A 144,179-nucleotide genomic window follows, 5' to 3' on the forward strand; every position below is an offset into this window, starting at 1 on the left:
GAGAGGCCCACACCGCTGTGACTAAGGAGGTGGCTGCTACTGAGGGTAGGGAGGACATTTCTGCTATAGTTGAGGGAAATACTTTTCCTGGGGCTGGACAGGTTGCTTCCACTGGGTGTGGGAAGACCTCTTGCACTAGCAAAGAAGATCCTTCAGTATTTAGAAGCTCAATGCTCCTAGCCTCATCAAGTTCTTCCTACACATCCTTATCATAATTTACAGGATCCCATTCTTTCCCAATCAATGCCCCTACTTTAACAGAAGATATCCTGCAAGGTTGAAAGTTAAACTTATGTTGTAACTCAGCCAATTACAAGGTGAGGTTCTATATTTGAGTGTCAGCAATTTCAATGCTGCAGCTGAGATAAGACTCTTCTTCAAGGCACACATAAGGCTCTTAAGTCATTTACAGGGCATTTGAGCTGGGAATTCAAATCCCTGACCTCATTCTTTTCTTTAACCACTCTGTCCAGCAACATTAGGAGCAACCAACCAATGTCATTATATTCCTTAGTTTTCAAAAAAAATGTTTAAAAGTATCATATTTTGAGTCACTTAGCTCCTTGCTTCTCAAGAGTGCTTGGTTAGGAGTATTTGATGCAGAGATTTTGCATATCTCTACGAATCGTTCCCACCATGGACTATCAGTGTTCTCTGTCCTAATGGAAATAGAGTCATTAGCGTTTTTTTTAAAGATTTTATTTATTTATTTGACAAAGAGAGATCACAAGTAGGCAGAGAGGCAGGCAGAGAGAGAGGGGGAAGCAGGCTCCCTGCTGAGCAGAGAGCCTGATGCAGGGCTTGATCCCAGGACCCTGAGATCATGACCTGAGCCAAAGGGAGAGGCTTAACCCACTGAGCCACCCAGGCACCCTCTTTAGTGTCTTAAAATCTTATCAGATTAGAGAGCAAATTCCAGAAACAACAGAACTAAATCCGAAAACATCCTTAAATTTTTATTCCTCTAGAACCACTCTTGGTTCCAAATTCTGCACTGGTCAAGGTTCTCCCAGAAGCAGAACAAAACGGATATAGATAATGACATGGGGAGAGTCAGAAAGGGAGGGAGGGAGAAAGAGAGAGAGAGAAGAGAGATTTATTATAGGAATTGGATCACATAGTTATGGAGACTGAAAAAAACCTACTTTTGGATATCTGCACTCCCCATTTTCATTGCAGCATTACTTACAATAGCCAAGACATGGAAGTCACCCAAGTGTCCACCAATGGGTAAAAGAAAGAAAATGTAGTAAATACAGAGCAATTCCTCCTGAAGAACTGAGGGCTGGCTGAACAGCAAAACAAAGGATAAAGGGACCATACTGAGAATGGCAGGAGAGAAAGAGACACAGACATGTTAACAATAAAATCCCAACCCCGATGCTGCAAACTATGGTAGGGAGAGTCAGTACTGCAGAAACAGGAGTGATTCAGTTGCCCTGGAACAGAAAAAATAGATGCAATTTAAAAGGACAACAGCAATGAAAAGGAACTAACCCTCCTCTAAATGGTGGGAGTCTATTTGAATTCTCTTAAGCGGGGGCTAGCCAGCACCACATTTTACATTCCCCCTCCACATTTTAAGTACAGACAGGAGCAGGGTCCAAGTGCTCTAGTGGGCTCACTGCCACAACAATCCCCAAGCCCCTAGAATACACCAGCCCCAGACACCTAGGAGTACAGGGGGAAAAAAGCTGTGGTTTAAAAGAGCAACTGATAGGCACCTGGGAGGCTCAGTCCGTTAAGTGTCTGCTCAGGTCATGGTCTCATGGTCCTGGAATCAAGCCCCACATCAGGGGAGTCGGCTTTTTCCTCTCCCTTTGCCCTGCTTGTGGTCTCTCCCTCTCTCTTTCTCTTTCAAATAAGTAAATAAAATCCTTTTAAAATAGTAAAAGAGCAATTGAAATATCAAGGAACAAGTCCTAAAACTCAAAGAGCAGGGCAACTGCAGGAACTCTCTAAAATCAAAGGGACTGGTGGCACCACTGTTTATATTCCCCCTTCACCTTAACAGTAAAGATGGGAATAAGGTCCAGGCACCTGAGCCACCTGCTGCCTCAACAAGTAGTGGCCCCTAGCCCACACCAGCCCCAGCTTACCCCCAAGGTGGCCCCACTGCCTCAAACCACCCTGAGCTCCAGCCATCCCACCAAGACAACCCCAGCGGGACACAACCTGGGACACTCCTACTAGACAGTGACCACTACAGCTCCAGCCAACTGACCAAGGTGACACAAGTACAAAGAATCCTAGAACATCCCAGGCGCACACCTGATTCAGCTCCAGAGCACTTGCCAGGTCAATCACTGCATGAAGCACCATGAAACCACCCAGCCCACACCCACCTCAGCTCCAGTTACCCACCAGGCCCCCTATTCATGGAACATCACAAGCCTCCCAGCCTATAACCACTTCAGCTCCATTCATTCTGCCAGTGTGTCCTATGTACACAGTACCCTGAAACCACTCAGCCTTTGGATCTTGTGATCTTGCCAGTGTCCACTGTGTGGAGCACCCCAGAATCCTGTGGCCCATGCATGCTTCAGCTCCAGTTGCCCACTGCGTAGGATCCCCAGGCTGCTCCCACTACAACTCCAGCCAACCAGTCAAAGCAACCAGGTACACACATTCTATACAGGGGCTGTCCCTACACAAGACCATTCCTTCAACTCTAGAAGTAGCTAGTCTGTATAATTCACAGAAAGAAACACAAAAAGTCAAAATGAGGAGAAAGAGAAATATGCTCTGACAGAACAAAATAAAACGTTTTATATATATATATATATGTATTTTTTATACACATATATATGTATATATATACATATTTTTTATACACATATATATGTATATATATACATATATATACATATATATATGTATATATATATTTTATATATATATATGTATATATGTATATATATATATTTTATATATATATGTATATATGTATATATATATATTTTATATATATACATATATATATATGTTCTTTTTTCCTTTGCCATCTACTTTTGTCAGTCTTTTTGTTTGTCTGTTTTTGTTTGTATACTTCATAAATCTCACCTTGGGACCCATTTGGGCTGGGTCTTCTCTTTTATGTTTCTTTTTTTTCCTCTCTCTCTCTCTCTTCCTTTTTTCTTTCATTTGGGTGGGGACTCTTGATTGCTCAGAAGCATTCCGGGGTGCACCTTGCCTGTACCACGGTTGATACATTCAGCTACATACGTTCAGCCATCTCTCACCAAAATGACTAGGAGGAGGAATGCCCAACAGAAGAAAAATTCAGAGGCTGGGCCTTCTGCAACAGAGCTAATGGCTATCGACGTAGACAATATGTCGGAAAGGGAATTCACGCTAACAATTATCCAGCCAATAGCTAAGTTGGAGAAAGCCATGGATGACAAAATGGAATTGATTACGGCAGAACTGAAAGCCACCAAGGATGATGTTCACAATGTTCTCAATGAGTTCCAATCTAATCTAAATTCTCTAAAAGCTAGGGTAACTAAGACAGAAGATAGAATTAGTGATCTGGAGGACAAACAGATAGAGAAAAAGGATCAGGAGGAAGCCTGGAACAAACAGCTTAGAAGCCACGAAAACAGAATCGGGGAAATAAATGATGCCATGAAACGTTCCAATGTCAGAATTATTGGAATCCCTGAAGGGGAGGAGAAAGAAAGAAGTCTAGAAGATATAGTGGAATAAATTCTCCATGAAAATTTTCGCAATCTCTCGAATGGAAGCAGGGTTCATGTACTAGAGGCGGAACCGTATCCCCCCAAGATTATAGAATCTCAAAAGTCCTGGAGACATCTGATAGTAAGAATGAGGAATCATAAATGTAAACAGGCTCTCTTGAAGGCAGTTAGGACAAAAAAGCTCCTTACGTACAGAGGAAAGCCCACCAGAATAATGTCAGTCCTGTCCACAAAAACCTGGCAAGCCAGAAAGGGCTGGCAAGATATATTCAGGGCACTAAATGAGAAGAACATGCAGCCAAGAATACTTTATCCAGCAAGACTGACATTCAAAATGGATGGAGAGATAAAGAGTTTCCAAGACCGGCAAGGCTTAAAAGAGTATGCGACCACCAAGCCGACACTACAGGAAATATTAAGGGGGGTTCTATAAAAGAGGAAAAATCCTAAGAATATCATTGAACAGAAATATGGAGACAATCTACAGAAAGACTTCAAAGATAAGACGATGTCAATAAAAACGTATCTATCAATAATCACTCTCAGTGTGAATGGCCTAAATGTGCCCATAAAACGACACAGGGTTGCAGATTGGATAAAATGACAGGACCCATCCATATGTTGTCTACAAGAGACCCATTTCGAACCTAAGGATACACCCAGACTGAAAGTGAAAGGATGGAAAAGCATCTTTCATGCCAACGGGCCTCAAAAGAAGGCTGGGGTAGCAATTCTCATATCAGATAAATTAGATTTTAAACGAAAGACTGTAGTCAGAGATACAGAAGGACACTACATAATTCTTAAAGGGACTATCCACCAAGATGATCTAACAATTGTAAATATCTATGCCCCCAATATGGAGCAGCCAATTACATAAGAAAACTATTAATCAAGATAAAGAGTCATATTGATATGAATACATTAATAGTAGGAGATCTTAACATGCCTCTCTCAGTAATAAACAGATCATTCAAGCAGAAAATCAGTAAAGAAACAAGAGCATTGAATGACACATTGGACCAGATGGACCTCATAAATAGGTACAGAACATTCCACCCTAAAACAACAGAATACTCATTCTTCTCAAGTACACATGGAACCTTCTCCAGAATAGACCACATACTGGGTCACAAATCAGGGCTCGACCAATACCAAAAGACTGAGATTATTCCCTGCATATTCTCAGATCACAATGCTTTGAAACTGGAGCTCAATCACAAGGAAAAGTTTGGAAAGAACTCAAACACCTGGAAGCTAAAGACCACCTTGCTTAAGAATGCTTGGATCAGGGGCGCCTGGGTGGCTCAGTGGGTTAAAGCCTCTGCCTTCGGCTCAGGTCATGATCCCAGGGTCCTGGGATCGAGCCCCACATCAGGCTCTCTGCTCTGCAGGGAGCCTACTTCCTCCTCTCTCTCTGCCTGCCTCTCTGCCTAGTTGTGATTTCTCTCTGTCAAATAAATAAAATATATAAAAAAAAAAGAATGCTTGGATCAACCAGGAGATCAAAGAAGAACTTAAACAATTCATGGAAACCAACGAGAATGAAGACACTTCGGTCCAAAACCTATGGGATACAGCAAAGGCAGTCCTAAGGGGGAAATACATAGCCATCCAAGCCTCCCTCAAAAAAACCGAAAATTCCAGAATACACCAGCTGTCTCTACACCTTAAAGAACTGGAGAATCAACAGCAAATTAAGCCAACTCCATACACAAGAAGGGAAATAATCAAGATTAGAGCAGAGATCAATGAGATAGAAACTAGAAATACAGTAGAACGTATCAATGAAACTAGAAGCTGGTTTTTTGAAAGAATCAATAAGATCGATAAACCATTGGCCACACTAATCCAAAAGAAAAGAGAGAAAGCCCAAATTAATAAAATTATGAATGAAAAGGGAGAGATCACAACTAACACCAAGGAAATAGAAACAATCATCAGAAATTATTACCAACAGTTCTATGCCAATAAGCTAAGCAACCTAGATGAAATGGATGCATTTCTGGAAAACTATAAACTCCCAAAATTGGACCAGGAAGACATTGACAACCTTAATAGACCGATATCTAGTAATGAGATTGAAGCAGTGATCAAAAACGTCCCAAAAAACAAGAGCCCAGGACCTGATGGATTCCCTGGGGAATTCTACCAAACTTCAAAAGAAGAAATAACACCAATTCTCCTGAAGCTGTTCCAAAAAACTGAAGCAGAAGGAAAACTTCCATTACCGTGATCCCCAAACCAGGCAAAGACCCTACCAAAAAGGAGAATGTCAGACCAATATAACTGATGAATATGGATGCTAAGATTCTCAACAAGATCCTAACAAACAGGATCCAACAGCACATTACAAAGATTATCCACCATGACCAGTTGGGATTCATCCCTGGGTTACAAGGATGGTTCAACATTTGCAAATCAATCAATGTGATAGAACAAATCAATAAGAGAGAAGAACCACATGGTTCTCTCAATTGATGCAGAAAAAGCATTTGACAAAATCCAGCATACGTTCCTGATTAAAACGCTTCAAAGTATAGGGATAGAGGGAACATTCCTGAACTTCCTAAAATCTGTCTTTGAAAAACCCACAGCAAATATCATCCTCAGTGGGAAAAAGAATTGATTCCATTTACTATGGCACCAAGAACCATAATATACCTGGGAATAAACCTAACCAAAGAGGTAAAGGACCTGTACTCAAGGAACTACAGAACACTTATGAAAGAAATTGAAGAAGGCACAAAAAGATGTAAGACCATTCCATGCTCTTGGATCAGAAGAAGAAACATTTTTAAAATGTCTATACTGCCCAGAGCAATCTATACTTTTAATGCCATTCTGATCAAAATTCGACCGGTATTTTTCAAAGAGTTGGAGCAAATAATCCTAAAATTTGTATGGAAATCAGAAGAGACCCCAAATTGCTAAGGAAATTTTGAAAAAGAAAAGCAAAACTGGGGGCATCACGTTACCTGATTTCAAGCTTTACTACAAAGCTGTGATCACCAAGACAGCATGGTACTGGCATCAAAACAGACACACAGACCAGTGGAACAGAGTAGAGAGCCCAGATATGGACCCGCAACTCTATGGTCAAATAATCTTCGACAAAGCAGGAAAAAATATACAGTGGAAAAAAGACAGTCTCTTCAATAAATGGTGCTGGGAAAACTGGACAGCTATATGTAGAAGAACGAAACTCAAGCATTCTCTTACATCGTACACAAAGATAAACTCGAAATGGATAAAAGACCTCAACGTGGGCACCTGGGTGGCTCAGTGGATTAAGCCGCTGCCTTCAGCTCAGGTCATGATCTCAGGGTCCTGGGATCGAGCCCCGCATCCGGCTCTCTGCTCTGCAGGGAGCCTGCTTCCTCCTCTCTCTCTGCCTGCCTCTCTGCCTACTTGTGATCTCTCTCTCTGTCAAATAAATAAATAAAATCTTAAAAAAAAAAAAGACCTCAACGTGAGACAGGAATCCATCAGAATCCTAGAGGAGAACATAGGCAATAACCTCTTCGATATCAGCCACAGCAACTTCTTTCAAGATATGTCTCCAAAGGCCAAGGAAACAAAAGCAAAAATGAACTTTTGGGACTTCATCAAGATCAAAAGCTTCTGCACAGCAAAGGAAATAGTCAACAGAACAAAGAGGCAACCCACGGAATGTAGAAGATATTTCCAAATGACAGTACAGACAAAAGGTTGATATCCAGGATCTATAAAGAACTCCTCAAACTCAACACACACAAAAAAGATAATCATGTCAAAAAATGGGCAGAAGATATGAACAGACACTTCTCCAATGAAGACAAACAAATGGCTATCAGACACATGAAAAAATGTTCATCATCACTAGCCATCAGGGAGATTCAAATTAAAAACACATTGAGATACCACCTGACACCAGTTAGAACGGCCAAAATTAGCAAGACAGGAAACAACGTGTGTTGGAGAGGATGTGGAGAAAGGGGAACCCTCTTACACTGTTAGTGAGAATGCAAGTTGGTGCAGCCACTTTGGAGAACAGTGTGGAGATTCCTTAAGAAATTAAAAATAGAGCTCCCCTATGACCCTGCAATTGCACTACTGGGTATTTACCCCAAAGATACAGATGTAGTGAAAAGAAGAGCCATCTGTTCCCCAATGTTTATAGCAGCAATGGCCACGGTCGCCAAACTGTGGAAAGAACCAAGATGCCCTTCAACAGACAAATGGATAAGGAAGATGTGGCAGTATGGAGTATTATGGAGTACTATGGAGTATTATGCCTCCATCAGAAAGGATGAATACCCAAATTTTGCAGCATCATGGATGGGACTGGGAGAGATTATGCTGAGTGAAATAAGTTGAGCAGAGAGTGTCACTATCATATGGTTTCACTTATTTCTGGAGCATAACAAATAACATGGAGTACATAGGGAGATGGAGAGGAGAAGGGAGTTGAGGGAAATTGGAAGGGGAGATGAACCATGAGAGACTATGGACTCTGAAAAACAATTTGAGGGTTTTGAAGGGGTCGGGGGTAGGAGGTTGGGGAAGCCAGGTGGTGGGTATTTTGGAGGGCACGTATTGCATGGAGTACTGGGTGTGGTGCATAAACAATGAATTCTGTTACACTGAAAAGAAATAAATTAAAAAAAAAGAAATTCACTGGACATGGAAGAAGAGTAGATGAAGTCGGTGAGAATTTCAACAGAGAGAGAAAATATAAAAAGAACCAATCGCACCTGAAGAATATAACTGAAATGAAAAATACATCAGAGGAAACCAACAGCAGATTAAAAGATAAGGAGGAACAGGGGGTGCCTGGGTGGCTCAGTCAGTTAAGCGTCTGTCTTCAGCTTGGTCTTGATCTCAGGGTCCTGAGATCAAGCTCCCATGGGGCTCTCCATTGAGCAGTGAGTCTGCTTCTCCCTCTCCCCCTGTGACCTCTCTCACTTTAGCTCTCTCTCAAATCAATAAATAAAATCTTAAAAAAAAATAAAAGATATAGAGGAACAGATTAGTGATCTGGAGGCTGGGTAGTGGAAACCACGCAAGCAATACCACAAAAAAAAAAAGAATTTTAAAAAACAAGGACAGATTATGGGAGTTCTGAGGAAACATCAAGCACACTAACATTCACATCATAGAGGTCCCAGAAGAAGATAGAAAGGGGCGGCGGCGCCTGGGTGGCTCAGTGGATTGGGCCGCTGCCTTCGGCTCGGGTCGTGATCTCGGGATCCTGGGATCGAGCCCCGCATCAGGCTCTCTGCTCTGCGGGGAGCCTGCTTCCTCCTCTCTCTCTGCCTGCCTCTCTGCCTACTTGTGATCTTCTCTCTGTCAAATAAATAAATAAAATCTTTAAAAAAAAAAAAAAGAAGATAGAAAGGGGCAAAAAACTTACTTGAAGAAATAATAGCTTAAATTTCCCTATTCCAGGGAAGAAAACAGACATCCATATCCCAGAAGCAGAGATGCTCAAACAAGATGAATCCAGAGAGATCCACACCAAGACATGTAACTATGAAAAATATCTAAGCTAAAACATAAAGAGAAAATCTTGAAAAACTTGAGAAGAATACTTACATACAAGAGAAATCTCACAAGGTTATCAACTGATTTTTCAACAGAGTTTGCCGGTGAGAAGAAAGTAACATGAAATATTCAAAGTGCTGAAAAGAAAGAATCAACAACAAAGAATACTCTACCCAGCAAGGTTATCCTTAAGAATCGAAAGAGAGAGGGTGCCTGGGTGGCTCAGTGGGTTATAGCGTCTGCCTTCAGCTCAGGTCATGATCCCAGAGGCCTAGGATTGAGTCCCATATCAGGGTCCCTGCCAGGGGAGTCTGCTTCTCCCTCTCTCTCTACCTCTACTCTCTGTTTGTGCTCTCTCTCTCTTTCTTTCTCTCTCTCTCATATAAATAAAATCATAAAAAAAAGAATTGGAAGAGAGATAAAGAGTAACCCAGAGAAACAAGAGTTAAAGGAGTTCATCACCACTAAACTTTCATTATAAAAATTGTTAAAGGGATTTCTTTATTTTTTTAAAGGGACTTCTTTAAGCAGAAAACAAAAGGCAATAATTACAAGTAAAATTATGAAAGAAAAAAAGATTCACAAGTAAAAGCATGCATACAGGAAGGATGGGAGGCCAATCAATTATAAAACTACTATGAAGGGTGGGTGCCTGGGTAGCTCAGTGGGTTAAGCCTCTGCCTTCAGCTCAGGTCATGATCTCAGGGTCCTGGGATCGAGCCCACATTAGGCTCTCTGCTTCCCCCCCTTTCTCTTCCTGCCTCTCTGCCTACTTGTGATCTCTCTGTGTCAAATAAATAAAATCTTAAAAAAAACTAGTATGAAGGGTAAAAGACAAAAGTAGTAAAATCAATTATAACTAAAAAATCAGTTAAGGGACTCACAAAATAAAAAGACATAAAATATAACATATACATAAAATATGGAAAGGAAGTAAAAAATGAAACAGACTCTTAACTATGGAAAACAAAGTTATGGTTATCAGACAAGGGTGGGGATGGATGAAATAGGTGATGGGGATTAAGGAGTGCACTTATTGTGATGAGCACCAGGTGATACATGGAATTTATGAATCACTATATTGTAACCTGAAACTAATATACAGGCTAACTCTCCTGGAAATAAAATTTTTTAAAATGAAGGTCTTTTAATATGTGTTCAAATTTAAAGAACCATCAACTAAACACAGAATACTATATACTTAGGATATTATATATAAACATCATTATAACCACAAACCAAAACCTGTAATAGATATGCAAAAAAATAGAAATAAATCCAAGTATATAACTAAAAAAACTCATCAATCACAAGGGAAAAGAGTAAAAGAAGGAAGAGAGAACAAAACATCCAGAAAAGAGTGAATTAAACAGCATTAACTACATACCTATCAATAATTACTTTAAATGTAAATGGTCTAAATACTCCACCAAAAAAAATATGGTGAATGAATTTAAAAAAGCAAGATCCATCCAAAACATGCCTAGAAAAGACTTCAAACTGAACAACATATATAGACTAAAAGTGAAAGGATGGAAAAACATAATTCCATACAAATGGTAGTGGGAAAAAATGTGCAGGTAGAAATACTTAGATCAGACAAAATAGACTTTAAAACAAAGACTAAGAGGCTGGGAAGATGGCACAGTAGGAGGACCCTAAGCTTGCCTCCTCCCAAGATACAACTAGGTAACACTCATATCAGTGTAAATAACCCAGAAAACGACATAAAGATTAACAGAACAGACTCCACAACTAAAGACAGAGAAGAAGCCACATAGAAAAAGGGAGGAGACAGAATCTGGGAGTGAAAGAGACTATGGAAGTCTACAGTTGGAAGGGAGCTGAGAACACAGAGAAGGGCAGGAAACAGACAATAACACTGCGGAATACACACGAGAAGAATATACCATATATACATGGTTTTGAAAGGAAGAGGGGCCAAATTTCCTAAGTTGTTACAATGAGCAAGACTGAAGACCTGGAATTCTAAAAATCAGTGAGCTCTGCTCTAGGAGCACACAGAAGATGTTAAGAAGCTGAGCCCCTTCCATGGGGCACCTGGGTGGCTCAGTGAGTTAAAGCCTCTGCCTTCCACTCAGGTCATGATCCCAGGGTCCCAGGATCAAGCCCCACATCCGGCTCTCTGCTCGGCAGGGAGCCTGCTTCCCCCCTCTCTCTCTGCCTGCCTCTCTGCCTACTTGTGATCTCTGTCTGTCAAGTAAATAAATAAAATCTTAAAAAAAAAAGCTGAGCCCCACCCTTAAAGAGACAGCATGACAAACACCCTGCAGAGACAGAGCCTATGAGGCACATTTAAGGGAGAGTGATTTACTCATTTCAGAGCTTGTGCTGGAGAAGCAGGAATCACAAGGAGCCCCCTCCAGAACAAAAGAGCTGGAAGTTACCATGTCCATTCCCCATCCCTCAGCATAAACACACAGCCACCTACAGGAGCCAGTGTGGTGCCAACACTTCCCTAACTTGCTTACACAAACCCTGTGCCCTCAATTGACAGTCAGCCCTTTTGAGTCATGCTGGCCTCAATCTCTTGCTAAAGGGCCCCTCCCCCAGAAAAACCTTGTCAAAGACAAACCTTGTCAGTCTCCCATCCCATATACTTCGTGGGGCCTCAATTCTGAAGATGGCTATGACAGCAACTGCCACTGCGGTAGCAGGCCCTACTGAAGCCTGAGGTATGCCTTGTTAAGGTTACACACATGACCCACATGGACTTTGCTGATCCCCTTAGCCAGCCCAGTCCCAGCAGCAGGTCTCATTTCAAAAGCAGACTAGCAGGTAACTTGTTAAAATTAACCCAACACAAGCCAGGGACCAAACACAGATCACACAAAAGACAGTTACTGCACACAACTGGACTGAATGAAAACATGTCCAGGACAAAATGGGGAACTCAGAACACACATAGGAGACACCCCTGAAGTGCCAGGTCCTGGGAAACATGGACATTGCACTGTGGGCACTACAGGACCTCTACTTCATAAGGCCATTACCTTCAAGAGGAGGAGACATAGGTGACTTGTCTAACACAAAGAAACAGACGCAAAGAGTTACACAAAATAAAGAGACACAGGAATATGTCCCAAATAAAAAAACAGGAGGAAAAAAACACAGTAAGGAACCTAAGCAAAACAGATATAAGTAATATGCCTGATAGAGAGTTTAAAGTAATGATCATATACTCACTGGACTTTAGAAAGAGTGGAGGACATCAGTAAGACCCTTAACAAACACACAAAAAACAGCCAATCCAAGATGAAGAACATAATAAATGAAATTAAAAAAATAAACTTGATGAGGGACGCCTGGGTGGTTCAGTGGGTTAAGCATCTGCCTTCAGCTCAGGTCATGACTCCAGGGTTCTGGAATCAAGCCCCTGCTAACCCTAAACCTAACCCTGGGATCAAGTCCCACATCACTTTCCTTGCTCAGTGGGGAGCCTGCTTCTCCCTCTACCCTGCTCATGCTCTCTTTCTCTCTCTCAAATAAATAAGTAAAATCTTTACAAAAAATAAAATAAAATCAGAAATAAGACAATAATGTCCACTCTCACCAGTTTTCTTAAAGATAATAGTGGAAATCCTAGCAGTAGCAATCAGAAAAATAAATAAATAAAAAGCATCAGTTAAACAGTCACTCTTCACAGATGACATGATACTATATAGAGAAAACCCTAAAGACTCCACAAAAAAACTATTAAAAATAATACATGAATTCAGTAAAGTTGACACAAAATTAATATACAGAAATCTGTTCCATTTCTACACACTAATAATGAAGAAGCAGAAAGAGAATTAAGAAAACAACCCCGTTTACAATTGTACCAAAAAGAATAAAATACCTAGGAATAAATTTAACCAAGGAGGTGAAAGACCAGTACTCTGAGAACCATAAAACACTCATGTAAGAATTGAAAAGAACACAAAAAAGGAAAGATATACATGTTCGTGGATCAGAAAAATTAATAGTTAAAATGTCCATACTACCCAAGGTAAGCTTCAGACTCAATACAATCCATATCAAAACACAACAATGAATCACGGAACACTACATCAAAAACGAATGATGTACTGTATGGTGACTAACATAACATTATAAAAAAATTAATAGTACTTTTTACAGAACTAGAAAAAATAATGGCGAAATTTGTATGGACCACAAAAGACACCAAATAGCCAAAGCAACCCTGAGAAAGAACAAGAAGATTGGAGGTATACAATGCCAGACTTCAAGCTATACTACAAAGCGAAAATGATCAAAACAGTATGGCACTGGTACAAAACAGACCAACATATAGATCAGGACAGGACAGAGAGCCCACAGAAATACACCCACACTTATTTGGTCAATTACTCTATACAAATGAGGCAAGAATATATAACGGCGGAAAAGAGTCTATCCAATAAATGGTGCTGGGAAGAGTGAACAGCTACATGTAAGAATAAAACTAGACCACTTTCTTATACCAGACACAAAAATAAAGCCAAAATGGATTAAAGACCTAAATGTAAGACCTGACACCATCAAACTCCAAAAAGAAAACACAGGCAGTAATCTCCTGGACATCAGCTGTAGCAACATTTTTCTGGACCGTTCTCCTCAGGTAAGGAAAACAAAAGCAAAAATAAACTATTAGGACTACACCAAAAAGAACAACAAAAAAGCCATCAACAAGCAAAAAGGACACCTACTGACAATATTTGTAAATGACAGATCTGATAAGGGGTTAATCTCCAAAATGCAAAGAGAACTTTATTCAAGTTATCACCAAAAAAACTCAAACAATCCAATTTAAAAATGGACAGAGGACCTGAATGGACATTTTCCCAAGGAAGACATATAGATGGCCAAACAGACACATAAAATGATGCTCCATATCACTAATCATCAGGGAAATGCAATCAAAACCACAATGAGATCACTTACACCTCTTAGCAGGAAGACAAGAAATAACAAATGTTTGCAAGGATGTGGAGAAAAGAGAACACTTGCATTACTGGTGGGAAGTAAACTGGTGCAACTACTGTCGAAAACAGTATGGCAGTTCCTCAAAATGTTAAAAATAGAAATATCATATGATTCAGTAATTCCACTACTGGGTATTTACCCAAAGAAAATGACAACACTAATTCCAAAAGACATATATGCCCCTATGTTTACTGTCACATTATTTATAATATTCAAAGTATGGAAGCAACCTATGTGTTCATCAATAAATGAATGAATAAAGGAGATGTCATACACATACACACACACACACACACACACACACACAGAATAGAACATTACTCAGCCATAAGAAAGAATGAGATCTTGGGGCGCCTGGGTGGCTCAGTGGGTTAAAGCCTCTGCCTTCGGCTCAGGTCATGATCTCAGAGTCCTGGGATCAAGCCCCGCATCGGGCTCTCTGCTCTGCAGGGAGCCTGCTTCCTCCTCTCTCTCTGCCTACCTCTCTGCCTAGTTGTAATTCCTCTCTGTCAAATAAATAAAATATAAAAAAAAAAAAGAATGAGATCTTGCCATTTGCAACAACATGGATGGACCTAGAGGGTATAATGCTAAGTGAGAGACATCAGAGAAGACAAAAACCGTATAATTTCACTTATATGTGGGATATAAAAAACAAATGACAGAATTGTTAAGTACAAAGAACAAAATCATGTTTGCCAGAGGGGAGGGGTTTGGAGAGATGTGTGAAATACATGAAAAGGATTAAGAGTTACAAACTTCTAGTCATAAAACTGGTAAGTCACAGGACTAAAAAGTATAGCATAGGGAATATAGTCAATAATACCATAATAACATTGTATGGTGAAAGATGGAGATGGTAACTATACTTTATCATGGACAGAATTATTGAATCACCACTGTACACCTGAAACTAATACAACATTGCACACCGAATATAGTTCAAAACAAGGGAAAGAAAATATGGTAAAATATTACAATGGAATGTAATTCAGCCATAAAAAAGAGGAAATCTTGTCATTTGGGATACCATGGATGGACTTTGAGGGCATTATGCTAAGTGAAGTCAGTCAGACAGAAGATGAAAAATATGATCTCACTTACATGTAGAATCTGGGAGGGGAGAAGGTGGAAACAAACTCACAGAGAACAGATTGGTGGTTGTCAGCGGTGGAGGTGAGCAGTGAGCTAAATGGGTGAAGGGGGTCAAATGTACAAACTTTCAGTTTTAAAATAAATAAGTCATTGGATATAATGTATAGCATGGTGACTACGGCTAATAATACTGTACCGTACATTTGAGAGTTGCTAAGAGAATATATCTTAAAAATTCTCACAAGAAAAAAATAAAATTATATGTGGCAATAGACATTAATTAGACTTAGTGTGTTGGTCATTCTGCAACTTATACAATTTAAGTGCTTATGTTGTACATTTGAAACTAGTAATATGTCAGTTACACCTCAATAAGGAAAAAAGAAATGGGTAGAAGTAGCCAAAGACCACCAAAATTACTTACAAAAGAAACATTTGATAAGGATCTTAATCCTGATCAAACAACAGGTCAGAGACCTAACAGACACCTCACCAAAGACACACATACAGCACATGAGCATATGAAAGAAGCTCCACATCACATGTCACCAGCGAACTGCAAATTAAACCAACAAATACATACCACTACATAACTATCAGAATGGCCAAATTCTAGAGCAGTGAGTGACAACACCAAATGGTGGTAAGAATGTGGAGCAGCAAGAAATCTCTAATTTACTGCTAATGAGAATATAAAATGGTATTTAGCCTCTTGGAAACAGTTTAATGGTTTCTTACAAAACCATATATGTTTTTTGTTTTTTTTTAAAGATTTTATTTATTTATTTGACAGATAGAGATCACAAGTAGGGAGAGAGGCAGGCAGAGAGAGAGGAGGAAGCAGGCTCCCTGCCAAGCAGAAAGCCCCATGCGGGGCTCGATCCCAGGACCCTGGGATCATGACCTGAGCGAAAGGCAGAGGCTTTAACCCACTGAGCCACCCAGCCCCAAACCATATATGTTTTTAACCATACAATCTACCAATCACATTCCTTGGTATTTACCTAAAGATGAAAACTTATGTTCATGCAAAAACCCAGACACAGATATTCTAGGAGCTTTATTCATAACTGCCAAAACTTTGGAAGCAATAAGATGTCCTTCAGTAAGTGAATGGATAAACAAACTGTGGTACATCTAAATAACATAGTAGTATTTATTGCTAAAAAGAAATGGGCTATCAAGCCATGAAAAGACATGGAGGAACCTTAAATTCTTATTACTGAGCAAAAGAAGTTAATCTAAAAAGGCTACATGCTGTGTGACTCCAACTATAAGACATTCTAGAAAAGGCAAAATTATGGAAACAAAAAAGAGATCAGTTAGGGGTTGAAGGCAGGGGTACTGAGCAGACATTATTTTTAAGGCAGCAGAAATACTCTGTATGATACTATAATGATGGACATGTATAATTCCATATGTTTCCAAACCCAAAGAATTTACATCAAGAATAAACTCTAAGGGGGTGCCTGGGTCGCTCAGTGGGTTAAAGCCTCTGCCTTCAGCTCAGGTCATTATCCTAGGGTCCTGGGATCTAGCCCCCCATGGGGCTCTCTGCTTAGCAGGAAGCCTGCTTCCCCCTCTCTCTGCCTGCCTCTCTGCCTACTTGTGATCTCTGTCTGTCAAATAAATAAATAAAATCTTTAAAAAAAAAAAAAAGAATGAACTCTAAGGACACCTGGACGGCTCAGTGGGTTAAGCCTCTGCCTTCAGCTCAGGTCAGGATCTCAGGGTCCTGGGATCTAGCCCCCCATGGGGCTTTCTGCTCAGCAGGAAGCCTGCTTCCCCCTCTCTCTGCCTGCCTCTCTGCCTACTTGTGATTTCTCTCCCCATCAAATAAATAAATAAAATCTCAAAAAAAAAAAAAAAAAGAATGAACTCTAAGGTAAACTATGAGGTTTGGGTGATTATTGTGTGTCAATGTAGATTCATCAACTGCAACCAAAGTACCACTACGGTAGGAGATGTTGAAAATGCAGGAGGCTATTTAAGTGTGGAGGCAAGGTGTATTTAAGGAATCTCTGCACCTTTCTCTCAAATTTTCTGTGAAGCTACAACTGCTCTAAAAAAATTAAGTCTTGGGGCGCCTGGGTTAACGTGGGTTAAAGCCTCTGCCTTCGGCTTAGATCATGATCCTAGGGTCCTGGGATCGAGCCCCAAATTGGGCTCTCTGCTCAGCGGGGAGCCTGCTTCTCTCTCTCTCTGCCTGCCTTTCTAACTATTTGTGACCTCTGTCAAATAAATAAATAAATTTTTTTAAAAATTAAGTCTTTTAAAAAACCCACAGGACAGAAGAAAATAATAGCAAATAAGGGTAAAAAAACCCACAGGATAGAAGACAATAATAGCAAATAAGGGTCTAATATCTAGAATATATAAAGAACTCTTATAATTCAACAACAAAATGACAACCCAGGGGCACCTGAGTGGCTCAACCAGTTAAGTGTCTGACTCCTGATTTTGGCTCAGGTCATGACCTCAGGGTTGTGAGATCAAGCCCCATATCAGGCTCCACACCAAGTCTGCTTAAAATTCTCTCTCTCCCTCTCCTTCTATCTCTCCCACCCAGATCACACTCTCTCAAAAAAAAAAAAATGACAACCCAATTAATAAATGGACAAAGGACTTATACATTTTTCAATGAGGAATTACATTATCTCCAGTAAGCACATGAAAAGGTGCTCAACAGCATTATTAGAGAAATGCAAAATAAAATCACAAGAAGATATACACCCACTAAGCTGCCCAAAATTAAAAAAAAAAACAGAAATGAGTATTGGTGAAGATGTAGAGAAAATGGAACCTTTGTATACTGTTTGTGGGACTGTAAAATGGTGAAGCCACTTTTGAAAGTTTGAGACTTTGTTAAAAATTGAAACACAGAATTACCCTATCACCCAGCAATTCCACCCCTGGGTATATACATAAAAGAACTAAAACAGGAGTTCTAAAATGATCTAAAATGACTAACAATTGCATGTGTCTGTAATTAGAGTAAATATTATTGAGTAGTTTACTATTTTTTTAAAGATTTACTTCTTTATTTTAGAGAGACAGAGGCACTCAGGCACCCCTGAATTATTTTGTGTGAATTATACAGGGATAATATCTGAAAATACCTGCTATACCCACACAAAAACTCTCACACATAAATACAGAATGAAATACTAATATATGCTACATCAATGAACCTTGAAATCATTATATTCATTCAGTTAAAGAAGCCAGTCACAAAAAACCACATTACATGATTCAACTGATATAAAAAGTCCTTAATAGTCAAATATACAGAAATGAAATATACATTATTGGTTACCCAGGGCATGACAGAATGGGGAACTGGGGTGATTAAAGCTAAAAATTACAGAGTTTCCTTGTGATGTGATAAAAATATTTTAAAACTGATGGTGGTGATAGTTCCACAGTTCTGTGAATATACTAAAAACAACTGAATTATATACTTCAAATGGGAATTATATGAAAATAAACTTTTTTTTGTAAAAGAAAAAAAGAACTGAAGCAGATTACTAGGAGATAAGGGACTCAGAACTCAAGATAACAAGTTAAAGGCATCAACTACGGAAACTCATTCACACATGGAACCCTTGTGCACAGGATTTACCTCCTCTAGTCAACTAACGGACAGGGATAATCTGCTCATGCAGTTCGGATCCAGGACTATGTGATCTTACATGGACAGCATAGGATTTTACCACGTGAATATGCAGGATCTGTGTCTTCTATAATTTAGTGTGCACTCGGATGAAGAATGGCAAAGTGAGTTTCTACAGATCAAACCTACCTTTGCCACTCTAGCTTGGCTACTGCCAAGTAGCCTGGCTACTTTCCTCACAGAAACCCTGGTAGCCTTATATTTCCAGTGGTCATTAATAATTTGCTAAGGATAATGACAGTGTTTCCCCATCTCTATTTCCCTGCTTTCATGAAGATGGAGATTCTTCCTCAGGAAAGATCCCACAATTTGGTGGACATGCAAAATGCCCCCAGTTCTGATGCAACCTTTAACAGGCAATGAACCAACCTTCTTCAAAGTGAAGGACCAGCCCCAGAATTACCCTATCAGTGATGTGCAACAGTTTCAGCTACAAGAGGCATAAAGAAATGAAATGAGGAGCAACAGCAGTACTATCAAATGGGACACAGCCACAGTAAAGCAAAAGAAAACAATGACTACCTAGATTTTCCCAATTCCCTTTACCAGTTGTGTTTTCTGAAAAGAAGAAAAATAAATTCTTTCACATTTTATTCTGTAGGAAATGATGACTCATCCTTTTTTTAAGATTTTATTTATTTGACAGAGAGAGAGATCACAAGTAGGCAGAGAGGCAAGCAGAGAGAGAGAGGAGAAAGCAGGCTCCCTGCTGAGCAGAGAGCCCAATGCAAGGTTTGATCCCAGGACCCCAAGATCATGACCTGAGCCAAAGGCAGAGGCTTAACCCACTGAGCCACCCAGGTGCCCCAATGATGACTCATCTTTCATGAGTTTTCACTTCAACTTATTACATTTCTCACATCATTTTCCTCTCTAATTTAAGGCAAGCAATACACATCTTCAAACAGTTTTAAATTCCTAAAGTCCCATACTTTTATTTCTACCACTTTATTATCTTTCTGTATTGGTTCCAGACCTTGGCTTCCTACCGCATTCCCTTCCCCCATCCAATTACATGCAAATAATTTCCTATGTTGTTATCACTGAAATTCTGAGTAAAATCACTCAGCAGTACTTTGTACAGTGAGATGATAAAGGCAAGCAATAGAGGTAGTCTGGTTTTATTTTTGGAGAGAAGGATATTTTCTGACTTTATTGTAAAAAGTCACTCCAAATTATCAAAAGATGTATTTCCCCAGCACTCACCTGTTATTCACAAAGTATATCTAGCGCCAGTCTGCTACTCCATCTACCTCTAGATTTTTTTTCTCAGCGTAGCTATGAGGATTCCAATCACAGCCATAGAAGGCAGCACAGCATGAACTGGGAACGGCAATGTAAAATAGTCAATCTCCACAGAAAGATTAGACACTGCTTGGTATTATGCACCCCAAGTGGCCAACCATAAAAAAGGTTCCAAGTTTCTAAGACTCAGAAATAGCAATCTGCTTGAGGGAACACCTAGCTCTGAACTGAGTTGGAAGTTAATTTCCTATAATCACAGCCAAGGGATTAAAGAAGGCATAATGAGGGCACCTGGGTGGCTCAGTGGATTAAGCCACTGCCTTCAGCTCAGGTCATGATCTCAGGGTCCTGGGATCGAGCCCCGCATCGGGCTCTCTGCTCCACAGGGAGCCTGCTTCCTCCTCTCTCTCTGCCTGCCTCTCTGCCTACTTGTGATCTCTCTCTCTCTGTCAAATAAATAAATAAAATCTTTAAAAAAAAAAAAAAAAAAAGAAGGCATAATGAAACCAACTACCTCAGATTTAAGAAGTCCCTTTATTCATATTTGTAGATGACTATACTCGAGAGCTACTAGAAAATGTTTATCTTCCTCCTGATTATCAATAAGCAGATACTTAGTACTATCTTGACTGGGGTATTTACGCACATGTTCTTTAGGAAGATGACAACATTAATACAAATATTTAGAAGATATGTAGGAACACAACCAAATGTTCAACACTTTGAGTATTTTACCATATATATCAAGGGCCAGTACATTCTAGAGGATAAAGAGCAATGTTCAAAAGGCAATAAACAGGGAGGTATTAGCACTCCTTGTATTACTCCAGGTGGCGTTTGAAGTTATTTGAATCATAGTCTAGCGAAGAAAATGATGAGAAAAGAACATGTCATGCATGAAAATCATGGGAGAAGATTCACAGGTATAAAAAATATGGCAATCTTATAGGGGATGCCAATACTGAGGAGGAAGATTTTGGACATTGCCCATAGTGAAAGAGGAAGACTCTTTAGAAGAATCATGTGATCAAAAGGAAGATAATTTCTTCTTTAAGGAATCACTTAAAGAACTCCCCTAACAAGGGTACACTAAATTTGCTAGGAAGATAATAAAAAAATTTAATTCTATTAACAAAAAGAGATTGGGGGGTGCCTGGGTAGCTCAGTCAGTTAAGCATCTGCCTTTAGTTCAGGTCACAATCCCTGGGTCCTGGAATCAAGCTCTGCATTGGGCTCCCTGCTCAGCAAGGGAGCCTGCTTCTCCCTCTCCTTTTCCCCCCTCCCCCCACTTAAGTTTGCGTGCGCTCTCTCTAATAAATAATTAAAATCTTTTTAAAACAGAGATCTGGTGTTCAGTTCATATTAATATGAATATTTTAGATCCAAACAACACAATTTTTTATGGTCTTGAAGAAAAAGATTGATAAAAACTCAAGAGTGAACTGAACCTGAATATGGGTCTGAGGAAGAGATAACTAGTTAAAGTAAAAAGTCCCTAGAACTGTTATCAACATACAGACCCACACGTGCTTCTCCAGTACGAGGCAGTGATGCCACTTGCAGCTTCTCTGTGGTGATCTCAAAGGAAAACACACACTGGGTCACATCAAAAGTATTCCTAGGGAAAGAAATACAACAAGGGGGAGCTGAGTAACAGGCATCAAACAAAAATGGTGAGGGTTCATAGTTGTTCATGACATTAAAATAGCTAATTCAGAGGAGTAAAGAAATGAGACTAGTAACAACAGCTAACATATGAATGCTTACTGCATGCCAGGCACAGCAAAGCATGTGCTTTATATTATTTAATCAAATTACAGATGAGGAAATTGAGGTTCACAGACACACAATTAAAAATGTCAGAGTTGGGGCACCTGGGAAGCTCAGTGGGTTAAGCCGCTGCCTTCGGCTCAGGTCATGATCTCAGGGTCCTGGGATCGAGTCCCACATCGGGCTCTCTGCTTGGCGGGGAGCCTGCTTCCCTCTCTCTCTCTCTCTGCCTGCCTCTCTGCCTACTTGTGATCTCTCTCTCTCGTTGTCAAATAAATAAATAAATAAAATCTTTAAAAAAAAAAATGTCAGAGTTGGCATTTAAACCTGGGCTTCTGACTCTTAGTTTATGCTGTTAAATTACCTCTGATTGTAAACTATCATTCAGAAGAAAATTGGATTATGACCCTTCTGGCTTTCTCTTCTTCTTTGGTCTTGTTTTTTTTTTTTTTAATTTTTTTTTTTTAGATTTTATTTACTTATTTGACAGACAGAGATCACAAGTAGGAAGAGAAGCAGGCAGAGAGAGAGAGGAGGAAGCAGGCTCCCTGTGAGCAGAGAGCCCGATGCGGGGCTCGACCCCAGGACCCTGGGATCCTGACCCGAGCCGAAGGCAGAGGCCTAACCCACTGAGCCACCCAGGCGCCCCTTCTTTGGTCTTGTTAACCACCTCCTACACATATATACCCTTCCAAATGAGTTTTCATTGGCTACTACAATCTATTAGACCTTTCACATATTCTGGAAGACATCTTGATTTACTAAAAGGAACCACAGCTCTTTGGAGAAATGACTGATTCTCCAGTGGCTGAGGCAAGGAATATACAAAATAGGCATCCTGTAGTGTAAGAAAGTAAGGAAAGTGCACAAAAAAACACAACAGTGAGGGCATGCCAAAGGGACATAGGGACCAACATGAAAGAGCTTCCAATGGACAAAGCTGAAACAATTGGAGAAACAAAATAAATAACCTACAGAAGAATGCTAAATAATTTATGTAGTCTCTTCCTCTCCAAGAAGTAGAGCTTAATTTTCCCCAATCCTTTTTTAAAAAAAAAAAAAGATTTTATTTATTTATTTATTTGACAGAGATTACAAGTAGGCACAGAGCCAGGCAGAGAGAGAGAGAGAGGAGGAAGCAGGCTCCCCGCTGAGCAGAGAGCCCGATATGGGGCTCGATCCCAGGACCCCGCGATCATGACCTGAGCTGAAGGCAGAGGCTTTAACCCACTGAGCCACCCAGGTGCCCCTTCCCCAATCCTTCTTAACTGTAGTTTATGAAGTAAAAAAAGTAATTTTACAGAGCAGAAACCTGTCCAACACTACCTTGGCCAGCTGATCAAGGCCCTGACATGACACAATAAGAATGGTCTTCCTCCCAAACACCTATAAGGCAGTCTAATCATGAGAAAAGCCATCAGACAAATTCAAATGAGGCACAGTCTACAAAATACCTGAGTGGTATTCCTCAATACTGTCAAAGTCATCAAAGCAAATAAATTCTGTGAAACTGCCAACACAAGCCAAAGGAGCCATGACAAGAACATAACATGGTATCCTAGACTGGGTCCTAGAATGGAAAAAAAATAGGTTAAAAGTAAGAAAATCTGAATTAAGTATGGACTTTAATTAACAATAACATATCAGCATTGGCTAATTAATTGTAAAAAGCATAGCATACTAAACTAACATGTTGATAAAAGAACAACTGTGTAGGTCAGAGGGTGAGTGGATATGGGAACTCTGTACTACCTTTGCAACTTTCTGGTAAATCTAAAATTATTCTCAAATACAAAGTTTATTTTTCAAAAAAATCAAAAAACCTGGAGAAATAAATATAGTCAAATCCCAGCCTTTATCCTTATTAACTGCAAAACTCTGTCCAAGTCACTATCTGAGCTTTGGTATCCCTGTTTATAAAATAGATACTCTTTTTAGGGGACCTCTCCAAGTTAACAGACTAGGAAGGTCTATCCAGGCCTTCCATCCCCCACCCACACTGACATTTAAAAAAAAAACAACTAGAGGAGACAAGGAAGATGACAGGGTAGGAGAATCCTGGGCTCACCTCCTCCCACAGACACACTAAGGCAATGACTTCATGTAGTGCAGTGCACTCTGAAAATTACCTGAACACAGGCAGAACAGACCCTCCCAAAGCCAATGACATTTTAAAAAAAGGGGGGGGGGCTATATTGAGAAGAGTAGAAGGGGCAGAGACATAGCCAGCAATCAAATGCCTGGCACAGTGACCCACAAGCAGAAGGTGTATCACAAGCATTGAGGTCCTCTCCTTCAAGGAGTGAGGGGATCAAGACCCACACCGGGCAGCTCCAGCCCTGGGGAGCTACAGCAAAAGGAAGAGCCTCCATTATCTCTGTCTTTGAAAATCAGCAGGATTCAAAACTGCAAGACTTGAAAACTAGCAGGGCTTGACTCCAGAAGAGCCACAGGGCTATAGGAAACTGAGACTTCACTCCAAAATGGCCAGCACCCTCTATCACTTAGTCTGACACTCAGCACAGAAGCAGCAGTTTGAAAAACACCTGTGTTATACGTGAAGGAGATTTACTAATTTTAGGTATGTGCTAGAAACACAGGATCTACTGGAACTTTTTCCAGGAAAGGGAATGCTAGTGGGCAGCACCATTTTTCTTGCCCTCCTTTAGTCTAGCTGGCCCAGCACTGGCGAACACCAGTTCTGATACTCTCCATCTACCTTGCTGGCACTCTTTGCCCTGCCTCAGTGATCCCCTGCAAACCCACCCCCACAGGAGCCCCTCCAAAGCAACTACTACCTCATCATGCCTGGCAGGCAGCCCAGCCCAGGACAGGCACCCCTACAAAATGACTCCTGCCCTGGGGAGGGGAGTAAGATTCCTGCCCCACCTACCAGCATACCGATAGCCATTGTGGCCAGCCAACTCAACCAGCTATACCAAGAGATGGTTGCACCCAATAGCAAGCCACCAGCATCTATAGCCCAGCTTCTCAGCCAGCTACAATGGGAACTAATTCCACCTACCAGCACACCAACAGCAGCTATAGATGGGACTCTCAACCAGCTATGTTAAGAGCTACCCCACCCACCAGAAAGCCAGCAACAGCTATATTTGCATCACTCACCAAGCTGCACCAGGGTCCTGCTCTGCCTACCAGCATGCTCACAGCAGTCACACCTGGGTCACTGCTGACAATAGGGCTGATGGCCAGCCAGGCCCACAAGTGTACCAGCAGCAATCATGGCCAAATCACAACAAGACATATGTCCCACAGAGGGGACACTCCTACAGTGGCTGGTTCTGTTGACCAGGGAGATCGCACTACTGAGCACCACAAGGTGCCTTTTCATAAGGCCACTGCTTTCAGGACCAGAAAACATAGATGACCTACCTAATTCAAAGAAACAAACACAGAGACTTGGACAAAATGAGGAGAGAGACGAACATATTCTAAACAAAAGAACAATAAAAAGCTTCAGAAAGAGAACTAAATGAAATGGAGATGAGCAATCTATTTGATAAGGACTTCAGAGTAATGGTCATAAAGATATTCATCAGACTTGAGAAAAGAGTGGATGAACTAAGTGAAAACAGCAACAAAGAGATAGAAAAATATGAAAAAGAACCAAATAGAACTGAAGGATAAAATAACTGAAGTGAAAAATATGCTAGAGAGAATCAAGAGCAGATTAAAAAAATGCAGAAATACAATGAAGCAATCTGGAAGACCGGGTAGCAGAAAGCATCCAAGCTGAAGAACAAAAAGGAAAAACACTTTTTAAAAATGAGGATAGGTTAAGAGACCTCTGAGACAATATCAAGCATACTAACATTCACATTAGAGAGGTCCCAGAAAGAGAAGACAGAGGGAAGGGGGCAGAAAACTTATTTGAAAAAATAATAGCTATTTTCAACATTTTGAGGAACCTCCATGCTGTTTTCCAGAGTGGTTGCACCAGCTTGCATTCCCACCAACAGTGGAGGAGGGTTCCCCTTTCTCCACATCCTCGCCAGCATCTGTCATTTCCTGACTTGTTAATTTTAGCCATTCTGACTGGTGTGAGGTGATATCTCATTGTGGTTTTGATTTGTATTTCCCTGATGCCGAGTGACGTGGAGCACTTTTTCATGTGTCTGTTGGCCATCTGGATGTCTTCTTTGCAGAAATGTCTGTTCATGTCCTCTGTTACGCTGAAAAAATAAATAAAATGGGGAAAAAAAATAATAGCTAAAATTTCCCTAACGTGGGGAAAGAAAAAGACATCCAGGTCCAGCAAGCTCAGAGAGCCCCAAACAAGATGAACCCAAGGAGGTCCACATCAAGACATATATTAATTAAAATGTCCAAAAAAATTAGAAATAAAAGGAGAATCCTTAGAGGCACTTGAGTGGCTGAGTGAGTTGGGTATCTATCTCTTTATCTCAGCTCAGGTCATGATCTCAAGGTTGTAAGATCAAGCCCTATGTCAGGCTCTGTGCTCAGGTGGAGTCTGCTCAGGATTCTCCCTCTCCCTCTCCCTTTCCCTCTCCTCTCTCTCAAATAAGTAAATAAAGAGAATCTTTTAAAAACAAGAAAAAAGCAAATAGTTATGTACAAAGGAAATACCATAACCCTATAAGCTAATATATTAGTAGAAATCTGTAGGCCAGAAAGGAGTGGCATGTTATATTCAAAGTACTGAAAGGAAAATACCTGCCACCAAGAATATTCAACCCACAAGGTTATCATTCAGAACTAAGGGAGAGACAGTTTCCCAAAAACAAAAGATACTAGTACATCACCACAAAAACTGCCTTACAAGATGTGTCAAAGGGAAATCTGAGGTGGAAGAGAGAAAGCCATAACTAGAAGAAAATTATGAAATCAAAAAATTTCACTGGTAAAAACAAACCAAATAAAGGTAGTAAATCAGCCACTTATAAAGCTAATATGAGGGTCAAAAGACAAAAGCAGTAAAAACAATTGTATCTACAAAAGTTGGCTAAGAGATGCACAAAATAAAAAGACATAAAATATGACATATAATACATACAATGTAGAGTGTGGGAAATAAAAATGTAGGGCCTTTAGAATGTATTTGAACTTAAGTGACCATCAACTTAAGACAGATTGCTCTATATATGCCATATATACATATATACATATGTATATATGATGTTACATATGAACCCCATGATAACCACAAAAAAAAACCTGTAATAGATACACAAAAAGTAGAGAGAGGAATCCAAGCATAACACTAAAATCATAAAATCACAAGTGAACAGAACAAGATGAAAGGAAAAGAACTATAAACACAACTAGAAAACAAAAATGGCAATAAGTACACACCTGTCAATAATTACTTTGAATGTTAATAGTCTGAATGCTCCAATCAAAAGAAACAGGGTGAATTAATGGATTTTAAAAAGCCCATCTATATGCTGCCTATAAGAGACTCACTTCAAACCTAAAGATACATAAAGACTGAAAGTGAAGAACAGAAAAAGATACTCCACGTAAACAGAGACAAAAAAAAAAAGCTTGGGTAGCAATACTGAGATCAGACAAAACAGACTTCAAAGACCATGACAAGAGACAAAAAACAGAATTACACAATAAAGGATCAATCTGACAACAGGATATAACAATTATAAATATATATGTACTCAATAGAGGGGCACCTAAACATATAAAGCAAGTATTAACAGACCTAACGGGAAGGATTAACAGTAATTCAATAAGAGCAGGGGTCACCCACATACATCAGTGGATCACCCAGAGAGAAAATCAATAAGGAAACCATGGCTATGAACAACCCACCAGACCAGCTGGACTTAACAGATATATACATAACATTCCATCCAAAAATAGCAAAATACACATTCATGTGCCCATGGAACATTCACCAGCATAAATAACATGTGAACGGCAACAAAACAAGTCTCAATAAATTTATGAAGGCTAAAATCATATCAAGTATCTTCTCAGACCACAGTGGTATGAAACTAGAAAACAATTACCAAAAAAAAGGGGGGGAAAAACACAAACATGTGGAGGCTACACATGCTACTAAACAACCAACAGGTCAACTACAAAATCAAAGAGGAAATTAAACATACATGGAGACAAATGAAAATGGAAACACAACAGTTCAAAATCTTTGGTACATAGCCCAAGCAGCTTTAAAAGGACGTTTACAGGGTGCCTTGGTGGCTCAGTCATTAAGTGTCTGGCTTTGGCTCAGGTCATGATCCCAGGGTCCTAGGATTGAACCCTGCATCAGGCTCCCTGCTCGGCAGGGAGCCTGCTTCTCCCTTTCAGTCTCCCTCTGCCCCTGCTTGTGTTCCCTCTGTCACTCTCTCTGTGTCAAATAAATAAATAAAATCTTTTTTAAAAAAGAGAGAGGGAGAGACGTTTACTGCAATACAGGACTACTTCAGTATGAAAAATCTCCAACAATCTAACTTTACACCTAACAGAACTAGAAAAAGAACAAAAAAAGTCCAAAATTAGTAGAAAGGAGGGGAAAAAAAAGATCAGAGCAAAAAATGGAATTGATCCTTCAGCAGCATGGGTTTGAACTATGCAGGGCCACCTACACACAGACTGTGTTTTGTGTGTGTGTGTGTTTTTTAAGATTTTTTATTTATTTGACAGGGAAAGAGAGAGAGAGAGAACAAGCTGGGGGAGCAGCAGGCAGAGGGAGAGAGAGAAGCAGGCTCCCCACTGAGCAGGGAGTCCAATGTGGGGTTTGACCCCAGGACCCTGAGATCATGACCTGAGCTGAAGGCAGACAATTGACAGACTGAGTCACCCAGGTGCCCCCAGATTTTGTTTTATAAAGTACAGTACTGTAAATGTCTTTTCTCTTCCTCACAATCTTCTTTTTTATAAGATTTTATTTATTCATTTGAAAGGAACAGAGACAGAGCACAAGCAGAGGGAAAGGCAGAGGCAGAGGGAGAAGCAGGCTCCCCGCTGAGTGGGCAGCCCGCTGTGGGGCTCAAACCCAGGACCTGGAGATCATGACCTCAGCCGAAGTCAGATGCCTAACCATCTGAGCCACCCAGGCGCCCCTTCCTTACAATTTTCTTAATAACATTTTCTCTTTAGCACACCTAATTGTAAGACTAGAATACATACATATAAATTATGTGTCAATCAATTGTTTGTATTCTCAGTAAGGCTTCGAGTCAAGAATAGGCTATCAGTAAAGCTATGCAGGAGTCAAAAGTTGTATGCAGATTTTCGACTCTGCCCCCACAATGGTCAAGAATCAACTGTAAATGATGGGGTACCTGGGTGGCCCAGTGGGTTAAAGCCTCTCCTTTGGCTCAGGTTGTGATCCCAGGGTCCTGGGATGGAGCCCCGTTTCCCCCCATGGGGCTCTCTGCTTAGCAGGCAGCCTGCTTACCCCTCTCTCTCTGCCTGCTGCCCTGCCTGCTTGTGATCTCTCTCTCTGCATTAAATAAACAAATAAAATCTTTAAAAAATAAATAAAATTTAAAAATGTTTTTTAAAAGAATCAACTGTAAATGAAACAGAGCCCCCCAAACAATCAAAAATATAATGAAACTCAGTGCTGGTTTTTTTTTTAAAGATTTTATTTTATTTTTTTGACAGACAAAGATCACAAGTAGGCACAGAGGCAGGCAGAGAGAGAGGAGGAAGCAGCCTCCCTGAGGAGCAGAGAGCCCGATGTGGGGCTCGATCCCAGGACCCTGGGATCATGACCCGAGCTGAAGGCAGAGGCTTTAATCACTGAGCCACCCAGGCGCCCCTGCGGGTTTTTTTAAATTTAATTTTATTTTTTTTCAGTGTTCCAAAATTCATTGCTTATGCACCACACCCAGTGCTCCATGCAATATGTGCCCTCCTTAATACCCACCACCAGGCTCACTCAAACCCCTACCCCCATCTCCTCCAAAACCCTCAGTTTGTTTCTCAGAGTCCAGAGTCTCTCATGGTTTGTCTCCCCCTCCTATTGCCCCCAACTCACTTCTCCTCTCCATCTCCCAATGTCCTCCGTGTTATTCCTTTTGCTCCACAAATAAGTGAAACCATATGATACTTGACTCTCTCTGCTTGACTTACTTCACTCAGCATAATCTCAGCACTGGTTTTCTGAAGAGATAAAAATGATAAACCTTTAGCCAGACTCATCAAAAAAAAAGACAAAGAGAACTCAAATAAAATCAGAAATTAAAGAGAAGTTACAACCAACACCAGAGAAATACAAATGATTGTAAGAAGCTACTACAACAAATTATATGCCAATAACTGGACAACCCACAAGAAATAGAAAAGCTCTTAGAAATATATAATCTTCTAAAACTGAATCAAGAAATGGTAGAAAATGTGAACAAACCAATTACTAATAACTATTCAATCAATAATCAAATAACCTAGCAAAAAAAGTCCACAACCACATGCTCCACAGGTGAATTCTACCAAACATTTACAGGAGAGTTAATCACTATCCTTTTCAGGGGCACTTGGGTGGCTCGCTCGGTCAGTTAAGCACCTGCCTTTGGCTCAGGTCATGATCCCAGGGTCCTGTGATGGAGCCCCATGTCAGGCTCCCTGCTCAGTGTTCTCTGGCCCTCTCAAATAAATAAATAGAATCTTTAAAAAAAAAAACGCAATGGAATACCACTTCACACCCATTAAGGTGGCTATTACTCCAAAAATAAAAATGTAAATAACAAATGCTGGTAAGGATGAAATGGGAATTCCCAAGCACTACTGATGGGAATTTTCCACAGCCACTGTGGAAAATGGTATGGCAGTTTCTCAAAAAATTATACACAGAGGGGCGCCTGGGTGGCTCAGTGGGTTAAGCCGCTGCCTTCGGCTCAGGTCATGATCTCGGGGTCCTGGGATCAAGTCCCGCATCGGGCTCTCTGCTCAGCAGGGAGCCTGCTTCCCCCTCTCTCTCTATCTCTCTGCCTGCCTCTCTATCTACTTGTGATCTCTCTCTGTCAAATAAATAAATAAATAAAAATTTTAAAAAAAATTATACACAGAATTACCACATGATCTAGCAATTACACTTTTGGGTACATACACAAAAGAATTCAAAGCAGGAACTCAAACAGGTATTTGTACTCCTATGTTCATAGCAACATTATTCACAATAGCCAAAAGGTAGAAGTAATGCAATTGTCCTTTAATGGATGAGTGGCTAAACAAATTTTCATGTGTACCTACAAAGGAATATTATTCAACCTTAGAAAGGCAGGAAATTCTAACACATGCTACAACACAGATGAACCTTGAAGGCACTACACTAAGCGAAATACACCAGTTACAAAGTAAAAACAGTGTTAAGATTCCACTTATATGAGGTTCCTAAAGTAGTCAAATTCATAGACACAGAGAGTAGCATGGTGGTTGTCAGGGGCTGTTGGGAGGGGATAATGGTGGATTAATATTTAATGGATATGGAGTTTCCGTTTGGGAAAATAAAGTTCTGCAGATGGATAGTGATGATGGTTGCACAATGTGAATATACTTAATGCCACTGAACTATACACTTGAAAATGCTTAAAATGGTAAAACTGGGGGCACCTGGGTGTCTCAGTGGGTTAAAGCCTCTGCCTTCAGCTCAGGTCATGATCCCAGGGTCCTGGGATGGAACCCCACATTGGGCTCTCTGCTCAGCAGGGAGCCTGCTTCCTCCTCTCTCTCTCTGCCTGCCTCTCTGCCTATTTGAGATCTCTGCCAAATAAATAAATAAATAAAATCTTTTAAAGAAATGGTAAATTTTGTCATGCATACTTTGCTATAATAAAAGAATACATATAGCACACTAAAACAATCCCCCAGGTTTTATGAGACTGAAGATCTATGTAGAAAAGCTTTGTAATCTATATAGCCCTTCACAAATACCAGCTCTTTTTTTTTTTTTTTTTTAATTTTTTTTTTTCTTTTTTACAGATAGAGAGAGAGAGAGAGAGAGATTACAAGTAGGCAGAGCAGCAGCCAGAGAGGGGAGGAAGCAGGCTCCCTGCCAAGCAGAGAGCCCGATACGGGGCTCGATCCCAGAGACCCTGAGATCATGACCTGAGCTGAAGGCAGAGGCTTAACCCACTGAGCCACCCAGGCGCCCCCACAAATACCAGCTCTTTTTAATCATTATCACCCTGTTTACTCCAACCTGATACCATTACCTACATGTTCTGTCCAGCCCTGTTCACCCAGCAGCACACTGTTGGAGTTTTAGTGTGGTACAAGTGATATCCACCTTCGTTTTGCTAAACCCTGGATTCCACACATCATTCCCAAATGTGTAGGAATAGGAATAGGCTCCCAGAGTTCTGGTTCTGAAACAGAACAAAGCCCCCCAAAAGACATAAGTTTTAGACAAGCCTGATTGGATTCTAGGGAAAAAAAAAACTCAGAGACTTCCTCCTCTTAACCAGTTCTCCCCAATGCTTGGTTTGGAAGCAGTCCTCATTTAGCAGCAAGAGGTCACCATGCCATTGCCAAGAACAAGGAAAATCTTCCTCCAATTCAGCTAACCAACTAACTCCCTGGCCTACTACCAAGCAATGTATCTCATAAGGCAGCCCTTGAGCAGGTGAACAATCAGGAAATTTCAGGGTTCTAGGAAACAAATATAAGAAATGTATTCATTGAGTTTGAACTAAGAATAAAAGTAGTTAGATAAGAAATAAAAAAAATGAGGGGTGCCTGGGTGGCTCAGTTGGTTGAGCGTCTGCCTTTGGCTCAGGTCATGATCCCAGGATCCTGGGATGGAGCCCCACGTCGGTCTCCTTGCTCAGAGGGGAGTCTGCTGTCCCTCTTCCTCTGCCCCTGCTCTCTCTCTCGCTCACTTTATCTCAAATAAATAAAATCTTTTTTAAAAAAGAAATAAAAAATGAAAACGCTAAAATCAAAAGACCGGAACGACCACCTTTGATGGACTGCACAACTCTCTATACCGTAGCCTCAGAGCTGAACCCTCAAAAACTCACAGAAAGTACAAATATTACTGCAGAACAGGCGTAATAATACAGTAGTGCAAAACGTAGGAATAATGTTTCTTTCTAGAAAGCAAGCCAATTGGAACCTACACCCAGATACTGACCAGGATCTGTCTGACCATTCAGGTGCTCTCTGTGCGCCCCAAGTTTCCTTAGCTATTACAGGTGCTGTTCATTGAGAATTTCTCCTAACATGGGTAATGCTACAGTACCATCTGGAATCTTTTTCATGCAATGATGTATATCCAGGAGTTGCTGCCTTTGCAGATATTCCCTGGAGACCAAAGAGGGATTTTATTCCATGGCTCTGAGGAACTTAAATGTCGGCCAAACATGAAGTAGTACTTACCACAGCCTTTTAAGTTTGACTTCTCTGGCCAAGTGTGCCCTCACAATCTTGAATGTCTTCATGTGCTTCACTTTTACGTTGGCCAAGATTCTTGGTATCGTCAACAAGACTAAATAAGAACTCGGGACTTTTCCACGAAACTTTCTGCCAATGCCCCACAAATCTTGACTACGGTTTCCCAAATTCTTTGATTCTCCACCGGGTATCCTTTCTCTTCGGTGCAAATCCCCCAAATAACACTTATTCTAAGTATAGTCCCACTTTTGTAGAAATGCATTTTTCCTAGTTCCCCCTCGCACACCTCTTCATACTGCATTGATATTGTTAACTGAGGTTCAGTCATGACACCTATAAAAACACCATGAGACCCCCTACCTTCTGCCTTCATTTTGTTATAACCTATAGGCTAAAGATATGTATCACTCCGAGAGTTTTGCAGTCAAGGAAAACAACTCTGAGGGACAACAGGCACTGAGGCAGGAATCACTAGCACAGGGCCTATAAATTAAACCCAAATACACAAAAGCAAAAGCTTAGGAAACATCCCCTGCACACACCTCCTCCTTTATAACCAGTGGAGTAGGGATGAAGAGAGACCAACAATCCATTCTCTACAAATGACTGATGACAGGACAAGTCCCTGGTTATAGGTGCCTCAATCTATTCTTGAATGGTTCGTTGTTATGAGCCACCGACCCAGTACACCAAGTCAAATGCTCTAAGTTCTCTTCCAAAAATGGTAATAAAATATGCCGAGTCGCTCATATTCCCGCAGTTATACTGGGAGACAACAGCTACAGGGGTTAAACATTCAGTCTCCGAACCAAAACAATCTGAGTTCAAATCCTGCTTTAGCCGCTTGCTGCGTACCCCAGTCAATGATCTTTTCTGATACCCCGCTAGCCTATGCCCTCCGCCAGCTCGCTCCTTCACCACCGCCAAACATATGGAGCCGAGGGGGGCTACACAAGAGCAGACAGGAGTCTGTTCTCCCTTTACCTCCCCATCTCCTTAGCTATGGTGACGCCATGAATTTGAGCGCTCCTCATTCTCTCATTCACTAGACTGCCGCGACTCTCTTCATATCGCTTGGTACACTCCAGCTTTTACAAACTCACCGGCACGCTGCTGGAGCGGGACCAAGCACTTCCCTTCTCTCATAGGGAGGAACTAAAATGTAAGGGCCAAGCTTGTTAGCAAATGACTTCCCCATTACCACGGTAAAGCGGCTGCCGCCATCTTTATTGTGGCCCATGATTCTTCGTGTTGGTCTAAGAAAAAATGAATAATAAGGAAGACTAAAATTCTGCAAGTTAGTCTAGGACCGCACAAGCCTAAGTCGGAACCGAGCTATCTTCCGGTCGCAACCCAGCCCGGAGTGGTTAGCTCTTGGGGATGGAGGGCGCGCCAGCTGCTGACGCAATGACGCCAGGGGTGGGGCCAAGTGCGCGCCCCGCCCAGATGCTTCCGGCTTACGGGCCCGTACTGAAGCGTGTTTAGCGCAGAGCCCAGACGCCTTAAGGAAGTGTGCTCTGGCGCACCGGAAGCTGCCGGAAGAGAGCGATGGCGGGTTTGGCTGTAAGAGACCCTGCGGTGGATCGTTCTCTGCGTTCGGTGTTCGGTAAGGGGAATTCGTGGAGCCAAGCATCGGGGTGGGATGGAAAGAGACAAGGAGCAGCAAGGAATACCCCCTGCACCTAATGAATTCCTGCAGGAGCTGGTGACGGGTCGGGTTTGCGGCTCTACCTGCCTGTCTTGTGGAACGGCCACTCCAGTGGACTCGCGGGCAAAGTGATGCTCCCTTCCCCTGAGGTCTCACAGCCTTTTCATGATGTGGCTGAGGAAGTTAAACTAGCGTTCAGTTTCTATGCGTTTCTCCTTTCATGAGCTTCTATTATTATCTAGAATCGAGGGTGCATGGCAACTGTCCTGTACTACTCACTCCCTGTCCCAGAATACAGATTATATGCTGAGTGTATAGAACCCTGTGTCCACTTCCCGCCCTCTCATAAGGACTTTCAGCCTCAGTTTTTTACGTGTAACATTTTGGTTCGATACTGGTAGTGGCCACCTGGAGTCTTAAAGTGGATTGTAAATGAATGAATGAACGAATGATTAAGATCTCGTCGAAGAAATTTTAAAGAGGATCAGGTTCATTCTGAGTAATCTTTAAAGATGAAATAAGTTTTTTTTATTTTTTTAAAGATTTTATTTATTTATTTGACAGATCACAAGTAGGCAGAGAGGGAGGCACGGGGGGGGGGGGGGCGGGGAAGCAGGCTCCCTGCTGAGCAGAGAGCCCCATGGGGGACCTGATCCCAGGACCCTGAGATCATGACCTTAGCTAAGGCAGAGGCTTAACCCACTGAGCCACCCAGGCGCCCAGAAATAAGTTGTTGTTGTTGTTGTTGTTGTTGTTGCCCGGAAATAAGTTGTTGTTGTTGTTGTTTAAAGTCCGTGTGGTGATTTTAAAGCACCTTTTGGAATGGCCATAACAAAACAGTTCTGAATAATTTTTAAACATCCTCCACTACATTCATGGTTATCCTTTGAGTTTATATGTATGTGTGGAAATACAGAAATAATATGCCAGTTTTTAAAATATCAAATACATTGGTATTTTTAGTAGTTGTCGATAAGACTTGCAGATCTTCAAGTAAATACAAATGCCAAAGTATTTATTTTCACCGAAGGTAAGGAAAGTCATAACACTTGTAAGATAAGTCTGAGAACTGATATTTAGAAGTGCCTGTACCTTTTATATTTAATCTTAGTGGTTTGTTTTGTAGTTAAAGTCCGCAGACAACATTGAAATGTTGTCTGAAGTACCATGAAACTAGGAGGGTGGGAACACTATTTTGAGATAGTTGTTACATTTTCAATGAAGTACTGATTCGTTTTACTTTCTCACAGAGGAAATAGGTTACAAACTCAGAGTTTTAATCTGTTGTCTATTTTCTTCCGTAGTGGGGAACATTCCATATGAGGCTACTGAAGAGCAATTAAAGGACATCTTTTCTGAGGTTGGACCCGTTGTTAGTTTCAGGTGAGATTCTCCTTTGATTACTTGGGGTTTTCTTTAAAATCACAAATCTGGCCTTTAGCAATAATAGCAAGGTTTTTACTGGTGACTTTTCACATGCATCCTTTTGTTTGTAACAGCTTTATTCCGGTATAATTCACATACCATACAATTCACATTTATTTTTACTAAAAGATACATTTTTTAACTTTATTTATTTATTTGAGAGAAAGAATGAAAGAGAGAGAGCATAAGAGTCAGGAGGGTCAAAGGGAGAAGCAGACCAGACTCTGCTGAGCAGGGAGCCTGATGTGGGACTTGATCCCGGGACTCCAGGATCATGACCTGAGCCAAAGGCAGTCGCTTAACCAACTGAGCCACCCAGGGGGCCCTTACTAAAAGATACATTTTTTTATTTAAAAATGTTTTAAAAATATTTCAGTGAAATAGTCAAAGTGATAAAGTTATTTGTCTTAGAGTGGACCAAATTAGAATATGCCCATGTTAGCAAGAACCCTATGTATGTGTAACATTTGTGCCTGATACTTGGTTCTGCTCCTCCAGGTTGGTATATGATAGGGAGACAGGAAAGCCAAAGGGTTATGGCTTCTGTGAATACCAAGACCAGGAGACAGCACTTAGTGCCATGCGAAACCTGAATGGGCGTGAATTCAGTGGGAGAGCACTTCGAGTGGACAATGCTGCCAGTGAAAAGAACAAAGAAGAACTGAAGAGTGAGTATAAACCTGATTTGTATGCAACACGAATTAGTAAAGATGTAACAATGAAGATGTTTCCATTTGTGATATGTTTTAGCACCTGTTAAAATGGTTAGCCACATAGCTTCTTGACCCCCTTGAGGCTCCTGCATTAGGGAAGTGTATATCTTTGAGAAACAAGATAAAGTTGACTTTAGAAGTCCTTCAGTTACAAAGGAGTTGATTTACAGTTGAAGATGAATTCAGGCTCGCCAAGCCATTAGTTGCACGAACTATGTCATTAGGTACCTGCTGCTATAACTGTTTGTCAGATCTGTAATTGGTGGGATTACTAAGGCATCCTGGCTTTTTTCATGAGGTACCAGGTCAGGAATTCCATTCTGAAATTAGCATCTTTTTTCTGTTATTTTGTTTTTAAGATTAGCATCTTTATCTCTTATTTCGCTTCTAATGACTTGTCAAAAGGAAGTCAATATGCCTCATCCCTAATTTAGGTTAACATTTTCAACCTATGTGATCCTAGTCCCAGCTTTCTTCTGAGAACAGAAAATACATTCTGTCACTTTCCTCTACAGAAATAAGAGATTTGCAGATCACTTACTTCTCAGTTCCAGATAATTTAAAGTTATAGCAGGTCCTGGAAAGGAAACAGCCCTGGGAAGTAGATACTTGAAATGATTTAGCTCATAATTTTGCCTCCTTAACTTTTTGTACTTTCTTCCCAATCAGGCCTTGGCACTGGTGCCCCTGTCATTGAGTCACCTTATGGAGAGACCATCAGTCCTGAGGATGCCCCTGAGTCCATTAGCAAAGCAGTTGCCAGTCTTCCACCAGAGCAGATGTTTGAGCTGATGAAACAAATGAAGGTGGGAGGAGGCATTAGGTTAAGAACAAATCAAATCACATCAAATTTTTGAGGAGCAATCAAGTGAATGGAAATGATTCCCTGAATTCAAATATAAGGTGTGCCTGTTGACCACCATTTCTTGCACCTTCGATATGCCATATGTGCACAGCATATTTTATATTTTGTGTAAAGAGCTTTCCATTTTTTATACACAAACACAACTATACAATCTGGCTTTTTGTGGCCCGTAGATATCAGATGCAGATCTTCAAATGTGGCTTTTCTCCTAAATGGTGGTATTATGGTATTTGAAATGCCTCTTCCTTCTCTTGCCTGTCATGACCAAAATTTTGTGTGCTATACAAAAACCGATGATAGCTTAAAAAGCTTCTTAAGTATTATATTTCTCAGATGAGAATGGCTCTAAATCACTATTAATTTCTAAGTACTAAGTATTGAACCTGATGATGAATCTCTTTATCTTCCCAGCTTTGTGTCCAGAATAGTCCCCAGGAAGCACGGAACATGTTGCTTCAGAACCCTCAGCTGGCTTATGCTTTGCTACAAGCGCAGGTAGTGATGAGAATTGTGGATCCAGAGATTGCTCTGGTGAGTGCTTCTTATTTGTTTATGGAAACACCACGGCACACCTTGAGTGGGGTAGGAACTGCCTGATTGCTTTGTTAAACAGACAACTCATAGATTTGTCTTTTCATTTTTTAGAAAATTCTGCATCGCCAGACAAATATCCCAACACTGATTGCAGGCAACCCTCAACCGGTCCACAGTGCTGGGCCTGGCTCAGGATCCACTGTGTCAATGAACCAGCAGAATCCTCAGGTCCCTCAGGCCCAGGCTTTGGTAGGGCTTTATCTCCTATAACATTTCTTTTACGTGTTTTGAATGCTGTTTTCATGTTAGGAAGATATACTGAAAGAAGAACAGTCAGGAGCTGAAGATGATAATTTCAGTTCCCAGGCATAAAAGCAGTTTCCATTTTGTAGAGTACATGGCATCTCAATAAACATAGATTTGGTGCCAAGTTTGTGAAAGAAAGCGATCCTTCATGTGTGTCCTTTTTTTTTTTAAGATTTTACTTATTTATTTGATAGACAGGGATCACAAGTAGGCAGAGAGGCAGGCAGAGAGGCGGGGGAAGCAGGCTCCCTGCTGAGCAGAGAGCCTGATGCAGGGCTCAATCCCAGGATCCTGGAATCATGACCTGAGCCGAAGGCAGAGGCTTTAACCCACTGAGCCACTCAGGCGCCCCTGTCCTTTTATATATAGGCTAATTTTGGTATTTATGTGCATGTGTGGTACTATGGTTGGCACTTCGTTATTCTACATCCATTATCTCATCTAGGACTTACAGTAATTATATAAGGTTGGCATTCTTACATCTCCTTACCAATGGAAAAAAGTAAAGCTTGCTTGCCAAACATGACGCAAAACTGAAGCCATAGGAAATCAGTACGTTTGAAAACTGAAAAATTTCTTTATAGAGAAATAGAAATAAACCCCAAAGATAAATGACAAATTGGGAAAAAGTATATGCCACACACATGACAGACAACAGGCTGATTTAGACTCCTTGGTCACATTCAAGAATGTTTATTGCCACATTATAATAGTGAAACGTTAAAACATCCTAAATGTACATTAGTGGAAGAATGGGGGAAATGTTGTATATTTATCCAGTGAAATACTCTGTAGTAGTTAAATAAATTATACCTTTTGCCATGAATGACTTTCAAAAACCTAGTTCCGTATAGTAGTAAAGAGGAACTAGGATACATGGTGTAAAACAGATAACTCAAAAGTTACGGAAGTGAAAATGAGTGAATGTAGAAGCCTTCCCAAAATACGGCATATTTGTATTTGCACAGAACCCAAAAACATGTTGAATGAGTTGCAAATATGTTTAGTATGTAATGATTTACATACAATTTTAAAATGTCTAAAAATTCTTAAGTGGTTGTCTTAAGAAGGGGACACAGGATGCAGTTAGGGAAGACCAGAGGGCAGATTTCAAGTATATATAATATATTTATTTCCTAAACTGTATGTTTATTTTTTTCTATACAATTTATATATCTGGAGCTTTTCATAGTAAAAGTGTTCAACCTCAGGGTAAATGTAAACAGAAAGAACAGTAATCTACCATTTTTACCATTCAGATTGGTAGAGGTAAACAACTTGAAGTCAACCATAGGTGCTACATATGGCCTCACAACACAGGTCAGACTTGTCAGTGTCTGCTTTTAGAGAACATGGTCCATCTTAATTGTGTTCTATATAACCAGGCTCATGTGTATTGTCCAAAGGCATATACATACCATTTTTTTTTATTTTTGTTTAGGGTGGAATGCATGTCAATGGTGCACCTCCTCTGATGCAAGCTTCTATGCAGGCTGGAGTTCCAGCACCAGGACAGATACCAGCAGCTGTAACAGGGCCTGGTCCTGGTTCCTTAGCTCCTGGAGGTATGTTTCCTTTACAGTCTCCACCATTTTGGTATTTTGCTAAAGTTTTGTTGTAGCAAATGGTATAATGTCACCAAATTATTATGTGGTAATAAGATCTTCATATAAAATTACATAGCTAGAAAGCATATATCCTAGCTGGAGGAAATAGTTGGTCTCTTATACACAGAGAGAAGGGAAAAGGACCACAAAATGCAAAAGTGAGGTAAAACTTCCTAATTAACAAGGGGGAAATGGAATGAATGGAAACTAGCCAACAAAGCCAGCAAATAGAGGGAAAAGAAAACAACATTGTGAAATAAGTAGTAATAAACGCAGAGTAAGGAGAAAGGAATAAAATCTCATGTAGTCATTATTCTGCTAAATGTGAATGGACTGTATTTTCCCACCAAAAGCCAGAGACTTAGATTAGGTTGAAAGGCACATTAAAAAAAAGACACAAAATACATAGTGACATTTGTTTTATTATATTTAATAGATATGAAATTGCATTTCATTAAATATAATCAGACCAAACAACAAAAGGAAAAAAGAATTTTTGAAACTGTGCATTTTGATTGCAAGTGTGTATGTAGAAATTATTAATGAGTATTGCTATTATGCTTGTAGCTCTTTGTCATTCAACAGTCGTAACTAAGAGTTACTGAGTGAAATAGTGGTTCCCTATATGAAACTCCTATATGAACACATGATACATATCAATATTTTAAGTTTTATGCAACATATTTGCCTTTTGTTAATTTATCTAATCTGGGTTAGATTGACTACAACACTACTCAGTGTTGAATCTCAATTGTTCTGTTTTGTAGAGAAACTGTTCTACAGAGCTAAGTTGACAAGGAATAGAGGAAGGGATTTTAAAAGAAATTTCAGCAAATTCATGATTTTTATTTACCTATAGAGTAAATATCTTTCAATGAAAGAAATGCATTCAGTATTTTAATACATTTTTGAGTTATGGGTGCCTAACTTAAAAACCTTAAAATAAGGGTGCCTGGGTGGCTCAGTTGGTTAAGCAACTGCTTTCAGTTCAGAATCAAGTTCTGGGATCAAGTTCCAGGATCGAGTCCCGCATCGGTCTCCCAGCTCCGTGGGGAGTCTGCTTCTTCCTCTGACCTTCTACCCTCTCGTGATCTCTCTTACTTGCTCTCTCTCTCAAATAAATAAATTAAATCTTTTTTTAAGGATTTTTTTATGTATATGACGGAGATCACAAGTAGGCAGAGAGGCAGGTTGGGTGGTGGGGGAAGCAGGCTCCCTGCTGAGCAGAGCCTGATGTGGGGCTCGATCCCAGGCCCTTAGATCACGACCTGAGCTGAAGGCAGAAGCTTAACCCACTGAGCCACCCAGGTGCCCCAATAAATTAAATCTTGAAAAAAAAAAACCTTAAAATATCACAAGTCGAAATGTGGCTCTACTACACATGACAAGTATGCAACCTTTGACATAGGCAGCTCATAATGTGAGTTGAAGAACACCCAAGTCATCTGTATTCTGTTCAGTGATATAGGTGCCCTGATCATGCAATTAGATGTCACAGAAGCATCAAACTACTGTAAAAAAGTTTCTAAGTGCTCTCCATTTCTGTACTTACAGTGTCATGAATTGTTAACATACAGTGTGTGGAGCAACATTTCTGTGGACCACACTTTGAGTACCTTTGTAGTAATAGACAAAAAATAAGTAAAAGATCCTGAATAAAGTAGTGGAACCAGTAAGCATGACTTATTATGGGAGATTTAGGTCTTTTGATTAAAGAATACACTTTTGCCCCCAAAAACCTTGGAACAGTTAAAAAACACATACTTGGGGGCACCTGGGTGGCTCAGTGGATTAAGCCGCTGCCTTCGGCTCAGGTCATGATCTCAGGGTCCTGGGATCGAGCCCCGCATCGGGCTCTCTGCTCTGCAGGGAGCCTGCTTCCTCCTCTCTCTCTGCCTGCCTCTCTGCCTACTTGTGATCTCTGCCTGTCAAATAAATAAATAAAATCTTTAAAAAAAAAAAAAACACATACTTGGCCATAAAATAAAAACAAGTTTAAAACGTAGAGATTTTACAGGCCATGTTCTCTTATTATAAACGGTAAAATTAGAAGTAGTTAAAATGTGACTGAAAATAACATTTACTTGGAAAAATAAGGGACATAACACTAGGTAATCCTTGAATTAAAGGGGAAATAAAGAAGAGATTTATAAATTATCCAAAAGGCAACGAAAAGTATACAAAAAAGTATGGGAAACAGTACTTAAAATGAATACCTTCAAATGCCTGCGTTATTAAAGAATAAAGGAACTCTAAGTACTAGTTTTAAAAGAACTAGGAAAATACTTTTTATAAAGAAACAAGATACCAAAAACAGGAAATTAATAAATATAGAAGTTGAAAGTAGGTGTGAAAGGAACTTAAAATGATATTTTTATAAGTTTGTAGCATTTCTATTTCTGAAGTTATTAGAACATCAATCAGATGTTTGAAATACCCTGTACAAAATTCATTGACAGTTGGTGAGAAGGGGAAACAGCCTAGTAGTAGAGAAGGCAAAGAAAATGAGTAGGTGCTTTGTAGAAGAGCAGATCCAAATGGCAACAAAGACAAATGCATTTGTAGTCATGGGATTGCAAATTAAATTACAGGATTTCACTTTACTTAAACCTGGTCTGGCAAAAGTTTCAAAGAGAGATGACACTATTAGTGGGGAAAGTGGTATCATAACTTGTTACTGGAAATGCGAAATGTTTTAGCCTTTTAAGAAAGTAGTCTCACATTTAAAATCCATGTACACTTTTACCCACCAATTCACTTCTGGGAAGCTGAAAGTGAAAGTGCCATCGTGTGATAGTGTATAATAGGAGAAATTATGCCCATATGTCCTTCTGCGACCACTTTCCTCAGATCCTAAATCTTTACATTGTTTTAGTGAATGGCCTGAATAAATCATAGAGTGGTTTGTAATTAGAAGAGACCTTTGAAATTCTGTAGACTGGCAGTTCTCAAACTTTAATGACCACCTGAGGAGCTTATTAAAGTGCAGGTGCTGGTCCCCACCACCAGACTTTGTAATGCAGCAGGTCTGAGGTCAGGCCCTGGAATTTGCAGTTCTGTCAATTTTTGGTGACACTGACACTTCTGGTCTGAGCAGCACATTCTGAGAACCACTGGTTTAAACCAGCTCATTCGCTTTACAGATGAGTAAGCATGGGCAGATGTTAACTTTATCAAATCACTTGTTCAAAATCACAGTTACTTAGTAGGGATGGGGCTAGCACAGGTTCAGGTTCTTAATCAATGGCTCTATGGTACCTGGCATATTAAACGGACTAAGAGAATATAATGTGGGGACACCTAGGTGGCTCAGTCAGTTAAGCATCAGCCTTCAGCTCAGGTCATGATTTCAGGGTCCTGGGATCGAGCCCTGTGAGCTCTGCATGGGGCTCCCTGCTCAGCAGGGAGTCTGCTTTTCTCTCTCCCTCTGCCCCTCCCCACCATTCATGCATGCTCACTATCTCCCAAATAAATAAATAAAATCTTAAAGAGAGAGAATATGATGTGTACTTGATCTTTTAGTTAAGTATTAATGAACTGCAAACAGTTCAGCTCGTCTTTTCTTCTTCCATACAGCATATATAGTTCCTTTGAGGAAAAGAGAATTATTGCTATATAGAAAGGATGAGACAAGGACTTGTGGTACGTAATTATTCTTTGTATAGCGAAGAATACTGTCCCAACTGGTTAGGGTAAAGCAGTGGTTCTCAACCCTGTTAGACCCTGCAGGCCCTTTTCATAACATTTTCTTAATGTATTTCATAATGACTTTTTACTATCCTGAAATGAAATACACAGATATAACCTACTTAACATGAGTTCCCAAAAAAATATAATGCCCTTACTATAATATAAAGGAGAAATAAAAGGAAATTAACCTATAATAAAGAATATTTTAATATGCACGCGTTCAGGCACAACTAGACAAGAAACCAAAAGATAGTAGTCAGATGTTTGCTCCTATCCCATCAGTGTAAAAGCTACAGATGCAGACAGATACAGGTATGGTGTTTTCGCAACTCAAATACGAGAGGGACTGTTGACATTAGTGTTACGATTTTCTCAAATGGTGAAAACTTTTGGTAAAGTTCTTAATGAAACAAAATGCAGTACCTGTAATTGACTCAGTAATTGTATTTCTGGAAAATTCAGTTTATATGTGTACAGATATAAATAGGAAAAAAGAGCTTTTTTGTTTACAAGTACAGCAGACTTAGGTTCTAAGTTCAGATGACTGTAAACAGGTTTTCATTTGTGCTAATGTTCACCAAGACATCTGAAAATTTTGCAAGACAAGATAATTCTGGATTATGGAGGACTATCTCAGACATTGCATTGCATCTAGTATCCCTATTGGCTTCTCATGAAATGCCAGCCATGCCCCATAAATCTTTTCACAACAAAAACCCACAAATTTACAAAATACCTTGGGAACAATATTGCCTCCTCTGAGAGGAGTTATGTGGGCAAGTGCCATTGTTCTATATCACAGAATTTCTGCCAAGGTTTTAGTAACCAGGGTGATTAAATATTCTCATTTAACTCACTTTTCTATCATTGAACCCTGGAGTTTACTAACAAACTTTACCTTCCGTATAACTGCGTTGTTTAGTGCTAATTATGATCTTTTTTTTGTAGTTTTCTGCCTGTGAGGCAGAAGAAGGGAATTTGTTAACTCAGCCACTGTCCTAATTTTTTTCTCCAGTGTCCTAATTTGGTTTTTCTTTTCTTCTCTTTATCTTCTAGGAGGAATGCAAGCCCAGGTTGGAATGCCAGGAAGTGGACCAGTGTCCATTGAGCGGGGACAAGGTAAATAAGTACTAGTATCTGGTTAATGTGGACTAGACTTGGAAATGTTGTATATCTGCTCTGTTCTAATATGGCAGCCACTAACCATATGTGGCTGTTTGAATATCAAATTCATTGAAATTAGGCAGAACTTAAAATTCAGTTCCTCGTTCCCACTAGCCACATTGCAAGTGCTCAGTGGCCACATGTGGTTATGGCACCACATACTGGATATGGCAGATAGATAGTATTTCCCTCATTGCAGAGTATTTTGTTGCACAGTGTTAGTCTAGACTTTCCATCTAGTGGCTCAGAGCCCAGCTCTACAAGAATCAATAAAGCAGATGGATCTTTTGTTTCTATTTATGTCTCCTTTTCATAATAATCTAATGACACTGCTGGCATGCCCTCTCTCACTCTGTGGATATCTGTTGACTGATTAAGGAATTTTAATAATGAGCATATAACATGTAGAAGCCCAATCTAAACCACAGATAAGACTGGGTGGGGATCAGAGGTCTGTGAAGCCTACGTGGTAAGGGTATGTTACACTGTGGCCGTAACACTGGCTACCACAGCAATGGCCACTCCAGAATAATCTCCAAATTATTTCCCTCTGTTGCTAGTGTTTGAAGAAACAGAAAATGCAGTGGTTTGGTTGAAAACATTAGGAGGAGAGAGTGAGAAAACAGAAGGAACTAACAGTAAAATTGAGCACGTGCTATAGGCCAGGCACTTTAATTTTCATCAACAACTGTGTGAGTTAAGGGGCAGCACCTCAGTATTCAGGTAAAGAGATGGAAGCTCAGAGTTTTAAGTTATTTCTTCCTGGGCACATGGTAAGTAAATACTGCTGAGTAATGTGGACAGGACTTGGAGCGCTCATCTCTCCCAGCTAATAAGTGGCAGTGCAAGGTGCTGAAGTCTCTGACTAAAATCTTCCTCTTTCTGAAAATCCTCACCGCCTCTATTAACTTCCACAAACTCTCTTCATTGTCTTCTATTCTCAGTCATATTGTCATCATGATGAGAAAGAATAGCTTTGGGCAGCACAGAGAAGCTTAAGTTACTTCTTAGCACATGGCCTATAAATGAAACCCATTTTTTAAAAACAAAATATTAAGATAGAGGCCTTCTGTACTGTATTTTCTTGTCTACAGTTTATTCACTAAGGTTGGGTGCTAAAGTGACAGAATGGATCATCTGATCAGATGTTTGACAGTGGAACAAGCTCTTGACCAAATGCCTTGTCTAAGCAGCCTGTGGTTTTGTGCTGTTGTGCCCCAATGCCCTTGACCACTCTCAGTAGATCGTATGTGTACCCAGAGTATTGCTGCATTAGGGAGAAAGCATTGGGATTCCAGTCATATTTTTCTTCTTCCCAAGCCATCAGTCAATCAAACTTGAGCTGTTTAATATGTATTTCCAAAAGACCTCTCCTGCTGTAATTCTTATCACCTCTCTGGGTCCAAAGTTAGCAAAGGGAGATAACTAGAGTTTTAAAGATATATCAGGTGTGTCTTCTCAAAGAGATAAAGGAGATGAGTGTTCTTTTATAGTTTTTGATCAGTACTCAGCAGAGGAAGCAAGAATCTTTCCACTTGTACCCAGTTTTCTTTCTTTTCCTGGAATCCATGCTTCTTATGCACATTTGTAATGGTAAAAAGAGACAGTGAGATTAGTTTAAGAAGACACTTCTTTCCTTCTGCCACCTCTGTGTAGTGTTGGCTCTCTTATCGTTTCATTGGTCTTTGTCTGCTATTGTCATGGTGTTTGCTTATCACCAGAGACTCGCAATGGCAGAATATTTTTTGAGGAGTGATGTTCTCTTTCTTTGTCTAAAGATCATTCACTGCATTTCCCGCAGAGATTTTTATGCAATAAACTACGGCAAAAACAGTACAGTCCGCTTCTGTTAGGGACCTTTTCAGAATAAATCTTGCCTTCCAGATTCAGTACAATGTCTTTCATGTTTGCTTATGAAAATATGTCTGTGTTCTTTGCCTAACTAGAGATTCAGAACTGCCTGTTTCTTGTAACGGTATAAGGAGATTTAGATGGACTTGTAGTAGCAGAGGTGGAAATTCAGAGTGGCTGAATAAAATCAGTGGCCCACCTGTTTCACTTTAGGGGGCAGTCTCATTACAGCAGAACAGTTTCAGATCTCAAAGAAGCTACTATGGTTTAGGAAGACTTTTGTAGCACTCTTGGCTTTTTAACTTACATATGTAAATCTCCAACGTCTGTATGTGTATGATTCTGTGTGTGGGTGTGGGTGTGTGCATGCTGCTTGCGTGTGTGCAAGCTATTTAAGTGTCTGCTCTTTCTCCTTTTGAACTTACTGCTCACCTAGGAACCCTACAGCACTCGCCCGTGGGACCCACCGGGCCTGCATCAATTGAGCGAGTTCAAGGTACCCATTGTATCTACGGGTTTCCTTTTGCTTGTGGTATTCAGGGTGGGACGTTGAGAGGACAAGGGCTGCTTGGCAGTCATCCTCACGTTCGGAACCCAGAAGGGTAGTGTTTTGGGCTTTTGTTTTTAAATTTTTTTTTCCTGTTGGGGCCACAAGCCTAAGATTGACCTCTTCACACAGGGCAGAGAACATGGATGATATGGGCATCTGTCCGAGGCTGTACTCCCTCCCTACTGGTGTCAGGAGGCTTGGATGGAATAGCAGTCTGTAAGGAGACAGCAGGTTCTTGCAGAGCCATGGCAGTGTTCCCATATGCCAAGACCCTACCTCTTTTGTGACTCTGGTCCTTGAACTAAGATTGATTTTAAGGAAAACCAGGAGCATAAGGTTCTTCAGGTTGCAGTGCTAGTCCATGGCAGGTTGCTCCCCACTTTGTTCTTTATATAATTCCATCCATACCTCTGACATGGCACAGATGCTGCCTACACCCTGCTTCTGTTCTTGAACTGCAAGAGGAGTCTGCTGTGGTGAGGTTTCACCCGCTCTCAGGTGTCTGAATTATGTTGTCAGTGGTATATAGAGTCATTTCTTGTTTCCTGATGTGTCCTTCACAACAGTAACTCCCTTTTTGTTTCCCTGTCAGTGCCGATGCAGGACCCCAGAGCCGCTATGCAGCGTGGGCCCTTGCCTGCCAACGTCCCAACTCCTCGAGGTCTATTAGGAGATGCCCCAAATGACCCGCGTGGAGGCACTTTACTTTCTGTAACTGGAGAGGTAGAGCCTAGGTGAGCACTAACAAAGAAGGAAAAGACTGGGGGAATCCAAATTTTCCCTTGGTCCGAGAACACCATCTTTCTGTACCTCTTTGCCTACTTCAACAGATAAATAAATATTCGTGGCCACTGTCTAAGACTAAGGAAGCACTTCTCCTTGGACAGAACTGTATCTGTTGAGTTTGTCATTTTGAATGAACGAACCATGGTTACCCAAGTCATCTTTAGAAACTGGAAATTCTAGCACATATCTAAATAGGAAAAATTTATATTGCTTATCGGTAGTGGCAGTATCAACAGTAGCAGTAATAATAAGATGATGATGATTGATATGAATGGGGATTATGCCTCTGACTCTGCTGTGAGTACTTTACTTAGCTCATCTCATTAAATCCACACAACAGCCCTGTGAGAGTGACACTAATATCGGTCCTGTTTTACAGATGAAGAAACCACGGCATAGAGAAGTTAAGTAAATGTGCCTAAGATCACACAGCTAATAAGTGATAAAGCCTAGATTTGAAACCATGCAGTAACCCACATTCTTAAGCGCTATACTACATACTCGTTCTATACAATGGAATATCCGTTACCTTCTCCTTAATTATGAGTGCCCTGAGCAAATATGAAATTCTAGAATACATGCATTTATATCTCCATAGTTTTTGTTTTGTTTTGTTTTGTTTTGTTTTTTTACCTATTCAGTTCATTCTCTTAGCATTTGTGGACGGATGTTTGCATCGGTTCTTTCTTTTTTTTTATTTTAACTTACTGATCGTCTGCTTGGCATTTTTTTTATTGTTTTGTTCTGTTTTAAAATATCACATTTTTCTCCATCTCTAGAGGTTACCTGGGACCACCTCACCAGGGTCCACCCATGCACCATGTCCCTGGCCATGACAGCCGTGGCCCACCCCCACATGAGATGAGGGGAGGGCCATTAGCTGAGCCCAGACCTCTAATGGCAGAGCCAAGAGGACCCATGCTGGATCAGAGGGGTCCACCCTTGGATGGCAGAGGTAAGGGGAGACCATGTCACAAGGCCGCCTGGCAGTTGTGGGCTGATAATAAACCCAGCAGTCTTGGGTTCTAATCTGGGATAAAGAAGGCTGGGGCAGTGGGGTTGGCAAACATTTTTAAGGTTTATCTGCAAACCTGTAAAACTGGGAAGGAGAAAGCAAAAGCAGTCTCATTTACAGTTGATCCTTGAACAACACGTTTGAACTGCATAGGTCCACTTAGACATTGATTTTTTGTTATAAACATAGTGCAGTACTAAATGTATTTTCTCTTCCTTAATGATTTTCTTAATAACATTCTCTTTTTTCTAGCTTACTTTGTTATTAGAATTCAGAACATAGTACATACAATATACAAAACAGGTGTCCATCAACTGTTTTATTATTGGTGAGGCTTCCAGTCAGCAGTAGGCTACTTGAGTAGTTAGGTTTGGGGGGAGTACTCCAATTATTACCTTATTCAAGGATCACCTGTAGTTGGGGGACATGTGACTGAAGGAATAGATTTCTTTCTTTGATCATTGGTTCTTTTCGCTGTGAAGATGAGCAGCTACACAGTGGTTTTCTTACAACTTTCTTTACAGGCGGAAGAGATCCCCGAGGCATAGACGCACGAGGAATGGAGGCACGAGCCATGGAGGCTAGAGGATTAGATGCCAGAGGATTGGAAGCCCGAGCGATGGAAGCCCGTGCGATGGAGGCCCGTGCGATGGAGGCCCGTGCAATGGAGGCCCGTGCAATGGAGGCCCGTGCAATGGAAGTCAGAGGGATAGAGGCCAGAAGTATGGATACAAGGGGCCCGGTCCCTGGCCCTAGAGGCCCTATGCCTACTGGAATCCAGGGTCCTAGTCCCATTAACATGGGGGCAGTTGGCCCCCAGGGATCCAGACAGGTATGTGTGATACTCACTTCTTGCTTCTACTTGAAATTGTGATCTATTCAGGAATTGGCCATTGAGCCTGGCTATGAGTGCTTTTTGATTTGGGCTATTTCTCAGCTTGTTAGAATAGGAAGATCTCCCTTTTTCTAGTTTCTGTGTCCCTTAAGATGGTTATTTTCTGGCCACCAGGATTGTAGCAACCTTATCCCACAATTTAAGGAATTGTTCCATTCAGAGCAGAGCCCCTGAAGATTTAGGAGGCAGTGTGTATCACTAGAATCTAGGCCTGGATAATTTGAAAACCTCCCCCAAGTGATTCTAATGTACAACTATAGGAACTGCATTAGAGCATATGAAGAACTATTAGCAGTCATTTCGATAATCTTAGATTTACAGAAACCTATTTTAACTTTCATCATGTAGCCTAAGTGAACGGTGGAACATGAAAGGAACAGGAAAGGCAGTTTTTACTAACGTTCACCTTAAAACCTGTGCAACTGAATTCTTATCTTTTCTTTCTCCTTATTTGGCTCTCTCTAGCTATGTGTATATGGCAATCTGTGATCATCTCTGTGTTGTCATCTCCTCCCTCTTTAAACACAAATGTTTGTGGGGAGATGGTATGTGTGTCTCTTCCCTGAATTTGTATGTGCTGGCACCTTCGTCTCCCTCTTGCTCCTCCTTCCTCTATGTACTACTTCTGTCTCTATTCCCTCTTCCATATATTTATGTGTCTTGCTCTTGTTTGTGTGTGTGTGTGTATGCATGAGAGGGAGAGGGAGAGTGTCACTGGAATGGAACACGTTAGTCATCTAGTTCTCTCATTTTATAGGTTCAGAAACTGAGATCCAAGAATTCAGGTGACTTGTCCAAATTCACACAACTAAAAAGTGGCAGAGCAAGGAATAGAACCCACTGTTTTTTTTAGTATACCACTCAGTCCTGTTATCTGCACATCATGTATGTGTATATGTGTATCTGCCTCCCCCTCTTTAATAGGAAATACGAATATGTTGTTTTCTGGTGTGTAAAAGAAAACTATTCTCTTTTTTTCAAATTGTGCTTTTTAAAAATGTGTCTGGGGGCCTTGATGTTTATTCTGCCCTCTAGGATCAGCAGCCTTAAGATAGAAACAGTTTTTATTCATTTATTTAGTCAGTCAGCAAATATTTATTGAGCACCTACTGTGTACCAGAGAGAACTCTAGGTGCTAAGGATATAGCAGGGTGAAAAAAAAGTCCCCACCCCCATAGAGCTTGCTTTCTAACTGGAGAGACTGACAACAAATAACTACATGATGTCGTTATATAATTCTATCAATAGTTTTGTGGAGAAAGACATTGAAAATAAAGGTTGGAAGACCATTTCTGGATAATGTCTTGCTGTTTTGTCTCTGCTAGTGCTTGAACTCGTTACTGTGTAATATTAGGTTTATATAGTTTTCATTAGTAGATTGTATAAAGCGTATTAGATCTGAGTGAAAAAAATAAAAATTTTATCTTCAAATCTTTTTTATATTGTTTAAATTAATATGTTCACTCACATATAAGAGATAGACAGTGGGAACCCTGCTTCTTCCCCTGTATCTGTCTCCCCTCTGACCCCATCCCCTACAGATCATAGCTTTTATTCAATTTTTGATGTATCTTTCTAACAAAGAAGAATATATTATTAGGAAAAAATGCATCTATATTTCCTTTCTTTCACTGTTCTGTGCCTTGTTTTTAACATTATAGTATATCCCTAATTCATAATTTTAAATCAGATATTTAAAAATTAATTCCAGTTTACCTAATTGGAAACTTGTTAGTTTAAAGGCTTATTATGGGGCACCTGGGTGGCTTAGTCGCTAAGTGTCTGCCCTCAGCTCACATCATGATCCCAGCGTCATGGGATTGAGCCCTGCATTAGGCTCCCTGCTCGGCAGGAAGCCTGCTTTCCCTCTCCCATACCCCCTGTTCGTGTTCCCTCTCTCGCTGTGTCTCTCCCTGTCAAATAAGTAAATTAAGTCTTTAAAATAAAAATAAATAAATAAAAGGCTTATCATTACTAGGGTGATTGTGTGACTTATCCAAACAGGGACATGTTTGCAAGTGAGAGTGCTATTAAATAGTTACTCTGGGGCAAAAGCATAAACTGGGACTATCTTGGGCAAACTGTGGCCGTGTGGTCACCTATATTGTGACTTGTCTGCCTAGAACAGGCATTCCTGAAAATTTTAAATGGCCATTATTGAATGTTTAGCTCATGATATAATACTTCAAATTAGTGTTAACTGTGAAGCTTCAAACTTGTTATTTTCCTAATGTTTCAGATCTGTAACATAACATTAAGGTTCAGACTGGTCTCTGGATTCAGTATTGATAAAGAACAGAAAGTGACAATAAAGTGTATTGTGCTTCCTTCCCTTTTTAAACAAGATAAAAATGATTTTTTACCATTTTTGATTACTCAGGGTCATCATTGAATGTGCCTATTATATGTGCTATAATAGAAAGTATAGTTATCTCCTATGTGGTCTCCAGTCTCCTTCACCATCAGGCTGTCGCCTAGCTATTCACATTACTGTCATGGCATCTGCTCTTAACAATGTATCCACATTTCTTTTTGTGCTTAGCTGCTTCTGATCCTCTGGGGAAGCAGGTAACTAAGTTTGTTCACAATTTGTGTTTCATAATAGTACCTAAACTCTGGGTGAATGCCTGAGTGTGAACATAACAATATAAGGACCTTTAACAGTTATTCTTGGTGCTCTGAGGCCTTTTCTTTGGGTTCTGTTAGTCTTCCCAAAGATCAAACTCACCAAAGATCATAAATAAGTATGATATAACTGCATTTTGTTCTTTTAACTTGGGTCAGTCCTATTTATTGCTGTGTATTTAGCAGAAAGCATCTGCTGCATATTTTCTCTGGGAAGGTATAAAAAGCAAATGTTGGGCTAATAGCAGTCTTTTCCCCAGAGGCCTTCCCCTCTCCTTTCTGCCACTGCCATTATGATCATCTCTGCCTTACTTGTCGAATAGGGCTCTTTGGGATGAACTGCCTATGTCTGATTGAACTAGAGGTAGGCGGTATCTCTATGAATGTCGCTTCCCCAGTGGACCAGCATACATTATCTCTAGAATCTGCTGGCTTTCATTGGTGTTTCCACTGAGCACTAGTTTCTAGGATGCTCTCAGTTTTCTCTCTGCTCATGCAGCTGGATTTTGCTTGATTTGATAGTACCTGATTGAGCTGTATGATATTTGTTGATGATGCTAGAGCTGCTATAAGCAAATGTGTCTAACTCCCTACTTGATCTCTTGCTAAACCCTGCCTTCTGCCATTGCTAATGGTAGAAAGTGATCTTCAGAGTCATTAATTTGCTTTTTTTTAAAACTCCTAACCATAATCAAACCATATCTTTCACATTGCTGCTATTGGGTTCTGAATACTATATGAGTAGTTCTGAAAACTCTCTCCTCTCTCTTTGTGCACATAGGTCCCAGTCATGCAGGGAGCAGGCATGCAAGGAGCAAGCATTCAGGGTGGAGGTCAGCCTGGGGGCTTTAGTCCTGGCCAGAACCAAGTTACCCCACAGGACCATGAGAAGGTAAGCTGTCTGTCTCCATAGACACACATCTTCTGGATTCCTCTTTTCAGTTATGACGTGGAGGTCCTGGGTCTTTGGAGTTCCTTTGGAACTGATGTTTACTCTTACAACTTTTTATGATCTTGTTATCTGAAAATCTGTGGGCCTGGTCTTAAAATTCTTAAATGGATGTATGTAAATGGCAGTTTATATTACATTTCAGACTCATTGGGTGATAACGGTTGTTTTCTGCAGACCAGATTGACCTGAAAAATCTGATTTCCTTTTTTCCCTCTCCCCTTTCTGCTTTGTCCCTAAAAACATAGCAGATTCCCCATGAGTACATCTGTTTCTATATTTGACCATCGTGGGGAGCTCATGTCTGATGAGAGGACTAAAACTTGTGAAAAAGATTTTTAAAAGGGGTGCCTGGGTTGCGCCATCCATTAAGTGGTTAAGTATCTTTCTTCAGCTCAGGTCATGATCACGGGGTCCTGCTGGGATCAAGCCCCGCATCAGCTTCAGGCTCCCTGCTCAGCATAGAGTCTGCTTCGCCCTCTGCCCTCCTCCGCCCACTCATCATCTTGCGCATGCTCTGTCTCTCTCAAGTAAATAAAATTTTAAAAATCTTTAATAAAACAGGATTAAAAACTGAAGACTTCCAGGGTTCACAGGTAGCATGTTAGTCTGTAAGAACTTTGGGTTCGTGCAGGCATTTGTGTGATTTGAGTCTCCTAATCTTCGGTATTATTGTACTTGAGCTTTTCATTGTGCCTTTTCTTGCCAGCTGGTTTGGATTTTGATTTGGTTTGGGGTGGGGTTTTTTGCCTGTAGTATTCTATGTGTGAAGTATCCTTCCTTTTTGGACGGAAGCTGGTGGTGGTTTCTTAGCCGCCTTTATTAAAACTCATTCCCCTTTTTTTTTTTCTTCTCTTCACAGGCTGCTTTGATCATGCAGGTTCTTCAGCTGACTGCGGACCAGATCGCCATGCTGCCTCCGGAGCAGAGGCAGAGCATCCTGATCTTAAAGGAGCAAATACAGAAATCCACTGGAGCACCTTGAAAGGTGAGCAGACTTAACCTGCCTAAGTCGGATGATCTCCTTGTGCATTTGGGTATTAGAGACTTTCAGCCTTAACCCATGACCCTCTCAGCTGATCTGTGAAGACTGTCTGAGGCCCACACTCCTCTTGGCTAAACTCTTCACCCTTCATTAGGTCAGCTCCTGTCAGGATGGGAAAGACAACAGGGTATCTGTTCAGTTGTTGAGTTGGTTGTAATCTTTTTTAATCTTTCTTTCCTAATGGCAAAAGTAGCATCACTTTTACGAATTTAATCAAATACAGAAATGGAGAAAGGTCGGAGTAGGAAGCTCTGCTTCCTTAATCTTTTTCCCTGGACAACCTCTAAATGTGGTTTGGTGTGTATCCTTCCAGGATCAGTGGTGTTATTTTATTCCAACTGTCCTGTCAAAATGGTGAAAATACAAAGCATTTCAATAAAATATATAAATATTTTGGTTTCCAGTATTTATTTAATATTGACTCTTTTGATGTTAAATTGTTAGAGCACATATTTCAGGGTTGTGACCATCCACCATCACCATCAGTCCCTTTACATTTTAGAGGTTGCTATACACTGTTGCCCTTTCTTTTTCTTTCTTATCTGTCAGATAAAATGGGTCATAATCATGAAACCATCTGATTCTGTGTATTGGCCTTTCTTTTAAATACCATTTTCCTGGGGCACCTGGGTGGCTCAGTGGGTTAAAGCCTCTGCCTTCCGCTCAGGTCGTGATCCCAGGGTCCTGGGATCGAGCCCCACATCGGGCTCTCTGCTCAGCAGGAAGCCTGCTTCCCCTTCTCTCTCTGCCTGCTTCTCTGCCTACTTGTGATCTCTGTTTGTTAAATAAATAAATAAAATCTTTTAAAATAAATAAATAAAAACCATTTTCCCCAACATCTTGTATTTCATAAATAATTTTTTCTTGGGGCATCTGGGTGGCTCAGTGGGTTAAGTGTCCACCTTCCGCTCAGGTCATGATCTCAGGGTCCTGGGATCGAGCCCTGCATCCGGCTCCCTGCTTCACAGGGAGCCTGCTTCTCCCTGTGCCTCTACCACTCCCGCTGCTTGTGTGCATTCTCTGGCATGCGTGCGCACGCGCTCTATCTCTTTCTCTCTCTGTGTCAAATAAATAATCTTTAAAAAATAAATAATTGTTTTCATTTTTCTTTTTTTTTTTTTAAAGATTTTATTTATTTATTTGACAGATAGAGATCACAAGTAGGGAGAGAGGCAGGCAGAGAGAGAGAGAGAGGAGGAAGCAGGCTCCCTGCCAAGCAGAGAGCCCGATGCGGGGCTCGATCCCAGGACTCTGGGATCACGACCTGAGCGAAAGGCAGAGGCTTTAACCCACTGAGCCATCCAGGCGCCCCTGTTTTCATTTTTCTTAACGATTTCTTTAGTTTCAAGTAATCTCCACCCAACTTTGGGCTCAAACTTACAATGCTGAGATCAAGAGTCGTATACTCTACCAACTAAGCCAGCCAGGCACCCCAATGATACTGTTTTCTAAAAACAACTTAAAATTTACATTGTCCCAATATCAGCTGGAATATCACCTTTTGAATTTTTACTTGTTACCCCATCTGTATTATAATTCCCTTCCATATAATATCAGATAATAGTGAGCTCATTTACACTAATTAGAAGTCTTTACAAAATATATTGTGTTTTAATCCATATTTGCAAAGTCATTAAAACATCCAAACTGGAAACATGCTTCATATGTGTATTTAGACTTTTTTTTTTTGGTAGATGCTCAGGTTTATTTATTTATTTATTTTATTAACATATAATGTATTATTAGCCCCAGGAGTACAGGTCTGTGAATCGCCAGGTTTACACACTTCGCAGCACTCACCAGAGCACATACCCTCCCTGATGTCCATAATGCAACCACCCTCTCCCTACCTTCCTCCCCCCGGAGGGAGTTTGTTTTGTGAGATTAAGAGTCTCATGGTTTGTCTCCCTCGCAATCCCATCTCATTTCATTTTTTCCTTCCCTACCCCCAAACCCCCCACACTGCCTCTCAAATTCCTCATAGACTTTTTTTTTAATAATTTTTAAATTTTATGTATTTATTAAAGAGAGAGAGCACAAGCAAGTGGAGCTGCAGGCAGAGGGAGAGGGAGAAGCAGGCTCCTGCCGAGCAGAGAGCCCAACACGGGGCTCAATCCCAGGACCCTTGGGATCATGACCTGAGCCAAAGATAGATGCTTAACCAACTGAGCCACCAAGACATCCCTGTATTTAGACTTTAAATGATTGGACTATAATGATGGATGGCCAGCCAGACTTTTGGTATGTCCAATACTTTATCTTTTTAGTCCAGATACCCAAAGACTTTTTTTTAGTAAAAGTATAGACTGTTACAGTCAGAGGAATAGATCAAAAACTATTCCCCTCTGGGGCGCCTGGGTGGCTCAGTGGGTTAAGCCACTGCCTTCGGCTCAGGTCATGATCTCAGAGTCCTGGGATCGAGTCCCGCATCGGGCTCTCTGGTCAGCAGGGAGCCTGCTTCCCTCTCACTCTCTCTGCCTGCCTCTCTGCCTACTTGTGATCTCTCTCTCTGTCAAATAAATAAATAAATCTTTAAAAAAAAAAAAACAAACTATTCCCCTCTTTTACTTTTTCTAATTTATTTATGTCAGAGAAGACATTCCCTACAATATGAGGAAATTAGTTTTTAGATAGTGAAGAGAGAAATGTTTCTGCAAGTTCTTTCATTGTGTATTCTAGCTTGTAAGATAATTCAAAGCCTTTCACGTAAACCACAGGGCAAAGGTTTTTGTTTTATATTTTATTTTGAAATAATTATAAATTCACAGAAGGTTGGGAAAATAGTACAAAGAGCCTCATGTACCCTTCGCCCCCAGAGATAACATCTTGAGAAGCTGTTACACAATATCTTTTTGGTCTGTAGGAAAAAACCAAGAAACTGACATTGATACATTACTGTTAACTAAATTACAGACCTTTTTCTGTTTTCACCATTTTTTAAACCTACATTCATGTGTGTGCATGTGTGTGTGTGAGAGAGAGAGAGAGAGAAAGATGTGCTGTGTGCTTGTAGGTCTATACAGTTTTATGTGGGCAAGGTTTTAATGTGTATTTGTTGTTACTTGTGCATAATATGGCCAAAATGTTGGCTCTTCATCCATGCTATACCTTGCTAGTTGTGATCCATTTCTGCTGTCACTTCTGACAGGCTTCTATTTTGTTAGATCAATGGTTCTCAACCAGAGGCAGTTTTGTCCCTGTAGGACATTTGGAAATGTCTGGAGACATTTTTCATTGTCACTACTTCAGGGGATATGGTATACTATTGGAATTCAGCAGGTAGAGAGACCAGAGATGCTTTTAAACATCCTATAATCATAGGCTATCTCCCCCACCCCTGTGCACATAACAGTTATTTGTCTCCAAATGTCAGTAGTGCTGAGGTTGAGAAACTCTGCTGTAACAGGTGATCCCTTTGGGGATCCTGGAGGCAGACACCTTAGGAATCTCTCCCTGGTGATTGGCTCTTTTGCATAGCCTCCCTCCCAACTTTACATTTTTTTTTTCCTGATGTTTGGGAAAGAGAACTTTGTCTCCATTTCTAATGACTTTCTCCCAACTTTTCCTTACAGGTTTTCAAAAATACCTGGCAACAAATCGGGAAATTAATTCCATAACTTTGTTGAAATGTTGCAAAAAGATGACTTCTGCATCCTAACCCTTGAATGACTCAAATTGGTGCCAGGTGGAAGATTCCCATCACCTTCTCTCAGAACAAAATCAGCTTATTCTGTTGTCTTAGTTTGTATATTTTCTGTGACTTGAAATAAACTTTGAACACAATTTTAGTATACTGCAAATTGATATACACGACCTTTTTGCTTTTAAAAAGCTGAACACCAAGGTTGAAACCTTAGATGTGTTTTCAACCCTTACCGCAGTATTGTACTTTAATGTTATATTGCCATAGTTCTGTTTTTCCTTTTAGTTAACCACTTATTCTTCTTGGTGATATTTGAGAATTTCTCAGAAGCAATGTTTTCTGGAACTTAGTTTTCACTTTATTTGCTTCCAGCAGGAATAGTAAGATTTGCCCTTTGAGAACTTGCTAGAACTTCTGAGTTTACTGGGAGAAAATAGCCCCTGCTTAGAGCTATAAAATGGTCAAAAGGCCAACAAAGCAAAGAGCCTAGCAGAGCAGTGTATTTAGTTTAGAAAAATGCAATGATCAAAATGCACTTTTTTTTTATCAATAACAGGTTTATTCACATGCACAGTTAAGAGCTAAGACAAGAATGTTGAATTGGCACTGGTTGGAGTGTGTCAGCAACACAGGAAACTGTTAACATTTACCTGTCTGTCCTAAAATTTTTCAGTCTCGGTAGTCAACCTTAAAAGTTAAAGAAGCCACTAATTTTTCACATGTTCAAGATGAAGTGAAAACTAAACAGAAATCAAAGGAACAATATACATTTCATTCTGCCTTCTAGATAATCATGAACTTACAGCCTTCCCGCATAACCAAACTTATTCTGGGAAATTAAAACATAGAAAACCCTAAAACTTCTACATTCTTATTTATTTTAAGAGGACCAAATATAGATCACAAGCAGTCAGATTGCCCATTAGGCCTGCCCCTGCCTGCTTCCTTGCAGATACATGTGACAGTAATTAGTGCCACTGGCTCTAACCTGTGGCTCCTCCTGCCTAGTATTCTCTCTCTCATAGTGGCATTAAGGAGGAACATGATTTCTCTCCCATCAGGCCAACCTCAAGAGGATAAGAGATGCCTTAATAATTAGTAAAGTTCCACTGGAACTATTATTTGAGCCTATTTATATTCTCAGAATCCTACCCTCTGGGTGAGGATTACGGTCAAGTGAATTAAAAGCCTGCCATAGGCTTAGAGAATGTAATAGCATATTGCTTACATGTCAAGCAAAAGAATGCAATGATAATCGACTTTATGAGAGACATTGAAATTGAGGGATTTTCTATTCTGATATGTAAACATTTACTATGACAAAAATTTGCTGAATAAGCTACTTCATATTATAACCTAGGAAGGAAAACGTGCTCAAAATAGCTGAGGAGCTTTCTGGGTATCCTGCTCATCCCCAGTTGAGGCTTAGATGTTGATTATACCTAAGATTTATTATCAATACCTTTTCTGCCTACTTCCATGAATATTCTAGGCCTTAACATGTTGATTTTTAGCAGCAGTCTTACCTTGAAGTATCAATATAGGTAGACATAGAAACAGAGTGAAGCCTTTCTCATTAGGAACTCATTATGTGGAACAATAAGATTCCAAATCAAAATCAATGAAGATCAAATTCTATGGTCAGCAATTATCTTAAGAGGAACCACGTCATCCAGGTTCCATTGTGCATTTTCCTAAAGCCTTATTAAATTTCATTTAGACCATTGAAATCCAGGAAATCAGCAACAGCTGGGATATTCCAATCTGTTCCTACAGAAAATCCATTACTATTTTTTCCTGATGTCCAATTAATAAATGAAACAATTAGCTACCATGAGTTCATGACACCTTTGTTTTGTTCAGACTAGTTACTGAAAATGGATCTTACTAATCCTTCAAATCATATAGGTTTTTGAATCATTAGAAACAACTGTCTGTTCATTTTTGGTCACTTAATGGTAGAGATATAGGTGCTATAATGCTTATTTAGTAAAAACATTCTTACAAATCTAATGAGTTGACTTGTCTTTGGGCACAGTGAAGTATGGGGTTTTTCCTCTCTCTTCAGGGCCCCCCAGTCTTTACTTCTACTGATCGCTGTGACTACTAACATCCCAGAGCCAGGTGGGTGGAGAAAAAAAGCATTTTGATAGGAGAAAAAGACATCTTGCTTATGTCATTAGGTGAATGATTCCTTAATAAATAGGGAAGAGCCTGAAAAATTGTATCAAAGTTTTAAATTTATCTTTTTGAGAAATGAAACGTTTGTAAACCCCCTTAGTAAAAATGATGATAAAGAGCCCCTGTTGACTAAGTCATCTTAAGATGGAGTTCAAGTTTTTGCAATTATTTCCAACAGAACAATGTAAGCTAATGACAATTATCTGACTTTCAATTATAATATAATTTTACCTAAAATTAGCAGAATTCCAGGATTTTCTTTCCCAAATGGAGAGCCTAGATTAAGTAATGAAAGTTTCACTCATTAAGCAAAGAAAAAAATCCTTCATTTCTTGACAAGTAAAAATAAGTAAAGCAGAAATTGCTAATCACACTGGATAAGACCATGTTTAAAATAACAGTAAGGATGTACATAGTGTTATATAGGGATGGGGTTCTTGTTGATTTTTATGTTCATTGTTTTATTATTTATGCTTATTATTATGTTTTGTCATTAATTCTTCAATAAATTTTTTATTTTAAAAAATCACCCTAATTATAAATCTTCTTTGGAGGTGAGAGGGAGGGAAATATATGACCAAAGGCAACACTTGGAATCAACGGTTTCACCTGGGGTCAAGTTGTGTAGCTGTCAACCACCACTGCTCTCAGGCCTTGTTGCAGTCATGGCGTTCCAGAAGGATTTATACGCCTTTGCCATTAGCATGACCTCATGAAGATCAGTGACATCCAAGTTGAATCCAATCAAAAAAGAGATGCCAGAGAGTCAGAGCCTGAGAAGCATATTACCATCCTTTAAATGGCTGTGCCCAAACCTGATCAGACCAAGTAACTTGTTGGAGGGAGATTCAGGGGAGAGACTAAATGCAGATTAGCACCCTTGTTCCTATAGTTAGAAGTTTTCTTTGTTGAAGTAGAATTGAACTTTCCTGGGATCCAGACTGGAGTACTGGTGACAGCGTTTGCTCAGACTCTTTGCCAGAGTCTGAGGACCACATAGGAAGACTCCCACCACAGACCTGCAGGAATCGAACAATCAAATGGGCTAGAATCCAGCAAAAGGGGCTAATGTCAGTGCAGATGGAGAAACTGCCTCTGCAGGTCTCTACTACTGCCAACATCCTGCCTATTCAGCTGTTGACTCCCTCACATTATTCATGGTAGTTTTCTCACCTTTTCTGCCTGCAAGCCCCAAATGCGCTCTCAGCCCTTGTCACACTCTCAGCATGCAGCCTTGCCTAGACTGTCGCGAGAACAGAAACTCAGGAGATAGTGCAGGGTAGAGGCAAAGTGCTAGACCCTGGAGCCCTTGGAGCTGACTATCTGGGTTGAAATTGCAGCTCTGACACTTAGCCCAGCTGGGTGACTTCAGGCAAGTCCCTTTAACCTCTCTGTTGCAGGTACCCCCTCCCCGTAAGATGGGGATCAAAATAGTCCCCACCTCACAGGGTTGTTTGGGGGTTTAAACGAAAAACGTATGTAAAGCAATTCAAAAAATGCCTGGCACACAGCAAGTGGATATGTGTTTGTTGCCAGTAGAGCCATCCACTCTGCATCTGTCCCCACACCACAATTTCTCACACTAAAGAGGTGATGAGCCTTCTTGCCAAGGATAATCTTCCTAACTGTGCTCTGGGTCTCACCCTCAACTTCCCTCTCTCATACCTTCCTCTCCCTTCTTTTTCACTTAATTCAGATATAATTCACATGTCATAATATTCACCTTTTTAAAGTGTACAGTTAGTGCCTTTTTAGAGAGAGAGAGAGAGAACAGGGAGGGGGAGAAGGAGAGAGAGAGTCCCAAGTAGGCTCCACACTCAGCATGGAGCCCAGCATGCGGCTCAATCTCAGGACCCTGAGATCATGACCTGAACCGAAATCAAGAGTCAGACCCTAAACCTACAGAGTGACCTGGGCACCCCTACAGTTAGTGCTTTTTCGTATAGCCACAAAGTGTGTACCCATCACCACTATCTAATCCAAGAACATTTTCATCACCCCCCAAAAAACCCCATACACGTTAGGAGTCAGTCACCCCCCATTTCCTCCCAACCACCTTCACCCAGCCCCAGACAATCAAATCTACTTTTTATCTCTAGATTTGCCTGTTCTGAGCATTTCACATAAATGTAACCATACAGGGGTGCCTGGGCGGCTCAGTTGGTTAAGCATCTGCCATGGCTTGGGTCATGATTCCAGGGTCCTGGGATCAAGCTCTGGCAGCAAGCTCCTTTCTAGGCAGGAAGCCTGCTTTACCCTCTCCCACTCCCCCTGCTTGTGTTCCCTCTCTTGCTGTGCCCCTCGCTGTCAGATAAATAAATAAATAAATCTTTTTTTAAAAATGGAAAGCTACCCACATATCCAGTGCAAGATGTGTGCTCAGGAAAGACCTGAGAAGACACTAGTCTCCCTCCCCTGGCTGATCTCTAGATTCAGTGCTAGCAGGAAGTGAAGGCTGAGGAGTAGAAAGAAAAAAGAATGAAGAACGATGAACAGAGCCTAAAAGATCTGTGGGACACCATCAAGTGGACAACATACACATATGAAAGTCCCAGAAAGAGAAGAAGAGAAAGGTGCAGAAAGAATATTTGAGGAAATAATGGCTGAAAATTTCCCAGATTTGATGAAAAGACATGAATCTACATATTCAAGAGCCCCAATGAGCTCCAAATATGATACTCAAAGAGATCTACCCTGAGGCATAATGAGTCCCATGTGTCAAACTGTTAAAAACCAAAGACAAAGAGAGACTCTTAAAAGCAACAAGAAAGAAGTGACACAACACATACAAAGAATCTTCAATAAGATTTTTAGCTAATTTCTCATTGGAAACATTGCAGGCAAGAAGTCAATGAAATGACATATTTAAAGTGCTGGCGGGGCACCTGGGTGGTTCAATCGGTTAAGCATCTGCCTTGAGCGTGAGTCATGATCCCAGAGTCCTGGCATCAAGTGCTGCGTGGGGGTGGGGGGGGTCCCTGCTCAGAGGGGAGTCTGCTTTTCCCTCTCCCTCTGCTGCTCCCCCTGCTTGTGCACTCTTGTGCTCTCTCTCTGTCAAATAAATAAATTAAATCTTTAAAAAATGAAATAAAATAAATGGAACCATACACTATGTGGCCTTTGGGGTCTGGTTCTTGCACTTAACAAACTATTTTCAAGGTTCATCCATGTTATAGCATGTGTCAGTACTTTGTTCCTTTTTTTACAGCTTAATAAGATCCCACCGTGTGGATATACATATGTTGTTTATCCTTTCTTCTGTTGATGGATAACTTGACTTATTTTCACTTTTTGGCTATTCTACATGCATTCACGTATAAGTTGTTGTGTGGCTAGCAAAGGCTGTTTTCAATTCTCCTGGGTATATACTTAGGAGCAAAATTGCTGGGTCACGTTGCTATTATATTTATCATTTTGAGGAAATGCCAGAGTTTTCCCAAAGTGCCTCACCATTTCACATTCCCACAAGCAATGTGGGAGGAACTCTCCTATAATTTCTCCACCTCTTCACCTACTCTTATTGTCCATCTTTTTTTTAAGGTTTGTTTGAGAGAGAGAGAGAGAGAGAGAACACAAGTGGGGTGAGGGGCAGAGAGAGAAGCAGACTCCCCGCCGAACAGGGAGCCCAATGCAGGGCTCGATCCCAGGACCCTGAGACCATGACCTGAGCCGAAGTCAGATACTCAACTGACAGAGCCACAAAGGATGGGCCCTTTATTGCCCACCTTTTATTATGGTCACCCTAACCCTCTCCCCATTTTTGCATATTTACTTTATTCCTCTCTAGTGGTTCCTGTTCTGTCTGTGAGTATGCTTAGATCATCGTTAAGTTAAATAAGCATTTCCTGGACCCTGCCACACCTCCAAAACTGTTGACCACACTTCTCTAATATTTCCTTCCTTGGCTTCTGAGACACCATTTCTCCACATTCTCCTACTTCCTCCCTGGCTCATCTTTCACCCTTCCCACACAATGGAAGCATTCCTTACTCTGTCCTCAGCCACCCACTCTCCTGGCAATCTCATCCATTCTCACAGCTTCAACTATGGTCAGCTCAATAATTAACATAATCACTTTCGTTTAAGTACTGCTTTACTGTTTACATACATTTTTCATGTCTGTATTGTTTAATGTTTACAACAAGTCTGCAAGTGAGTAGAGAGGGCGTTTACTAACATAACCCCCATTTCATAGATAAGAAATCAGAAGATCAGAGGACTTTCTAGCTCCAGTTCCCAGAAATGGAAAGTGTCAGAACGAGTGTTAGGACCAAAGATCATCTGAATCTGAGTGACTAAGTGTTCTGACCATCGCCTTTGTGAAGCCTGCCCTGATCACCCCATGTGGGCATAGACTTTCCTTCCCTCCATGTCCATGTACTTGTTTCATGGAGTGCATCATTCTGTTTTGAGTGGATTGTATGTACCTTTTATTAAAATGTGTGCTCCTTAAAGATGAAAACTATGTTCTATTTCTCTTTCAACCTCCAAACCTTCTAGAATAGTGAGTGTTGAGCTTATAGAAGGTAACCAATAATGTCTGTGGAATTGAATTGATCTTCGGCTGCCAGCTTGTTCCAGGAACTTATCTAATGATCAGCTCAATCTCCTTCCCCTTGAAATGACTGATTTCATGGCACAAGATTTTCCTATATGTTCTAACATATCTCAAAACTCTTCCAGAAATACAGAGGTCAGGTCATTATTTAATTAGATAATATGCTTCAAACCTTTCTTACTTTAACCAGGGATTATTAAGGCCCAAAACAATACATTTGAATTTTTCCAGTTTTCCATTTTATTTGGTAATACTGATTGGAACTGAATCCCCTTGCCTCACTGTTTGAATGGAGGACTTGTAGGGGCAGAAAACACCTTCTCATTCATTACAAGGTCATACCCTTATTTGGCTAAAACCCCAGATGAAATTTTGTTCGGCTTGAAGCGAGAATCTGAGAGTGGTGCAAACAGTTTCTGCCCCAGAGACCTTTTCCTAAAGAGTGTTCAACATGCTGTAATATTTTTCCTAAACCCTAACTCTGCAGACTCAGCTAAGTAGAGAAGAATATACTTACCTGGGGTGGGCATTAGCTATTGTAGAAAACTCATTGTCCCACATGGGTCTCCCAAAAGATGTTTTCTGTTTCAGACCTGTCAGGATGTCAGTGGCCTTGTCAAAGTTTAATGCGGCATGACCGGCCTGAAGGCAAAGAAATAAAAGTTAGAAAAAGCAGGTCCTGACATATGTCTCTTCCTTCAGCCACTTTTAAACTTGGGGGTGGGGATGAGGGCAGTTAAGAAATCATAAGAAATAATTATTTCCAATGAGCATGCACGACCTTGTCTGACATTGATCTTGCATCTAACATGAGAATTAGTGTGTTCTTTGAACTCACAACTTTGCTGTCCCATCCGGTAAGGAAGAGACGGTAGTTTAGAAAATCCACTTTGCCTAATTCCTCCATCTCACGTTCCAGAGACGCCAACAGGTCACTGAACCAGGCAAAAGCACCTGTCTCCCTGCAGATCCAGTAGAAATAGATCTGGAATCAGCAAGAGAGAACATAACCTTATTCAAGTGTCTTTAAGATGTCCATTTGGTGACATGACTATTATATATACTCTGTTGGTCACATCTATGGGTGATCTGAAAAATCGATCGTACAAAAGCAGCATAAAGGTCCAGAGTTCTTATGACGTCCCTTGAAGAAAAAGACTTCCAACGTCATCTTTGGTTCTAGGTGATTTTAATCTCCAAATTGAAAATGAAGACCCTGGTCCTATGATAAATTTATAGAAATGGATGCCTTGGCAGAGAGAAGAGATCGCTCATTCTCATAGCTCCAGGGACCAGTTGTAAAGAGGTTAAGCCATGAAAGCAATGGACCAGTCAGGCCCAGACCAGATGAAAAGAAGTATGAGGGAGTTACCATTTGTGTTTTAAGGTTGTGATCTGCATGCTGAAATTTGTACCAGATAGATTTTAAGATGGAAGCAAAGGGGGTGACCCCAATTCCTGCACCAACCAACACAGCCACTTCATACTGGAAGACATCTTCACTGACAGTGCCAAAGGGACCATCCACTTCAATCCTGGTGGCAGACAGAAGACAATGGGCAAGTGAAGTCTCGCCTCCACTCCCCACCTCAAACATCCTTCCCAGGACATAGCTGCTCCCATGGTTCAGGTGGTGCCTATTTATTTTAATCATATTTCGATTGCACCAGACTTAAAATACAACAAGGAATTGCTTTCTCTTTTCTGCCTGTCTGCATCTGCTGTGGGCCTCAGCTGCTCTCCAGGACCTACCTGGGAATTGGTGATGGCTGCTGCTCAAAAGCCCTGATGACATTTTCTGTCCAGTCACCTGCTGCTCTGATATGAATGGAGAAGAAGTCTTCCTCTGGAGCAGAGGTCAGAGTAAAGGGATGCCACTCCAAGTAAGAGATGGAGGGACAATTAACAAAAATATATTGTCCCACTTCCATGCTGAAGCCACGCTTGTTCATCTGCAATTCCAGGACTTTGGATGGGTGCATGACAACCTATGAATGAAGCATAGAGGCCAAAGGAGGCAAACTCAAACGGCGACAGGAGCAGGTAGATGAAAGAAGTCAGTAAAGCAAGAGGGCTGGCGATGGTGGTGAACTGCGAGCAGTCCTTTTGAAAGAAGGCAGCAGTGACTGTCCAGACAGTGAGTGCACTGTGGAACCTACTGTTCCACATAGAGTTATTGGGTTGCCTGATTCTTCAGTAGAAGACAGAAGGGCCATTTTTCTTTTACTGTGAAAGCCTCCCTCTGGATGTTTAAATGTCAGCAACCAATTCAACTTTCCAAACAATCAGTGTGCAGGCCAACCAGAGGATGTCTGTGGGCTCGCCCAGGCTACCTGTTTGTGGCCTCTGACAAAGACCCATGCTGATGATCTTGGTCAAACCCTTTTCCCCATATTTCTGTCCAGCACTGGAGGAACTAAAGTGTATTGCCCCAGTTCCTTCTTATTCCCTCCAGGGTGAAAACATGGCAATCTATTCCTGTAATCAGGAAGAAAAGAACTCTTATCACAGCGAGAGAAAGTGCATGTTCTTTCTTAAAAAACTTTTTTTAAGATGTATTCATTTATTTTAGGGGAGGAGGAGTAAAAGGAGAGGGAGAGAGACTCCCAAGCAGACTCTGCACTGAGTTCGGAGCCTGGTGTAGGGCTCCATCCCACAACTCTGACTCAGATCAGGACCTGAGCTGAAACCAGGAGTGGCACGCTTAACCGACTGTGCCATCCATGTGCTCCAAGTACATATTCTTTTTTTAAAGTTTTTTTTTTAAATACTCTCTACACCCCATGTGGGATTTGAACGCATGACCCCGAGAACCAGAGTCACACTCTCCTCCCACTGAGTCAGCCAGGTGCCCCAGAAAAGACATAATTTTTTTAAAGATTTTTATTTATTTGACAGAGAGAGATCACAAGTAGGCAGAGGCAGGTGAGGGTGGGCGGGGGGCGGGGAGAGCAGGCTCCCTGCTGAGCAGAGAACCCTATGAGGGGCTCTATCCCAGGACTCTGGGACCATGACCTGAGCCGAAGGCAGAGGCTTAATCCACTGAGCCACCCAGGCACCCACATATTCTTTACCTTGGTAATCACAACCTTCTGTTGTGAGCGGTAAAATCGAAGAATCCTTTCAAAGATATAAAGAATCCCTGGTGCAAGGATCCACTTCCAAGACTGCAGAGAGAGAATAAAGAATGGTGTCACATGTTAATCTCCTGTTGAGGATTTATATGGGTAGCAGTTCATTTCTTCATTCAATAATATTTATCAAGTTCTCTGATGTGTATCATTATCAAGCCACTAATTTCACCAAATCTTACAGACGGAAATGGAAATGAAAAAATTATAACAGTTTTGTTTGCTAATATGTGACTCATAAAGCAGGATCATTTCCTGAAGTTTTACAAGTCTCACTAGGAAGCAAAAGAAAAGCACAGAAATAAAATATGTGGTAATTATACATATAATGTATATTATATATATTCTTAAATTACATATAAATGTTAATTTTTAAGACTCCAAGACGGTCTTCCAGCACAATATGTCCAACCTGAAAAACCCAACAGAGAAGCAGATGATTAAAAACAAAACAAACTAACAAGGGAAAGCATATGGCTGACACTATTTGTACCACTACATAAAACTTGGTATTTACCGGTCACCTCTTTTCTCAGGTGCTCAAAACACCTAACATAGTAACATACTTTTTATCTTCTCTCCATCTTTTTTAAAAGCAGCCTTTCTACCCACCTGAGATTCTCTCAAAGGTAGCAGGTTGCTTCCTATGCACAGGAACTACTAAAAATGTATATCCTAGCAATGCTAAGTCATGTCCTTTCTCACACAACTGCTTCAGCGTGAAACATCGGAACTGTGTGGAATGAGGTTTCTTATGCTGTTTCAGGCAAACAACTTCCTTGGGTATCTCCAGGGAGGAAAGAGGCAGGGATGTGGCAGGTGAACTTGAGAGTGGGTATTATACAATTTTGATGCTACTTTTAATCTGGAAAAAAAAATTCTCCATGTTTTCAGAGAAAACACACAAAAAATATATTTAAGAAGTGGCTAATAACAACATGGCAAAAAAAATTTTGACCTCAGAAATATTCAGAGAAGTGAATTTTAAACCAAAATAGCACTTTAGTTTCTCAGGTTGGAAAACAACATTAAACAATAATGCCCACCATTAACTGGGATGCAGGGACATGGGCACATTCACATGCGCAATCAGTGGAGGGACAAATTAGTAGCATCTTCCCAGAGAGCAATTTGGCTATAATCCTAACAGTCTTAAAAGCATTGCTTCTGTTTGACCCAGAAATATCACTTCTAGGAAATGGAGCATAAAGATATAATTGAGGCGTGCACTAAGTATATGAGTATAGGAATGGCTCTATTATTTACTAAGAAAAAAATGATAAAAATGATATACCACACAGATTTTTTTTTTGCTAATACCCAATTGTCTTTTTTTCATTTTTCTTTTTATTTCATTTTTTGTATTGAGATATAACTGATATATACAATTACATTAGTTTCAGGTGTACACCATAATGATTCAATATTTGTATATATTACAAAATGATCACAATAAGTATAGTAATATCCGTCACCATACATTGTTGCAAAAAAATTTTTCTTGTGCTGAGAACTTTTAATATCTACTCTCTAAGCGAATTTCAAATATGCAATACAGTATTATTAACTAGAGTCGCCATGCCGTACATGACATACCCATGACTTATTTATTTTATAACTGGAAGTTTGTATCTTTGGCCACCTTCATTCATTTTGCTCACTCCCCCATCCCCTATGTCTGGAAACCACCAATCTGTTCCCTGTACCTGCGAGTTAGGTTCATTAAAGTAAGATTCCACACACAGTGAGATCATACAATATTTGTCATTTTTCCATCTGATTTATTTCACTTCGCATAATGCCCTCAAGGTCATTAAAAATGATCACGTAAGGGTGCCTGGGTGGCTCAGTGGGTTGAGCCTCTGCCTTCGGCCCAGGTCATGGTCCCAGGGTCCTGGGAGGGAGGCCTGCCTCAGGCTCTCTGCTCAGCAGGGAGCCTGCTTCCCCCTCTCTCTCTGCCGGCCTCTCTGGCTAGTTGTGATCTCTCTCTCTGTCAAAAAATAAATAAAATCTTTTAAAAAATGATCACATAAAAAAATGACAAAATGGTATACCATAGAGCTTTTTAAAAACAAGTATTTCCAGGAGTGGAGACAGGATAGGGTGGTGGGGATATGGACATTGGGGAGGGTATGTGCTATGATGAGTACTGTGAAATGTGTAAACCTGGTGAGTCACAGACCTGTACCCATAGGGATAAAAACACATTATATGTTTATTTAAAAATTTAAAAATTAAAATTAAAAAAACAAAAAGCAAAAAAAACACACATATTTCAGTGAAACAGCAGAAAGAGAAATTAAGAAAGCAACACCATTTACTATTACACCAAAAATAATAAAATACCCAAGAATAAATTTAACCAAAGAGGTGAGAGACCTATACTCTGAAAACCACAAAGCACTGATGAAAGAAAATGAAGATGATACAAAGAAATGGAAAGACATTCCAGGGTCATGGATTGGAAGATAAATACTGTTAAAAAGTATGTACTAGGGCACATGGATGGCTCAGTCATTAAGCATCTGACTTCAGCTAGGGTCATGGTCCCAGTGTCCTGGGATCAAGCCTGCATCAGGCTCCCTGCTCAACAGGTAGGCTGCTTCTTCCTCTGCCTCTGCCCCTGCTTGTGTTCCCTCTCTCACAGTGTCTCTGTCAAATAAATAAATAAAACATTTAAAATAAATGTGTGTACTACCCATAGAAATCTGCAGATTTAATGTGATTCTTATCAAAATATCAACAGCATTTTTCATAGAACTAGAACAAACAATCCTAAAATTTATGTGGAAGTACAGAAGACCCCAAATAGCCAAAGCAATTTTGAAAAAGAAAAACAAAACTGGAGGCATCACAATCCCAGACTTCAAGTTATATTACAAAGCTGTACTAATCAAAACTACAGTACAGTACTGGCACAAAAAAACAGACACATAGGACAATGGAACAGAATAGAAAACCCAGAAATGAGCCCACAATTGTATCATCAATTAATCTTCAACAAAGGAGGAAAGAATATTTAATGGGAAAAAGTCTCTTCGACAAATGGTGTTGGGAATATTGGTCAACAACATGCCAAAGAATGAAACTGGACCACTTTCTTATATCATCCACAGAAATAAACTCAAAAATGGATTAAAGATCAAAATGGAACCACACAAATCCTAAAATAGAGTACAGGCAGTAATTTCTCTGACATCAGCTATCGCAACATTTCTCTAGTTATGTCTTCTGAGGTAAGGGAAATAAAAGTAAAAATAAACTATTGGGACTACATCAAAATAAAAAGTTTCTGCACGGCAAAGGAAGCAATCATCAAAACTGAAAGGCAACCTCCAGAATGGGAGAAGATATTTTCCAATGACATATCTGATGAAGGATTAGTACCCAAAGTATATTAAGAACTCATCAAACTTAACACCCATAAACCATTTTTTAAATAATGCAGTTAAAAAAATGAGCAGAAGACATGAGTAGACATTTTTCCAAAGAAGACATCCAGACACATGAAAAGTTGCTCAACATCACTCATCAACAGGGAAATGTAAATCAAAACTATAATAAGATATCACCTTAGACAAGTTAAAATGGCTGAAATGAACAACACAGGAAACAACAGATGTTGGCAAAGATGTAAAGAACAGAGAACCTTCTTGCACTGTTGGTGGGAATGCAAACTGGTGAGGTCACTCTGGAAAACAGTACAGCGGTTCCTCAAAAAGTTAAAAATAAAACTACCCTATGACCCAGAAGTTACACTATTAGGTATTTACCCAAAGGATATAGAAAAAATAATTCAAAAGGATATGTGCACTGGGATGTTTATAACAGCATCATCCACAATAGTCAAATTATGAGAAGAGTCCAAATGTTCATTGACTGATGAATGGATAAAGAACAGGTAGTAAGTGTGTGTGTGTGTGTGTGTGTGTGTGTGTGTGTGTGTGTAATGGAATATATTACTCAACCATAAAAAAGAATGAAATTTTTAAAAAAGAATGAAATCTTGCCATTTGCAATGACGTGGATGGACCTAGAAAGCATTATGCTAAGTGAAATAAGTCAGTCAGAGAAAGACAAATGCCATATTATTTCACTCATACGTAGAATATAAGAAACAAAGCAAATGAGTATAGGGAAAGGAAGAGAGAGAGAGGCAAACCAAGAAAAAGACTCTTAAACATAACAACAGACTGATGGTTACCAGAGGGGAAGTGGGTGGGGGGATGGATGAAATAGGTGATGGGGATTAAGGAGTGCACTTGTGATGAGCACAGGGTGTTGTATGGAAGTACTGAATCACTAAATTGTACACCTGAAACTAATATTACACTGTATGTTAACTAACTGGAATTTAAATTAAAACTTAAAATTTACATATAATACATTTTAATATATATTTATTTAAATTTATCCTATTTTATTTTCTGACTTCAAGGTCTTTTTTTAAATTTTTTTAAAGATTTTATTTATTTGACGGACAAGAGATCACAAGTAGGCAGAGAGGCAGGCAGAGAGAGAGGGGAAAGCAGGCTCCCTGCTGAGCAGAGAGCCTGATGTGGGGATCAATCCCAGGACCCTGAGATCATAACCCGAGCTGAAGTCAGAGGCTTAACCCACTGAGCCATCCAGGCACCCCTTCAAGGTCTTTTTAAAGCTTATTAAGGGAACACTTTTTGCAATCCTGCAGTATTAGAAAAAAAAAATTCCCAGGTGGTCTTAGGATGCTTTTATAATTTCTTTCCTTTCTTTAACATTTAAATCCTTGATCCATGCATTCCTGATTCATATTTTAGTATAAATCAAGATTCAGCTTTTCTTCGTGGATGGATAACCTATTGTCCTAAAAAAAATTGTTGAATGATATATATATTTTTCCCAACTGATTTGAAATGCCAACTTTAGGGGATTTTTTAAAGATATTATTCCCATTTTTGATGAGGACCAAGATATTGCTCTTAATTCTGCAACTGATTTAAAGACTTTAATCATCCTCAGAGCACTTTGAGACACCACAAATCAACCTTTTCCTTCCATTTATTCCTCCATCTAATATATTTTATGAGCATGCAAAGGTAAACCATGATATCCACAATAATCTTCCCAAGGCATAGCTTGAGGTCCCTGGAACCCAGTTTCTTGATTGTCCACTATTTAATAATTTCCAAGCATGTTTTTTTTAAAATTTTATTTATTTGACAGACAGAGATCACAAGTAGGCAGAGAGGCAGGCAGAGAGAGAGGAGGAAACAGGCTCCCCACAGAGCAGAGAGCCCGATGCGGGGCTCGATCCCAGGATCCTGGGATCATGACTTGAGCCGAAGGCAGAGGCTTTAACCCACTAAGTCACCCAGGCGCCCCCCAAGCATGTTTTTATAACACCAAAGAAAGCTGACTTTGAGAGTGCTTTTTAAAAAAAGTTGAACTCATAGAAATAGAGACTAGGAAGGTAGGTAACCAGGGCCTGAGACAGGAGGTGGGAGAGTGATGGAAAATGCTGGTCAAAAGGTATGTGACTTCAGTAATAAGATGAATAAGCTCTGGGGATCTAATGTAAAGCATGGCGACTACAGCTGATAATACTGTATAGCATACTTGAAATTTGTTGAAAGAGTAGATCTTAAGCATTCTCACCACACACGCACAAAATAGAAACTATGTGAGGTGATGGATGTGTTAATTAATCTCATTATGGTGATCATTTCACCGTATGCATGTATCACTCCCCCCAAGAAAACTGATTGGATTTCAGTGGTCAAGAACACAATCTTTGGAATCTGGAAAGCCTGGGCTTGAATTCCAATTCCACTAGTTACTTACTGTGAGAACCTGACAGTTGAATCTTCTTGAATCCTCATCCTATTGTCTCACAATGGAGACCAAAAAAATACTACCTCATCAATTATTGTTTTATATAAATGAGATAATCCATATTACACAGCAAACCTGTCCCATGGTAAACACTATTAATAATGTGAGGTATCAGGATGCCTGGGTGGCTCAGTTTAACCAACTGAGAGGCTGCCTTGGGCTCAAGTAATGATCCCAGAGTCCTGGGATCGAATCCCACATTGGGCTCCTTGCTCAGCAGGGAGCCTTCTTCTCCCTCTGCCTCTGCCCGCCACTCTGTCTGCCTGTGCTCACTCTCTCTGACAAACAAATAAATAAAATCTTTAAAAAATAATGTGAGGTATAATTATTTTGGAGAGGGTCTCACAACATGCAATAACCATTAGTCCTTCCTCTTCAGGATCCCCTGTTGATGGTAATTCCCCAGGCTGTTGGCCAGTGATACTGGAGTCCCTTGATGATAGGAACCTTGTGAATATATCCTCCATAGGACTTAGCACAGTGCTGAACTAACTAACAGTAACAATAGTAAGAGTAATAATAACCACAACAATAACAGCTTCCAGCAAGAGTCTACCCTTGCCTATGGGGCTCTTACCTCAGCAGGGAGCCCTTCAAATTGGGGATGCTTGCAGTGGGACTCCTGATCATCCCAGTGCTTGTAAGATTCTGCACACCTGTGAGGATGACTCTCATTCAGGCTCTCTTCTGTTTGACCCCGGACAAGTCCACTGAGACAGAAAAAGAAGGACAGTTTGGGGCAAAGAATTATGCAAGGTCAGGGGCTGGGGCACGAGAATGAGGGTTTGAGGACCTTACCCAATGCCGTGAATCCCTAAACCAATGATGTAGATGATAAAAATATGGTGTGTGTACCAGAAGACCTCAAAATAACTCCTCCGGATAAACTCCATAGCTGATGTCACCATGAGAACCAGAGCTACTGTGATGATCAGGCCAGTGAGACCAGCAATGCTGGTAAATGTCACATACTCCACTGTCTACAAAAGGAGAAATTTCAGCCTGACACAACAGGTGCCAATAATGCCATGCCCTTCCATACTCGTGACCAGATCGCAGATGCTTTGTCATTGAGTCAACTCACCATGTTTGGAGACTGGAGAGGATTTAGCCAAGAATCTTCCCCTTTCTCTTTATGAGATAGGGTGGAGAGAACAAAGGCAAGGGACCCATCTCTGGCCTGTCGGCTTCTGCTGTAGTGTTCAAAGTTGAACAGGTGTGCAATGATGTGAATGGCTAAATGGAAAGATGACAGTGAATTGAAATGTGTCTCAGAAACATCACTGCAGGCATGCCCCACTAGCAAAGGAGAATCCTATAGATAGTGTCTAGCAGAATGCTGAGTCCACAGAAAGTGCCAGATAAATCTTGATTGCAGAGAGAATGAAGATCTTTTGTATTCTCATTCTGTTCCCAAAAGAATCGAATATAAGTTCCATGAAAATAGGCCTACAGGGGCGCCTGGGTGACTCTGTTAAGTGTCTGCCTTCAGCTCAGGTCATGATCCCAGGATTCTAGGATTCAGATCTCTATCAGGCTCCTTGATCAGCCTGCTCAGCGGGGATCCTGCTTCTCCCTCCACTACTCCCTCTGCTTGTGCTCTCTTGCTTTCCCTGTCAAATAAATAAATAAAATCTTGAAAGAAAGAGAGAAAAGAAAAAAGGAAGGAAGGAAGAGAGAGAGATAAAGAAAGAAAGAAGAAAGAAAGAGAGAGAGGAAGGGAGGGTGGAGGAAGGAGGGAAGGAAGGCAGGAAGGAAGGAAGAAAGGAAAGACGGACTGCCTACAGCAGTGTCTGATAAATAGTGCCAGGTGTTTGAGAAATACTTCCCGCATGTCTAAATGTGGAGATGAACGAAACTATACTCTGAATGCTCACGAGCTTGCAGATTTGTGGTTTGCATTAGTTACCTGTGTGTAGGCAGATCATATATGCTACCAGCTTGTGGAAGGTGAGGTTGTGACCCAATTGCTTTCTCAGGGTACGCCTGCAAAACTACAAATGGAAAGTGATCAAGGTTAGGTGTCTCCAGGCAGTTTATAAAATTCAGTAACCCATAACCAACATGTCTTAAAGCATACCAATACCCACCCACCCTTGCCTACCCCCTTGGCTACCAAAGGAGACCCCTGGTCTCCTTTATCAAACCCCCTAGGAGTTTGAAGGTATTGGGTTGCCCCACTGAGGAGTTCAGGGTCTCTTGTCTTTAATGTGAAAGTTGACCTAGGAATGGTTGGGACTCACTGAGCAGGTGCCCCTCAGAAAGGACAGCAGATTTCGACACACAGGAAGCAGGATCAACATGCTGTTAAAATTCAGGCAGCGAGCAGAGGCTCGGGCCCAGGCCAATGTTGACTAGGGCAGAGGAGAGAAAAGATCATCAGCTGCTTCATCCCATCATCTAGGAAGTGAGAACAGCCCAGTCCACCTGTCTGAGACCTGGAAAAGGGTGACATCTTCCTCACCCTTTTCTCAGTAGCCAGCACACTAGGTCTAGACTCTCTGTTTGCAAAATGACAGAACATTTGCTGAACTTAATGGTAAATTGAGAAATTCTCATGACAAGTGGCTTGGAGACATTTGACTATACATCTAACAACACAAAAGAGAATAGGATTCAATAATTTCACATTAACAAATACATTCTATAGATGTAATACTTTGCAATGAGTATCTTTGCTTAATACACTCAATTATTGGTGTGCCTGGGTGGCTCAGTTGGTTAAGCGTCTGCCTTCTGCGGTTTGGGTCATGATCTCAGGGTCCTGGGATGGAGCCCCTGTGTCATCGGGCTTCCTGCTCATCGGGGAATCTGCTTCTCCCTCTGCCTCTGACCCTCGCCCCTGCTCAGGCTCTCTCTCATTATCTCTCTCTCAAATAAATAAATAAAATATTGAAAAAAAACACACTCGGGTGCCTGGGTGGCTCAGTCAGTTAAGCGGCTGCCTTCAGCTTGGATCATGATCCCAGGGTCCTGGGATTGAGCCCCGCATCAGGCTCCCTGCTCAGCGGAGAGTCTGCTTCTCCCTCACCCTCTGCCTGTCGCTCTGCCTTCTTGTGCTCTCTCTCTGTCAAATAAATAAAATCTTTGAAAAAATACACTCAATTATTATTTTCCTGTCATTTGCAAAACAATCTTGAAGATTGTATATATTTTTATTTGCATTTTAAATAAAGCTTATATATTTAGAAGTATAATTACAGACGGTGACTGTTTTTTCTCTCTTATGTACTTTCTAATGTTGCCATTATAAGCATGTACTCATCATGTAAACAACAAAAAATTTAACCATTTATATTTAAGTCACCTTTAATGATTGAATACAGCTTAGGAAAAACTAGTGAACCCCTCAGAGCAAACATTTTAAACTCAGGCCAAGATTTGAGAAAGGAGAACTTCTGAGAACAGAATTTCAAACTGATTTCCTTGGGTGGCCAGGCAGCATACATCAAGATCAGTCTGCTCCAGCAGTACAAGTTGCCAGAAAAAGAGACAAGGAAGCCGTGCTTCAAGCCAAGTACTTAGGCCCCAAACAGGCTTGATTAGGTATCAGCCAGACAGAACATGTTCAACTCCATGGCGGTCAAGTCCAACTTCCCTCCTTGACTCTGTGCAACTGGTCTCTGAGTCAGCTCCCTGTACTTGGGGCTGCAAGCTATAGACTGTGCCAATGTCATAACAGCCAGCCTTACACGTGTGCCAGTCAGCGACTTGACGAAAGCAAGAATATGGGTAAGAGTGAACGATTTCTCCTTTTTTTCCTCTCTCCCACCCCCTAAATTTTTCTAATACTATTTTTAGCACAAAAGCTCGTTTTCCATGAGACACCTAAACCCAAGGCAAGGTGACATCAAGCCAAGTCAAGATCTGCCTGACATCCGTAATGGCTTACCATATTCGGCAGCGCAGTGAACAGGAACTGCCCTACTGTTTTCCATTTCTGGCTCTTCCCTATGACCTGTGTTTTCTCCCTCTGCTGAGTCACACTCCGACTGTTTTTCAGAGAGACATTCTGTTCCGTTTCTGAGTAAATTTTCTCTGCTCATCTTAAAGATCCTGCCTTTCCACACTGGTTTGCGCAGCTTGCTTATTTGAGACACAGAGGTTTCTTAAAGCTAAAATCAGCAACTGAGTGGAAAATACAGGACTACACTTTCACAGTTCCATATTCTGGAGGGGCTATCTGTATGGGATCAATTCTTTTTAGAGGAAATCTTCTTTCCCCATTGCAGTGCACCGAAATATCCCCATTTATGTGCTCTTCTCAATATCAACACCACCTGATGTTCCAGTTCAGCTGCTGCTGTCATTAATGTCTCACTGACTATGAATTTAAACTGCTCCTCCTGTTACCTATTTTCTCTGCTTCATAATGAGTCAAATAACTCTCTGTATTTTCCTAGAGAAAGCACAAATTCAAGAAATAACTACAGAATTATTAAATAAATTATGGCACATCAATGCCATGGATGGTTAGGGTCTTCAAAGGATGAGAGCTATACGCAGGGGAGTAGGAGTGGTAAATGTTTAAGAACCAGCTTTCCAGGGAAGAGAGGAGATCTTGATTTCTAGCCTTTGCCAATTTACATGATGTCAATACCCCTGTCATGACAGATTCAAGATACCAGTTTGCTGTAACTGAACACCATGAATACAGGGCTGGGAAGAGATGCACGCAGAGGCTATTGCAAGCCGGTACGAGCTAGTTACAGCATATCATTAGTTACCCACATGGAAAGCTATCTGAACTACATTAAGTGTAAGAAGCAATTTCCAGCCAATATCAACAATATGATCCCTTTCTTGGTGAAAACAAAACAAAAAAACCCACAAACACACCAAAAAACAAACAAACAAAAAGACCTCCTTGCTATAGTGTATGTGCTTTTCCAAATTCATAGAATGGTACATACACCCAAAAAAAGGGCAAATTTTACTCTAGGCAGGAAATTAAAAAGTGAATAAGAATAGTACCCACCTCAAAAACAAAACTTGTGTGTCTGATGCATCTGTGAACTTACATCAGTGTATCTGTACAGACACACACAGAAACTATTAACAGTGGTTATCTCTGGGGAATGGAATGGGAGGGCAATTTTCACATTTTCACTTACACATTTCTGTATCATTTGCTGTCACAGAAAATAGCATTATTTATAATTAAATGTTTTTAATAGATTAGATTTTAATAAATGAAGTGAATGAAATGTGCACAGGATATCAGCATGATTCATTTTTCTGCTGCAGACTTTTTAGTCATAAGCTAATTAAGCTCTTAATAACTAGTCACATGTATTGCATCACTCTCTTACTAAAAGGCTATTTTTAAAATAAATTAACACTTCCTTTAGAGTTATGGTTTCCAAAAAAGGATCAAGGAACAACATTTAAAATAGAAAACAGCAGGGTGAAATAAGCCATGAACAGAACATTCAAATTGGTTGTGATCGCAACATGGATCCTTTAATCATAGAGAGAAGAGAAGTATTTTTTAGGACAAACTCTTTAAACATGTACCTTGGACAGGTCTTTGTGGAAAGCCAATGATCTAATCAAGATGAAAGTGATTTAACCAAATCCCTTACCTGCTACTGAAAAACTCACTAGAGTTAGTAGTCCAATTTGCTTTTCAAAGACTGATAAGCCTATGAGACAATCTCTGGTCACCTCCACATCGACGTGCCCTATCCACTCCCCACCCTCCCTCTTCCATTCTTTACCTACCACTTCCACAGCCCTCTCCATCCTGTTATTCTCACCCGACCCCTGCCTTTCTTCAGGTCTTGAGTTCTGCCGCGCTACTCACCCCACAGACCCCCTATATATCCCTCTTTTTAGATGGAGAGGTGTTTTTCCATGAGATCAGTCCACAGCAGTGGCTTTCAAGTTGTTTATTTACTTGTTTTAAACCAAACTCTTTCTGGAAATCATAAGCAGGAGTCCATAACACAAATAAAGGCTGAGGGGCGCCTGGGTGGCTCAGTTGGTGAAGCCTCTGGCTCAGGTTGTGATCCCGGGGTCCTGGGATTGAGTCCCACATGGGGCTCCCTGCTCAGTGGGGAGTCTACTTCTCCCATCCCTTTCCTCCCACTCATGTGGTGTGTGCTGTCTCTCACACACACACATAAAAATGAATAAATAAATCTTTTTTAAAAAAGGCAGGTAAAGGCTGCTTTGAATGAAGTAGGGGCAGGGGCAGGAGGTCTACTCAGCTTTCCTCTCACACCCCATGGTAGTACTTGAGTCATTTTAAAATGATTGCTTAATAGTTTTCTTTACTGTGTGTTTTTATCATGGGGTCTGGGGAGTGTGCCTTACATAGAGCTATCAGATTTAGTGAACAAAAGTACCAGAAGCCCAACTAAATCTGAACTTCAGATTTTAAAAAGTGAGTAATTTTTTTTAGCATACCTATGTCCCAAGCAATACTCAAAATATAGTTATACCAAAAAATGATTTATTTTTCTGGAATTCAAATTTAACTGGAAGAGGGGGACACCTGGGTGGCTCAGTCGTTTAAGCATCTGCCTTCAGGTCAGGTCATGATCCTAAAGTCCCGAGATCCAACCTCCCCACACCCCCTTGGGCTCACTCTTACTCTCCCTCAGCTCTTCACCCAGATCATGCCCTCTCTCTGGGCATCCTGTATTTTTTTTTCTGGGTACTCTAACCCTAGCGGAAATTGGGGCATTTGGGTCTCAAAGGAGCCAAGGTGACAAATAACCAAAAAACAAACAAACAAACAAAAAACCTAGAGAGTCTCCATATCGAAAGTGTGATACTCACCCCCAAGATTTCTCTTGTATAGTAGTACTTATCGGCTTTCTCATATGACTGGAAGGCATGCACAAAGAGGAAAATATTCAGCCCCAACCAAGTAGTCTGGAGGAAGAAAAAAACAAGCAAAGAACCAAGTAAAATTTGGATATGGGAAGGAATAGATAAGGGAGAGGAAGTAGTGTCACCATTTTGGCTCTTTTATGTTTATGTCTTTTCATTGTAAATGAATACAATCTCTCTAGTATCCAACTTACTTTCAGAGAGAGTTAGCACGTCAGGACATGCATTCGTCAGATGCTAATGACCAGGATCAGCAAACCAAGGCCGATGGGCCAAATCTAGCTCACCATTTATTTTGTACAGCCTACAAATTAAGAATGTTTTTTACTTTTCTGTTTGTTTTCACATACTTATTTTTTAAATATTTTATTAGAGAGAGAGAGAGAGAGAGCACAAGCAGGGGAGCAGCAGGCAGAGGGAGAGGGAGAAGAAGGCTCCCCACCAAGCAGGGAGGCCAGTGTGGGGCTTGATCTCAGGACTCCAGGATCATGACCCAAGCTGAAGGCAGATGTCTAACCAACTAAGCCACCCGGGTGTCCCTGTTTCCCCACATTTAAATGGTTGGGAAAATCAAAAGAAGAATAACATTTCATGATGTGACAATTACATGAAATTCTAATTTCAGTGTCCATAAATAAAGTGGTACTGGAACTTAGCCACACCTACTTATTCTTATATTGTTTCTGGCTGCTTTCATCATTCAGTGGAAGCAGTGAGTAGCTATGAAAGAGACCATAGGGCCTAGCAAAGCCTAAAATACATTCTACCCGGCCCTTTGCAGAAAACATTTGCCAACTTCTGGACTGGAAGCATTCCAACCGTTGTAACTAAAAGATGGTAATAAGTGAATAAATGGATTTTTAAAAGAAACAAAGAATAAATTTAACATCTATAACAATACCAATGTGGAAAGGACTAAACGATTCCAGATGGGCCTGCCTCTTTAATTACTCCCTGACACACATTTTCCTGTTTTTAGATTGTGAGTCTCTTTTCAAATTAACTGATCATTGCTCTGGACTCATCTGAGCTCTTAAGACTGCTTTTGTCTATTCCAGGCTCTGTCGCTGCACTGGCAAAGGGGAATTTGGAACCCACTGCCCCATTGCCTTGGAGACCAACCAAGGCAACTCTGGCCCAAGCTTTGAAGTGCTACTTTGTAACTGAGCAGAACTCTAGGGCACTGGGAGGCCCTTAATATATATTGTTGGCCCCAGGATGGATCAAAACCATCTCAGCCCGGCAAGTAGACAGCCTTTAGCTTAGGGCATGGCTTGTTCAGATTCCCTAGATCTGGACCACTCACTCACACACCTCCAGCAGCATAAGCATGGTGATTTAAAGTGATATTGGAGGGCGCCTGGGTGGTTCAGTTGTTAGGCATCTGCCTTTGGCTCAGGTCCTGGGAGACCTGGAATGTAGTCCCACGTTGGGCTCCCTGCTCAGCAGGGAGACTCCTTCTCCCACTGCCCTATCCCCTCTGCTCACGATGCATGCCTTCCCCTCTGCTTTCTCTCTCTCTCCCTCAAATAAATAAATAAATAAATAAATAAATAAATAAATAAATAAAATCTTAAGAAAATAAAGTGATAGTGGAGTCAAACTCCTTGGGCTCAAATTCTAGCTTCACCACTTTCTAGCTCTATAATCTTAGACAGATACGTTATTTAACTTCTCTAAATCTTAGTGTATTCCATAAAGTGAAGAGGAATAATGATATCTACCCTCAGAGCAATGCTGTGAGGCTTACATGAAATAATTATGCAGAGTGATTAATACAACAGTCGGTGCATAGTAGGAGCTCAATAAATGCTAACTCCAGATCTAGGTTATTACCCGTCTTCACTAATCCATTTCTTCCTGCATCATTTGCTCAGACTCCATTTCCAGAATTGAGTGTCTTTCAGAGATTCTTGATCCTAATAGAAAAAGAGTGGTGACAGCCACAGACACCTCAAGAGTTCCAAAGACAGAGAGAGCAGAACAATTTCAGGATCTGAGAGTTCTTTTCCTCTGTGTCAGACCATCACCAACTGTAGGCAAGGTGAATACAGTGACATCTGGGAGTAAGGCATTCTATTTCCCACCTTCACTATCATTTCCTCCATTATGGGTGGAAAGTGAGGTAGAAGACCTGGCCAAAAGGGGGGAGGTAAGAATGTTTTTTGAATAATTTATTTTTTATTTTAAGAAATAGTGCCAGAGGTGCCTAGGTGATGCAGTCTGTTAAGTGCTTGAGTCTTGGTTTTAGCTCAGGTCATGATCTTGGAGTCTTGAGCTTGAACACGAGACCAGCTTCCTGCTCAGCTTGGAGTCTGCTAGAATCAATCTCTCTCTCTCTCTCTCTTTCTCTCCCTCTCCCTCTGCCCTGTCCCCCCCACCACCACATGCTCTCTCTCTCTCAAATTAATTTTTTTTTAACTAGTGCGGGGTGTCTGGGTGGCTCAGTTGGTTGAGCATCTGCCTTTGGCTCAGGTCATGATCCCAGGTTCCTGGGATTGAGCCCCAGGTTGGGCTCTCCACTCAGTGGAAAGTCTGCTTCTCCCTCTCCCTCTGCCCCTTCACCTCCCCTGATCATGCTTTCTCACTCTCACTCTTGCTCTCTCTCTCTCAAATAAATAAAATCTCCAAAAAAATAATGTATAGGTGTATATGTCAGAGATAGCAAGAAGTCTGAGCCTGCCAGCAAGATCGGTAGGGGGTGGAAATTCAAAGCTACATAGTTAAATGTGAGTCACTATAATGGGTGATGAAATCTCTGAGCAAAAACTAAGAGAGAGATACAAAATTCAGAGGATTTTAGAACTAGAAGCAAACTTATATTTGTATCTAATCTAGTTATTTAACTTATCACACACACACACACACACACACACACACACACACACAGGTGACCCAAAGTCTAGAGAGAATAAATAATTCGATCAAAATCCCTCAATTAACACCAGAAATGAAACTCATTTCCAGGTTCCCTGTCTCTTCAACTAGTGCAAAAGGAATTAAATATACAGGATCAAGTGTTGAAAACATAAAGCATAGGGTAACCTGCCAAAATAAGCACTGGGCCTTTTGTTGAATGCAAAACAAACAACCTTCCAGGGGAATATGATTGTTCTTCACACCTTTTTCCCTCGAGCACCTGGGCCATCCTAGGGAACCCAAAGGAAAAAGATGGAAGAAAAGAGATTACCCCAGAAGGGGATGACACGAAGATCTAGGAAAGTGAAAAAGGACAAAGGGAGTTTCAAGCTCAGGGGTGGCTCAGAAATGGAAGAAAGAGTGGGGATAGGGGTGTGTGTGTGTGTGTAAGGAGAAGGAGGTTATGCATACGTGGCGTGCAGGGTAAAGAATTTCTGGCCTGAACACTGGGAAAGTGGGCTTGAGTTATCGTTCTGCAGTCCATTCACGGTGTGACATATGGGTCTTATTTTCCTTGTGAAAAATAAAGGAGCTGCTTTAAGCTGCACTAGGCAATGCCGTAGCCACTACCCACATGTGATCACTGGAAATGTGGCTAGTCCTAACGCACATACACTGTAAGTGCAAAGTACATATCGGGTTTCAAAAACTTGGGAAAAATAAAAGACATTAACTGATCTCATTATTTTCTTTTGTCTTTTTTAAAAATATTTATTGAGTGGAAAGTTTATTGGAAATTATATGTCAAGCATAATTTGCTATATGTTGGCTAACTGAACATTAAAAAAAAGATGAAAATTACTTAAAACAAATTAAAAACATCTATAAAAATTCAGGACATTCTGTCTTTTAAGATAAAACTAGGAAAGTTATAGTATCATGGTTAAGAAAATAATATTTATGAGAAGCTATACATTTTTAAATTATAGAAAACATTAAAAACAAATATCTAACAAAATGTCTTGCCATTGCTCTGGGGGAGAAGATGAGGACAAATATTTTGTATTTTATTTATATATATTTATTAAAGTATTTCCTATATGACATTTCAAATAGTCCCATTTCCCTTGTATTTTGGTATAATACATGAATTCACACAAAGGAGATGGAATAAATAAAATTACAAATGTGGTAGAAAAGTAAACCACATCACACTCAAATACACTGTGAATTACTGCAAAGTGCGTAACCCGAACATGTAAGACATATTAGTTTTAGAAAAAGAGCACTGCCCACCTCCATCTTGTTAATATTTTCAATATTGATTACATGTTGAAAGGATAACATTTTTAAAAGATTTCTAATCTATTCATTTGTCAAGAGAGAGCACAAGCAGAGGGAGCAGGAGGTAGAAGGAGAAGCAAGATCCCCTCTGAACAGGGATCCCGACGCAGGACTCAATTCCATTACCCTGGGATCCTGACCTGAGCTGAAGGCAGATGCTTAACCAAGTGAGCCACCCAGGCGCCCCGAATGGATAACATTTTTGATATATTGGGTTAAACTAAATAAACTACTGGACATTAATATCACCTACTTCTTCTCACCTTTTTCAACCTAAGTACTAGAAAAAATTTTAATTGCGTATGTAACTCACATTCCATTTCTAAAATGGAGAGCACTGAGCCATGATCACCAAGAATATTTCTATCTCAAACATTCAATGATTTTATGAAATCTTGCTGTTGGTAGTACGGAAAGGATGAAGAGAAACGAAGGCTGCATGGCAGTAGTTAGAAGTGACATGGAAGAGAAAAAAGATGGAAAATGAAAACACAGAGATTCCAGATACTTGAGGTTTATATCATTTGTCTCTTTACCAACCAATTTCTGGAGTTGGATTTTTTCCCTTTTCTAAAATGGTGAAATAAATCATATACACAAGATTTTATAAAACGTGTAATCTTAGAGTTGGGCTTTTAACTGATAACTGGCCTCAGTGGGCCCCATATTGGCATAGAATATTTCCATTTCAAATAATAACAAACAGAGGTGCTTGGCTGGCTCAGTTGGTTAAGCATCTGCCTTCAGCTCAGGTCAGGATCTTGGAGACCCAAGATAGAACCCCGTGTTGGGCTTCCCACTCACCAGGAAGTCTGCTTCTCCCTCTGCCCTTCACCCGACTCGTGCTCTATCTCTCTCTCTCTTTCAAATAACTAAATAAAGTCTTTAAAAAAAGAAATATTAACAAATTACTCTGTTTACAAATTACTCAAATTATTCTCTTAAGAATAATTCATAGATAGGAAACATTTACTTACCAGAAACAAAACTGAGAACCAATGGTTAACCACCCAGTTGCCCATTGTCAAGAACTGGTTTGGAGTCTCTCTAGGCAGCAGGGAAAATTCAGCAACCTGGATTCTGGAGATGTTCTTCAGGGTTGAGACCTCTGTCTAGCTCAGAGTATGTGAGTCTTTAAGAAATGAAAGATGCACAATTACCTCAAAAGCTTCAAGGAGTGAAATAAGTGCATTCTGCCTTCCTCCTCTGAACGGAACTATGTTATCAGCTTGAGGAGACCAGCCCTACCTATGACAACTGCAGGGGTTTTCCCTGGTGGGGTTTTATCCCTTCAGGAAATAACAATCTTCTTGAGTGAGAATATTCTCTCTTTGTCTTATCAATATGACCTAATGTGAGGCATTGCTTGCCTTGATAAGCCATTTGCAAAGGTTTCCCACTAAAGGCTGGGGCTATAAGCAGATGGCCTCAGGAGAAACAGGGCAGGAAGCAAGCGTGTTAAGCTTTAAGGTGGGCTTTCAGAAGAGCTGCCACAGCTGCCCCCTGCAATTTGGACCTCAGCCTGACTAGCTCAGAAATGTCGCTATATATGTTCTCCTGAAGGATGATCTGGCTCTGGGAAGAGCTTGACTGACTAGGAGGACAAGGGGGAAAATGGCTAAATAAATAAGAGTGCGCCTGGGTAGCTCAGTGGGTTAAAGCCTCTGCCTTCGGCTCAGGTCATGATCTCAGGGTCCTGGGATCGAGCCCCGCATCCGGCTCTCTGCTCCACGGGGAGCCTGCTTCCTCCTGCCTCTCTGCCTAGTTGTGGTTTCTCTCTGTCAAATAAATAAAATATTTAAAAAATAAATAAGTAAGAGAAAATTTCAAAGATATAAAGGCACACCTCGGTTCAAAAAAACAGAGACAGAGGAGCACCTGGGTGGCTCAGTCAGTCAAGTGTCCAACTCTTTATTTTGGCTCAGGTGGTGATCTCAGGGCTCTGGGATCCAGCCTGCCTCAGGCTCCGCACTCAGCAGGGAGTCTGCTTGAGGATTCTCTCTCCCTCTGCCCCTCCCCCTGCGCCTGCATGCCCATGAGCGTGCTCCCTCTCTCCCTCTCTTTCTCTCTCTCAAAATAAATACATACATCTTTTTTAAAAACAGAGACAGAATACTCAAAATGAGAGAGGTGATAGTTTTCTAGTATGGATTAACTAGAATTGTGTGTTCAGTTCTGGACAGTTTTTTTTCTTTTCTAAAATGGCGAAATATATCATACACAGAAACAGCATAAAACATATATATGTACTTTAAAGAATAATTTTAAGGAATGACTATTGATGTACTCACTACCCAGGTTTAAAAAAATAAAATATTTATTTCTTAAAACCCTCTGTGCATCCCTCCTTGATTACAATTCCCTCCCTCATCAGATGTAACTACTACCTTAAAATTTGAGTTAATTATTTCCTTGTTTTTCTTCAGAGGCTTACTGACTGTATGTATCCCTAAAAAATATACTATATTGTTTACTTTTTCTGTTTCTGAGCTTTTTAATAAATGGAACCTAGTTGTTTGTATGTATATATGCTCCTGTGGTTTGCTTCTTTCACTCAGTATCATATTGGATGATGATAGAGCAATGTTAACAAAATGATGTATATGCACTACGGTTCCTGGGTCCTGGGATTTATACATGTTCAACTTTACTATTTAATGCCAAACCTTTTCCCAAAGTGCTCACATAAATTGTATAATCCAATGAGCCATGGATGAACATTCCACTTCCTCCATGTGCTTACCAACACTTGGTATTTTTTATTAGACTTTTATTATTAGACTTTTTTATTTTTATGATTCCAGTGAGTATAAAATACTACTTTGTTGTGATTTTAATTTTCATTTCCTTGATTACTAAAGAGGTTGAGTATCCCTTTTTTTTTAGAAAGATTTTTTAAACTTATTAATTAATTAATTAATTTGACAGAGTAAGAGCACAGCAGGGGGAGCAGCAAAGGGAGAGGGAGAAGCAGGCTCCCCACTGAGCAGGACTCAATGCAAGAACCCTGGGATCATGACCTGAGCCAAAGGCAGACACTTAACTGACTGAACCTCCCAGGCACCAGAGGTTGAGCATCTTTTAACTCAACTATTGACCCTTTGAATTTTCTCTTTTCAGAAGTGACTCTTAGTTTTTTACCTATATTTCTATTGTTTTATTTTTCTATGTTTATAGAGTTGAGTTCTCTTTAGAATCTGATACTAATTCTTGATGGGTTACATTTATGGCTTGTCTTATCACCCTCTCAGTAGTGTTTTCTGTTAAATAGAAGTTCTTAATTTTCATGTATTCTGATTTATCAGTTTTTTCTCTTGTAAGTGATGCATTTTTTTTTCTTTAGAAGCATTGTTTTTTATTTATTTTTTTAATTTCTTTTCAGCATAACTGAATTCATTGTTTTTGCACCACACCCAGTGCTCCATGCAATATGTGCCCTCCTTAATACCCACCACCTGGCTCCCACAACCTCCCACCCCCCGCCCCTTCAAGACCCGCAGGTGGTTTTTCAGAGTCCATAGTCTCTCATGGTTCACCTCCCCTTCCAATTTCCCTCAACTCCCATCTCCTCTCCATCTCCCTATGTCCTCCATGTTATTTGTTATGCTCCAGAAATAAGTGAAACCATATGATACTTGACTTTCTCCGCTTGACTTATTTCGCTCAGCAACATGGACGGGACTGGAAGTTATGCATTTTTGTGTCTTCTTTTAGAAACCTTTTAATACCCAGAGATCATTAAGATATTCTTTCACATTTTCTTCTAAAAGTCTTATATTTTTGCCTCTCACATTTCTTTTGACTCCATCTGGAGTTGATGTTCTTAGGTATGGTGTGAGGTAGGGGCCCAATTTACTAGTTTTCCACATGGAAAACTAATTGTGCCAGCACCATTTTTAAAAGTACACTTTCTTCACTGATCTAAAATGTCAGTTCTATATACAGGTGGTTTTATTCTTGAATTCTCTTCAGCTCACGCCATGCCACAGCCTTAGGTCCTATGGTTTTATAATAAACTTTGACATTTGATAGGGCAATTTTCCCCACCTTGTTCTTTAAGATGTTTTGACTATTCTTGACCTTTTGCACTTTTATGTAAATTTTGTATTCAACTTCCCCTTGCACCTCCTTTGTTACATTTGTTGCTAAATACTTTGTTATAGGATTGTAAATTATACTTTTAAATTTTTTAAAAATATTTTATTTATTTGACAGAGAGAAATCACAACTAGGCAGAGAGGCAAGCAGAGAGAGAGGAGGAAGCAGGCTCCCTGCAGAGCAGAGAGCCCGATGCGGGGCTTGATCCCAGGACCCTGGGATCATGACCTGAGCCGAGGGCAGAGGCTTTAACTCACTGAGCCACCCAGGCACCCCTATACTTTTAAATTTTTAATTGTAGCTCTTACATAAAAGAACAACTTATTTTTACATATTGATTTTTATATCCAGCAATGTTGCCAAACTTACTTATTAATTCTAATAATATTTTTGTATCTAATATTTTGGATTTTTATAAACTAAGTCATACTTTTGGTATAATAACAATTTTATTTCCACCTTCCTGATTCTTATATCTTTTATTTCTTTTCTTTCTTTTTTTTTTTTTTTGGCTTCCTGCACTCACTATAACTGCCAATACGATGTTCAGCAAAGATAACAACAGCGATCTCCTTGTCTAATTCCCAGTCTCAAAGAGGATTCTTTCAACATTTCACCCTTTTTTAAAGATTTTATTTATTTGAGAGAGAGAGCAAGAGTGTGCACAAGAGCACAATCCATGCAGAGAGGCAGCAGGAAAGGGAGAAGCAGGAACCCGATTCAGAACTTGATCCCAGAACCACGGGACCATGACCTGACCCTAAGGCAGATGCTTAACCAACTAAGCCACACAGGTGCCCCAACAATAAACCCTCAAGTATGATGTTTGGTATAACTCTTTGTAGATACCTGGTTATATATGTTCTGATTTTACTTTACACACAGAAGTGAATATTTAAAATAAGAAAAGATATCATAGCACATTTTTAATAGCTTTATTGAGGTATAATTTATGTACCATAAAGTTTCCTCATTGTAAGGGTGCAGTTCAATGCATAGCACATTTTATATTTTAAGAAGCTGAAAAATCTCTTCAATATCACAAAACTCATAAAAAATAACCCTTTTGGGGCACCTGGGTGGCTCAGTCAGTTACCTGTCTGCCTTCAGCTCAGGTCATGAGCCCAGGGTTCTGGGATCGAGTAAGTTCTACATCAGACTCTCTGCTTCTCCCTCTCCCTCTGTCCCTCCAACTGCCTTTTCTCTTTCTCTCTGTCGAATAAATAAATAAAATCTTTTAAAAATAAAAAGATTTAAAAAAATAACATTTTCATTAGCTTTCTAACACACCTGCAACTTAGTGTCACAATGCTCCATGAAATTAGCACAGTAGGTCTTAAGTGTATTCCTGGAAGCCATTCCTACACTAAGATAGTTAGCAATCAGTCTATATATATACCACATGATATATATTCTCCTAAACCCAAACTAAATATACCACCAACACAACCTCCCCTTAGCTCTACCCAGAAATGCTCATGGCCTCTCCAGTGTGGCTCGATATGAGGGGAAGTATGACAGAGGAGAAGGAGGAACAGAAAGTGACCATCATCTTAACCATGAGTGATAAAAATATCTTAATTTTGCAAATTTTACAAAAGCACTTGACAATGCTTTAAGACCACATCTTAAAAGAGAAATGAAAACCTGTCCTTGGGAGGGTAACCAGAATGATGTAATGATTTGAAACCATTTTATATGAGGAGATGTTAAAGGATTTAGGGAATTTGGCCTGGAAAAGAGGTTTGTCAAGAGCATGAGCTTATCAACATTTGGGTGTTGGGTTTTTTTTTGGGGGGGGGTATTTTTATTTTTATTTTTATTGAAGTTTAGTTTGTCTTATATGTGGTCCCAAGAGGTCAACCTAAGATTGAGGGCTCTAAAGTAGTAACACATTTTTGTTCAATATAAAGCAGAATTTTCTAACAAAGGTGTTCAGAGAAGTGAAGAGGTAATGAGTTTCCTGTTATTTGAGATGCTTAAGGAAAAATGAATGACTCCTTGCCAACTATTTTATAGGGGGAATTTCAGCACCAGATGGATGGTTAATGAAATGTCTTTGAAGTATCCTCCAATGTCGAGATCCTGTGATTCATAAGAGAATGATTTATAATCTAGATGACAATTGATGTATTATCTAAACGATTATACATACAACACTGAATGGAGCCGTGTGTCTGTGGTGAGGAGCCCTATTCCCAATATAAGAGTATTAAGAAGTCACTTAATAAATTGGCAGGCTTAAAATCTGGGCAAAGAGAGTCTGATGATCTTAATGGAATATTATTATTAAACCACAACAGCAGGAGCAGTTGGGCTCTTTCAGAATCGGACTATATTAATCCAAATAAAATATTCATGCCCCGAATCTGAGGCTCCTCTTTCTTGGGCAATCCTGGACACACTAAAAAGATTCTTACTGTCAACCTCTTTTTTTTTTTTGGTGAATTATCTAAGCATTGCTTTCCTTCTTCTGGCTGTAGATGTTATAATACCTCGCCTCCTTTCTCTTTTACCAGACTGTCTTAATGTTTGCATTTCCCAGGTTTATAGATTGATGTTGGCTGCTTTATTTATAAGTTTGATGTTGGCTGCTTCCTGGAAACCTCTAAGGAGTACTTAAGTGTCATCAGTAACTTATCCATGGTTACACTATAGGCTGCAGTCTTTTGGAAAGACTTCCTGTAGACAGTTGATCCCACCCATGGTAGGTAGATTTTTGTAAATTGCAAACAGAGCCCCTCCCTGACTTGATTGCTCCATATTCTTCCCAATCACTTGCTTCTGTCACTGTATGTTCCAAACTTACTTTTACAATTGTAACTTTTATACCCCTTTCCAGGAATTAATACGTAACTGTAACAGTCAGTATTGAATTACTTAACAGTTGAAACATGTGCCTTGGACATCCAGAAAAATGCTTTTGAGAATTCTTTTAAGACTTTGATTATTGGGGGGAGGGATACCTGGCTGGCTCAGGTGTTAATATTACCATAATATGGTGCCATATTACCATTAATAATTATTATTACATTGGTTGTAGAGAGGACTTCAAAAAATAAAAATCTTAAAAAAAAAAGAATTTGATTGTTGGTTTCCAAAAAGAAAAATTTAAATGGTCACGATGAAAAAAAAGGTATTTGTATTTATTTTACCATTTATAACTATAACTAGTATTAATTGTTTTTCATTTAAATCCACAGAGGATGGTTTGGGGAAGACAGCCTTCTCTTTTTTAGAACTTAGAGCCTCTAAAGGTATTAATCTGGCCTTGATCACAGTGTCTAAAAATAAAACACCCCATACTGATAACGTGGTATTGTTTGAAATAAATTGTTTTTATTTATTATTCTCCTAAATTCTTTTCCCTATGTTGGATCAGAACCAGACCTCACAAATTGGCCTCTATTAAAGACAATATGGTGTGATGGAGCTGGATTTGACTCCCAGCTCCTACTCACCAAGAACGTTGCCTTGAAAAAGCCTTACTTTTCTCGGTTCCTTCCTCTGTAACTTAGTGTGTTGGTTCCTCATAGGAAAAGTGTCCAAGTAGTAGTCTTATATTAATAGGCAGAAGGTGAGGTGATGTTAGGGAAGAGGCAGTGATGCACCAGTGTGGTATAGTGGTTAGAAACACAGATTTTTAGAGCCAGTCTACCGGGATTTAAAGTTTGCCTCACTTGATTTATTGATAAAATGGGTTGGTGTAAGAATTAAATGAGTTAAAATATGTAAAGCAATTATAACAAGGCACTCTATAGTTGCTTGCTGCCTTGATGATGATGATCCCTAAGAAAATAGAAGCAGAGGGTCTAAACCCAGTGGTATTTTCTTTTACCACTGGAAAAGAAAGCAAAAATCATTAGAGGCCAACATTATATAAACTTTGTAAGATTATGGAACATTTGCCACTCCCATGTATCTATTAGCTTTATCTCTTGTTTCTCCAGAGTGGTTAGCAGATAAACCTTAAAATAAAATGAGCCTGGGGGCACCTGGTTGGCTCAATCGGTTAAGCATCTGCCTGCGGCTCAGGTCAGGTCCTGGGATGGAGCTCCGCATTGGACTCCCTGCTCAGTGGGGAGTTTGCTTCTCTCTCTCCCCTTCCCCTGCTTGTGATCGCTCTTCCGAGGTCTCTCTCTCTAATAAATAAATAGAATCTTAAAAAAAATTAAATGAGCCTGTATGCTTGGCTTCACATGCAGCAAGGAATTGGGGGAGGTAGAGAGACTATGTCTCATTCTGCGCTGTGGTAAGCATCAAATGAGCTTCAAATAAGCAGATAAGTCATCAAATAAGCAGATAAGTGTTACAGAGACATCACATTAAATTGCAGTGAGTACATTCATTTTACAACTATGGCATTGGAAAGCTGACCTCAAAACTGTGTTGTTAAAAGATAAACTGAGGCATGTTAAAAATACTGACAGTATATGTGAACAAATTTCAATTCTCATCAGGCAATACCAAACCAGAAGTGGTTAGGAGCCCTCCTCCTCTGGCAGGAGCTAGGGGGATAACTCCTGTAGAGAAGGTACAGAAGCAAAGAAAGGAAATTATTGGATGAACTATAGCTTAAAGCCTAGTTGGCTGTTTGAGATTGGTTGTCCTCAGGTTTCTATTTCTTAACCTTGAGGCATTTACAGGCAGAGGTTTGAGTTTGTTCATATAGGCCACCAAAGCGTTAGAGCCCTCAGTCTAATGGCCTCTTCATTTAATTAAACAGTATGTAAGACCTGTTTAACTGGGGCGCCTGGGTGGCTCAGTCGTTAAGTGTCTGCCTTCAGCTCAGGTCATGATCCCAGGGTCCTGGGATCCAGTGCAGTGTCCGGCTCCCTGCTCAGAGGGAAACCTGCTTCTCCTTCTCCCGCTCCCCCTGCTTGTGTTCCCTCTCTTGCCGTCTCTCTCTCTCTGTCAAATAAACAAATAAAATCTTTAAAAACTTTTTTTAAAAACCTGTTCAACTCCTTGAACTCAGTTCAGTGTTTCAATATTGTCGGGACCACAGTCAAACTTCCTTTAAGACCGACTGAACAAGTTCTGCCTAGTGCAGGAAGTCTTCTCTGACCGCATCATCAATCACACCACACCCTCTTCTAATTTTCATAGGAGTTCCTCTTATCTTCCTGCAGCTGGTGAAACCTTCTATTGTGATTTTTACCTTGCTCTGAATGAGTCCTGTCTCATCCAGATGGCCTCCTAAGGCAGAGCAGAAAGCTTTCTATTCATAGGTGCTCAAAAAATAGTTGTCAAGTGATGGCATATGGTAGACAGTATAAATGGCCCCCCAAAGACGTCCACATCATGATCCCTGGAACCTGTGAATATGTCACCTTATATAGCAAAGGGGAATGAAGGTTGCAGGTGGAATTAAGGATGCTAATCAGGTCACCTTAAAACAGGGAGGTTATTCTGGATCATGCAGATGAGCCTGATGTGGTCACAAGGACCCTTAGAAGTGGAAGGAGGAGGAAGAATGGGTCAGAGTTACATGAGAACATGAGCCTCTGTTGCTGGCTTGGAAGATGGACGGAAGGGGCTGAGAGCCAAGGATCGTGGGCAGCCTCCAGAAGCTGGAAAAGGAAGGACATGGGTTCTCCCCTAGAACCTACAGAAAGGAATGCAGCCCTGACAATACCTTGCTTTTCGCTTAGTGAGACCCACTGCAGATTTCTATGGTAAGCCACCAAGTTTGTAGTACTTTGTTTCAGCAACAGAGGGAAGCTAAGGCAGATGGCAAGAAATGACTTTTCTGTGACTCTATTCAGTGGCCCTGAACTTCCTGGTCAGCCTAAGAAGATAAAGCCTCAAGTTTTCAGAGCTCAAGGTTGAGAGTCTATACTTCCTATTATTAACATAACCTGTGTTATGTTATGGGAGAAATGAGTCAGAACTATTTTGAAGCAAAGCAAGATAGAAATGATAGATCTTTTTAATAAGAAAAGGTAACTGCTTAAAACAAAGTTTTCAAAAAAAAAGTTTTCCTTTGTTGTATTAGAAACATTTAGCTCATTCTGGGGGTAAGGGAACTCTCCCAAAACAGGATGCAAAAATTTGCCCTCCCTTCCAGAAAGCACTGGATGAGATTACCTAAATTTTGAAAACTGAGCGTTTCTTGCTGTCAGGAAAAGGATTTTTGATTGTTAAAAGTTGGGACTCTGGTTACAGGCTCTTCACCATGGGTTATCATAAAACAAACCTTGGTTTTCTTGGTAAAGAAAGAGAACTGGGGGCACCTGGGGGCTCAGTCGGTTGGGTGTCTGCCTTCAGCTCAGGTCATGAGCCTGCTTCTCCCTCTCCTCCCCACTCTTACTACCTCTGTAGCTATCTCTCAAATAAATAAATAAAATCTTAAAAAAGGAAAAAAAATATAACTGGGTATGGGATAGAAAGGAGGCATCTTGAAACCCAGGGAGAGGGCGCCTGGGTGACTCAGAAGGTTTAGCGTCTGCCTTTGGCTCAGGTCATGATCCCCAAGTCCTGGGACTGAGTCCCACATGAGGCTCCCTGCTCAGCAGGGAATCTGATTTTCCCTGTGACCCTCCCCCTTCTCGTGTGCTCTCTCTCTGTTTCTCAAATAAATAAATAAAACCTTTGGGAAAAAAAAAAAACAGGCAAGGAAGAGAACTGGTGGGTATGTTAGGGAAAGTAGGCCAAATGCTCTGGTGCTCAGTCCTAGAAACCTGTCCCCCCACCTATAGTCAATCAACTGCACTAAGAGCCATAGCAAAAGGCAAAACCCGTACCCAGAACCCGTGCCCACTGGTATTCCAGTCTGCATGTGAGTAGGAACATGATTCTGTTCTGCCCAGGGCTTTACCAGCCAACCATCCTGTGGGAGGAAGCAATGCCTGGAACTCAGTAAGATTTTTTTTTAATTGTGGCGAAATACACATAACCTAAAATTCACCATTTTAACCATTTTAATATGTACAGCTTAGTGGCATGTAGTACATTCACAACATTGTACCATTACCAGTCTCTGCCATCATTTCACAATGTATACAAGTATCAAATCATCATCATGTGTACACCTAAAAGGGATCTGTTATATGTCAATTATACCTCAGTTGAAAAAAAAAAAAAGATTTCTCTCTGTCACCAACCACTTTTCCAGGCGAATATTCGTCACAGTACCCACAAACACCACTTGTTGGAGCTCCTCATCCAAGAATCTCTCATGCTCCTACAAATCTTGCTGGTTATGGCAAGGATGCAAAGTCCCAATCTGCTCTTTGCCCAAGCCGTTTCTCAGAATTTTATTTGCCGCAAGCAGCCTTGAGAGATGAGGTAATATCTCCCCACAGATAGAAGGTCAGCTTTCTTCTGTTTGCTATAAAGCAGTGAATCCCCCAAGCTGAGTGTTCCTTGGCCACAAAGCAAACCCATTCCATGCATAGCATCTGCCTGCCCTACCCTAACCTTTTTACACCTCCCCTGTATGACTTGAGAGGCATGAGGAACCCACACAAACCCACATGAAGCTTGTGCTACTTGCTGTGCTGTGGGTAATAAAGTCCAATATCTCTAACCCAGGAGTCTCGGGTCTTTGCCAGCATCCATGATACCTGCCATCTCACTTATTATAAATAAGGAAAAATCCTGGACTCTTCAGTTCATTTTTTAAAAGATTTATTTATTTCAGAGAGAGAGAGAAAGCATGAGTGGGGGTCAGAGGCAGAGAGAGAGGCAGACTCCCAACTGAGCAGGGAGCCCAATGTGGGGCTTGATCCCAGGGCCCAGAGATCATGACCTGAGCTGAAGGCAGACGCTTAACTGACGCCACCGAGGCATGCCATTGACCATTCCATTCTTGACACCTATAAGCCTTAGATATCTATTAGGGTAGTAAGGATGAGCATACACATCTCTTCTGGGATGGAATGTGAACAGAGCAAACATAAACCCTAGGGCTGGAACACAGCATTTGGTATTTTAAAATGTCTCTCTATGAAATATTATTTAACTATTGAAGTCTTGCATATTTTTCTGTGTCTTCTTAAAAATTTATTTATTATTGCCTGACAATTTGATCTTTTAGATTTCACTTTTATCTGTTTGTCATCTATATAGGATTCAAATGATATATTTATTTTGTATACAAGAACCTAGCTCAATTTTTCAAAATTCTAATATCTAATCTGGACATTCTTTGGATGTTACAATGTGAAAGTTAATGAAGTTTGTGGCCACCTTATAAAAAATTATTATTGGGGTGCCTGGGTAGTTCAGTTGGTCAAGGCTCTGACTCTTGATTTCAGCTCAGGTCCTGATCTCAGGGTCGTGAGATCAAGCTCTGTGTTGGGCTCCACGCTCAGCAGGGAGTCTGCTTGAGATTTTCTCTCCCTCTCTCTTGTTCTCACTCTTCCTCTGCTCCTCCCCCCGCCTGCATGCCCTCATGTGCTCTCTTGTGCGTTCTCTCTAAAATAAATAAAACTTTTTACTTATTTTTTTAAGATTTTATTTATTAGAGAGAGAGAAAAAAAAAACACAAGCAGGAGCAGGGGAGAAGCAGGCTCCCCACTGAGCAGGGAGCCGGATGCAGAGTTCATTCCCAAGACATTGGGATCATGATCTGAGCCAAGGGCAGACACTTAACCGACTGAGCCACACAGGCACCCCTAAATAAAAATTAAAAAAAAAATTTTTAAAGGGTGGCTCAGTGGGTTAACCCTCTGCCTTTGGCTCAGGTCGTAATCTCAGAGTCTTGAGTCAAGCCCCGCATCAGGCTCTCTGCTCAGCAGGGAGCTTGCTTCCCCCCTCTCTCTTCCTGCCTTTCTGCCTGCTTGTGATCTCTCTCTCTGTCAAATAAATAAATAAAATCTTTTAAAAATAAAATAAAATAATAAAAAATAAAATAAAATCATGATTATACAATGAAGGTTAGACAGTATTTTTCAAACTATAAGGTCTATAGAAATACAAGGAAAGAAGTCTAGGTGATGAAAAGATTGCCATCAATCAGACTATCTTGTCCAATTTGGGTGACTTTCATTCATCATAGAAAATTGAATTTTATATTTGGTATTTATTGAATACTTATCATATACAAGGTATGAGGAAGTCAGAGATGAATGAGACGTAGTCCTTTCCTTCAAGGAGGTCACAGTGTAGCAGGAGGGATGGAAGGAGTGACTTTAATATTCTATTTATGTGGAAGCCACTGACTTCATAGTCTACTATTCATTTATCACTTCAGTGTTTTTTCCTTCATTATTGCTTATGTTCTCACCCTTGTGATTCAAAGTATAGAAACCAAATCAATGTACTGCAAGAATAAAGAGAGCCTGTTTTCAGGTGTATTTTCTCTGTTATTTTCATGGATTACTTTCCTTTTCATCTCTATGCTGTCTCTGTTCTCTCACCAATGTTCCTGAGAATAGATTTGACTGAGACTTTCTTACACTACAGGCCAGATGTGTGTGGTTGCTGGGCAGTCTGTTGGATGGATTGCCTACTCTTGGGTTATGTTATCATCCAATCTGTTAATTTAACTATTAGTGCAGGACATGGCCACTAAAGCAGGAGGAGCATATGAAAACACTATAGATAAGGCGTAAGTAGAACAGACAATCACTTACCTCTCTAATATGCAAATTTATCTCTTGAGGAGCCCATTTTTATTCCTATAAATGGACATGAGAATAAGCCATATAGAGGTAGCTCAATATGTTAAGTGTCTGCCTTCCACCCAGGTCATGATCTCAGACTCCTGAGATCGAGCTCCAGTTTAGACTCTCTACTCAGTGGGAAGTCTGCTTCTCCCTCTGCTCTCTCTCTCTCTCTCAAATAAATAAATAAATAAATAAATAAAATCTTTTCAATTTTTTTAAAAGAGAGAATAAGCCATATAAAATACTCTGTGCTGTAAGTTGAAGGCTAAATCAATTGTTTTAAAATAGTTTTAGTTCTACCAAAATGAAGAAATTTAAGAAAAACTATTGGGTGAAATACTGGGTAAACAGTATCAGGATTCTTTTTTTTCCCCTCACTGTTCACCAAAACACTTTACTTACTTTACAACTTTCATGTATGATATGAAGTCTGTAATTGCTTGAAATTCTCACCTGGCTCTTGTAAAGAGTGCAGGCTACACTTTCAGAATTAATCATCAGAAAGGATACCTAGTTATTCATTGGCCCCCTGGAAAGGATCTGGATATGGAAAGGGACCCAGCACAGGATCCGAGTCATCCGCAAAATGCAAGGGAGTCCAAAACCACATGATCGTACTGAAGAACTCTGCCGGGGTCACCTGGGATCTGGTCAGCAGGGCAAACTGTGTCTATCATGGCTCGATATGCACACCACCACCAGCAAGACTGACTCCACCACCTTCTGCTGCCATGGAGCCACCTCTCAAGAAAAGGCCTCCAAAGTGAATGAAAGATGCCGACATGTCAGCCTGCATCCCCATCACAGTCCCCAGGCCGCCAATATCAGGATTCTTTAAGTTTCAGTAAATATCAAGCAACATACTGTCATGTGTAGGGAAACCTTCACCTAGCTCTTTTGCTTCTCTTGCTTTGGAATTGCAACTCCTTTGTATATAAACAGGAAATAGCTCGTCATTTGACAGTTTCATGGTTCCACTTCTAAAATAAGACAATGTCGTTTTTAATGAGACCAGCACAGATGAGAGGTAGAATAGAAAATATAAGTAGGTCAGGTAGAGAGTCTCCTATGGTGTATAATATTTTGAGAAATTCAAAATTATAGTGCTCCTCGCCACCCCACTAAAAAAATAGCATTTTAATTAGTCTGTTACAGGGCAGGAAATTCTTACCATTGCTTAAATTGCATTGTTACCTTGTGCTGGTGGAGGAGTGGGTGGGGTTGGTCTTCTGCTCAAGAGAGAGAGAGAAACAAGTAACTAATCAAGCCACTATCCCCAGCTATTCATAATATTTTCACAGAGGGCATATTCCAGAGAGAAAAGTACCTAAGACAAGTAAATTGGAAGGCAAAGTCAAAACAGAGAGATCTGTAACTGGGGCTTCTGGCAAAAAAAAAGGGGTGGTGGTAGTGGTAGTTAAAATAGGGTACAGGGAGTCAAGATGGCGGGGAAGTAGGAGGAGGCACCATTTCAACCTGTACCCTAAAGTGAGCTGATTACCTACCAAAGAACTCCGACCACCCATGAAATCAGCCTGAGATCAGAATTATACACGTCTGGATCTCTACAGGAGCAGAAGACGCCAGTGGCAGGTAAAGCAGACTGGGAACGTCCGACTGATATCAGAAGATAAACAAAAGGGGGAGGGACCCACCAGAGGTGACCGATCAGAAAGTAACACCCCAACACGAGAGTGCTCTGCGTCTGGGGACCAGCATTAACTTGGAGTCTGGTTGAAAGCACTCAAAAAACAAACAGCAAAGGATCACGGGGGGTAATAGTGGGAACCTGGGCGGTTAGGGTCAGGGACCTAAGTCCCCGGACCCAGGACAGCCTCCCCTGGCGCGGAGCCAGAGAGAGTGCGGCGGAGAAATCAGGTCTCCGTCCCTGAGCCGCCAGTGCGCCTGAACGCCAGCGCGCCCGAGAACGAGTGGGGTCTGGCTCCTGTGAGGGGCTGGGAGCCTGGCCAGACGGCAATCCTGAAACGCGCGCGTCCCACACCCTCCCTTGGGATAGGTGCTACTAGGCGCTAGCCTGGAGCTCTGGCATCCGGAAAAACCAGACATTCCCAGCCCGGGACAGCGGGAAAATCTCAGGGTGTGATCTCTGCTCGGAACCTCTCTGGCGGTCTGGAGCTGCCTAGACAGCCACCGCTGCCCTGGTTTTGGGTATAACGAGGAGCTCCTGCATCCCCAGGGACAGTGACTCAGAACTGACTCTGCCAGCAGCTTTTGCAAAACAGTCTGAGGCTTCTCTCTGAGAGGGAGGTTGGGGTGCTGTTTGCTCTCCTCTAAACCTCCAAAAACCATCAAAAGCTGTCAAGGCGAGAGAAAGCAGATGAAAGAACATAAAACCCCCCAGAGAACAAAAGGCTGAAAAAAACAGTTTCCTGAAAAAAAAAAGAGCTCACCCCCTCGAGGGGAGCTGGAGGACCTAACTCAGGGAACATCATTGTCTGAAAACCCATGTGGCAGGCCCCTCCCCCAGAAAACCAACCAGGAAGGAAGAAAAAAAAAAAAAGACTACAAGAGAACAACCACCACTACTTCATAAATACAACTTTTATTTTTAACTCTTTACCAATATTCTGGTTCTTTTTTTTTTATACATACAGATAATTTTTTAACCTATTTACCATCACACTGAGATGTCCAGTACATCAAATTCTTTAATAACCTTCTAACCTGAACTTTTTGATACATACACCCGTGTTTTCCTTTTGCTTTTCTATTTTTTTAATTCTTTTTTAACTTTAACTTAGTTTAGTCTAGTTTATTCTTTTTTAATTTTCTAATATACATATAGAGTTAAACTTCAAGGTAATCCCCTTTCCCCAATCAATGCTACCCCTATAGGCAAACCAGTTTCTAATCCCCCTGTAATTTAGGAAATTTGAGTCCCTTAACAAAAACATCAAGATACCTTCAGGAAGAATCAAAATAACCTTCCTCACCCACACTGAGAATCTATAACCACTCTCCCAATTTTTCCTTCTGTCAGTGTTTCTGTGAATTTGTGTTTTTCCTGATAATATATAAATCTTATACTTGGGGTTCTTTCTGATGAGGTTCTTCCCTTTTTTTTTTGCTTATATATACATATTTTTTTCTCTTGTCATATACTTTTATCACTCTTTTTGTTTGTCTGTTTTTGTTTGTATACTCCACAAATCTTACCTTGTGGCCCATTTGGGCTGAGCCTTCTCTTTTATCTTCCCTTTTTTTCCTATCTCTCTCTCTCTCTTTTTTTTTTTCCTTTTTTCTTTCCCCTTTTTTTCTTTCTTCTTCTCTATTTCTTTTTCTTTTCTTTTTTCTCTCATTTGGGTGGGGAATCCTGATTGCACAGAAGCGTTCCAGGGTGCACCTTGACTGCACCACAGTCGATAAGTCCAGCTGTATCTGTTTAGTCATCTCTTACCCAAATGACTAGGAGGAGGAATACCCAACAGAAGAAAAATACAGAGGATGGGCCTTCTGCAACAGAGCTAATGGCTATCGACATAGACAATATGTCAGAAAAGGAATTCAGACTAACAATTATCCAGGCAATAGCTAGGTTGGAGAAAGCCATGGATGACCAAACAGAATTGATTAGGGCAGAACTGAAAGCCACCAGGGATGATGTTCACAATGTTAGGGCAGAACTGAAAGCCACCAGGGATGATGTTCAAAATGCTCTCAATGAGTTCCAATCCAATCTAAATTCTCTAAAAGCTAGGGTAACTGAGACAGAAGATAGAATTAGTGATCTGGAGGACAAACAGATAGAGAGAAAGGATCAGGAGGAAGCCTGGAACAAACAGCTCAGAAGCCACGAAAACAGAATCAGGGAAATAAACGATGCCATGAAACGTTCCAACGTCAGAATTATTGGAATCCCAGAAGGGGAGGAAAAAGAAAGAAGTCTAGAAGATATAGTGGAAGAAGTTGTCTATGAAAATTTTCCCAATCTCACGAATGGAAACAACGTTAATGTACTAGAGACAGAAAGATTTCCTCCCAAGATTTTAGATTCTCGAAAGTCCTCACGGCACCTTATAGTTAGAATGGGGAATTATGTTTCAAGAGAGACCCTCTTAAAAGCAGCTAGGACAAAGAAGCTTCTTACATACAGAGGAAAGCCCGTTAGAATAACGTCAGACCTTTCCACAGAGACCTGGCAAGCCAGGAAGGGCTGGCAAAATATATTCAGAGTACTAAATGAGAAGAACATGCAACCAAGAATACTCTATCCAGCAAGACTGACATTTAAAATGGATGGAGAGATAAAGAGTTTCCAAGACCGGCAAGGCTTAAAAGACTATGCAACCACCAAGCCGACACTGCAGGAAATATTAAGGGGGGTCCTATAAAAGAGAAAAAATCCTAAGAATATCATTGAACAGAAATATAGAAACAATCTACAGACAGAAAGACTTCAAAGGCAACACGATGTCAATAAAAACCTATCTCTCAATAATCACTCTCAATGTGAATGGCCTAAATGCGCCCATAAAACGACACAGGGTTGCAGATTGGATAAAACGACAGGACCCATCCATATGTTGTCTACAAGCGACCCATTTTGAACCTAAGGATACACCCAGACTGAAAGTGAAGGGATGGAGAAGCATCTTTCATGCCAATGGGCCTCAAAAGAAGGCCGGGGCAGCGATTCTCATATCAGATAAATTAGATTTTAAACTAAAGACTGTAGTCAGAGATACAGAAGGACACTACATAATTCTTAAAGGGACTATCCGCCAAGACGATCTAACAATTGTGAATATCTATGCCCCCAATATGGGAGCACCCAATTACATAAGAAAACTATTAATCAAGATAAAGAGTCATATTGATATGAATACAATAATAGTAGGAGATCTTAATACGCCTCTCTCAGAAATAGACAGATCATCGAAGCAGAAAATTAATAAAGAAATAAGAGCATTGAATAAAATAGGGTACGGTATTTTGAAGGGGCGGGGGGTGGGAGGTTGGGGAACCAGGTGGAGGGTAATAGAGAGGGCACGTATTGCATGGAGCACTGGGTGTGGTGCAAAAACAATGAGTACTGTTACGCTGAAAATAAATAAATAAATTTTAAAAAATAGGGTACGGTAGCAGAGAGCTTTAGAAAATGGGTACCTTAGGGGCACCTGGGTGGCTCAGTGGGTTAGAGTCTCTGCCTTCGCCCTAGACCATGATCCCAGGGTCCTGGGATGGAGCCTCGCATTGGGCTCTCTACTTAGCAAGGAGCCTTCTTCCTTCTCTCTCTCTGCCTGCCTCTCTGCCTACTTGTGATCTCTGTCTGTCAAATAAATAAAATTTTAAAAGAAAAAAAAATTAGAAAATGGGTACCTTGGTTGTTTGGAGGTGGGCTGAGCCATAAGTGAGTGCCTAACAGGGGAAGCTTGAAGACTCACTTGATCTACTTTATAATGCCCTCTCCAGATCTGCTGAATCAGAATTTTCATTTTAATAGGATCACCAGGTTGTTCATGTGCACACTAAATTTGAGAAGTATTGCTTTAAGGGGTCTGCAGCCCACAAGGGCTCAAACAACCATTGACTTACGCAGTTTTGGAAAAAAATTAAATGGGAAAAAGCTGGGAATTGATCTCACAAAATTGTCTAATTAAATTCCTTCTCCCTTTATTTGAGAAATTTGTCTTTTAAGAAATAGTTCAGAAACTAAATCTCCTTTGCCTCTGCTTGAATCTTCCCAGATCACAAACCACAAACAATCCCCTTTTTTATTACAGGAGAAGTATAAGTTAAGGTAAATAAACATCAAAGATTCCGGTTAGAGTCCTCTTATGACCGTTAAGGAAATATGAAAACAAACAATAGACAAAAGCCCCCAAGAGACTTTGTTTAACTATCACTTTATCTTAGCACCTGTCATAGCTCATACAGCCCAGAGTGGGGTGGCAGGTCGGAGGTCATTAGTTTCATCCTTTGCAAGTCAGAACTCAAAATGTACAACTTTTTTTTTAAAGCTTTGGAGAACAAAATATAGCCATTGCTCTGACTTAAGACTCTAGCATTTAGGTATCTCAATTAGAAGTCAGCTAGTTCCTTGGTCTTTTCTGAGCAAGTTGATCTAATGAAAGGGATCCCCTTTTTTCCCTAAGAAGCAGCCCAGCCACACCCATAAGTGTGTGCCTGCTGGACCTGAAAAGAACTACCCAGGCTGGAGAGAGAGCAGGAAGTGGACAATCTTTGAGGAAAGATTGAAAAGGTGCCTCTGCCTTGGAGCTGACCTTTCTTCAGTCTGTATTTTTGCTACCCTCAGGTTATTTCCTGGTAGTCCAAGCAGAGGGAAAACAGGTAACTCTGGGAGAGGGGAGTAATATTATTTTATTGTTTTATAATTGATTTCTTACAGAAGATTAGTCCATTCCAAAGTGGGGGTTGTATGTGAATATCTTGAGGATTATCTTGGGATAAGTTCCATTTTCTTAGGGAAAACTTGATTCTACTGAGCTTTCCAGAGACTATATCAGACAATCTCAAAGTGAGCATTTGCCCATTCAATGTTCATGCAACAAACATTTCTTATATATCTACTTTCTAACAGATACTGTGTTATGTGTTGATGATATAGCAGTAAATAAGATGAACAAGCTCTTTGTCCTCATGGAACTTATATTCTGGTGGGAGGGAGAGATTTTTTTTAAAAAGTAAAAATAAATCTAATAAATCTATTTCAGGTAGAGATGGGTGCCACAACAAAAACTGAAAGAGGTAAGGGAATAGAGAATGATGTGTGTGTGTGTGTGTGTGTGTGTGTGTGTGTGTGTGTGAGAGAGAGAGAGAGAGAGAGAGAGAGAGAGAGAGATGGAGGGGCTATTTTAGATAGGGTGATCAGGGAAAACTTTTTTGAGGGGACAACATATGAGATGACACTTGTATGCTGAGAAAGGAACAGTCATGTTTCTTTGGGGTTCTAGACAGAAGGACAAATATGTATAAAGTACCCGAGATGGAAACGAGCTTGGTATGCTAGACGAACAGAAAGAAGGCCAATATTATGAGTTGAGTTGTGTCTCAAAAAATTCATATGTTGAAGGCATAACCCCCAGTTAACCCAGAATGTGACCTTATTTAATGTAGTTAAGACGAAGTGGTCCTGGAATACAGTGGGCTTTTAATACCATGTGACTGATGTCCTAATAAAAAGGGAGAAATTCGAACCCAGACAAGCACACAGAGAGAACACCATATAAAGATGAAGGCAGAGATCAGGGCAATGCTTCTAGAAGCCAAGGAATACCCAAGATTGCCTCCTCCCTCCCAAGACCCCAGGAGCTAGGGTGACAGGAATGGAACAGATTCTTTTTCATAGCTCTCAGAAGGAGCAAACCCTGCCAATATCTTGATCTCAAACTTGTAGCCTACCGAAGTATATGACAACACATTTCTGCTGGTTAAGCCACTCATTGCACTTGGTTTTGGCAGCCCTAGAAAACTTATACAGCCAGGGCTGCTGAGAAAAATCGGGAATAGGTATTAAGAGTGGAGGTCCAAGACGTAAATAAAAGTCCGATTATCTAGGACCTTGCAGGCCTTTGCAAATGTGTTGCAAATGGACCTAAACCTAGCGTTTTGGGTATATTGAGGTAATCGCTGAAGATTTGAGGTAGGTGAGGGCTGTAGATCACCTCCCGTACAACCTCCTTACTCCTGTATATTATAAGGAAGGTAACTGTCAGGTGGAATTCTATGACATATACAGTTACTAGCAATTAGGGACTGAAACAGTCAATACTTTGTCTCTGACCTTTAGGAACTCCAGCAAGTTCCTTCCATGAAGGAGTTACTGAAACAGCTTCATCAAATGGTAGGTAACTGGATCTGCCTATCTTCGGGGTGAAGTGGGAAATTCTTCTCTTGTGTGGCATATATTAGTTATCTATTGCTGTGCTACAAATTACCCCCCAAAATTTAGTGCCTTAAATCAACAAACATTTATTATCCCACATAGTTTCTATGTATCATGAATCTGGAAGCATCTTAGTTAGGTGATTCTGGCTGACAGTCTCTCATGAGGTTTGGAGTCAAGATGGTAGTCATCTGAAGGCTTGAATGGGCTAGGGTATATGCTTCTAAGGTGGTTCACTCATATGCCTAAAAGTTAGTGTTAGGCATTGGCAGATCTCAGTTCCTTACCACATGTTATAAGAACATGAAAGTTCAGGGCAATGATCCAAGATAGTGTAAGACAGAAGCTGCAATATCTTTTCTAACCTAGCCTTGGAAGTCACACTCTGGCATTTCCATAATATCTTAGTGGTTACACAGTTGTCCCTACTCCATGTGTGAAGGAACTACTCAAGGAAGGAAGCACTGTGGACCATCCAGCCAGCCGGCTACTACATAGCAGGATAGAGAACTCCAAGGCCATAGGCAAAGTCCAAGGCAAAGAGTTCCACTCTGAAGAGTGTGGAGCTGTTGGGCAGACTTGCCAGATTTTTAGACTCACTTCATACAAGGGTGGTAGGACCTAGACATTATTTCTAGACACTCCACATAATTTGAACACAATTCATTTCACCAGTGAAATAATACTTTTTATATCTCTTACACTTATTAATGGAGTCTATGGTGCAAGATTTCCTCGGGTCCTGTGGATAGAACTCAGGGGGACTGTGGACTTTGATGGGAAAAATTATGCCTTTATTTTTTTTTTATTTATTTGACAGAGAGAGAGAGATCACAAGTAGGCAGAGAGAGAGGGGGAAGCAGAGAGCCCAATGCTCTCTGGGCTCGATCCCAGGACCCTGAGATCATGACCTGGGCTGAAGGCAGAGGCTTAACCCACTGAGCCACCCAGGCACCCCTATGCCTTTATTTTTATCGATTTCTAATTGAATATAGTCAACAAGCCACAGTCTTATTAGCAGTATCTGAGACTTTGTCATCAATACATATCAAAAATTTTTTCACATCACATTACAGCTGTTGCACATATCTCAAAAGTTCATTTATGTTCATCACTATTTCAAAACTATGGTAATAATTAGAGCTACTGTTAGCTCTTGTTATTTGCTGGGTTAGCAAACAAGCATATGTATTAATATGTCAAAATTATATCTTTAATATTTTGACAATTGCTTTACAACACAATTGGTCTTAATTATAATCTTATGTGTTTTATCTTGTGCATTACAAACATGTCTCTCATTTCTCCAAAGACATACAAATGGCCAACAGACGCATGAAAAAATGCTCAACATCACTTGGCATCAGGAAAACACAAATCAAAACCACAATGAGATACCATCTCATACCGGTCCAAATGGCTACAATTAACAAGTCAGGAAATGACAGATGTTGGCGAGGATGTGGAGAAAGGGAACCCTCCTACACTGTTGGTGGGAATGCAAGCTGGTACAGCCTCTCTGGAAAACAGTACGGAGGTTCCTCAGGACATTAAAAATAGAGCTACCCTTCGACTCAGCAATTGCACTACTAGGGATTTACCCCAAAGATACAAATGTAGTGATCTCAAGGGGCACTTGCACGACAGTGTTTATAGCAGCAATGTCCACAATAGTCAAACTATGGGACGAGCCCAGGTTTCCATCAACAGATGAATGGATAAGGAAGATGTAGTGTGTATACACACACACACACATATATATGTGATGGAATATTATGCAGCCATCAAAAAGAATGAAATCTTGCCATTTGCAATGACGTGGATGGAACTAGAGGGTATTATGCTAAGTGAAATAAGTCAATCAGAAAAAGATAATTATCATATGATCTCATTCACATGTGGAATTTGAGAAACAAAACAGAGGATCATAGGGAAAGAGAGGAAAAAGTAAAACAAGATGAAACCAGAGAAGGAGACAAACCATTAGAGAGACTCTTAATCATAGGAAACAAAGTGAGGGTTGCTGGAGGGGAGGGAGTTGGGGGAATGGGGTAACTGACTGATGGACATTAAGGAAGGCATGTGATGTAATGAGCACTGGGTATGGTATAAGACTGATGAATCACAGGCCTATACCTCTGAAACCAATAATACATTTCATGTTAATTAATTGAATTTAAATTTAAAAAGTAAAAATAAAAATATGTCTCTGGAAAGGGTTCACCAGTTGGCCAAAGAGGCCCATGGCACAAAGAAAGTTTAAATACTCCTGCTTTACCACAAGTTCAGATAGGAAAAGATGAACATCCGGATGTAGCTGCTATTGGGTTAAGAATACCTGAGTAGGATCTTTTATCTTTTTTAAAGATTTTATTTGTCAGAGAGAGCACAAGCAGGGAGAGCGGCAGACAGAGGGAGAAGCAGGCTCCCCGCTCAGCAAGAAGCCCCATGTGGGATGATTCCAAGACCCTGGGATTCAAGACCTGAGCAGAAGGCAGACACATAACAGACTGAGTCACCCAGGTTGACCCACCCATCCCCAGTAGACTTTTTTTTTTTAATTTTTTTTTTATTTGACAGAGAGAGACCACAAGTAGACAGAGAGGCAGGCAGAGAGAGAGAGAGAGAGAGAGAGAGAAAGAGAGAGAGGGAAGCAGGCTCCCTGCTGAGCAGAGAACCCGATGCGGGACTCGATCCCAGGACCTGAGATCATGACCTGAGCCGAAGGCAGCGGCTTAACCCACTGAGCCACCCAGGTGCCCCCCAGTAGATTCTTTTAAGTGCTAACTAACCACTCCTGAGTGTCTCTCCCTGAATAGGATAATTCAAATGTTAATTAACCACCCCCAGAGTGTGGATTAAAACTCATTTACAATGAGTCCTGTAAATTGTTTATAAGTATGAAAAATGTCTGTTTCTCCTACACTCCAAAATATATATTAACATGTTTACCTGGAATGTATTTTAGTTATTTTTGTATATTGTAAGCTGAAGCCTGCACATTTTGTACTTTGCGCTTTCTCTTTCGCAGGACATATGCAGTGTGATCCAGTTGTTTTCCAGCATTTGTTTGTGCTGACCTAGGAATGTTGGTCATATCAAACATTAAATGTTAAAATATCTGCTCTTTTCATTAAAATTAACTTTTTTAAAAAGATGTATTTATTTATTTGACAGAGAGAACAAGCAGGCAGAGCAGCAGGCAAAGGAAAGGGAAAGGGATAAACAGGCTCCTCGCTGAGCAGGGAGCCTGATATGGGGCTGGATCCCAGAACCCCAGGACCATGACTGGAGCCAGACACTTAATCCACTGAGGCACCCAAGTGCCCCTAATTACAATAAATTTTTAAATGTTTATAGGAATATGTGCTATAAGGTGATCTAAAATTTGTAGTATTTTTGTCATGAGCTGTACTGTTCCTGATTACTGGAATGTAATAAAAATAATTATGGTGACTATGATAGTGTGTTAAAAAAAAAAACCCAAAATATATATTAAATCCACCCCTTCTTCCTACCTCCACTGCCCCCACACAGACCAGTATTTCAAAGGGTCATTTTATAGCTTGATATCCCACTTCATTAAATCATTGATTCTATGAATCCACGAGGTCATAAATTGTAAGACCCATCATTCTTTTGTGCACCAAGAAAGAAATACTGCTTTCATTTAAGCTATGTCATGCCATTAATAGTACATTCACCCCAATTTTAGAGGTGATAAAACCTGAAAAAAATGTATCTTCGAATAAATAATGTATATTGCACAGCTGATACTGAAGTGTTTTGAAGTAAATCATAGATTATAGAAAACATTGCACATACACAATATAACAGAAGGGAGTTTGAATTTTATTTTAAATGTGATAGAAAGCAGTTTTGAGCAGGGAAGTGTTGGGATCTGTTTTCCATTTTTTAATAAGTACACTCTGGTACTGATGCAAAGGACAAATTTTGAGAGAGGGGGCTGTGACCAGAGTGGATTGGTTTAGGGTCAAGGCAGTCGAGGTAGGAAGAAAGGGTTGAGTCAGGACATATTTTGAACAGAAGGAACCAGCAATGTTTATCCACACCGATAAATAATTTATACAACTCACTAAGCAAAAACAAAACATTGCTACAATATCTTAATAATTCCCAGAGTTGTTAATGGTTGTTTTGGCATTTTTTTAAAAAGATTTTTTATTTATTTGACAGAGATATCACAAGTAGGCAGAGAGGCAGGCAGAGAGAGGGGAAGGAAGCAGGCTCCCTGCTGAGCAGAGAGCCCAAGGCGGGGCTGGATCCCAGGACCCTGAGATCATGACCTGAGCCGAAGGCAGCGGCTTAACCACTGAGCCACCCAGACGCCCCTTGGCATTTTTTTTTAAGGTTTGATTTATTTGAGAGAGAGAGAAATGGCGAGAGAGAGGACACGAGCCGGGGCTGCGCGGGGCGGGTGGGTGGCAGGGAGAGGGAGAAACAGGCTCTCCCCACGGAGCAGGGAGCCCCGGGAGCCCCGGAAGCAGGGCTCAATCCAGGACACGGGAATCACAACCCCAGCCAAAGGGAGACGCTCAACCCAATGAGCCACCCAGGCGCCGCTGTTTTGTCATTTATTTAAGATTTTACCTATTTATTTGAGAGAGGTGAAGGAGAGGGAGGCGCAGACTCCGCGATGAACACGGAGTACCACCCTGGATTCTGATCTCAGGACCCCAGGATCATGACTTTTTTTTTTAAGATTTTCTTTATTTATTTGACAGAGAGAGAGGTCACAAGTAGGCAGAGAGGCAGGCAGAGAGAGAGGAGGAAGCAGGCTCCCTGCAGAGCAGAGAGCCCGATGCGGGGCTCGATCCCAGGACCCCGAGATCATGACCTGAGCCACCCAGGCGCGCCCCCCAGGATCATGACTTAAGCTGAATGACCTGAGCTGAAGACAGATGCTTAACTGACTGAGCCACCCAGGTGCTCCTATTTTGACATTTATTAATTCAGTACTGTGGGGTGTCTGTGAATTCCAGAAGCTCTGCCAATCCCTAATTAGCTGCAGCTAGTTCGACCTCCAGGTGCCAGGACTTCACTTCATTGTAAAGAAAGCAGCATATTAAATTAAGTAATCTTAGGACATGAGTGTCTGGCAACAGCAGCCCCTTGTGTTAGTCTTCCCCAGGAACATCGACATTCTGACATGGGTGTTTTGTTTTTTTACCCTTTTATTTAAATTGCACTTAGTAAGCAGACAGTGTAATATTAGTTTCAGCTGTACAATAGAGTGAGTCCACACTTCCATAGAACATCTGGTGCGCCTCACAAGTGCGCTTCTTTAATCTGCATTAAAATACAAAGCAAATACGTGTTTCAGTCTGCATGGGCTGCCTTGACGAAACAACACAGACTGGGTGGCTTAAACAACAGAAATTTCTCTTCTCACAGTTCTGGAGGCTGGAAGTCCACGAATAAGGTGCCCTCAGGATTGGTTTCTGGTGAGAGCTCTTTGCCTGGCTTGCAGAGAGATGCCTTTTCCCTCTATCATCTTAATGTGGCCTTTCCTCTTTGCACACAGAAACAGGAAGTGAGAAAGAGAGCTAGAGGAGGGAGAGAGAGAAGGGGTGGGGGAGACAGGGAGAGAACCGTGGTGTCTCTTCCTCCTTTTTTTAGATTTTTATTTATTTATTAGAGAGAGCGAGAGAGAAAGCGCGTGTGTGCGCCCACACACACACACACACACACACACACACACACACGCATGACTGGGGGAGGGGTGGAGGAGAGGCAGACTCCCCGCTGAGCAGGGACACCCCCCCCCAATGTGGGCTTGATTCCAGGACCCTGGGATCATGACCTGAGCTGAAGGCAGACACTTAATCAACTGAGCCACCCAGTGCCCCTCTCTTCCTCCTCTTTTAAGGACACCAGCCCTACTGGATTAAGGTCCCATCCATATAATCTCATTTAATGTTTTTTACCTTCTTATAGGCCCTATCTTAAATACAGTTGCACTGGGGGAGCGATTAGGGCTACAACGTAGGATTCAGTTCATAATATCACTCTTCAGAATATGTACTAGGGAAATAATGTGAAGTACAGAAAAAAGTTTATGAATCAAGAGGTTCATTGCTCATTGAAGCATTAGCTATAGTGCCTCCCACCAAAAGGAAACAGTCTAAATGCTCAATAGCAAAAACATAGTCAATTATAGTATACTACACAGTGGAACATTGCAGAGCTCTTTCAAAGAATGTAACGGGAAAATGTATATGCTATAAGTTAATGGAGAAAAAAAACAAGCTATGGTGTAATCACTGTTATGTAAAATTTGGCATGTAAAGACACCTGAAAGGAAACATAGCAACATATTAAGTGTGGCTATTGATAAGTGAGTTTCTTTATGATTTTGTTTATTTTTACTCTTCTGAAGTTGCTAAAATTTTATAATGAGCATGCATTGCTTTTTTGTTTTATTTTTTTTATCAAAGTTCTACATTATAATTTATAGAATTAAATAGTTCTGTGAGTTTTGTTATGAAAACAGTGCTCTCTTTTCCCTTCCCCATAATTTCCCTCTTCTCATAGGGGCAAGAGCTTTCAACTCTTTTAGCTGATTCTTTTGTTATTTATCTTGGTTCTCTAAATAACATTATTTTATTGCTACTTCTTTAAGTTTTTAACAATAAGTCTATTGACCTACCTACCCACACACCCTGCTCCCCACCTCACCCAAAGACTCGTCCTCTCCCTATATTCTTCCAATGGGCATGTCATAATTTTGGTTAGACCACTATTCAGTGTTTACAGTTGGGAAAGTAAACATTATTCACAGCTGAGCCATGAAATATCACAAATAACTTTTCTTTACTCACACAACTTAGTGTTTTTTCCTGGAGCTAATTTTTTTTTCTTTAAATAGTTTTCTATTTACTTAGCAGAAATTAAGTTTTAAACTGCTCATCAGTTACTTCCATATCCTTAATGTGTTCAGGGGTATCAGAGATCACAGATATCTCTTCTGATCCTTTGCGACGTGAATGAGCTTGTCACCCTCTATTTCTTCCTGATGTGCAGTTGTCATCCTCAAACCTCCCTTCACCATCATTCTGGAGCTCCTTTTTTGGCTCTTTCTTATGCTGGATCCTTTCCCCAGTAAACCAAACCTTTCCTCTTTCTTGGTTTTAAAATCTTGTTTTAACCAAGAGGTGCACGAGGATTAAATTTTTGGTAAACTTTGCTTGTCTGCAAAAGTCTTTATTCTATCCTTACACTTGATTGACAGCTTGGCTGGTATAGAACTCAAGGTTGAAAGTAATTTTCTTCAAAATTTTGAAAACATTTCTAATTATGTCCTAGTATACGTTGTTAATATTACAAAATCCAAAGTCATTCTGATTCTTGATCCATTATATGTGACCTGTTTTTACCACTGGGAGCTTGTAAAATCCCCCTTTTAACCCAATGTGGACACATTTTATGAAGGTGTGTCTTGGTATGGGTCCATTTTCATTGCTCATGGGATCTTTCAACCTGGAAATTTATGACCTTCAGTTTTGAGGAAAATTTCTGGAATTAATATATTAAAAACTTTATTCCCTTCATTTTGTTTTCTTCTCTCTGACTAGAACACCTATTATTCAGATACGGGACTTCTTTTTTTTCCTATATGATTTAAAATGCAAATGCATAAAACAATTATAAATCTACATTAAGTAAAACACAATGTATAGAGATAATTTGTGACAATGACACCATAAAGAGGGGATGATGGGGCTGCATAGGAGCAGAGTTTTTGTATACTATTGAAACTCACTTAGTATTAATTCAGACTTATCTGTTATAAAGTTAAGATGATAATTGTAATCCCCAGGATAACTACTAAGAAAAAACTAAAAAACTAAATACAGAAAAAGAAATGAGAAGAGAATCAGATAGGTGTACTATAAAATATCAAACACAGTATCCATAAAGTGAATGGAATAAACTCACCAATTAAAAGGTAGGGATTGGCAGAGTGGATAAAAAAAAAAAAAAACATGATCCAACTATATGTTGTTTACAAGAGACTCACTTTATTTGTTTTTCCAAGTAGGCTCCACATTCAGCACAGAGACTAACACGGGGCTTGAATTCACAAACCTGAGAACTCACAAGACCTGAGCCAAGATCAAGAGTCAGATACTACACCAACTGAGCCACCCAGGTACAAGAGACTCACTTTAAGTTAGAAGACACAAATAGGTTGAAATAAAAAGGATGGGAAAATATTTCACTCTAATAATTACAAAATGAGAGCTGGGAAGGCTAGACTAATATTAGACAAAAGGACTTTAAGATCAACACTTGCTACAAGACACAAAGAACATTATATATTAACAAAGTGGTTGACCCATCTAGAGGATATAAAACTTATAAACCTTTATGAACTAACAACAGAGCCCTCAGAATATATGAAGCGAAAACTAACATAATGGAAGGGAAAAATAGATAGTTCTACAATAATAGTTGGAGACTTCAACCGGCACCTCCTGACAGCACAGGGGAGAAGAATGAGGCACAAACAAATCAGCTGCAAGAGAAAGGGAGCAGGGACGACCGTAGAAAAGACTGTCGCCCCAAAAAACTCCTCAGTCTCATATTTATTAGAAAGTGAGTAACACCAACCAACAAAGAAGCTGGAGTAGATTACACATTGACCATGATTCTTGTAGATACGTAAGAAGAAAGGCAAAATATGTCTGGTCATGTAGTACATGACCTACAGTGAGCAAGCCCAAACTAAAGGATTGTCTAACTGCTGATGCTCTCCGGGGAAGGGGAGATAACGGGAAAATGAAGCAAGCAGAATTCTGCTGTAAGCGAGCCGGGCATCCCCAGCTGTTTGGCTTCAAGCATGTATATCGTCCTCTCCCCCAGAGGCCTGTTGCCAGTACATGATTTTCTTAAGGCTATATCTAAACATGCTTGGTAACTAGTATAATTTCTCATGGGTTATATTTTAAGCAGTACGTTGTTCTGAGGGATGGTTACATTCAATACCTCACTTTTAATAATGGGGAGAACAACTAGACAGGAGATCAGTAAAGAAACAGAGGACTTAACATTATAAACCACCTAAACCTCTGAGAAATATATAGAACATCCACTCAACAACAATAGAATACACATTCTTCAGAAGTACACATTTTTCAGAATAGGTCATTTTTAGGCCACAAAACAAGTCTCAATAAATTTTAAATATTCAAAATCATACAAAGTATCTTATCTAATTAGATGTGGAAACTAGAAGTTATAAAAAAAGGAAAACTGGAAAATTGATAAATATTTGGAAATTAAACAACACACTCTTAAACAACCAATAGGTCAAAGAGAAATTACAAGTGAAATTAGAAAACACTTTGAGACAAATGAAAATTAAAATATAATCTACCCAGATTTCTGGATTGCAGGAAATACAATGCAAAGAGGGAAAATTATAGCTGTAAATAATTATATTTTAAAAAAGAAGATTCTGGGGTGCCTGAGTGGCTCAGTCATTAAGCATCTGCCTTCCACTCAGGTCATGATCCCAGGGTCCTGGGATTAAGCCCTGCATCAGGCCTCCTGGCCTGCTTCTCCCTCTCCCACTCCCCCTGTTTGCTCACAGTCTCTGTCAAATAAATACATAAAATCTTTTAAAAAAAGATTCTAAATCAATAACCTTAGCTTTACACCTTAAGGAACTAGAAAAAGAAGAGCAAGTTAAACCTAAAGTTAATAGAAGGAAGGAAATAATAAATATTAGAGTGAAAACAAACAAAATAGAGAACAGAGAAACAATGAAGGGGGTTGACAAGATCAAAAGTTGGTTCTTTTAAAACAACAAAATTGCCAAGCCTTCAGGCTAGACTGACAAAAAAAAAAAGCGAAGAGAGAGGGTTCAAATCACTAAAATCATAAGTTAAAACGGGGACATTACAACCAACTATATAGAAAATTGAAAGAATTGTAAGAGTATTCAATGAACAATTGTATGCAACAAATTAGATAACATAGATGAAATGGACAAGTTCCTAGAAACACACACCAAAACTGACTCAAAATGCTATAGGAAATATGAACATACCTATAACAAGTAAAGATATTGAATCAGTAATCAAAATCCTCCAAACAAAGAAAAGACCTGGACCAAACTGTCATAAACCTGAGAATGCTAAGAGATGTGACAATTAAATGTTATGTGGTATCCTGGGTGGGATCCTGGAACACTAAAGGGCATTAGGAAAAAGCTACTGAAATCTGAATAAACTATGGAGTTTAATTAATAACAGTGTACCAATATTGGTTTCTTAGTTGTGAAAAATGTATCATAGCACTGTAAGATGTTAAGAAGACAGGAAAGTAAGTGAGGGGTATATGAGAACTCTGTATTATCTTTGCAATTTTTTGTAAGTCTAAAATTGGTCTGAAATAAAAACTTTCTTGAAAAATGACTGCATTGGATTGATGCATATCAAACATATAAAATATATGAGTTCATAATGATGCTAAGGGCAAGAAACCTTTGTTGATCTTTACTGGAGATTGCTAAGGCATCAACTTACTACTCAGAACATTGATAAAGAGGAAAAAAAAGTGCAGCATTTATTCTGCCTTTCCCGTATGAATTGTGTCTCAAAGTAAGCAACAGCTGATGAGAGGGAATTCTTATTTATAGAAGAATTCCAGCTAATAAACATTGAAGAAACGTTAGCATTAGAAAAATCATTTTGCAATTCCATAATAAAATAACAGATCTAGGTGATGATTATTAGGTGAAAGTTTGATGGAAATCTTTAGAATGGGGAGATAAACTGGCATCATCTGAACTCTACTGACCAATTTTAGCATCAGTCAAAATGAGATATGCAGACATAATGCACTTCATGGGATGCAGGAGGAAGTAAATATCACCATCCATCAGGTATCATGTCTAAAAATTGACACTGATTCTACTCAAACCTCTCAATCTATTGGTTCATAGGAAATACAGGGGACAGAGGAACAAGTTAAACAATATCATAAGGAAGCAGTTGGCTAAATCCAGAGTGCAGGACAGTCTACAGAAAAAATGACCCAGTTTTTTCAACAACTCAGTGACAAAAAAGGGGGGGGTAGCAGACAATTATAAAATAAGAGAGACTTAAAAAATCGATTAACCAAGTGCAGGGTAGATCTTGTTCGGATCCTGATCTGAATAAATCAGCTGTAGAAAGACATCTTGAAAACAATTGAGAAAATTTGAATATGAACTACGAATTAAGAAAATAGGGGTGCCTGGGTGGCTCAGTCAGTTAACAATCTGCCTTCTGCCCAGGTCCTAATCCCAGGGGCCTGGGACAGAGTTCCACCTCAGTCTCCCTGCTCGATGGGGAGCCTGCTTCTCCCTCTCCCTCTGCCTGCCTCTCCCCCTGCTTGTGCTCTCTCGCTCTCTCTGTCAAATACATAAATAAAATCTTTTTAAAAAAAGAATTAAATAGGGGCGCCTGGGTGGCTCAGCGGGTTAAAGCCTCTGCCTTCGGCTCGGGTCATGATCCCAGGGTCCTGGGATCGAGCCCCGCATCGGGCTCTCTGCTTGGCTGGGAGCCTGCTTCCTCCTCTCTCTCTCTCTCTGCCTGCCTCTCTGCCTACTTGTAATCTCTATCTGTCAAATAAATAAATCTTAAAAAAAAAAAAGAATTAAATAACTAGTATTCATCTTGTTGAATATGATGATAGCATAGTGATTCTGTGTATTTCTTGATGTCTTTTCCAGTTATAGATCGCATGCCAAAGTAAATATTGTAAAATTTTCCTTAAAACCCTCCAGCCAAATTGGTGCAGCCACTGTGAAAAACTGTATGGAGGTTGCTCAGAAAATTACAAATAGATTATGGGGGCACCTGGGTGGCTCAGTGGGTTAAAGCCTCTGCCTTCGGCTCAGGTCATGGTCTCAGGGTCCTGAGATCGAGCCCCGCATCGGGCTCTCTGCTTGGCAGGGAGCCTGCTTCCCCTTCTCTCTCTCTCTCTCTTCCCCTGTTCTCTCTCTCTCTACTTGTGATCTGTCTGTCAAATAAATAAACAAGATCTTTAAAAAATAAATAAAATAAAATAAAAATAGAATTATGATATGATCCCACTACTGGGTATTTACCCAAAGAAAACAGAAACACTGATTCAAAAAGATATATGCACTCCAATGTTTATTGCAGCATTATTTACAATAGCCAACATATGGAAATAACCCAAGTGTCCAACCATAGATGAATGGATAAAGATGTGGTATGTATATATACCACATCTACATGTATACATGTATATATAGATATATATACATACATGTATATGTAGCACACACATACATGTATACACAATGGAATATTACTCAACCATAAAAAGATGACATCTTGCCATTTGCAACAACATGGATGGATCCAGAGGGTATAATGCTAAGTGAAATAAGTTAGAGAAAGACAAATACCATATGCTTTTTATATGTGGAATTTAAGAAAATAAAACAAATGAACAAAGGGGAAAAAAGACAAATTTCAGACTCTTAAATGCAAAGAACAAACTGGTGGTTGTCCCAGGGGAGATGGGTGAGGAAAGGGGTAAAATAGATAAAGGCGATTAAGAGTTGTAATGTATGGAAATGTTGAATCATTATATTGTACACCTGAAACTCATAGAACACTTTATATTAATTATACCTCAATAAAAAATAATAATCAACAAAACAAAATACAGTCCTCCAGCCAGTTGAAAAAAGATTGGAGGCTAGCTAAAATAAGAATGGCAAAATGATAATTGTTGAAGCTGGGTGATGGTACATGGTACATGGTTTGAACATTTTCATAAGAGAGAGGTTGTTGTTATTTAAATCTGAAGTAGGGGTATGAACCCTGGCTTCCATTCTGATTTGCCCTTAATTAGCTAGGTGATCCTGGCCAAGTCACTTCATTACAGTACCTCAACTCTCTCATAATACAGAAATAATAACTGATTAAAACTGATTAAAATGTATCATGTCTGCCACATACTACAATTATTCTGAGTAGTACAAATGAACAAAAAAAAAAAACCCTGTATCTATCCTACCTATTCTTTTACCTATTCTCAAGGCATCAGGGTGGGGGAAGAGGAGAAGGAGGAGAGGAAACAGGGCTTTTGGAAATGTAGAATATTCTAAAGAAGAAAACTGTCACCTCTAATTCCACCATGCAGAAATAACAAATTAAGGCCATATTTGACACCTTCTAGACATTTTTTTTTAAAGATTTTATTTATTCACTCGACAGACAGAGATCACAAGCCGGCAGAGAGGCAGGCAGAGAGAGAGGAGGAAGCAGGCTCCCCGCAGAGCAGAGAGCCCGATGCGGGGCTCGATCCCAGGACCCTGAGATCATGACCTGAGCCGAAGGCAGAGGCTTTAACCCACTGAGCCACCCAGGCGCCCCCTCTTCTAGACATTTTTGTCTGAAAACGGATCCATGTCTTTAAAACAAAAAGGCATTTGAACAATATTGCATGTGTTTCATGGCCTGTTTTTGTTTTGTTCACTTTGTTTGTCTTCGTGTGTGTGGGTACCATTATATCCTTTGGGTAATCATACTAAAGTACATCAAAACATTGTAGATATAAAACATGACCTAGTTTAGTGCCATTTTCTTCCCACAGCTGTTTCATTAACCACAATCAGCCTTTTAATGAATATGTACCACATGTGCCAAAGGAATGGTCATCTCTGGTTTGAACTCTTGAAGCTGGTTTCCTGGCTTCTAGTTTTACCCTACTCTAATCCATCCTTCACACAAACACTGAACTGATCTTCCTGAAATACCTCTATGTCACTACAATGCTCAAAAACCTTCTAGAGGTTGTGTCCCCTATGATTCCATTTATAGGACAGCCTCAAAAAGACAAAACTATAAGGACAGAGAACAGATCAGTGGTTACCAGGGGTTGGGGGTGTTGGGAGGGTGTGACTGCTGTTCAGTGAACATATACATCCATGTGAACCTTGATACCTGTATGTCTTTGCTTGTAATGTTCCCTCTGCTAAAATCCATCCCCATCCACCACCAATGGCAACACTACTTGTCCTTCAAGGCTTAGTTCAAATCTCCCATCCTCTGCAGACCTTTCCTCAGCTCCTCAAACAGAACTGAAGCTCTCTTTCCTCAGTGTTCCCACAGCGCTTTGCTTAGATCTCATAGCCTGACACCACCAGGTATTACAGGGAAAGTCCAAGCAGAAGCAGACTCCAATGAGTAGGCAATAAAACCCCAAACCTCACACAGAAGTATTCACTTAGTGTCAAGCATGTGCATTCCTTCTTTCCTTTCCTCGGTGCCCAATGACTCACTGGTTTCCAGGCCAGGCTACACCTGTAGATTTTAGATGTGCCCTGTTATTTACTTCCTCATCCTTTAAATCCCATCTTCAACTTCATTCTCAAATACTCTTTTCTTCTCTGGCACTGAATTCCTGGCTTGGCCCCAAGCACATGATTCTTTCATGCCACTCCCAGGGATAGCCTAGTTTTCTGACCTATGCCTGTTCAATCCTACTCTCCTGGCTGGAAGACAAGGGAGCTTGCCTAACAGGTGTGGGTACCTGGGGCTGAGGCTGGTGAGAGGAATGTTTCATTGGCAAGCAAGCCAATCCAATGGGGAAGAGCAAATTGGAGAGCCAGGTGAGGCAGGCAGAGGTTGAGTAAACCAGAAAATCAGAGCCAAACAAATTATGTCAAGAAAGCCAGGAGGGACTAGAGCCTAAAGCCAAGAATATGAGTACATATGGATGGCTGGGAACTATATTAGAGCAGGCTAAGCCATAGGCTAGTTCGGTAAATATTAGAGATAGGAGACCTTTGCCTGTTCCCTACTGTTATATGTGAATGCACCTGCCCCACTTAAAGAGCCAAAGAGGAGTATAAATACCCACCTTCTTCAGTCCTACCCAGTCCAGACCATGCGACCCAACATCTATGGGAGGCAGTGTGGTAGACCGGAAAGAATATAAGCTTTGGAATCAGAAAGACCAGAGATTAAATTCTGGCTCTTTCCCCTTATTAGTTAGGTGGCCTTGGGTAGTCATTCGGCTTCAGTTTCTTCATCTGAAAAATGGAGATAGCATCTACCTCAGAAGATCATGATGATGATGAAATGAAATTATGTAAATGAACCAATATAGACCTTTGTATCTAATAAGCACTCAAGAAGCCCATGTCTTTCAAGGGCACCTATCATAATTTGCCTCATATTTCTAGTTAGTTGTATGCAATACATGTCTTTCTCTCCAATCAGATCTTAAATTTGAAGGCAGACACTGTGTGTGAATCATTTTTTACATGTATTTGTTTTTTAAATATATTTTCTGATTGCAAATACCGTGTGAATTCATACAAAATTTAAGTATTGCAAATGGACATTGGGGAGGGGAGGCGAACCATAAGAGACTATGGACTCTGAAAAACAACCTGAGGGTTTTGAAGGGTCAGGGGTGGGAGGTTGGGGGAACAGGTGGTGGGTAATAGGGAGGGCACGTTTTGCATGGAGCACTGGGTGTTGTGCAAAAACAATGAATGCTGTTACGCTGAAAAAAATAAATAAAATGAAAAAAAAAATTTAAGTATTGCAAACTATCTAACACAGAAATCTCCCTCACACCACATCCCCCCCCCAACCAGAGTGCTACTGTAAAGAATTTGGAGCATTTTTCTCTGGCTCCCCCAACTACCATATTGTTTGTTTTATTTTTACAAAAATAGGATCACTGTTAAAATATGATTCTCAGAATGTGTTTTTTTTAAAGTTTCATCCAAATAGAGAGTGAGCATGTGTCAAAGTTTAATTTTAACTCACAAAGGAGTTAAAATTTTACAAAGATGGTAAAATTAACTCAAAAGAAGATATGAGGACTGGTATTTTATAGTCAGTTTAAAAACAAAGAAATGTTAAAATAATACTAAAATCATATTGCTAAGTTAGAATTAAAGATGATTAATGTCCTACAAGGCACTAAGAACCAACATCATGCTTCAGGTGGATAGAAAATCTTGTTGAATTTTGTCAGTTTTATAGATTTGTAAAATGACTGAACCCTAATCACCTGTGCCAAATTATAATTCTCTAGATGTAGAGAGGCAGATGACCCTCAGGCCTGTTAAAAAATGCTCTTAAGGTGACATTAAAGCATCAAGTAATCATCATTTCCCTTTGTATTAGTTTCTTAGTGCTGTTATAATAAATCATCACAAACTGTTGTGGCTTAAAAAACACATATTTATTGTCTCACAGCTCTGGAGGTCAGAAGTCCAAAATCAGTTCCACTGGGCTGAAATCAAGGTATTGGCAGGGACCTGCTCCTTCTGGACACTCTCCAGGAGAATCTGTTTCCTTGTGTTTTACAGCTTCTAGAGATGCATTTGTCTGTGGCCCCTTCCTCCATCTTTAAAGCCAACAGTGTAACATCTTCAATATCCCTGTCTCCACCTTCACATCAACTTCTCTTTCATGAGGACCTTTATGATTACATCCAGCACACCCACATAATTCAGGGTAATCTCTCCATCTCAAGGTCAACTGATTAACAACCTCAATTCCCCACTTAATTCCCCCTTACCACAGAACATAACACATTCACAAATTCTGAGGATTAGACTGGAGATCTAGAGGGTGACACTATTCTTCCTATGACACTCTTGTTTCCAGGTTTTCAATAATTCTTCATAATCTCATCCTATACATTTTGTTTTTCAACTTGCTTTTTTTTTTTACCAGTCTTTTCACTTAGCGCATATTGTATACATCTACCCTATTTTTATTAGTAGACACACAATGCTACATTAGTTTCAGGTGTATAATATTATGCTTTGTTCACAAGTGTAGAATCCATCTGTTACCATATATCACTATTACAATATTATTGGCTTATTCCCTATGCTGTACCTCTTATTTCATGACCTTCATTCTGTAACTGGAAGTCTGTATCTCCTTTTCCCCTTCATCCTTTGGCCCAATCCCCCACTTCCTTCCCTTCTAGCAATCATTAGGGTTTTTTCATTATTTATAGGTCTGATTTTGCGTTTTGCTTATGCAATTTTTAGATTCCACTTATGAGTGGAATCATATGGTATTTTTCTTAGTTTGATTTATTTCACTTAGCATAATACCCTCTAGGCCCATGCTGTTGCAAATGGCATGATCTCATCCTTTTTATGGCCACATAATATTCCATTACACACACAAACACACACACACACACACACACACACACACACACACACACACACACCTTCCTTATCCATTCATCCATTGATGGACACCTAGGTTGCTTCCATATTTTGGCTATTGTAAATAATGCTATAATAAACATAGGGGTACATATATCTTTTTAATGGATGGACAGTATTCCAATGACAGAAATACCAGAATTTAATCATTTCCTTATAGGTGGAAATTTAAGTTGTTACCAACTTTTCACTTTTACAAACTGTGCTATAATAAACATTCCTGTGCACATCTCTTTGCATAAGTGTATCTATGTTGCCATTGGAAAAATTCCTAGAGGTTAAAATTCTGAGACAAAAAGTATGCCCATTTAATTTTGACAAATACTGACAATGCCTTCCAAAAACTTTTGCCAATATTTTGCTCTCATACCAGTGATGACAACCAGTGGCTATTTATCTCCAATATCACTGAAATTCAATATTTGGGATTTTCTTTTGAGGCTTTCAGCATCTATAAAGCACTCTGAAATATCCATGTAGGTTTCCCTGACACAAAATGAGTTTAATAATTGTTTAATAAGTTAAAGGTTAGAACATTGCAAATTCATGTACAGCTCAGAGGGCTTATCCCAACAATGATACAATGGTAACAGAGCTAGTATGTATCGATGCTCTTTGCATATAGTACAGTGCTATTCAGATGTTATTTTCTCTATACATGAAAGTATACCGTTTTCATACTTAGTTCCCATAGCTCACACAGGTTGACCTTGCTACTTCCTGATTTCCCATGGTGGGTGCTTTGTTGCCAAGGCTCATATCATACTTTCACTTTGCACCCCAGAGACTCTAAGACCTAAAGTTTATGACTAATGGTGCTGGTCCTTCAAGAGGAAAGGCATAAGATTCTGCACATGTGGGTCCCCTGAAGATAGTAATGAAGCCCAATAGCAAAAGTTTCATAGAATGAGGATCCCCACTGTTGGGTAGGTAAATATTTCGGAGGGTCCAGAGTCCTCTGCTTTTATACTAAAGGACTCTTCAGAAACAGAACTCCACAGGTTTGGGTTTTGTTTTTTTAACATTTTCTTTTTAAGTAATCTCTACACCCAACAAGGGGCTCGAATACACATCCCCAAGATCAAGAACTGCAGGCTCCACGGACTGAGCCAACCAGGCACCCTGGAACTCCCCAGGTTTAGATGGAATGTCCCCGTGAATGTTCTACCCTTCAGCTGCTCACACCACCCTTACCCTGGAAGTAGCAATCAACTCTGAATGCTGAGGACCATGACCTAGAGAGGTGCAGGCAAGAGCAGGCTAGCTGAAAGAGCACTGAATGTTGACTTGGGCTCTCAGGACTGTGACAGTTGGGGGAAGGTCATTATTCTTCCACATCCTTATCCTGTGGCCTGCTTTAGAATCAGGAGTCAGCTTCTCAAGAGGAGTAAGGGCAGTCTTGCTAAGAGGAAGTATAAGAGAGTCAGCTTCAGCACTCCCCTGCTGTGATTGGTTGTTTCGGGGGTTGGTGGGGGAGAAGATTCTTACAAACCTGGGTAGTAACTGCTCCCTCCAGTTTTATTCCCATGAACAGGGTCTGGAAGCTGTGTGTTCAAGAACACACAGGAGACAAAATCCTGAAACTAGAAAGGAAATGTGTCTATCTACCACTCTCCCCCACCTTCTCCCCCCATAAGTACATGTAAACATTAAATATAAGTACATGTGAACATTAAGTAACATCAACCTATAAATACAGGTGAACACATACTCCATTTTCATCCCAGGTCTTTTAGGACTTGACCTTTTTCTCTCGAGTAAATCCAGTGATGCCCCTTGATTACAGCCCAGAAAAGATTCCTGGAATCACTAACATATTAAGCTAACTCCACAAAGGACCTAAGAGGATTTAGAGGCTTATGTCATGATGAAGAGTGTGAGCTCCGGAGCTTCAGTGCCTAAGACTGAATCCTGGCTCTGATAACTAGCCGTGACTTTGGGCAGGTCACATCACTGTTCTATGCCTTAGAATCTTCATCTGTAAAATGGGGGATAATAGTACCTACCTTATAAGGGATTGTTTTGAGAACTGAGTGAAATAATGCATATAAAGCATATGCCAGGCATATAGTAAATGCTTATAAATATCAACTATTATTTAATTCTCCTAGAGTGCTTCCCAGTTCTAGGCCCCAAAGTCTTTAAACGTTTGTGGAACAAATGAACAAATGAAATTGACAACTATGAGTTTAATTGATACGTTTCCTTAATATGTTCATTTCCAGGTACTTAGCCTACGGAATTTCCAATAACAGGGTTGGGGGCGGGGTGGGGGGACTGTGGCTACAACAACCTCTCTTTCCCCCCACACTTCATGGTTCTGCCTTCCTTTTCTAAGACCCATTTCTGGCCCAATCTCTGCCTCCTCTCCCAGGAAGGCTGGCCTCTACACAACTACCCTGTGTCACTTTAAGATTTCAAAGGGTAAAAAGAAAGTAGTCAAAGAGGTGTTTGCAGATGGGAGCACTTCCCTTGCCCATCCACCATATTTTGAAATTTCTCCTTTTCCTGTGTATCTAGAAGACTGCTGTGGAACAGAAAGGCCACCACATACAGGAGGTTCTGAGAATTCATTTGCATAAGGTATCACTAGACTCTCTTCTCCTTGGGTAAGGGCAGCAGGATTTTCTAGGTCCGAAAGCTGTCCCACACCCCTCACCCTGAACTCCCTGCATTCCAAAGATATTAAGTCACAGAGGCTGGGGAGGGTATGTGGGAAAAAATACGCCTGGTCTAGTACCAAGGCACATGTTTCTTCCCTGTGTATCTCCACTCTAGCTCTAATTGGCCTGCTTGGCTTAGTGTGTGCCTTAAGTAGTTGACTCACATGGCTTTTATGGGCCAAATTACAGTTCCACGCTGCTTCTGATTTTAATAGAAGGGAATATTAACCAGTAGAGAGAAATTATTGTTTGAATTCCAAAGAGACAGCGTGTTCTTCTGGAGGCCTAATAGATTCTTTCAAATTCACCTTAAATAACATAGTCAGAAGATAGGAGTGTGAGCGTTTTCAGACACCAGCCTAACTAAGTCTCTCCATCAAAGATAAAATAAGGGAGTTGGATTGACAAAGAAAGTATTCACGCTCCAAAGCAAGTCACTTGGCTCTCCCCCCCAATTAACGATTCAATCCTTTTGGCCCCCAAACAGTGGTTAAAGATGGGAAACCACACTAGACATGCCAGGAAATAGGACTATTCTGGCTAACAGCCCTGCTACTTGAAAGAGGGAGCTCTTCCACCATAAACTCCTGATCCTGGATAAGAGGAAGGGATAGGGCTAAAGATAAACTCTTAACATGATCTCATGAGTAAAACTGGTTGGGGACAAGAAACTTTAGGTCAGATCCTTCACAATTTCTCAAAACATTGTGGCAGCAACAATTAGTACATACTGCTAGGAATTCTCTACTTTCCTGGTCTGTAAAGGGTAAGCATTAGGTAAATGCTGGGATACTAGGTCCCAATAGGCAGTGGCCATACTAACCTCAATTCCTTGGTTACCTTAGAGGCATCTGAGCTGACATCCCCATCAAAATACCCACGGATATGAGATTCATGAGAAAGCAAGATATGCATTCATTCATTGGGAGTGTGGGAATGAGCAGAAGATTGATAAACATTTCCTTATTAGAAAGTAAAACCCGGTGGTCAAAAACCAGTACCAATGATGAGTTAATGTGATCTGTCTTCACTCTACCTTGGAGTATTAGCTGCCTCGCAAACCTCAAACAGCAGGACGGTAATAGACCAACTATTATTACCTTCTCTCTCCCCTGCGGGGGCCAGGGGGAACAAGCCTGCAAAATACTCGGAAGAGTAGGAGACATAAAGCAATCTTCATTTCTTCCATACATTAGAAACATTTTCAATTACAGCTCCGCTTCTCTGAAATCTATCTCAAGTAGTAAACTGCCATGAGCACAGAAAAATCAGTTTAGAGGGAATTCCTGATAAGGAGGCAGGAAGTGAGAGATTTTACTCAACCACTCCATTCCACAAACTGGATGCCCCTGCAGATCCCTGAGAAAGAGTCATTCTGGATTATGCCCTGAAGGAATCCTACTCCACACTCCCTCCTGGGAGTGTGCCTAGGAAGGGTTGCTTGAAAAGAGAGGTCTTTGATTACTATGATCACTACTAAAATCCTAATGCTAAACTAACTTGTTTGGGGAGCAGCCTTTTAATAGTGGGGGTTTTCTTCTTAAACCAGAGTTTCTCAGTGGAATTAAAAAAAAATAAAACCCAGCCATGCTTACAGTTATAAGTCCGCATTAATCAGCCAGTTTCCTGGGAGGTACCCATTATCAACAAATTGTCACATCTCTGATCAGTCAATATATATTCTAGTGGAATTCTGGGCCTTCATCCCAGCCCTAGGAAAGCTCAGTAATGCCCTGGAGTGAACGAGCAGAGCAACAAGATCACACCGAGAGAGAGATTAAGGTGCTTGGAGGTAAATTATCCCCTTGGGCAGCCAAACAGCTGCCCTGGGTGGGAGGGGAGCGGTTCACAGTATCTCTGAACCTTCTTGGTATATTGTTAGCTACCCTGGGTTTCCAAATATAGCAGTCAGTCTGAAAGAAATAAAACCTATTTGGGAGTTGCTCTTTCTTCTTAGAGGCTTACCAGAAATTTCAAGAAAATGTCCCGGTGGGTACTCACCTATGAGCCTCATCCTCTCCTTCAATTTCAAAGTTGCTCTTGGCCACCCCCAGCCTATCCCGAAGGACTCAGAAGATAGAATCTCAGACAATGCTTTGCCTTGCTTGGGCATCACAGGGTAGCTCCGAGTTCTCAATCCTGCCCCGAAGGTGCCGGCGACAGCAGACACAGTGGAGGTAGTCCACTACGTTGTGGGTAAAGAGTGAGCGCAATGGGTGCAAGTATTGGAAGAAAAGGAGCATGAAGCCAATGGAAATCAGATAAGCAATGATGAGCTGCAAAGCAATCAAGGAATGACAGTAATCCAGCAACACTTTCACTCCAAAGAAGTTAAAAACCAAAACCATGACCACGTTCTCTACGAACCTCACGCTATAGTGCAGGCCCATATGCCCCCAGTTCTGGCCTTTGTCAACAAGGTCCCTGTCTGCCAATTTCAGCTGCAAAGCTGACCAGCAAGAGAAGTTGATGCCCGCATATAGAACGGTGATGGAGATCAGCACCACCAGGGTGCCGACCCGGCTGAAATTTTTCTCAATATTATTGGGCATCTGGGCACCACTCCTCCAGAACTTAACCCAGGGCTCAAAGAGGATGATCAGGAAGTTAAGCAGTAAGAATGGCACAGCTTTCAGTTTCAAGGTAGCTGAGAAGAGCACCAGAATCAGGAGGCGGGAAGTGATCTCCAATGTCCTCCAAATGGTGATGCAGAGGACTTCTAATGGCCCAAGGCGAATCTTGTATTCATCATACTTGATCTGGATAGCCAACATATTGCAGAGGGTAGCCCCATAGGTGACAGAGATCAGGGAAAAAACCATTAGCACAACTGTAAGAAAAAAATAACAGAAAAAATAGACAATTAGACTATGTTAACAAAGCCTGAACTCAGACCCGGAGGTCCAGAGAGATGATAAGTGAGGCTTGAGGGCCCAGTTACAAACAAATTCACGTATGAACATAGCTATGCTGGCACAGCACACAGCATGCACAGGGGAAAAAATGGAAAGAAATAACCTAAAATATATTTTTTGTGATGAGGATTATATCAGTTTTTAACATCTTTTTTTCTACATTTCTCTATTTTCTAAGTTTCCCACAAGGAACATACATTGTAATACTTCAATAATCATATAAACACACAAAATGAACTTTTTAAGAAGAGTGGACCTCAGAACTAGCACTGAGAAGTCACTAACACAAGAAGAGCACATATAAAGGGATAGGGCAGCACCCACTGCATGAAATAGGATTCTGAGCAAACAGTGAAGGAGGCAGAAGGAATTCTGAAAAAATCCAGTCCTAGGAAATTCATAGGTAATGCCTTTGGTTACAGAAGCCCCTTCTTTGACATGTATCTTCTTTAAGGAACAAATCTTGTATGTACTTCTAGAATGTGTCAGAATGTATACTGGAAATTCTATGAAGGCAACAAAGGACCATGTCTATTTTGTTCCATACTGTATCCCTGGAGCCTAACACACTGCCTGGGATATAGTAGGTGCTCAATAAATGTTTGTGGCATTAATGAGGCACTCTGAGTTTAGAGAGGCAGCGTGAAATATTTACGATTAGAAGCCCTTGGTTCAGTTCTGTGAAAGTCACTGAATATCTATGTGCCTTGGTTCCCCAATTCACTGAGATACTCTAGAATTGCTTACATAAATCACTAACAATATAAATTTATCACCCGGGCGCTTTGCTATATTTTAGGAATCTCCAAACTTCAACCAGAATGATTTACAAATTTTTTAAAACCCCACTTCATAGCCCATAACATCCGCGCCATTGTATAGAGTTGGGGCCCTGAATGGTCAGGCTGCTCCGTAATCAGCTATGCTATGTCTCAACTATAGATCGCATGGTGTTGCTTTTCTTTTATCCCTTTATATCAAAGGATACCAATCACTAAGAAAAATCTACCATGCTCAAGAAGAGTGAGAGGCCTGAGGGGGTAACTCATCCAAAAAAAAAAAAGGCTGGAAATTTCAGTTCCCATAAAAATATTAGTCCCAGGGAACTGGAGCCACAGAGATGTCAACTTAATTTGCAAGAAAAGTGAAGACTTCCCCCATGGAAACCCAAAAAGAAGCACAAGTTTTTTTCCAAGATCCTTTTCAGCTCTAAGTGGAGTGCTGGAATCTCAAAGACTAGAGAGACTCTCTTGAAGTGTCTACTCTTGGCCTTATTTTTATTTATTATTTTTCCATGTTTGTTGAAATATAATTGACATATAATATTGTATTAGTTTAAGATATACAACAAAATGATTTGATGTACTCTTAGCTTTATAAACCACTCTTAGTCCCATCCTTAAGAGTTGATGCTCCTAGTTAGGAGCATCAGAGTATATATACATCTAGCCAAGTGTGGTGACACGGTCCCTTAAATTAGAACTCATTTATTGATAGTAGTGAAATAAAGGAAAGCCTGATGCTTCCAATAAATGTAAAAACACCTTCCATCTGTCTCCCTACAAATAGACTCATGCCGTAAGAGATCATAATGCTGTTAGTGATTTTGCTCATCTACGCTGATCCAGATGGCCTCCAAGAGAAAAAGAGATTAGAAAAAGGGGTAGCAAGGAGAAGGCAGAATAGTGGATGAAAATGAGGAAACCTAACCCCAAAAACTGTTTACCAAACTTTAAGAGATGGTACCGGCAGAAAGTTTCTAATAGGAGAAATCACCAAAGAGTTGAAAACAAGGCCTCGAAGAAAGTTTCCCTTACATCCTTTGTATAGTGATACAGTTAGAAACATGGCTCTGCAGGTACGCATCCTGAATTCCAATCCCATCCTTGACAATTATTACCTATGAAAGCATGGGGGAATTTGCTTAACCTCTCAGTGCCTCTGTTTCCTCATTTGCTAAAAAGGGGGTAGCAGGCACCTGGGTGGCTCAGTTGGTTAAGTGACTGCCTTCGGCTCAGGTCATGATCCTGGAGTCCCAGGATCGAGTACCACATTGGACTCCCTGCTCGGCAGGGAGTATGCTTCTCCCTCTGACCCTCCCCCATTCTCATATTCTCTCTCTCAAATAAATAAATAAATTTTTTTTAAATGGGGGTAACAATTATATTACAGGGTTGTTGTAAAGACTAAATTAAATAATTACATGTAAGAGGCTTAGAGAAACATTCAGGACACAGTAGATGCTATCTGCTAGCTCCTGTCATCATCATCATCATTCCCCGTTTCCAAAAGAGTAGTACACGCATCTCCCCTACTTAGGTACTATGCTGACACTTAGGAAATCAGGTGATTTAAAAACTAATACCTAGGGGTGCCTGGGTGGCTCAGTGGTTTAAGCCTCTGCCTTTGGCTCAGGTCATGATCTCAGGGTCCTGGGATTGAATGAGTCCTACGTCAGACTCCCAGTTCAGCTGGGAGTCTGCTACCCTCTCTCCCTCTGCCTGCCTCTCTGCCTACTTGTGATCTCTCTGTCAAATTAAAAAAAAAGCAACTAATATCTAGAAATGTGCAAAACCAATAGCAAGAAAACTATAAACTTTATCAAAGTACATTTCATTAAATATTTTTTAATGTACTTCGATAAAGTTGTATGGCTTTCCTGCTCCAGGCCTTGCACATTTATGGCATAGATTTTAGGGATATTTCCTGGATGTATACTTATTTCCAGACTCATCAAGTTGGATATGTTAAATAGGTAGAGGTTTTTGTTAATCATACCTCAATAAAGTGATGTAAAAATATTTAACGAAATGGAGACATACATCTCTTCTAATATGAAACTGATTGATCCTGTAAATATGTAAATCCAAAACAACCTAAATAATTAAATGCAATCCCAATACACAGTCTCAATGAAATTTCTTTTTGTTTTGTTGTTGCTGTCCTGCTTTGTTTTGTGTTTTGGTAGGGGAATTGACAAACTGACTGTGGAAATTCATCTATTTGGAAGATTAGGCTAAGTTGCCTATCAGATAAGAATTGGGAAAGGCCTTCGTGCACAAGATCTAAAAGCAATAAAGAATTTAAATGCATAAAAATTTAATACTTAAGAAAGCCAGGAGACCATTTAAAATGTGTGTATGTATACACATGCAAAACACGCAAATGTATACATACACACTTATCTACAGCAGAGAAAGGATTAATACCAGAATAAGAAAACAGCTCCTGCAAATTAATAAGAAAAAGGCAACCCACTATAAATCAGCAATTTAAAGAACACAATAACCAAACATGAAAAGATGCTCAGGTGGCTTCATAATTAAAAGCAAATTATTTATGTAATCAGTTATTTTATAATTATACAACTAAATAATATTTAGTTTAATATATAAAGAAAAAGCACATTCATACACTACAGGTAGGAATATAAATTCAAACAACCTTTTGGGAGGGCTATTTGGCAGTACTAATAAGATTCCAAACATGCATATCCTTTCACCCAGCACTTCCATTGCTAAGAATTTATCCTATGAAGTCTCATTCTGGGACACAGATACTTAGAAAGATGTTCACTGGAGTATAGTTTGTGATTAGAAAAAACTTTCTTGAATGGAAACATCAGAAACAAACTATAATCCTACCAACAGAAGATTAGAGAAATAACAAAGAATGATCCAGTTCACATAAGAAAAACATATATTATGTATTTATCATTTATTATTATATATGTATAAATTACCATTAAAGAAAGATATACTGGCAAAAGACATTGAACAGAATGTTTAATACAGCCCATTTGTCAAAAATACATATACGTATATAACGTATGTATATTCACATAGTAAAAAAAAAAGTCTGGAAAGATATATACTGAATGGTTAACAGAGAGATTACTTTTGGGAAGTAAAATTACATCTCATGTTTGATATATGTTCTGTGTGGTTCTGATTCTTTACCATAACCCTGTCTGATTTTTATAATTAAAAAAATAAGGACCAAAAATAGTAACACATGGTCATAGCAAAAATTTTAAATCGTATACATTTCAAACCATACAGAAGGGTATAAAGTAAAAGGTAAAAGTCGACAGACTTCTCATTTTCACTCCCCAGAGGTAAATGATTTCTGACATATCTTTCCAGAAATTTTCTATGCATATACGATTACTCGTGGGTCAATTGGTTTGTGTATGCATTACTTTTGTAAAGTATACATATTTTAATTAGATGATTTGATGACCTTCAAAATTCTCAGGAAGAAAATCATCATCATTTCCTTTTCTCTTCACATTACTGTCAATCCTAGGTACATAAAAAGCATAAAGACCAACAATTTCATGAACAATTCTTGGTAGAGGAAAGGAGAAAAGGAGACAAATGCCCTCCTTACATTCATTTGTGCCATGGGGTTTTGGCAAGCAGGATCACCATTTAACAAGAAGGAAATGGTTCAAAGTTGTACCCACAGCTCTACCAGCTCCAGCCCAAGTAGATGAAGCTAATGTTGAGCTGTTAAAACTCATTAACAGTACTTTATCTTGACTTTGAAAACATGACTCACATTTCCTCCTCTCCTAGAGGTCTTACTCATCTAAGGATCCATCTTTTACAAGTGGGAAATTAAGACTGTGACCTCTTAGGTAACTTCCTCCAAAAATCACACAGAAGGTCAGAACTGGGACCAAGCCTCATTCTCATCTGTATTCGTTCCACACCTACATTTCTTTCTCCCCATGGGAGTTGGGAGAAGTTATTAAATCATTGGTTCCCAAATGTGGCTGATCAGACTCAACTGGGGCATTTTTTTAAGATTTTATTTCTTTATTTGACAGACAGAGATCACAAGTAGGCAGAGATGCAGGCAGAGAGAGAGAGGGAGAAGCAGGCTCCTTGCGGAGCAGAGAGCCCAATGTGGGGCTCAATCCCAGGACCCCGGGATCATGACCTGAGCCGAAGGCAGAGGCTTCAGTGGGTTAACACTGAACCACCCAGGCGCCCCTAGCTGGGGCATTTTTTTTTTTTTCCAGTAACGCGGTTTTTATTTAATTATCCAGGACCCCAGAGAATTTTGACTACTAAAACAAAGGGAAAGCAGTGTCCTGCTAGCAAAAAACCTAAATTCTCACAGTGGCATTGTTCTGTTTTTCAATTCTCACTTCCATGCAATTCCTGTTCTTGTCAATTCCTGTGACAGAAACAACCCTGTATTTTGCTTTCTGGTTAGAATTAGTAGCCCTTGGTGGTTTTCTCAATTATCTTGGATATTCTTTTTTTTTTTAATTAATTTATTTCTTTTTATTTGCTTATTTACAGCATAACAGTGTTCTAACCCTAACCCTAGCTGGGGCATTTTTTAAGAAATACAGATTCCTGGCCTCCCCACACTCAGATTGATTCAGGTCTGAGTAGATGTAATTAAAAAAAAAAAGATTTTGTTTACTTATTTGGCAGAGAGAGAGAGAGATAGCGAGAGAGGGAACACAAGCAGGGGGACTGGGAGAGGGAGATGCAGGCTTCCCGCTGAGCAGGGAGCCCCGATGCAGGGCTGGATCCCAGGACCCTGGGATCATGACCTGAGCAGAAGGCAGACTGAGTGCCACATCTGAGTGTTACTCTCAGTACCACTGAGAGTGAGTCTCATGACTCACGACTGAGCCACCCAGGTGTCCCGTGAAGATGTAATTTTTTTAAGAAGAAGTTTTCACCCAGTAATATGCTTTCTCATGATCAGTAATATTTGGGAATCTCTTCTGAAAAGATGGCCATCCCTAAACCAAAACAAACAAACAAACAAAAAACCCTCAGTATAATTTAAACACTCTGGGCTAGGGAAAGTGTCCTATGGACTGCTAACATTACCATGTGTTTCTGGGCCCAGAGAGGGCTTATCTGTGGCACTTTAAGGCTTAAATAGTTTACCCCCATTAAATAAATCTGGCAGGCCTAAGATGTCTGGCTCCCCACGTTCTTTGACTATCTACCAGTGCTATCTAATACAGTAACCACTAAGCACACATGGCTACTGAACACTTGAAACGTGGCTAGTACAACTGAGGAAGTAAATTTTTTATTTCATGTTTCATTTTAATATAAATAGCCCCTTGAAGCTGATGGCCGGTGTATTGGACAGTTGAGGTCTGTATTTCTAAGACCCTTGATTCCCCTCTCCTGGCCCCACTCACCTCTACCCAGGGGGACCTCTGTAGAGATCAGGGTCACATAGAGCTGATAGGTCAGCTGGGGCACTGAGCCCAGGAAGGCTTGGATCTGTGACATACGTTTGTAGGCATTGCGGTGCATAGCCAGGGTCCGGATGGAGTGGCCCACCTCCCATTCTATCAGGACTTCCTCGCCATTTATTAGCATCTTCTTTCGGGTGAGGCTGACATAGGGCTCCTCCTGCCCCTCTTTCTTCCACAGTGTGAGGTACTTAATCATGGCCTCCAAACATCTGCAGAGGTAAAGCATCATGGGTACTTAACTAAAACTGTCCTGGGAAGAAAGGTTGTATTGGGGGCGTGGGGGGTGGGGCAGATAATAATACAATTCAGAGAGTTGTGCTGCTTTTTGCCATTCCTTAATTCCCATTCTACTCATTCCTCATGAGTCAAAGAGTTGTCATTCCTTCCACAAGTTGAGTCTAAATCCTTTTTTGTTTGGCTGGTTATCTACTGACCTGAGAACACCATTTCAGTGTTTCTTTGAGAATTTAAGGAATTGCTTTGTCTCCTTAAGAATAGGCCTGTGGTAGAAAGGCACCTTGAACACAAAGATATGTAAATAATGTGCTGAGAGAAAATGATGACGGTTCTTAAGGCCCTGGTTTTCATAACACCTCAAGTTCCTAAGGTAAAGCACTCTTTATGGAAAGCATTCAGCTTCATACTTGGGGTTTTTGAGTTCGGCTTTTTTCAAGACAAGGCCCACAACTATAATCGTCTTGCCAAAATGTCTTGGAGGGGAGCTAGGAAAAAACCTCACATCTAGGGGCGCCTGGGTGGCTCAGTGTCTTAAGTCTCTGCCTTCGGCTCAGGTCATGGTCTCAGGGTCCTGGGATCAAGCCCTGCATCGGGCTCTCTGCTCAGTGGGGAGCCTGTTTCTCCCTCTCTCTCTCTGCCTGCCTCTCTGCCTACTTGTGACCTCTCTCTCTGTCAAATAAATAAATAAAATATTTTTTAAAAAACCCTCACATCTATACAGTAATGCCATTCAATCACCAAGGTACTTAAAGACTTGTCAACTCAGAACTGAATGTGCTACATACCCAGGGAACATCAAAAGATATCTCTAAAGGTTATTTTTGGGGTCTCTTCATCAGTTTGGGGCCAAGAGCCTTTGAAACTTCCTTCTTTCTTTACAAAGAGGAAAACAGCCTTATGCAAGCCTACCAAACTTGAAATAGTGGTAAGACCCCATTTCTTGCTGTATCTCTCCCACATACATCAGAAGCCTGTAAACAGTTCTGATGTGGTGACTAGAGGAGAAGCAACCAGAACATTTTGTTTTGGAACACCTGAGTTACCACTTCCTCCACTACCCTTAAATGAATGGAAACTGTGGACTATTATAATAAGAAAGAAGAGCTGTGGTGGAAAATTAAGCCATCTTTCCTGCTTGAGGGCATGGGTTGTATTCATCTTGGGTATTTGATAAATATTTTCTGAGTAAATGAAAGAGTAAGAAGGAAGAAAAGATTATAGGGTGAGAAACGATGGGAGGAGAGGATAATAATAATGGCAATGTAATTTAATGGAAAAATAGGCTAAAGACAAGCTCAGAGGTTTATGTGCTTTTTAGGCCTTTGGCTCCCAATAGGAAGGTTTGGACATGTGCTGGCTGTCATTCTCCACAGGATCCCTCTGAGACTAGGACATAGGGGCCAGTCTGAAGCATGGAGTTTCTCCCTAGAAGTGGACATTTCAAACTCTAAAACCTGGGAAAGGAAAAGGTGGGAGGAGGAGAGAACAGGGAATTTAAAAAGCCAAGTGTGTTTCCAATTAAGATTTTAGATTTTAACCCAGGCCCATCAGTGCTATTGCTGAAGAAAATACAGGGGGAGGTATTGGCAGGAAGCATTCTGTTTATGCTTCTAAAGGCTATTTACTGGTTTAAGTAAGAGTGTTCGCTTTGGTTATAAACCTCAGTAAATTAGAGTACATTTTCATTTTCAGAAGTAGTTTGCATTTCATATAAGGGAGCCAGATCCTCCAAACACCTTCATATGCCTAATAGCACTAATCAAGTTCCTACCTGCCCATAAAGTAATTTGCCTTGAACATAAGCATATCAAGGATATAATATATGAGCTTTTAATTATTTCTTCCCTGCTGTCAGGCTATTATAAATGCTTTCCAATCATTTCTAGTGGAAGCTAAATAACAAAAATGAAATGCAGTACTCAATACTCCATATGGTGGGGCCAAATTAAAGATGGCTTGGGAAGCCACAAAGCAAAGGAGGGAAGTCTAAACTCTGGACTGGGGCAGTACCTGCTGAAATTTGCACTTTGAGTGCGCTTGATCTGTTAACTCAGTATATCGCATTGGAAGAGGCTGATTAAAGAATGTTTTCCTTGTACCTCTGGTGACATCTCTTAATTTGTGGGGTTTTCTCTTTTTCTAGAGAGAGAGCATGAGTGACAGCGTGTACATGCACGGGGTGGGGAGGGGGAAAGGGAGGGGAGAAAGAGAGAGAATCTTAAGCAGGCTCTACACCCAGCATGGAGCCCCACGTGGGCCCAATCTCAGGACCCTGAGATCATAACCTGAGCCGAAATCCACACCAACTAAGCCATCCAGGTGCTCCAATATCTCTAAATTTCTTGGTTCCAAGTTCAAGATGAGGTCTTTGTTTTATAGCTTAACTTCAAAGATTTAGAATTGGAAAGGAGCTTTAGATTGCCTAGTACAAAGGTTACATATAGGCCAGCTGAGTCACATCTGACCAACAGCTGTGGTTTGTTTGGTCTATACTGTGCTATTTTGTCAATCAAGCTGCCAAAACTCAAACTGATATTTCATATAAAATCCTGTCGTGGAAGGTTCTCTTGAAAAGTTAGGGCATCTGGCTGTATTGCGTCTGGATTGCAACAGTGAAACGATAGGGATGGAATTACAGAGTAGCTGCCTCTTTTAGGCAAATCCTGTAGACTCCAGCTTGCCACACTATTTACTACTCTCCATCATTCCTCTAACACTAAGACTTCATTTTCATTTTTTAAAAATATTTTATTTATTTATTTGACAGAGATCACAAGTAGGCAGAAAGACAGACAGAGAGAGGGGGGAAGCGGTTCCCTGCTGAACAGAGAGCCCGATGTGGGGCTCGATCCCAGGACCCTGGGACCATGACCTGAGCTGAAGGCAGAGGCTTTAACCCACTGAGCCACCCAGGTGCCCAAAGACTTCATTTTCATTTATCATCACACACGAAGCTGCTGATTTTCTTGTACTTGGCCTGCTTCACTCATATATGAGACCTGCCTGGCCCGTTTAAGTGTTTGCATTTGAGACCCATGATCTAACCCAACCCATTTATCATGCACATGAAGAAACTGGGGTCCAAAACGTCTTCAGAGATTTCATCAGAACCATGCAACTAGTCAATGACAGAGGGAGGACCAAACTCCAGGTCACTGGAATTTCAGGCTACTGTTTTCTCTAATGGAGCCTGACCAATCCCTCCTTGTTTGAGCATATATTGATAAAAACAATTTTTTTTAAGGCAGGGGAGTTCCATCCTTGAACAGTTTCAAATTGCATTTAGTTCTCTAAGGATGAAACATCTTCCCACTGCAATTACAACATCAACACTCTGACACATATTCTTCAGCTGATTGCAGTCAAGACAAACTTGGTCCATTCTTTCCTCCTGACTTCATTAAGTTTTGCAATATCTCCCTAACTTGAAAATCCCATAGTATCCAGATGAGACAGCCGACACAGATGCCTGTCTCCCTAAGATAAGGCACGTTCTCATCCCTTCAAGGCAATCTGAATAGAAAGACTGGATACTACTACAATGAGTTACAGCATTCAGATGGAGAGATGGCCTATCTTCCTTTGCCTCCTCTAACCACGTACCTTTATAAGAGAAAGATACAAAGAGACAAACAGGAGACTGATGAACCAACAGAAGAAAAAAAAAAAAAAAACGACAATTGCTTGGGTACTACATGACCAAAAAGAACTGAAAATATTTTCCAAATGTCAAATAACTCTGGAAAATTTGAAAGCGCCACGACCACCAGCTCCAGCAGATCAGGATAAAGAAATTGAATGTGAGATACAGTTTATACAGTGTCTAAAAGGCAGAGTTAAAATAATACACTCTGAAGCTATGGCCTGTGTGCACAGGCTAACCACATTAGCTGGTCCCATACCAATTTTCACAACTCAAATCCAAATAGCAAACACTGTCTAATGAAGTCTTATCAATGGTACCATGCATGGCTTTGGAATACAAGTACACACCACATGTTCACTGTGGTGGCACTTAAGGTTTCAGATAAGATTTTTTGGATGGTAGGCAGGGCAGGGAAGCCAAGAGTGGGAGGGAATGGGAGAATTGATTAGAGGCACAGTACCAGTCTTGTAAATATTGGCTTCATCTTTCTCTGCACAAACATGGGAAAGGGGTAGAAATTAAAAATTGCTCACCTGATAACAGGTCCCAAGAGGATTAGATGCATAAATAATGATAGCGGCTTGTCTTTGGCCAGATCTCTGTGAACAAAGATGAGGGTCAACTGGACCATAATGGATGAAAACATAAAGAAGGATAAAGTGTATGCCATCCAGTAGGTTTCGCTATTCTTTCGATAGATTCTAACCAGGTACAAGGTAGATGCAGCCTCCCCACAGTACAAAAAGGTGGAGAAGAGGATGCCAAATGGGAAGGTAAATCGCGGGTTGGCCCCACGGATGACATCTTCCTCCAGAGATGAAATTGGATCCGCATTGGACTCCTCAGGAATTTCATAAACTCGGTCCATTGTCGAGGTTCTGAGTGTTGTAGTCTGGTCTTCAGAGCAAGCCCCACCCCCACTCAAGAGAACCCTGGAGCCACTGCAGTCCAAGTATCTAAGAGAGCGGTCAAGGACAGTTCCAGAATGGAGATCTGCTAGTTAGACCAGAAGAACCCTCTCTCTAGTTTCATGTTACATTTGTTGGAGTATGGGATGGAGAACCCAGGAGTACCACTTTGAACTTGACTCTTCATTGGCCCAGGCTTCCAATTGTCAACAGACATGCTATGAAACCTGGACAGGGCGAAAGCAAGCATTTTAGCGCCCAGTCCGGAGTCCAGTTCCAGGCACGTGAAAAAAACTTGGGGACAGCTGTCTCCTTGGCTCCTTCTCCTTTCGCAACCCCGCAGGGAGTCGGGGTAGCCACTCTGTCGGGGCACAAACACTTAGCAGCACCTCTCGAGGAGTTCTGACCACCAGTACGCCGTCTCAAACCTGCCGAGAACTGAACCAGGGCAGAAGAGGGGGTACAGCCAGAGCGTCCCTTCGGGGGCTCATTTCAGTGCTTAGGTGCCCTAAGCTATCCTTAGGCTGTGGCTATCAGCTCACCCTCGCCGCTGCTTTCTCGGGACCCGAGCGGAGTCGAAGACTCTCCAGCTGGCTCCACAGATTTCCCAAGCTCCGCCCCCAAGGCAGCCTGCCGGGGCAGGCGGGGTGCCGAGGGAGGGGGCCGAAGGGGGGTGCTAGCTGCTGGAGCAAGGGGCTGGAGCAAAGGCACCACCCCGGTCCGGAGCGCAGTCTCAAGGGGAGAGAAGCCAAGCTCGCGCGCTACAGGATCCGAAGAAAGCTAAAGAGGCTTCTTTTCCACAGAGAAACTTTGCTAGCAAGAAGCACGACGTGCGGGGCGCCAGCCCGGGAGGGCAAAAGCAGATGTCGTCAGACTCTTGGACGCCGTCGACTGCTGGGGTCCTCCCTGGCCTGCAGTTCCAGCTGCGGGAAGTCGTGGCTTAGGGAACTGAGGCACTGAAGGCGGGGGCGGGCGGAATGGGAGGGACGACTGGGGCCAAACAAAACTAGCCTGCGAGTGCCAGGGCCGGCAGCCCAAGGATGCTCCGGGTGGAGAGGCGCGAGAGAAAAAGGGGCTTGGGCTAGCCTTCGGAACCGCTTCTCACCACGACCCCCGGATCCCAGACGGAGCCGCAGCTTTCCTATTTCCCCAAAGCAGCAGACGCCCACTTCCACTCCGCCCTCGCGAACTAGCTAGCTCGCACACTTGCTCAACCCACGCGGTTAGGCAGGTCTCTCTCTCTCTCTCTCTCTCTCTCTCTCTCTCTCTCTCTGTCCCTCTCTCCCTCTCTCTCTGTCTCTCTCTCGGCCTCAGGGTTGAACTGCGCTAGGTCCTGTTGCCCTCCAGATACCATCGGGGTTGGGTGCGGGCAGAGGAGACCTGAGAGGCAACTGGGCCATAGCTTCCTTTCCAAACAAGACTGTGTGCAGGAGAGGTTAAGATAGAAAGGCAAGGGGTGGGGGGTGTCAAGACTCAAGGTCAGCATTGAAAATTCCTATTATATGCCTTGATTTCCCCACTTGCAAAATAAGGCCGGGATAGGGGCTTTAGAATGAACTTTCAGGTCTTTGACTGGGAGGTTCTGAAGAGGTGCCAAATTCTAAATAGACTGGAGAGGAGCCAAGAGAGCTGTTAGTAAAAACTGTGAGGGGTGACTTAAAGAGCTCAGAAAATTGCCAGGATTCTTAAGATCAATCCTCCCCCATCTCACTGAGCTTTTGTTTTCATGCCTTCATTTGCATAATTCTAAACCCCAGAGAAACAGAGAAAACATCTGCCTCCTGGTAATAATATAAATGTAGCAGAGCCTGTGCCAATCTCCTTTTGCTGCAGGAAGCCAGTAAAAAGAATATGTGAGGAGTGGCCAACTAGCAGCCACCAAAATGATGGCCAAGAGAAAGACTTGGTTTTGTCATTGTGTTGATTTTTAAGATTCCTGCAATTGCTGCCTCCTTTCCCCAGGGCTGATTCAGGGACAAATCAACTTCTAAAGGTTGTTGCCTTTAAAGCAGGCATGCTATCTTGGTCTGCACCCATCCCCCTGCTGGTACCTGGTTTAGCTGGGTTAGCAGGCTGATCCTTCCTCATTTCCTTTGCACAAGGCAGGCCAACACTATCTAAAAACACTTCACACATAGTGTTAATTGGTTGCTGCTTTCCAACAGGCACAGCGTTCTCCACCAACAGTGTAGGATGAACAACTTCTGAGGGCTTCTTAGGAACATGTTCTCAAGATGGATCTTAAGTAGGGGGACAAACTTCTCTTGTTTGCTGAGATGGGATAAATTGGGCACCTTCACATGGGAGACTGAAGCTAGGAAGAATCTAAAAATCCCAATTCTTTTAGCCTTTCTTCCTTCTCTGTGTCCGCAGCACACCCCAAATACACAAATCTACAAGGCCTTCCTACTTTGTTCCTAAACAGCTCCCTCTGGATGCCATCAATGCCTTTCTGTAATCACCACACTACTTCCCTCACCAATATCATCAACCATGGTACCCTACCACAAACCTTTTGCTCCAGTCCAGCAAACTTTCTCATTTATTATACTTGCCTTGCTCGCTTCCATCTCTGTGTCTTGTTGAGGTCATTTACAGGGGCCTTCACTCTTTTCCCCATTAGGCCAAACCCTGACTTTTCCTTTAAGGGTCAGCTCAAGTACTACCTCCTCCAAGAATCCTTCTTTCACCTCCCCAACCCTCACTTTTCCCTCTGTCTTTGTGCTATTGGCACTCTCTGTCTTGCACTAGTCCTTCAACTCTTTCTGTGTTTGCCCTGCCAACCCAACAGAAGTGTAGACTCAGAGGGATGCTTGATTAATGTTTATTGTGGTTCTTGGTGATGACAGTAATGATTTTAAAAATGGTGATGATAATGAAGCTTCCTCCCCCACACTTCCTCCAGGAAACTATGCAAGACTGGGGCACACTCATCTCTAGAAAAGCTATAGCCACTGTAGCTGGGGCATAACGTTCTGGGGCATGAAGACCCGCTTTCTCAGTCAGCCATTCAGCTCACAGAGGATGCCAGCCTACATATGTCCTTTCTCCAAGTTCCTACAGCACTTTGTTTTGTCAACACCATGGCTTAACACCAAATTACAAATCATTGCAAATGTATTATTTTTTATTCCACAACTACATTGCCATAAACTCCTTAAAGGCAGAGCCCCTACTGTTAGACTTCTTTTTTTTTTTTTTTGGACTCCTCCATGGCTGATACAGACCTGTAAGTTTCCTGCCATCTGATCCCCCTCACACACTAGCTTCTCTATCTTCAGCCCTAGGACTCT

General features: G+C 40.7%; 3 protein-coding genes across 7 annotated transcripts; 1 reads left to right on the plus strand and 2 right to left on the minus strand.

Annotated features, from left to right (window-relative positions):
• Positions 1 to 34,817: 34,817 nt before the first annotated feature.
• CSTF2 (cleavage stimulation factor subunit 2) lies at positions 34,818 to 61,304 on the plus strand. Of its 3 annotated transcripts, XM_045995838.1 has the most exons (16): positions 34,818 to 34,942; positions 36,289 to 36,367; positions 36,908 to 37,077; positions 37,792 to 37,928; positions 38,399 to 38,518; positions 38,633 to 38,770; positions 40,269 to 40,392; positions 45,181 to 45,243; positions 47,576 to 47,635; positions 47,819 to 47,905; positions 48,282 to 48,423; positions 49,255 to 49,430; positions 50,015 to 50,322; positions 53,792 to 53,902; positions 54,822 to 54,947; positions 58,577 to 61,304. In XM_045995838.1, exons 1-15 carry the CDS (start codon positions 34,885 to 34,887, stop codon positions 54,942 to 54,944), a joined length of 1,896 nt encoding a protein of 631 aa, XP_045851794.1. In that variant the 5' UTR covers positions 34,818 to 34,884; the 3' UTR covers positions 54,945 to 54,947; positions 58,577 to 61,304. The 3 variants fall into 3 exon arrangements, with proteins under 3 accessions (XP_045851794.1, XP_045851795.1, XP_045851796.1); XM_045995839.1 differs by lacking the exon at positions 47,819 to 47,905; XM_045995840.1 differs by lacking the exons at positions 47,576 to 47,635; positions 47,819 to 47,905 and having other exon boundaries at positions 58,577 to 61,303.
• A 339-nt stretch (positions 61,305 to 61,643) lies between these two features.
• Positions 61,644 to 86,480, minus strand: NOX1 (NADPH oxidase 1). 3 transcript variants are annotated; one of them, XM_045995740.1, is made up of 13 exons: positions 86,409 to 86,480; positions 81,175 to 81,270; positions 76,632 to 76,742; positions 76,298 to 76,382; positions 75,473 to 75,624; positions 75,187 to 75,368; positions 74,966 to 75,098; positions 68,461 to 68,553; positions 67,139 to 67,374; positions 66,759 to 66,921; positions 66,225 to 66,371; positions 65,904 to 66,028; positions 61,644 to 61,847 (listed from the first exon to the last, which is right to left on the minus strand). In XM_045995740.1, exons 1-13 carry the CDS (start codon positions 86,451 to 86,453, stop codon positions 61,721 to 61,723), a joined length of 1,695 nt encoding a protein of 564 aa, XP_045851696.1. In that variant the 5' UTR covers positions 86,454 to 86,480; the 3' UTR covers positions 61,644 to 61,720. The 3 variants fall into 3 exon arrangements, with proteins under 3 accessions (XP_045851696.1, XP_045851698.1, XP_045851699.1); XM_045995742.1 differs by lacking the exon at positions 76,632 to 76,742; XM_045995743.1 differs by lacking the exon at positions 66,225 to 66,371.
• Positions 86,481 to 128,418: 41,938 nt separating this feature from the next.
• XKRX (XK related X-linked) lies at positions 128,419 to 141,183 on the minus strand. The gene is made up of 3 exons (XM_045994622.1): positions 140,512 to 141,183; positions 136,036 to 136,304; positions 128,419 to 129,766 (listed from the first exon to the last, which is right to left on the minus strand). The coding sequence occupies exons 1-3, from the start codon at positions 140,844 to 140,846 to the stop codon at positions 129,021 to 129,023; spliced, it is 1,350 nt and encodes a 449-aa protein (XP_045850578.1). The 5' UTR covers positions 140,847 to 141,183; the 3' UTR covers positions 128,419 to 129,020.
• Positions 141,184 to 144,179: the final 2,996 nt, after the last annotated feature.

Source organism: Meles meles, chromosome X (genome assembly GCF_922984935.1).
Source record: "Meles meles chromosome X, mMelMel3.1 paternal haplotype, whole genome shotgun sequence".
NCBI lineage: Eukaryota > Metazoa > Chordata > Mammalia > Carnivora > Mustelidae > Meles > Meles meles.

Coding starts and splice junctions, on each gene's coding strand:
- CSTF2 (XM_045995838.1), top strand. CDS start 34,885: ATGGCGGGTTTGGCTGTAAGAGACCCTGCGGTGGATCGTTCTCTGCGT. Junction 34,943..36,288: donor TTCTCTGCGTTCGGTGTTCG/GTAAGGGGAATT, acceptor TTTCTTCCGTAG/TGGGGAACATTCCATATGAG. Junction 38,519..38,632: donor TGGATCCAGAGATTGCTCTG/GTGAGTGCTTCT, acceptor TTCATTTTTTAG/AAAATTCTGCATCGCCAGAC.
- NOX1 (XM_045995740.1), bottom strand. CDS start 86,453: ATGGGCAACTGGGTGGTTAACCATTGGTTCTCAGTTTTGTTTCTG. Junction 67,375..68,460: donor AGAAGGTTGTGATTACCAAG/GTAAAGAATATG, acceptor CTTCATTCATAG/GTTGTCATGCACCCATCCAA. Junction 66,029..66,224: donor CCGGATGGGACAGCAAAGTT/GTGAGTTCAAAG, acceptor CTTTGCCTTCAG/GCCGGTCATGCCGCATTAAA.
- XKRX (XM_045994622.1), bottom strand. CDS start 140,846: ATGGACCGAGTTTATGAAATTCCTGAGGAGTCCAATGCGGATCCAATT. Junction 136,305..140,511: donor CTCTTGGGACCTGTTATCAG/GTGAGCAATTTT, acceptor TTACCTCTGCAG/ATGTTTGGAGGCCATGATTA. Junction 129,767..136,035: donor AGAGGTCCCCCTGGGTAGAG/GTGAGTGGGGCC, acceptor TTTTTCTTACAG/TTGTGCTAATGGTTTTTTCC.